Below are 144,179 nucleotides of genomic sequence, written 5' to 3' on the forward strand. Positions count from 1 at the left end.
CCTTCCTGTGAGTCTGTCATCTGCGGATTGGGACAGGTCCTTCCTGCTTTCTCACAAGATGGCCCTCCCGTGTAGCGCTCAGGAGAGAAATTATAAGATTCTGTCCCGGTGGTATAGGTGTCCAGTGCTTCTTCATAGGATTTTTCCTGCTGTTTCGGACTTATGTGGGGGCTGTGGCTCCGCTAGGGGTACTATGCTGCACATTTGGTGGGACTGTGACGTTCTGCGCCCCTTCTGGGACGCAGTGTTTTCTTTGTATTCCAGGGTCAGTGGGCGCTCGGTGGCTGTTTCTCCTCTGCTGGCACTCCTGTCGGTCATCCCTGGCAAGCTGTCGGAGATTAAGAAGGACCTACTGGGGCACTTTCTCACGGCCGCCAGGGCTGTTATTCCAAGACACTGGCGCAGCCCTACCCCTCCCTCGCTGCTCGAATTCCTCCAGGAGTTCCTTCTTATTCAGCGGATGGAGACCTTGGTGGCGGAAGACTCTCCCGCTTATTCCAAGTTTGAACTTCGATGGCGTCCCTGGGTTATGTTCCAGGAATCGTCTGCCTTCTCTACTGCCTTCGCATGAGTGTAACATGGCCGTTTGTTTTCTTCTCCCTTTTTTCCTTCTTCCCTGCGTCTTATTTGTGGTTTCTTCGTCTTTGTCTTGTGTTTGTTTGTTTGATTGTTTCTTGTCCACTTCTTATTCCCTTTTCTTTTTCCTGTTGGGCTGTTTTTGGTTTATGCGGAGGGGGGTCTTTTTGGCTTCCCAGCTCGCTGGCTTATATGCTCCTTCATTGTTGCTCGACTTATTTCTTTTTGTTCGTTTTGTATTTTATTGAAAAATCTTTAATAAAACCCGTTTAAGCATATATATATGGTAGTTATGTGCGCACATATATATGGTAGTTATATATATGGTAGTTATGTGCGCGCATATTTATGGTAGTTATATATGGTAGTTATGTGCACGCATATTTATGTGCGCGCATATATATGGTAGTTATATATGGTAGTTATGTGCGCGCATATTTATGTGCGCTCATATTTATGGTAGTTATATATGGTAGTTATGCGCACGCATATTTATGTGCGCGCATATTTATGGTAGTTATATATATGGTAGTTATGTGCGCGCATATTTATGGTAGTTATATATGGTAGTTATGTGCGCGCATATTTATGTGCGCGCATATATATGGTAGTTATATATATGGTAGCTATGTGCGCGCATATATATGGTAGTTATATATATGGTAGTTATGTGCGCGCATATTTATGTGCGCGCATATTTATGTGCGCGCATATTTATGTGCGCGCATATTTATGTGCGCGCATATTTATGTGCGCGCATATTTATGTGCGCGCATATTTATGTGCGCGCATATTTATGTGCGCGCATATTTATGTGCGCGCATATATATGGTAGTTATATATATATGGTATTTATGTGCGCGCATATATATGGTAGTTATATATATGGTAGTTATGTGCGTGCATATATATGGTAGTTATATATATGGTAGTTATTTGCGCGCATATTTATGTGCGCACATATATATGGTAGTTATATATATGGTAGTTATATATATGGTAGCTATGTGCGCGCATATATATGGTAGTTATATATATATGGTAGTTATGTGCGCGCATATTTATGTGCGCGCATATTTATGGTAGTTATATATATGGTATGGTATTTATGTGCGCGCATATATATGGTAGTTATGTGCGCGCATATTTATGTGCGTGCATATATATGGTAGTTATATATGGTAGTTATTTGCGCGCATATTTATTTGCGCACATATATATGATAGTTATATATATGGTAGTTATATATATGGTAGCTATGTGCGCGCATATATATGGTAGTTATATACATGGTAGTTATGTGCGCGCATATATATGGTAGTTATATACATGGTAGTTATGTGCACGCATATTTATGTGCGCGCATATTTATGGTAGTTATATATGGTAGTTATGTGCACGCATATTTATGTGCGCGCATATTTATGGTAGTTATATATGGTAGTTATGTGCACGCCTATTTATGTGCGCGCATATTTATGGTAGTTATATATATGGTATCTATGTGCGCGCATATCTATGTGCGCGCATATCTATGTGCGCGCATATCTATGTGCGCGCATATCTATGTGCGCGCATATCTATGTGCGCGCATATTTATGTGCGCGCATATTTATGTGCGCGCATATTTATGTGCGCGCATATTTATGGTAGTTATATATATATATATATATATATGGTAGTTATGTGCGCGCATATTTATGTGCGCGCATATATATGGTAGTTATGTGCGCGCATATATATGGTAGTTGTATATATGGTATATACACTCACCGGCCACTTTATTAGGTACACCTGTCCAACTGCTCGTTAACACTTAATTTCTAATCAGCCAATCACATGGCGGCAACTCAGTGCATTTAGGCATGTAGACATGGTCAAGACAATCTCCTGCAGTTCAAACCGAGCATCAGTATGGGGAAGAAAGGTGATTTGAGTGCCTTTGAACGTGGCATGGTTGTTGGTGCCAGAAGGGCTGGTCTGAGTATTTCAGAAACTGCTGATCTACTGGGATTTTCACGCACAACCATCTCTAGGGTTTATAGAGAATGGTCCGAAAAAGAAAAAACATCCAGTGAGCGGCAGTTCTGTGGGCGGAAATGCGTTGTTGATGCCAGAGGTCAGAGGAGAATGGCCAGACTGGTTCAAGCTGATAGAAAGGCAACAGTGACTCAAATAGCCACCCGTTACAACCAAGGTAGCCAGAAGAGCATCTCTGAACGCACAGTACGTCGAACTTTGAGGCAGATGGGCTACAGCAGGAGAAGACCACACCGGGTGCCACTCCTTTCAGCTAAGAACAGGAAACTGAGGCTACAATTTGCACAAACTCATCGAAATTGGACAATTGAAGATTGGAAAAACGTTGGCTGGTCTGATGAGTCTCGATTTCTGCTGCGACATTCGGATGGTAGGGTCAGAATTTGGCGTCAACAACATGAAAGCATGGATCCATCCTGCCTTGTATCAACGGTTCAGGCTGGTGGTGGTGGTGTCATGGTGTGGGGAATATTTTCTTGGCACTCTTTGGGCCCCTTGGTACCAATTGAGCATCGTTGCAACGCCAAAGCCTACCTGAGTATTGTTGCTGACCATGTCCATCCCTTTATGACCACAATGTACCCAACATCTGATGGCTACTTTCAGCAGGATAATGCGCCATGTCATAAAGCTGGAATCATCTCAGACTGGTTTCTTGAACATGACAATGAGTTCACTGTACTCCAATGGCCTCCACAGTCACCAGATCTCAATCTAATAGAGCATCTTTGGGATGTGGTGGAACGGGAGATTCGCATCATGGATGTGCAGCCGACAAATCTGCGGCAACTGTGTGATGCCATCATGTCAATATGGACCAAAATCTCTGAGGAATGCTTCCAGCACCTTGTTGTATCTATGCCACGAAGAATTGAGGCAGTTCTGAAGGCAAAAGGAGGTCCAACCCGTTACTAGCATAGTGTACCTAATAAAGTGGCCGGTGAGTGTATATGGTATTTATGTGCGCGCATATATATGGTAGTTATATATGGTAGTTATGTGCGCGCATATATATGGTAGTTATATATGGTAGTTATGTGCGCGCATATATATGGTAGTTGTATATATGGTAGTTATATATATGGTAGTTATGTGCGCGCATATATATGGTAGTTATGTGCGCACATATTTATGGTAGTTATATATATGGTATTTATGTGCGCGCATATATATGGTAGTTATGTGCGCGCATATTTATGTGCGCGCATATATATGGTAGTTGTATATATGGTATATATATGGTATTTATGTGCGCGCATATATATGGTAGTTATATATGGTAGTTATATATATGGTAGTTATGTGCGCGCATATATATGGTAGTTATATATATGGTATTTATGTGCGCGCATATATATGGTAGTTATATATATGGTAGTTATGTGCGCGCATATTTATGTGCGCGCATATATATGGTAGTTGTATATATGGTAGTTATATATATGGTATTTATGTGCGCGCATATTTATGGTAGTTATATATATGGTAGTTATATATATGGTATTTATGTGCGTGCATATATATGGTAGTTATATATATGGTAGTTATATATATATGGTATTTATGTGCGCGCATATTTATGGTAGTTATATATATGGTATTTATGTGCGCGCATATTTATGGTAGTTATATATGGTAGTTATATATATGGTATTTATGTGCGTGCATATATATGGTAGTTATGTGCGCGCATATTTATGTGCGCGCATATATATGGTAGTTGTATATATGGTAGTTATATATATGGTATTTATGTGCGCGCATATATATGGTAGTTATATATATGGTAGTTATGTGCGCGCACATTTATGTGCGCGCATATATATGGTAGTTATGTGCACGCATATTTATGGTAGTTATATATATGGTAGGTATGTGCGCGCATATATATGGTAGTTATACATATGGTAGTTATGTGCGTGCATATTTATGTGCGCGCATATATATGGTAGCTATACATATGGTAGTTATGTGCGCGCATATTTATGTGCGCACATATATATGGTAGTTATATATATATGGTAGTTATGTGCGCGCATATATATGGTAGTTATATATATGGTAGTTATGTGCGCGCATATTTATGTGCGTGCATATATATGGTAGTTATATATATATGGTAGTTATGTGCGCGCATATACAGTCCTATGAAAAAGTTTGGGCACCCCTATTAATCTTAATCATTTTTAGTTCTAAATATTTTGGTGTTTGCAGCAGCCATTTCAGTTTGATATATCTAATAACTGATGGACACAGTAATATTTCAGGATTGAAATGAGGTTTATTGTACTAACAGAAAATGTGCAATATGCATTAAACCAAAATTTGACCGGTGCAAAAATATGGGCACCTCAACAGAAAAGTGACATTAATATTTAGTACATCCTCCTTTTGCAAAGATAACAGCCTCTAGTCGCTTCCTGTAGCTTTTAATCAGTTCCTGGATCCTGGATGAAGGGATTTTGGACCATTTCTTTCTACAAAACAATTAAAGTTCAGTTAAGTTTGATGGTCGCCGAACATGGACAGCCCGCTCTCAAATGATCTGAAAACAAAGATTGTTCAACATAGTTGTTCAGGGGAAGGATACAAAACGTTGTCTCAGAGATTTAACCTGTCAGTTTCCACTGTGAGGAACATAGTAAGGAAATGGAAGACCACAGGGACAGTTCTTGTTAAGCCCAGAAGTGGCAGGCCAAGAAAAATATCAGAAAGGCAGAGAAGAAGAATGGTGAGAACAGTCAAGGACAATCCACAGACCACCTCCAAAGAGCTGCAGCATCATCTTGCTGCAGATGGTGTCACTGTGCATCGGTAACAATACAGCGCACTTTGCACAAGGAGAAGCTGTATGGGAGAGTGATGAGAAAGAAGCCGTTTCTGCACGTACGCCACAAATAGAGTTGCCTGAGGTATGCAAAAGCACATTTGGACAAGGCAGCTTCATTTTGGAAACAAAAATTGAGTTGTTTGGTTATAAAAAAAGGCGTTATGCATGGCGTCCAAAAAGAAACAGCATTCCAAGAAAAACACATGCTACCCACTGTAAAATTTGGTGGAGGTTCCATCATGCTTTGGGGCTGTGTGGCCAATGCCGGCATCGGGAATCTTGTTAAAGTTGAGAGTCGCATGGATTCCACTCAGTATCAGCAGATTCTTGAGAATAATGTTCAAGAATCAGTGACGAAGTTGAAGTTACGCCGGGGATGGATATTTCAGCAAGACAATGATCCAAAACACTGCTCCAAATCAACTCAGGCATTCATGCAGAGGAACAATTACAATGTTCTGGAATGGCCATCCCAGTCCCCAGACCTGAATATCATTGAACATCTGTGGGATGATTTGAAGCGGGCTGTCCATGCTCGGCGATCATCTAACTTAACTGAACTTGAATTGTTTGTCCAAAATACCTTTATCCAGGATCCAGGAACTGATTAAAAGCTACAGGAAGCGACTAGAGGCTGTTATCTTTGCAAAAGGAGGATCTACTAAATATTAATGTCACTTTTCTGTTGAGGTGCCCATACTTTTGCACCGGTCAAATTTTGGTTTAATGCATATTGCACATTTTCTGTTAGTACAATAAACCTCATTTCAATCCTGAAATATTACTGTGTCCATCAGTTATTAGATATATCAAACTGAAATGGCTGTTGCAAATACCAAAATATTTAGAACTAAAAATGATTAAGATTAATAGGGGTGCCCAAACTTTTTCATAGGACTGTATATGGTAGTTATATATATGGCAGTTATGTGCGCGCATATATATGGTAGTTATGTGCGCGCATATTTATGTGCGCACATATATATGGTAGTTATATATATGGTATTTATGTGCACGCATATATATGGTAGTTATATATATGGTAGTTATGTGCGCGCATATTTATGTGCACGCATATATATGGTAGTTATGTGCGCGCATATTTATGTGCGCGCATATATATGGTAGTTATATATATGGTATTTATGTGCGTGCATATATATGGTAGTTATATATGGTAGTTATGTGCGCGCATATTTATGTGCGTGCATATATATGGTAGTTGTATATATGGTATATATGTGCGCGCATATATATGTGCGCGCATATTTATGTGCGCGCATATTTATGTGCGCGCATATTTATGTGCGCGCATATTTATGTGCGCGCATATTTATGGTAGTTATATATATATATATATATATATATATATGGTAGTTATGTGCGCGCATATTTATGGTAGTTATATATATGGTAGATATATATATATGGTATTTATGTGCGCGCATATATATGGTAGTTATATACATGGTAGTTATGTGTGCGCATATTAATGTGCGCGCATATATATGGTAGTTATATATATGGTAGCTATGTGCGCGCATATATATGGTAGTTATATATATGGTAGTTATGTGCGCGCATATTTATGTGCACGCATATATATGGTAGTTATGTGCGCGCATATTTATGTGCGCGCATATATATGGTAGTTATGTGCGCGCATATTTATGGTAGTTATATATATGGTAGTTATATATATGGTATTTATGTGCGTGCATATATATGGTAGTTATATATGGTAGTTATGTGCGCGCATATTTATGTGCGTGCATATATATGGTAGTTGTATATATGGTATATATGTGCGCGCATATATATGGTAGTTATATATATGGTAGTTATGTGCGCGCATATTTATGGTAGTTATATATGGTAGATATATATATATGGTATTTATGTGCGCGCATATATATGGTAGTTATATACATGGTAGTTATGTGCGCGCATATTTATGTGCGCGCATATTCATGGTAGTTATATATGGTAGTTATGTGCACGCATATTTATGTGCGCGCATATTTATGGTAGTTATATATAGTAGTTATGTGCGCGCATATTTATGGTAGTTATATATGGTAGTTATGTGCACGCATATTTATGTGCGCGCATATTTATGGTAGTTATATATATATGGTAGTTATGTGCGCGCATATTTATGGTAGTTATATATGGTAGTTATGTGCGGTGCATATATATGGTAGTTATATATATGGTAGCTATCTGCGCGCATATTTATGTGCGCGCATATTTATGTGCGCGCATATTTATGTGCGCGCATATTTATGTGCGCGCATATTTATGTGCGCGCATATTTATGTGCGCGCATATTTATGTGCGCGCATATTTATGTGCGCGCATATTTATGTGCGCGCATATTTATGTGCGCGCATATATATGGTAGTTATATATATGGTAGTTATATATATGGTAGTTATATATATGGTAGTTATGTGCGAGCATATATATGGTAGTTATATATATGTAGTTATGTGCGCGCATATTTATGTGCGCGCATATATATGGTAGTTATATATATGGTAGTTATATATATGGTAGTTATGTGCGAGCATATATATGGTAGTTATATATATGTAGTTATGTGCGCGCATATTTATGTTCGCGCATATTTATGTGCGCGCATATATATGGTAGTTATATATATGGTAGTTATGTGCGCGCATATATATGGTAGTTATATATATGGTAGTTATGTGCGCGCGCGTAGTTATGTGCGCGCGCGTAGTTATGTGCGCGCGCGTAGTTATGTGCGCGCGCGTAGTTATGTGCGCGCGCGTAGTTATGTGCGCGCGCGTAGTTATGTGCGCGCCTATATATGTGCACGCATTTATGTGCGCGCATATATATGGTAGTTGTATATATGGTAGTTGTATATATGGTATTTATGTGCGCGCATATATATGGTAGTTATATATATGGTATTTATGTGCGCGCATATATATGGTAGTTATATATATGGTAGTTATGTGCGCGCGCAGTTATGTGCGCGCGCAGTTATGTGCGCGCGCAGTTATGTGCGCGCGCAGTTATGTGCGCGCGCAGTTATGTGCGCGCGCAGTTATGTGCGCGCGCAGTTATGTGCGCGCGCAGTTATGTGCGCGCGCAGTTATGTGCGCGCGCAGTTATGTGCGCGCGCAGTTATGTGCGCGCGCAGTTATGTGCGCGCGCAGTTATGTGCGCGCGCAGTTATGTGCGCGCGCATATTCATGTGCGCGCGCATATTCATGGTAGTTATATATATGGTAGTTATGTGCGCGCACATTCATGGTAGTTATATATATGGTAGTTATGTGCGCGCACATTCATGGTAGTTATATATATGGTAGTTATGTGCGCGCACATTTATGTGCACGCATTTATGTGCGCGCATATATATGGTAGTTGTATATATGGTAGTTATATATATGGTATTTATGTGCGCGCATATATATGGTAGTTATATATATATATATATATGGTAGTTATATATATGGTAGTTATGCGCGCGCATATATATGGTAGTTATATATATGGTAGTTATGTGCACGCATATTTATGTGCGCGCATATATATGGTAGTTATATATATATATGGTAGTTATGTGCGCGCATATATATAGTAGTTATATATATGGTAGTTATGTGCGAGCATATATATGGTAGTTATATATATGTAGTTATGTTCGCGCATATTTATGTGCGCGCATATATATGGTAGTTATATATATGGTAGTTATGTGCGCGCATATATATGGTAGTTATATATATGGTAGTTATGTGCGCGCGTAGTTATGTGCGCGCGTAGTTATGTGCGCGCGTAGTTATGTGCGCGCGTATTTATGGTAGTTATATATATGGTAGTTATGTGCGCGCATATTTATGTGCGCGCATATTCATGGTAGTTATATATATGGTAGTTATGTGCGCGCACATTTATGTGCACGCATTTATGTGCGCGCATTTATATGGTAGTTGTATATATGGTAGTTATATATATGGTATTTATGTGCGCGCATATATATGGTAGTTATATATATGGTATTTATGTGCGCGCATATATATGGTAGTTATATATATATATATGGTAGTTATATATATATGGTAGTTATGTGCGCGCATATATATGGTAGTTATATATATATATATATGGTAGTTATATATATGGTAGTTATGTGCACGCATATTTATGTGCGCGCATATATATGGTAGTTATATATATATGGTAGTTATGTGCGCGCATATATATAGTAGTTATATATATGGTAGTTATGTGCGCGCATATATATGCTAGTTATATATATGGTAGTTACGTGCGCGCATATTTATGTGTGCGCATATATATGGTAGTTATATATATGGTAGTTATGTGCGCGCATATATATGCTAGTTATATATATGGTAGTTATGTGCGCGCATATATATGCTAGTTATATATATGGTAGTTACGTGCGCGCATATTTATGTGTGCGCATATATATGGTAGTTATATATATGGTAGTTATGTGCGCGCATATTTATGTGCGCATATATATGGTAGTTATGTGCGCGCATATTTATGTGCGCGCATATTTATATGCATATGCACACACACATTACATTTTTCTGTCTGCAACATTGTCTAGCTTCTCCAATGATAGTTCTGTGGCTCAGCCCCATTGTCTATGTACTGGACCCTACTCGGTTCACAGGTGCCATACTGAAGACCCTGCCTCTGTCCTATGGAGACATCTTGGGGCTTTTTGGATCTATGGAACCAGCTAACCCCAATGGCCAGGGGCGAGACTTCTGCACTACAAATACAGGAGGAAATTATATATATCATATTATATCATATATATGCACGCGCATAACTACCATATACATAACTACCATATATATGCGCGCACATAAATAAGTTTCCGTCTCCTGCCCCTGTTTTGTGCAGGAAACGGAAACCTGCAGAACGGAGACCGGGCGCGGATGTGAATGAGCCCTATGCTATGAGCGAGTATATTCAATCGAATACCTCCCCTGCATAGTTATTGGTGTAAAAAAAAAAAAAAAAAAAAAAAAAAAGCGCCAAAGAAGGCAGGAGGGGAGTTGAATATTTCCTGCGTTTACGGCGTGGTATTCGACTGAGTACACCAATATCTGTACAGGGGAGTTATTCGATCGAATACTACTCGCTCATCTCTAGTCTGTTTTGCAGACCACGTCGCTCCATAGAGTATAATGAGCAGTACAATGTCTCTGGGTCAGTGAAAATAAGAGAGCTATCGAATGTTCTGCATTTTCAAGGACCCATAGACTAGAAGACTATGGGTCCTTGAAAATGCAGAACATTCGTTAGCTGTCTTATTTTCACCGACCCAGAGACATTGTAAGGTGTATTAAAATAAATAAAGAAATTGATCCATTTTTTATTTTTTTTTTAAACCTGAAAAACAGATCAACCCCAGATAGCGGACAACCCGAAAACAGAGCCGGATCACGTGCTGTCCATGAATAAGCCCTAAGGGTAAGTTCACACAAAGTTATTTGGGTTGGAACCTGAGGCGGAGGATGCCTCGGGTTCCAATCCAAAAACCGGTTAGCCGCGACTGAAAGCCGGTGCATTGCACCAGCATCCAACCGCGCACTCCGCTCTGGATTAGGCCCAATGAATGGGCCTAGTCCGGAGGAGGGAGTGTCTTCAGGCCGAATCACGAGGCGACTTGGCCTGAAGAATGAGCATCTCGCTCCTGAGCGGCTCTCATTGATTTCAGGTGGATATGGCCTCAAAATCCTGACCAAAAAACTATGTTTGAACTTACCCTAAGGCTGCATTCACATGACAGTGAAAACTTGCTGTGTGACGTCCATTTTTTTTAACGGGTGTCATATGGCAGCATTAATGGGGCAATTCTCATGAGCAGTATTTTGATGATCCAGAATATAGGTCATGTCCTAGTTACAGCTTATTTTAGGGATCCCTCCATACACTGAAATGCCGAGCTATAGAGAAGGATATGTAAATGCTGGTAATGGGACACAGTAGACAGTTTTGAGAAGTAGCGCCAGGGCTGAGCCCTCGCATTAGGGTCTATAGTTGCGCCCCTAGCTGGTTGGTGTAAGTAGTATTTACTATTAAGGTGCGCCATTTCTGGACCTAGAGCCATTAAGTCATAAATGTGTCCTTTTTCGGACTGTATGCCCTGTTATCTCCCTGCCCTTTAGACTTCCTTTAGGTTCCTCTCATATTTGCTAGATGTTCGGTTTAGTCCACACCCAAGTTATGTTCCCTGTGTAAACTTAGAAAAAGAAAGTGAAAGCGTCCTGGAAGCGCTCGGTGAAGTTATGATAGTGCAACCTTAGAGGCGACACAAGCTCTGAGGGTGCAGGAGACCTGACCGCCAAATGATTGCTACTGGGGTATTAGGAGTTGCCCTTCTTGCTGTCTGGGTATCGTACTACACACGGAACTACAACACACCAATGGACATCACAGGTCAGATTTCTGGAATATATCTGTGTAGAGGAGCAGATAGATCTGACAACCAGCTGTGGCGTACATGCTGTCACTTATAATTCAGTGCAGGCTTCAGTCACATCTGTGTCAGAGTCTCCGTTAGAGACTCCATTGTAGATTCTGTCAAAAATCGATGAAGCGAAAAGTCCTGCATGGAGGACTTTTCTCTCCATTGGTTTCAGTATAAAACCTGCCGGACCACCAAGTCACCCCCCTCCTCCCCCCCAACCACTCTTTGCTTTGGCAATACCAAATGTATATTCGGTCGTGCCAATAAAGCCTATTGTATTGTATTGTATTGTATTGTATTGTATTATAGTCTAGGCGTCCGTGGGTAACCATTGTTTTAGCGAATGGGATTTCCATCATTCGGGTCCCACAGTGGATACAAACCACGGAGAGCATGGCACAAGTGTGAACTTAGCCCTATACAATTTTTTGTTTGTTTGTTTTAAATACCCACATTTGGGTCCACTCACACGGCGTAAACGTACGCTCATTTTGGCAAAATACACGTGTAAAAAATCAGACTCCCATTGACTTCAATGACATTTTACACGTGTATTTTGACGTGTTTTTTTACATGTGCAAGAAAAGTCATAGAAGTCAATGGGAGTCTGATTTTTACACGTGTATTTTGCCAAAATGAGCGCGTTTACGCCCGTAACGACCCATTGAAATGAATGTGGTCTGTTTTGAGCGCTCACATTCTGACAGGTGTATACGTGCCAGAATGCGAGTGCGTTAACTCCGTGTGAACTGGCCCTTAATCTTTCACCTTTTTATGTTTTTTTTTTAAATAGCACAAAATTTTTTTTGTAATTTACGTTTATGTTCCATTATGAAGTATTTTACGTAGCTGACATATTGTATTACATAGAACAAGTAATTATAATATAATATATAATATCATACAGTGACTGTAGAACGGGTTTGTTTTTTTTCTGCAGCATTTCTCCCACATGGAGCCCCAGCCTAAAAATTATATTAAAAAAGTGACATATATATATATTCACACACACACAGTATATACTCATGTTTTGTCCTTTTTTCAGCTCTAAAGAAGGACTACAATGACAATGTATTTGGCCAGCACTTGGTCTCACCAGTGATCCTCAAGGCCGTGCCTGATTTCTGGAATAACACCAACCCCAAGAAGCCCTTAGTCCTTTCCTTTCATGGTTGGACCGGAGGTGGCAAGAACCATGTCAGTCAGATCCTGGTCAGAAATCTCTATCCCGTAAAGACGGAAAAGAATAAATGTGTGCAGCTGTTTGATGTAACCTATCACTTTTCCCAAGAAGAGAAAATGGCGAAGGTAATAAGGAATCTAGCAGTACATATTAAAGGGGTTTTCTAGCCCATTTCATAAGTCATAGGTACAAAGCGGCAGCGCCATCCACTACATAGTGGTGGAGTTGGGGTATTGCAGTCCTATTACTTGAATAATGGAATAGCAGACTGCTTCTGGCTCTATCCACAGCAGTAGCTTCTGGCACCAGGACATAGCTAGATCAGCTGGTCAGTGCAGGGTCCTAGTGTCGGACCCCCCACTGATCTGATCTGCAATAAAAAAAACAAAAAAACATTGACTTAACCTTAAAGCGTTTGTCACAATTTAGTTAGAGTAGAATGGTATAAATTAAAGGGTTTTTTTTTTTTCCAGATTTTTAGGCAAGGTCATCAATATCAGATGGGTGGATGGGTTTTCCCCGGATACTCCAGTTTCCTCCCATACACCATAGACATACCAATAGCGGATTTCGATTGTGATCCCTATATGGGACAGTGCTGACGATATCTATAAAGCGCTTTGGAATATGATGACGCTATACGAGTAAGGAAAATAAATAAATAAATAAATGCTTGAGCACTGTGCCAGGCACAGCGCCGTACATTGTATACTGGCAGTGTTTGGTATTGCAGCTCAATAGAAGACCTGCTTGTCCAGTGGACTTCATATAACCCGCAAATAGAAGAAACCTAGTCTGAAGTCTTCTGCCTTTTCAATCAGCTGATCGGTAAGGGTGCCAGGAGTCAGACTCACAGTGATAGGTTATCAATGTAAATTTCTCAGAAAAACACTTAAACTTCCCCCCCAAATTCACCTCTTAAAGTTCCTCCTGCTCCACTGCTGCGTTGGAAGTCCCTACTGGTCTCTGCTTACTTCTTGCCGCAAGACATGCCATATAAGCACACGTGACGCTGCAGCCAGTGACTGGCCTGACTACACAGGTGCCACTGACATGGTTTTCTGACAGCAGAGATCAGAAAGGACCATCAGAGGAAACATGTCTGGGACTTATTTCAAAGGCACATCTACCCTCTGAAGTAGCACACTGCTCAGATCAGCTGCTCCTACTTAAGTGGGTGGTCACAGATGGTCTGTCCCCAAAGTCATTGTTGAAAAATAGTGCCAGGTGTTACTTTTCCATCAAAGAGCTTGGTGGAACCTGACGGATCCTGCTATACATTAGTGGGATCTGTCAGGCACCATTGGATTTGTCAGTGGCTTCCAATAAATGTTCCTATTCAATGATTACAAGCAGAGGTCTTGAATATTGCATGGGCTGAATAATAAAAGTATATTAGTATAATGTATGTTTTCATGATGTTCACAGTACAATATTAAGCAGCAAATCCACAGGACAGTACAGCAGTGTGAGCGGGCGATCTTCATATTCGATGAGATGGATAAGATGCCGCCAGGCCTCATTGATGTCATCAAGCCTTACCTGGATAACTATGAAGAACTCGATGGATTATCTTTCCGGAAATGCATATTTATTTTCCTCAGGTAAGGTCAAGTATGTTATAAGGTTTACTAGTCCTCATACTGCCACTTAACAGAGCCTCCTCCATGTTTTACAGTAAGGACAGTGTTCTTTTCAAGATATGCTTCATTTTCCCGTCTATGAACATAGAGCTGATGTGCCAAAAAGTTTGATGTTTGTCTCATCTGTCCATAGGACATTCTCCCAGAAGCTTTGTGGATTGTCAACATGTAGTTTGGTTGTTATTACTTTTGTCCGATTCAAGTTATTTCTGTGACCATTGTGGGTTTTTCTTTCATTACATGAGGGATACCAACAGTTTTGTCCACGTGTGTATTTATAATTCTGAAGTGTGTTTATATGGTGGTGGGACCTTCAAGCATCCACATGGCACCTTGACCTGAGTGAAATTAAACCCTCTGCACCCCTTGGAGATACTCCCCTAGATAACAGAAAACACCTGTAAGAGGATATTACAAATCCTACTGTCAAGTAAGAGTGGCTCCCTCTCTGGTAGACCGGTGTATAACAAGAATGGGCACTATTCATTTTAACTGTACAGATGTTTGACTGCTAAAGAATGCATCAATACAGGCTGATTTCTAGTTTTTATGGTTAGTCATAATCAGGGCCGCCGATAGGCCAGTATTACTGCTACTGGCGTCAGTGGCCCGGCCAAATTGAAAAATGGGGGGGGCCCGGTTTTGGACCGCCACCGTGTGCCAACCCCTGGCGCCCGCAGCAGTCGTGTGCCCGATTTCAACTCAGATCTGCATCCAGAGGACGCAGATCTGAATTGAACACATACGCAGCTGAAGCAAGGAGCTGACACAGGTCAGCTCCTCGCTTCGCCGCTGCGCGCCTCTCTCGCTGACACATATGCGGCTGAAGCGAGGAGCTGACCTGTGACCTCCTACAAAAGTTGGGAGGTATGGGTACAGGGGGCAATGGAAGGATGTTAGAAGGTGGATGGGGGGGGGATTGTTGGGGCATCGGGTGTGGGGCACTGCGGAGAGGGAACTGGGGCAATAATATATAATAAGTTTTTAGCTGGAGAACTACAAAGCACACAATACCTCCAAAGATATGTGTGCTTTGTATTAATAATGAGGGAGGCCAATAAGGGAGGCCAAAAACGCAATGTGAAAAAGCCCTGAGGATTTATTAGGAGGGCTCTTATAAATGGTGTTGGCTCTCTATAGGCGCTGTCACACGTAGCAGATTTTACCTGCAAATAGAATCTGATTAAGCCTTGTAATGCTGCTAAATAAAGGGAAATGTAATACATAATTGGTATGTCGCAAAATAAAGTAGTTTTAAAATGGCGGGGAGGGGGGGGGGAAGACACTTAGGCCCCAAAATTCCTGATGGCGGCCCTGGTTATAATGCCATAATATGAGACGTTATTTTGTGACCTGCTCTAAACCACCGCATCTCCTGCAATCACCACTAGGTGGAGCTCAGTGCATTGGGATCTGTATGTTTTCTGCTGAGATCAATAGGAGCTGTATGAATTCATATGCACTGAGCTCCTTCTGGTGGTGACTGCAGGTACTGGGGGAAGTGAAACTGGAACAATTTGGATCTCAGTAGGGTTTATTTATCAATGGAATTATGTCACTTTTACATTTAAAGACATGGTGTACGTCCCTACAACCCCGGCCTCCGATAGGTTACCAATATTAAAATCACAGAAAACCCCTTTAACTTAAAAGGGTTTTTTGGGACTCTTTTGTACTTGCTTACTGCCTGGGTTCTTTATGTGTTGAACATCAAACTACAGGGTTGGTACTGACACCAGGTCATATGATCAGAACCAGTACCCGACACCCTCCTCCTCCCCTCTGTCCCTGTACTGTGGTATTAGCTTTATATGAGAACTGGCTTTACTATGACAATGATGGAGTCTGCCAGCCCACATATACACGTAATAACGTTGACCATGGAGGTGGAGAGAACTGGTTCTGATCACAGGCGTCAGAACCAGCCCAAAAGCCTGATGGTCAACATATAAAGAACCTGAGCAGTAAACAAGTAAGAAAGAGTCCCTAGAAAATCCCTTTAATTTGTAGCAACTCTCACTGGTAGATTAAGGCCATACAAATCTTTACTATGAGCCGTAAGATTTCTGTATATGACTCTCATTTAGTATATGTGATACAATTCTGTGATACTCGCCCAGTTACCCCATAACCTTCACACACCCTGTGTCTTATGTTCCAGTAATACAGGAGGAGAGAAGCTGACTGAGCTGGCCTTGCAGTTTTGGAGGGATAAAAAGAAAAGAGAAGACATTAAGCTGTCTGATGTGGAGAGCCATTTATCGAAGCACGCCTTCAACAAGAAGAGTAAGTGAGACAGCATATGGCCGATCTGATGGCCGGAGTCATGTAATCCAGTCATTTCACAGACATTTATGGCCTCACTGTAGGATAGGTGACATGTTTGAAAAATGCAGATCCCACATCAAGGACAAGTACTGATCTCCAGAACATGGATCCATGACGCGCATCCTGCTGGGTGAGGCCAATGCATCTATGTGGAGAATGGACGTAAATGTGGCCACACACAAAGGAAGTCTATCACCAGAACTCAGCACATCAATCCAGATAGATAGTTTAGGTTAGGCTCAAATCTCCATCAGAGTTGATTCCGCTGCAAATTCCGCCTAAAATTAGCGAAGAGAAAATTCCTACAAGGAGAACTTTTCTCTCCGCTAGTTATGTATAACAACGTCTATGAGGTCCACAGGCAACCGCCGTTTTAGCGAACAGGTCTCAGTCATTGGAGTCTCCCAGCAGACCCCAATGACACAGAGCCCAGTGCAAGCCTTAGGGTCACCTGAATCAAACATCGTTTTCCCCTTGTGAGTCGCTGCCTCCGTTTCCGGAAATATGGCTGTTTTTCTCAATATCTAAATGTACTCTTTGGTGCAATTGCTGGGCATTTAGGGCATTGCTGCTTACCTGTTTGGAGCAACACCCTCATAATTTGGTGCCCTGGAGAAATGATGTGTGAAACCACAGTAGTATGACCGTTTTCCTTTTTGCTGTAGCTCCACCTTTTTGAGGGTGCAACAAGATTGGCACATAAAGTGCCTATGTCACATACATGTCTGGGAGTTCAGTAGATGGGGGAGCATTCTGCTGGGCTCGGGAGATATTAAGAGGTCACTCCTTTTTGTAGGAGAGTTGGCAAGTTTATACCTCTTTAAAGGTGAGCAAGTGAGTGCATGTCTGGCCCCGTCTGCCTGGACAAGTGTTCATAAGGCCTTGGGTAAGACTGCACTTTGTATAGCTTACAGTTAATAGGTGTAGCACCATATTGGGGCCCACCCATGGGGGTAGCTCTAGGGGATGCAGAGGTAACAATCACTTCCAGGCCCTGGAGCCTGAGGTGACCCAAGGACCTATCTACAATATAAAAAGACACTAGTATTATAGATAGCACATGGTAAGTGAAGGCCCAGGGCTTCAGGTTGTTTTTTGGCCCATGTCCACTCACAGGTGAGATGCAGGTAGGTCTTTATGCTAAAGGTTGTCATATTAGAGTAGGCCCTAATAGGCCCATGGATACTTGGTACGCCGCTGTTACAATTTTTGTATTTTCTCCCATCAGGTGGTTTCTGGCACAGCAGCCTAATAGACAGAAATCTGATTGACGTCTTTGTGCCATTCTTTCCCTTGGAAGAGAAACACGTAAAGATGTGTGTGAGGGCGGAGCTTCATCAACGTGGCAGAGCGGTAGACGAAGAGCTTGTCAATAAGATTTCTGCAGAAATGTCCTATTACCCTGAGAAGGAGAGAGTTTACTCTGTAAAAGGCTGCAAAACAGTGGCCACAAAAATCAGTTTGTACGTTTGAAGAATTCTCTTGGTCTGACTACGACTATGTCATGCACAACTTCTCCGTATACTGGATATATACATTTAGGGGAGAGTGAGACAAGCTTCTGCAAAACTATGGAGTGAGGAGGAAAATTTCAGAGCACCAGACAATAAAACTGTGGGATGCTGGTAAATGCCACAACTTCTCCTGTGGATAATGCCACAATGGCTGCCACAGTGACCCAACTGCATATTTTGCATAAAACTACCCAGGTTATGATCTGATAGCTGGATGTTCTTGCTGAATGGTCTGACATCAGATCCACTTGCCTGATATAACCTATACTCAGAATGCAGATACTGAACCAGCAGAGAGTGTCAAGGGACTCTGCAATGACAGCTTTGCACTGACTGGCCACTTCATTAGAGACACCTATCTAGTAGCTGGTTGTCCGCTGTTATAGTCTATCTGTACTAGGCAACTAGGGTCCCATTAGTTGGATATCAGCATTGTATGTGGCCGCATTCTCCTTCACTAAGCACCATCTGAATGATTCCTGACAGCCTTCCCTGACCCCTTTAACAGACAAGTTATTGCTATGCAGAGGGTCGCCTCTCACTGGTTGGTTTTCGTCAGTCACACCATTTTTGATATTCTCTCCACTATTTCGTGACACCAGAAAACTCCAGAAGGTGGGAGTGTATGATATCCTGGCCCCAGCTAGTCTAGCACCGATAACCAGGACTTGCTCCAAGTCGCTTGGATCTCTCAATTCTCCAGACTATTGTGGATTCACAGTGAAAATGATCCACAGAAAACTTGTCAGTTGACTTTATATTTTGCTTTATGGTCACAGGTATAATGTCCATATAAAAAACAGCCAGTTGTAAGACGGCAGGGGTTTCTAATAAAGTGACCATTCAGTGTATCGTGTGATTAAAGGACCTACTTTCCTGGTGATAGACTGGCAGATCTGCTACCAGCACTGACAATATTAAGACCAGTGCCCACTAATACATTTCCCCCAGTATGCCCAGTTAAAGGGGTTTTCTGGGCAAAAATTATTTTTTTAAAAAAAGGTTTACATAGTGTAGCTTCCTGCTGCTTTGCGTTCTGGTGGTTGTAGGCTCTCATACTATATCCCTCTCACTCCTCCCCCCTCCCTCTCTAACACTCCCTCCATGTCCCCCTTGCTGCTGTTCCCATTACTATCCCTTCCAAACTCACTCAACCCACCTCCCTATCCTGTTCCACTTTACCTTTCTTCTTCCTGTCTTCTGGAAATGGGGTGATCAATTGTCACTGGATAATCAGAAAATGGTCCTGGGGTGGTCCCTGGGTAAATATACATTTATGATTAATAATGTAATTTAGAAAGTGGGGTGGAGGGTGTTTAGATTAGTGTAGGGTTTTATAGTTATCCTGGACAACCCCTTTAAAGGGATTCTACCATTAAAACATGTTTTTTTTCTAATGACCACGTCGGAATAGCCTTAAGAAAGGCTATTCGTCTCCTACCTTTTGATGTGGTCTCCGTCGCGCCGGTCATCCGAAATACCGTTTTTTCCCGGTATGCTAATGAGTGTCCGGCAGCAATGAGGGCGGGCCCCAGTGCTCATGCACTGATGGAGGCGTCCCCACTGCTGCCGGAACTGGGCAATCCAGTCACGCCTTCTTCCTGATCTGCCTCCTCCCCTTCTGTGTCCTCTTCTTTCGTCGTCATGGGTGACGCATGCGCAGTCAGCTCTGGCAGCGAGACCCTGTTAGAGCCGACTGCGCGTACCAGCCAGCAGCCATAATTGCGCGCATGCGCAGTACACTCCGTGAAGTATTTGCCGAACAGAGTGTACTGCGCATGCTCTGTAAGGTCCGTACAGCCCTCCAACGCGCGAGTGAACTCATCCAGGCCACATCCAAAGGTAGGTCATTAGAAAAAAACATGTTTTAATAGTAGAATCCCCTAGTGAGCTCCGCTCTGGACCCCCTCCAGTTTTCCTACCGGCCGGGCATTGGGGTAGATGACGCCATCATCCACCTTCTTCATAGAGCTCTCTCTCACCTGGAGAAACCCGGGAACACTGTGAGAATAATGTTCTTTGATTTCTCCAGTGCGTTCAACACCATTCAGCCAGAGCTACTCAGGGAGAAGCTGAACCTTGGTGGAGTGGACCATCACCTGTCCAACTGGATCCTAGACTACCTGACTAACCACCCTCAGTATGTGAGAGCCCGGGACTGTGTGTCTGACACTGTGATCTGTAGTACGGGGGCACCACAAGGTACAGTTCTTGCCCCATTTCTCTTCACACTGTACACTGCTGACTTTAGGTACAACTCATCCAGCTGTTACTTACAGAAGTACTCTGATGACTCTGCTATAGTCAGCCTTATCACTGATGGTGACGATGGGGAATACAGAGACTTAAACCGGGATTTTGTTGAATGGTGCCAGCGGAACCAGCTCAGGATTAATGCTGGGAAGACCAAGGAGATGGTGGTGGACTTTGGGAAACGGAGGAGTGCTCCGACCCCGGTGGAGATCCAAGGAACATGTATTGAGATAGTCAGGACCTATAAGTACCTGGGTGTGCTCCTCAATAATAAACTAGACTGGGCTGATCACCTGGAGGCGCTGCACAGAAAGGGCCACAGCAGGCTCTACCTGCTCAGGAGGCTGAGGGCCTTCGGAGTCCAGGGGACACTTCTTAGGGCCTTCTTCAACTCTGTGGTTGCCTCAGCCATCTTTTTCGGTGTGGCCTGCTGGGGGAGCAGTATATCAACCAGGGACAGAAATAGACTGGACAGGCTGATCAGGAGGGCCAGCTCTGTCCTGGGGAGCCCCTTGGACCCAGTACAGGTGGTGGGTGACAGAAGGATACTGTCCGTGGTGACCTCCATGCGGGAGAACAAATCCCACCCCATGTATGAGACCTTGATGGCACTTGGCAGCACTGTAAGTGACCGTCTGCTTCACCCCAAGTGTGAGAAGGAGCGCTATCGCAAGTCCTTCCTTCCAACCGCGACCAGGCTGTATAATCTACATCAGACCAAGCGAAGATCACTCCGCACAGAGAACTAATGATTATGAATGTCCTCCTTCTTTCTTCTCTGTTCCTAAGCTGCTATGGACTCCTAGTATATCTTTCTCAGCATATGTGTGTCTACTACTTCTGTAATATTTACTGTGTATTATCCTGTATCTGTATTACTATGCAGCTGAAACATACTGAAATTTCCCCACTGTGGGACTATTAAAGGATTATCTTATCTTATCTTAAGGTATACATCCTGGTTATATTCTCCTGTATTCTTCTAAATTTGAATGGATCTGTTAAAAACAGAGGTCAAAATGCAGATGTGAACTTACCCTTAACCTAAGATGAACAATGACAGAAAATTCCACCAAAGGAAAAAACTCCTGATCATCACTGAAACCAGTTCCAGATAAATTATACTGGAACTTGAACTATCCAATGGCAAACCTACCCCGATCTACCACTACTGGTGACCTCATGTACTGTCATATGCCATGACGGATGTATATATTTCTAAAAAACTTTTAACTTCTTAAAAAGGATTGTGTAATTCCTCCGATATACAGTATTTCACTTCCACATTGTTCACTATAGTGCTACAATATGCTATCACTTTGTGGTCATGGAGTTCTGAGCAGGAGCATAGCTATAGGGGGTGTAGAGGCACCATTCGCTATTGGGCCCGGGACTGTGAGAAGTCACCATGGGTCCTTCTGCCCCATAAGATATACCACTAGTCTAGGTGACATAAGGTAGGTAGAAACCCCATTACAGATTTTGCTTTGGATATTATGTCTCTGGGTCTGACCTTGAATGAAGGGAACTCCTGAAAAATAGAGACCGCGGCACTAATCTAGTGTAGAATTAATTTAGAGTTGCATTCCCTCCATTCTTGGGATCGGTGGGGGTCCCAGAGGTCAGACTGCCAGTAAACAGAAAGTGATGGCATATCCTTTGGGCTGGGAATCATGTGACACCTGCCTTACCTGGCCCGACCACAGTTCAGCTGAAATGTACTCAGCGTGTCAAATCAGGTCAGCCAAGATCAGGCCTAAATCCATTGATTGTGCTTCATCTGTCCATGTTAAAAGCCCCCCAAAGCCTGTTGATTCTTAAACTTTGACCTTACCGTAGTGTCTGACTAGAGATCCAAGCAATTAGATCACCACGGGTGAGAGATTTATGGAATGGCCTACCATGAATGTTTTTAATGGAGACCCAAAAACAGGTATTACACTCTAGTGGTGAAAAACATATATATATAACATAGATGTTAAACTCTACTTAAAGGAGTTCCCAGGATTAGAAGAACATGGCTACTTTATGCCAGAAACAGTGCAACACCTGTCTTGAGGTGTACCATATTCTGAGTAGTGCCTTAGAAGTCAATGGAGAGAGTTGCATGTGCACAACGTACCCTTCTCTCAATGCAGACGAGAGATGCAGGTAATACTTGGGTCCTCCATTTCCTACAATTGGGAAGAAAGTTAGGGCCGCAGCTTAAGAAACAGAAAAGGCCCGGCATGACAGGGATTTCCTTGGCATAATGTTCAAAAGTGCTGCAGCATTTCAGAGGTTAATGTCCTCTGGTTAATTGGGCTCTATTTAGGGTTATTTTCAGGACAGGGGGCGTTTATTTATGGTATAGGGGTTATTTAACTCCCTTCTCCCTCCCCTCTCTTTGTCACTCCGTACCTGGAAATTTTCCCACCCGCCCTCCCCTTTTTCCCGTGTCTTTTCTCTTGTCTCCCTGCTGGTTTTCTTTGTGTTTTTTGTTTTTTCTTTTCCAGGTTCACACCGTCCTCTCTGTCACGACAGCCGGCGGTAGGAAGGTCTTGCAGGGCACACTTTGAGGAGGAGTTCCGGTGAAATACAGGGGACCCATGGAAGGCTACCTCTGCAGATGATTGTTTATCGCAAGAAGAAAGGTATCGAGGTGTAATTGGACATTTTGTCTGCTCCCGTGTCTATGCGTTGCGGCTGGGAGGTTTCTTATGGTGCTGCCTTGCCTAGGTGGGCCCTGCAGGACCTTCCATTAAGAATGCTTTGTTAATATGTTAAAGAAATATTCAATAAATTGGCTGTTGTGGCCGCTTTTATCCATCACACCTAATTTGTGTATGTCTTTATTATTGGGTCTAGGGTTAGTTAGTAGGCTATTTTGATCCTAATATGGGGGGGGGGGGCAACACCACCTGGGCAAAGAAAGTTCCATACTGAGATCTTTCTTTCCTCCATGTGAGGTTCTGCCACACTACTCCCACAGGAGGTGGTCATACTGAGCTGGGCATAAAGGACACAATAGCAGTCACATGCTGTCATAATCAGCTTTTTTGCTCACTGCTGATGTTGATCTTCCCTTACGGTCACAATGAGAAGGGTCCCCAATTTTGTTCTGAGGCCATGAGCATCACTGTATGAGCCTGAAAATTTCTGCATATACAACCACACACAGATGTATATTAGCTCTAGACACTTTAGTGCATTAGCGAGAGTTACTCCCTGGTACTAGATACATTTCTAGATATTTACCACATTGCTGGAAATTGCAAAATTCTATATGAATCTGTATACAAGTCAGGCTTAATGGGCAGCATGTGTTTAAAGTAGTCTACCTGAATGTATACACATCTTATCTACATTCACGTAGCACTCAAGGAAACTGCACGATAGTCTGCAGTCATTCTATGATATCAAAATAACAGTGAATCAGACCATTCATTTGCCACCATAGTCTGACACTTATAGTTTCTTATGATTTATATGGTGCCAACATAAAGTGTACCAAGTTCCAAAGGGGCTTACAGTCTAATGTGGATCATATTTGGCTACGTTTAAGAATGATTCTCAGGTAGACTATGTACTGAGAACCCCTACCCTAACCACTATAGGGTCAACAGAGTACCTCCTGTAAATAGTACCAGCAGACTGCCCCCCCCCACACCAGTATAGGATCATAGAGGGTACCTCCTGTAAACAGTACCAGGAGACTGCACCCCTGCCCACTAATATAAGATCATCAGAGTACCTCCTATAAACTGCCAACAGCCTGCCCCCTACCCCCTAATATAGGATCATCAGAGTACCTAACTATAAACAGTGCCATTAGACTGCCCCCAACCCACTAGTACAGGCAGCGGTGTAACCAGGAATGGCAGGGCACCGTGGCGAACTTTTTACATGGGCCCCCGACCGCCCCTCCCCCAAAGACCCTGACCGCCCCCCCCCCCCGACCCAATTTGCTGCTTGCACTATTATGCCTAGTAGTGGCCCTTGCACACAGTATTATTACCCATAGTGGCTCCTGCACACAGTATTGTGCCCCATAGTGGCCCCTGGATACAGTATTATTCCCCATAGTGTCCCCTGCACAACGTATTATGCCCCATAGTGGACCACCTATGAACAATTATTATACTCTGGGGTCTTCTCAAACCCTAGAGTATAATAATCGGAGACTCAGGGGAGGATACAAACATCAAAAAACAATGTTACTTACCTCTCATGGGCTCCAGCGCACTCCCCGCTGATGTCGGCCATCTTCAATGATGGACCGGACATCACTTGAGCCGGGGCTTGTGTCGTGACGCATAAGGACGCGAGCCTAGCCCACATGACATCACCAAGTAATCCCAAAACCTTCCAGAGCTAGGAGAGGTAAGTAACAGTGTTTGTTACCCTTACCTCCCCTGGGATCCAATCATTAAATTTGGGGATCTGAAAAGACCACTGAGTATAATGATAGCGGTGTTTGTAGGGTTCGCGGGCCCACGGCCTCATTTACCATTCCTGGTTCCTGCTCACAGCCTCCACAGAAAGGGAAGTGCCGGCGGCCGTGAGCAGGAGCCAGGATTGGTAAGTAAATAGGGCCTGTTTCCTGCTGGAGTAACGGCCTATTATAAAAATAAATAAATAAAAATCTGCAGAGGTAACAGCTGCCGCCCGGCCCCCTGGTATCTTGGGCCCTGTGGCAGCCGCTACCGCTGCTACCCCAGTAATTATGCCCCTGAGTACAATGTCATCAAAATATCCTACAAACAGTGAGAGCAGGCTGTTACCCTACTCACTAGTACAGGGTCATCAGAGTACCTCCTATGAATTATGCCAGTGGACATCCCCCCTACCAACTAGCAGAGTGTCATCAGAGTACCTCCTATGAACAATGCCAGTAGACTGCTCCTCTGCCCACTAGTACAATGTCATCAGAGTACCTCCTATGAACAATGTCAGTGGACTGGCCCCCTTCTCCCACCCACTAATACAGGGTCATCAGAGTACCTTCTATAAACATTATCAGCAGATTGTCCCCCTACCCACTATTACAGGATAGTCTGAGTACCTCCTATAAACATCCCTGGCAGATTGCACTCCTACCCACTAGTTCAGGGGCCACACATAGCCCATATGCAGCAGTGACACTATTCCTAGGAGAAGCAGGCATGTTTTTATCTTAACCCCTTTAGCAAGACTTGTTTGTGACTATCACATCTGACTAGTCACATTGTAACACAGGTCACGTGTATTGCATTGTAAGGGATTTTGTGACAACCCCTCCGATGTTTGTATTGGTTGTCAGCCGCTCGGCTTTAGGGGATGTTTCCATGTTCCCACGTTATGTTTTTGAGCTAATTTCTGAACCTAAAATTAGAAGTGGATTGTAAAGGAGAAGTATTATCTGCCCTTCATACATTCTTTCTCTTTATGTTCCAAGCCTCATTTTGTCTTCAAACAGTGCACCAAAGAAACCTGAGCATGGAAACTCATCCTTAGGCGGTGTTTACACAGTGCTTTTCTGTTTCTTTTTTTAAACTGAAGTATACTGTGTCAATACACAGGGAAATGAGCAATAACACTAATTGTGGCCTTGTATTGTGCAGTTTCAGCTGCCATACCTTGTATACAAAGGCGTAGCTATAGGGGATGCAGAGGAAGAAGTCGCTACTGGACCCTGAGGGGGCCCCAAAAGGTCTCACTGCCACATAAAATATACCACTATTGTCAATGGCACATGGTAGATAGGGGCCCCATAACAAATTCTGCATTGGGGCCGGGGAGCTTGAAGTCATACATCCACTCATATCAATGCGATTTTAATTGTTTTTATTGTCTCATTTTTTTCTTTGATAATTATAATAAAACTTATCTATTTATTGAAAATACTATTTATGTGGTTATATTCATTACCAAATAGGTCCAAAATGAAGTCATGCCTCAGCCTGCACACAATTCTCTCACTCGGAAACCGCCCAGGATCGCACAGGACTTATACAGAGAAGTACTGAAATATGTACTGGTGTGAATAAAACACTTGAACTGGGATAGAAAGTCGTTGTTTAGCTTCAGCATCAGCCTAAAGCTGGTTGTATATGACTGTGTGCTAACTGGCTGCCATTAATGAACAGCACCGGCGGCGTGCAGGCGACAGAGGGATGTCACCCGTGTGCCACCCGTGCACTGGCTGTGCCTCCGGAGCCCCTTTCATTTATTAAATAGGAGCCACAGAAGCAGTGCTGCAAAATCGAACAGGAATAGAACCTGTTCCATATTTTGCGGACCAGACTGTTGGCCTGCACACGTGAACGTGTAATAGAATGAATAGGTCAGTGTCAGGCCTGTTACATCACATTCATCTGTTACATGGCTTGTTCAATGGAATGGGACTGAGCTGCAATACCAAGCGCAACCACTATACAATTTACAGTACTTGAGAAGCAATAAAAAGGGCGCTTATCTTCTTCAAACAGCTGATTGTGGGGGGACTGGATGTTAGACCTCCACCTATCTGATGGCAATCCCAATAAGTGGGATTCATCAAATACACAATACACAATAGTGCTGAGGTTTACTGCTACCATGATGCTTTTCCCCTTAAAGGGTTGCTCCCCAAACCACATAAAGTACTGTGCAAACGTTTTAGACAGATGAGGAAATAATACTGCAAAGTAAGAATGAAGTAAATGAAGAGAATTGTAAATCCTATCAATATTTGGTGTTACCTTTGCCCTGTGGAGTCCAGGAAGTGATGATATGGCCCCCACAGATATAGCCCTGATCTCAACATTATCCAGTCTGTCTGGGATAACATGAAGAGACAGATGGATTGGAGCAAGCCTACATCCAAAGAAGATCTGCGTTCAGTTCTCCAAGATAGCGACAGAACAACTTCCCTTCTCTGTTCTGCCAAAACCTGTCTGCAAGTACCGAGAAGAATTGATAAAGGGAAAAAGGTCATACCAAATATTGATGGGATTTTCATTCCTCTTTTCTTCATTCACTTGATTAAAATAAACTATTAACTCTTGCATTTATTAAACATTCTTACTTTGCAGTTTCCTGCCTAAAACTTTTGCATCATCCTGTATATTAAATAATCTTCTCTGCCCCTCAAGATCAGCCGTATCCCCCTTCTCCTCCCCCTCAATGAATTTGTAAGTTAACTAGCTGCAGCAGGAGCCTCCCCTCCCCAGTCAGTTTATTCAATGGAGCAGAACAGCAAGAGAATACCTCTTGTGATTTCGACAATACTGCTTACTTTAGTATCATGAAGACAATGTTACAGGCTGTCACATAGTGAGGGCAACCATATTGCTTCTTTACTGTTATGCTTTAGAGATGAGCGAACAGTGTTCTATCGAACACATGTTCGATCGGATATCAGGGTGTTCGCCATGTTCGAATCGAATCGAACACCACGTGGTAAAGTGCGCCAAAATTCGATTCCCCTCCCACCTTCCCTGGCGCCTTTTTTGCACCAATAACAGCGCAGGGGAGGTGGGACAGGAACTACGACACTGGGGGCATTGAAAAAAATTGGAAAAAGTCATTGGCTGCCGAAATCAGGTGACCTCCATTTTAGACGAATAGTGGATTTCAAATCCGGGTCATATGAGAATGTGAACTTTGTGACTATGAGACAGGGATAGCTGTACAGGCAGGGATAGCTAGGGATAACCTTTATTTAGGGGGGAATGTTATTAAAAATAACTTTTTGGGGCTCTATCGGGTGTGTAATTGTGATTTTTGTGAGATAAACTTTTTCCCATAGGGATGCATTGGCCAGCGCTGATTGGCCGAATTCCGTACTCTGGCCAATCAGTGCTGGCCAATGCATTCTATTAGCTTGATGAAGCAGAGTGTGCACAAGGGTTCAAGCGCACCCTCGGCTCTGATGTAGCAGAGCCGAGGCTGCACAAGGGTTCAAGCGCACCCTCGGCTCTGATGTAGGAGAGCCGAGGGTGCACTTGAACCCTTGTGCACCCTCAGCTCTGCTACATCAGAGCCGAGGGTGCGCTTGAACCCTTGTGCACACTCTGCTTCATCAAGCTAATAGAATGCATTGGCCAGCGCTGATTGGCCAATGTATTCTATTAGCCTGATGAAGTAGAGCTGAATGTGTGTGCTAAGCACACACATTCAGCTCTACTTCATCGGGCTAATAGAATGCATTGGCCAGCGCTGATTGGCCAGAGTACGGAACTCGACCAATCAGCGCTGGCTCTGCTGGAGGAGGCGGAGTCTAAGATCGCTCCACACCAGTCTCCATTCAGGTCCGACCTTAGACTCCGCCTCCTCCGGCAGAGCCAGCGCTGATTGGCCGAAGGCTGGCCAATGCATTCCTATGCGAATGCAGAGACTTAGCAGTGCTGAGTCAGTTTTGCTCAACTACACATCTGATGCACACTCGGCACTGCTACATCAGATGTAGCAATCTGATGTAGCAGAGCCGAGGGTGCACTAGAACCCCTGTGCAAACTCAGTTCACGCTAATAGAATGCATTGGCCAGCGCTGATTGGCCAATGCATTCTATTAGCCCGATGAAGTAGAGCTGAATGTGTGTGCTAAGCACACACATTCAGCACTGCTTCATCACGCCAATACAATGCATTAGCCAGTGCTGATTGGCCAGAGTACGGAATTCGGCCAATCAGCGCTGGCTCTGCTGGAGGAGGCGGAGTCTAAGATCGCTCCACACCAGTCTCCATTCAGGTCCGACCTTAGACTCCGCCTCCTCCAGCAGAGCCAGCGCTGATTGGCCGAATTCCGTACTCTGGCCAATCAGCACTGGCTAATGCATTGTATTGGCTTGATGAAGCAGTGCTGAATGTGTGTGCTTAGCACACACATTCAGCTCTACTTCATCGGGCTAATAGAATGCATTGGCCAGCGCTGATTGGCCGAATTCCGTACTCTGGCCAATCAGCACTGGCTAATGCATTGTATTGGCTTGATGAAGCAGTGCTGAATGTGTGTGCTTAGCACACACATTCAGCTCTACTTCATCGGGCTAATAGAATGCATTGGCCAATCAGCGCTGGCCAATGCATTCTATTAGCGTGAACTGAGTTTGCACAGGGGTTCTAGTGCACCCTCGGCTCTGCTACATCAGATTGCTACATCTGATGTAGCAGTGCCGAGTGTGCATCAGATGTGTAGTTGAGCAAAACTGACTCAGCACTGCTAAGTCTGCATTCGCATAGGAATGCATTGGCCAGCCTTCGGCCAATCAGCGCTGGCTCTGCCGGAGGAGGCGGAGTCTAAGGTCGGACCTGAATGGAGACTGGTGTGGAGCGATCTTAGACTCCGCCTCCTCCAGCAGAGCCAGCGCTGATTGGCCGAATTCCGTACTCTGGCCAATCAGCACTGGCTAATGCATTGTATTGGCTTGATGAAGCAGTGCTGAATGTGTGTGCTTAGCACACACATTCAGCTCTACTTCATCGGGCTAATAGAATGCATTGGCCAATCAGCGCTGGCCAATGCATTCTATTAGCGTGAACTGAGTTTGCACAGGGGTTCTAGTGCACCCTCGGCTCTGCTACATCAGATTGCTACATCTGATGTAGCAGTGCCGAGTGTGCATCAGATGTGTAGTTGAGCAAAACTGACTCAGCACTGCTAAGTCTGCATTCGCATAGGAATGCATTGGCCAGCCTTCGGCCAATCAGCGCTGGCTCTGCCGGAGGAGGCGGAGTCTAAGGTCGGACCTGAATGGAGACTGGTGTGGAGCTATCTTAGACTCCGCCTCCTCCAGCAGAGCCAGCGCTGATTGGTCGAGTTCCGTACTCTGGCCAATCAGCACTGGCCAATGCATTTCTATGGGGAAAAGTTAGCTTGCGAAAATCGCAAACTGACAGGGATTTCCATGAAATAAAGTGACTTTTATGCCCCCAGACATGCTTCCCCTGCTGTCCCAGTGTCATTCCAGGGTGTTGGTATCATTTCCTGGGGTGTCATAGTGGACTTGGTGACCCTCCAGACACGAATTTGGGTTTCCCCCTTAACGAGTTTATGTTCCCCATAGACTATAATGGGGTTCGAAACCCATTCGAACACTCGAACAGTGAGCGGCTGTTCGAATCGAATTTCGAACCTCGAACATTTTAGTGTTCGCTCATCTCTATTATGCTTCATTGTAGGTTTCTTGTTCCTTTAAGCAAGGACGCAGCACAAGCTCAGCAGGAGGACCAATCATGGAGAGCTGATCATTTGGGCCTTTTTAGGGATTCTCACACAAAATTGTGATGGGTCAATAGTGAGACATCCTGAATGGAGCTAGGTAGAAAACTGACTCCACATAGTTAAAGCGCTCTGACCTCACATTTAGAATGACTCCCCATAGTTAAAGCGCTCTGACCTCACATTTAGGCTCCGTTGGGCAGACAAGGTCACCTATGCAAGAACTGTCTCTATTCAGCTGCATTGACATTTCATGAGAAGATTCACATGGCGTGGAAGTGGTTGTGACAGCAAGCGACATAGGCAGAACTCAGCGCGTCATGCGTTCATCCATAGGTGACCGTAAAAGAGATGACAGCCCTGGACGTGGAGACAGGTAGGGACCTGCTTATACAGAGGCATGCCTATAACATAAAGAGTTACAAGCAAGGGGCGCCAAACACCCCCTCACTTCCCTCACCATTCACGCAGGATCATACGCAGAAGACCACAAGACTCTATTTACTCTACATTCCTGGAGTAAAATCATTTCCCTTCCCCCACTAAAAAAACATATTGACCTGCAGAATATTCCAGCTATGTCGTGATGGGAAAAGTCATCATTGAGACATTTAATTTTACAGTAACCCAGTCTACCCCTCTCTGGAGGACCAGACATAACTTTGTAATACACAGACATCATTGACTTTAATGGATAGTGTGTAATACTTCATTCTCCAAGGGGAGGCGCTGCAGGAATTTTCAACAGATGTTGCTGAGTTCTCCCACAGAACACAATAGATCACTGCGGGCACAGCAGCTGGGTAAGGGTATGTTCACACGGAGTATTTTGACATGGAATCCGCCTGCAAAAACATCTCCCATTCATTTCAATGGGAGTCACTCACTTTTTTTTCAGCTAGTAGGAAAAAGAAGCGACATGCCCCATCTTCTCACGGATTCCACGGCTGAGTCAGCAGCAGCGTCCGCAGCACTAGATTCACTCCTGATTAGGTCCATTCATCTGGCCCCTACACAATGTGATGCCGATGCAAATACCCCACAAATACAAATCAGCCATGAAAAATGACAGTTTTTCACGTCCATTTATTTATTACGGTAGTGCCTAAGAGCTGTGCTGCAAACTAGAGGTTAAACTATATTATTATCTGATTTGTACTTAGGTGGTGTTATATGCTACAGGACCTGTAGTCACATGGTCATTCAGTGCAGGTCCTCAAGTCAGCAAAGTATATGGATATATAACACTATTGTTATTGATAACTTTACTGTACAGGCTTTGGCATCTTTCCCAATGTGGCTTGGGATGCGTATGTACCTTGCTAACCTGGTGACGGGGAAGTATGGCCATGAGTGCCATCACCAATGGGGAATTCACGTGAGAAACATTTTGCAACAAGCTAAATAGCAATGTGAGAACCCACTAGGTGCATTCCTCAACCTGGGTGAAGCAATTCATCTGCGTATCATGTTTCTGTATCTGTGTATATCTGAACAAATTTGTCTCCATAGTCGCATTGCACCTACAGTCCTGTTTGCCGGGGGTCAGTCGTGGTAGTAAATTGAGGAATAGTACATGTGAATTCAGAAGGAAGGATTTGGGTGAAGTTTCCTCTGTTTTACAGTATAACAATAGTAGAACTTACACTTTGTCACAAGAAGCGATAAATGCCAAGAGAACCCAATTGTGTAGTGAACTTGGGTTGCCCATTTCATTTGCCAGAGGTTTCTTAAAGGTTATGCTCACTTTTACTATGTACTTTTGGATGTTCACTCTGTGATATTATGTTCACTTTTACAACAATTTTTTGTCTAGTTCCAAATACATTAATAAAGATAAATTAAGTAACTTTGGAAATAGTTGTAATTCAAAATCTCTCATTGTTTTGTGTGTAAACTTCTATGGATACCTATATGTTTCTATGGTAACAGACTACAAGCAAGCTCCATGTAGTCTGATCCGGCTCTACGACAATTAACTACCTTCCAAAATAGTGCCACATAGACAGGACCCCTGAAAACAATAGTGCCCGATAAATAGTGCCCCTAAAAACCCTAGTGTGAAGAAACGTTTCCAGACCTCCCAATTTAGAGGCCCAAAAGAGATAAAATCTTCATCATACAATTAACATAGTCTAAGCTACACCTCTAATCCCATCCATAACCTTTTGGCCAAATCTCACCCAAACTGTTTGTTTCCCTTCTTTGTGACCTCCCTTACAGTGGCTCTCACACTATAGTCCCCTCATTGTGCCCTCCATGCCCTCAGCAGCCCTCACACTATCATACCCATTTCTTGAGACCTCGACACTATAATGATGCTTTCTTGTGGCTCCACATTGTATTGCCCCGTCTGGTGGTCTCCTCATTGCAATACAAATTACACAGTCCAATCTAGTCTCTGCTGATGGCGGCTTGAGAACGGCAGGCGCAATATATGGCATCACTACAACGCCCCCGACAGCTTCCAAATTATCAGGAGCAGAGATGGTGGCCATTGATGAGGCAGGGAACTGACACAGATGAGCTGAAGCCAAGACATACATGAGAGCAGGACAGCACCCAAAATCCAGGACTATCCCACTAAATCTAGGATGGCTGGGAGGTATGTTAAGTATACCAATAATATAATGGACACCATGCACCACATAGTAATAATGTCCCATTTGTGCCCTTTCACGGAACAGAGAATGGTCAGGATTAGCTCCCGGGATTACTAGAGCTTTAATTTTCTGTAAGTAAACAATTTACTGCCTGAAAGTGGAGATACAGAAAACCACATAAAGTGCCATATAGAAGAAAATTGCGTAATTATTTATTAATCCCATGAACTATTTCCTTATTGCTACAGTTTGTGAGAAGGCATCAAGAACAATATAAGAAAGTGTAAAGAATGCAGGTTTATCTCAGGGCACCCGGTTCACAGGGTGGCTGGTACAGGATGCTGTGTTATTACAGCCTGCGCTGCCAGAGACCGCCCTGAGCACTAAAAATGCCCATCCTAACCACCGATATACGCAGAAGGAAGGTTAAAGGTTCATCTGAAATGTATCCAAAAAGTCTATGAGCAGAGACACTAAAATAAGAAAATAATCTACTGCCCAATGTCCCATCCAAGCAGCGCTGCCGGTCCTGTCTCTATGTCCAGATATGATGATGTCCCGTTTACCTTCATGTGACCACTTTGATCAATCACTGATCTCAGGGTCATGTGACATTCTAAAACTTATTCTATTTTTTCTAAGTAAAAAAAATATGTCAATAATCCCTTTGACCTCTTCCAGCAAGTTTCTGTTATTGCATTTAATTTTTTTTTCCAAAAAGCCATAACTTATACGTTTAGACTGCTGGGGGGACTTGAGCCACAGGGGTCCTGATGATTATGACATTATGCTGCAATACTGATACACTCACCGGCCACTTTATTAGGTACACCTGTCCAACTGCTCGTTAACACTTAATTTCTAATCAGCCAATCACATGGCGGCAACTCAGTGCATTTAGGCATGTAGACATGGTCAAGACAATCTCCTGCAGTTCAAACCGAGCATCAGTATGGGGAAGAAAGGTGATTTGAGTGCCTTTGAACGTGGCATGGTTGTTGGTGCCAGAAGGGCTGGTCTGAGTATTTCAGAAACTGCTGATCTACTGGGATTTTCACGCACAACCATCTCTAGGGTTTACAGAGAATGGTCCGAAAAAGAAAAAACATCCAGTGAGCGGCAGTTCTGTGGGCGGAAATGCGTTGTTGATGCCAGAGGTCAGAGGAGAATGGCCAGACTGGTTCGAGCTGATAGAAAGGCAACAGTGACTCAAATAGCCACCCGTTACAACCAAGGTAGCCAGAAGAGCATCTCTGAACGCACAGTACGTCGAACTTTGAGGCAGATGGGCTACAGCAGCAGAAGACCACACCGGGTGCCACTCCTTTCAGCTAAGAACAGGAAACTGAGGCTACAATTTGCACAAGCTCATCGAAATTGGACAATTGAAGATTGGAAAAACGTTGCCTGGTCTGATGAGTCTCGATTTCTGCTGCAACATTCGGATGGTAGTGTCAGAATTTGGCGTCAACAACATGAAAGCATGGATCCATCCTGCCTTGTATCAACGGTTCAGGCTGGTGGTGGTGGTGTCATGGTGTGGGGAATATTTTCTTGGCACTCTTTGGGCCCCTTGGTACCAATTGAGCATCGTTGCAACACCAAAGCCTACCTGAGTATTGTTGCTGACCATGTCCATCCCTTTATGACCACAATGTACCCAACATCTGATGGCTACTTTCAGCAGGATAATGCGCCATGTCATAAAGCTGGAATCATCTCAGACTGGTTTCTTGAACATGACAATGAGTTCACTGTACTCCAATGGCCTCCACAGTCACCAGATCTCAATCCAATAGAGCATCTTTGGGATGTGGTGGAACGGGAGATTCGCATCATGGATGTGCAGCCGACAAATCTGTGGCAACTGTGTGATGCCATCATGTCAATATGGACCAAAATCTCTGAGGAATGCTTCCAGCACCTTGTTGAATCTATGCCATTAAGAATTGAGGCAGTTCTGAAGGCAAAAGGGGGTCCAACCCGTTACTAGCATGGTGTACCTAATAAAGTGGCCGGTGAGTGTATACTGTAGTATATTGTGAAATCCATTCACTTCTATTACACACCCTTTCCATACCATCTGAGCGAGACCATGAGGTAAAAGCAATTCATGTTTGTGCCATTTACTCAGGGTATATTCAGATGGTGCAGTTAAAACACCTATCAAAAAACACACTTAGAAAAGGTTAAGCCCTCTTGCAGACGACCGCGTGTTATCTGGATTTTTCCCGGATAGCACACTGTCCTAACACATGGTCGTCTGCACACTGACCGGTGGGGTACAAGGCCCACGGCCAGCTGGAGATGGCCGGGGCCCCAGACCACTATGATAGTGGTTGAGGAAAGCCTGATTCCCCGACCGCTATACATATTGTTAATGGAAAGCGGTCCTGGCATATCACTGGTCCCATTTTCAATAGATGCCAGCCCAGGGAAGGTGACTGAAAACAATAAATACTCATACTCACCTCTCCTAGGCTCTGCATCCTTTCCGGGGGCCCTTCCGCCTTGTGACTGAGGCCACCCTGAGGCCCGTGATTAGGCTCCAGCAGTCACGAGGGATGTGGAAGCGTAATTACATCAATACACCCCATGTGGTCGCTGAGGCCCAATCACAACACATAATACTGGGTAGGGGAGCATACTGTGGGGAGCATATAATGCAGTTTGGGGGCCACTGTGGAGAATATAATGCTGTGTGGGGGCCACTGTGGAGCAGGTAACGCTGTGTGGCGGCTACTGTGGAGCATATAATATTATATGGGGGGGCCCACCATGAAGCATATTGTACTGTGACATCACATGACCCATGAAGCAGCTGTCAAGGATCACCGCTGCCACCTCATACAGCTGATCAGTGGGTTCTCAGGTGTCGGATCCCTAATCATCTTCAATTAATGATCTATCCTAAGGGTTGGTTCACACTAGCGCTTGTATTCCGTCCGCAAGGAGTCCACATGGAGACCTCCCCGGATGGAATGCAATCGCAAGCGATGTGCTTGCAAAGTACATGGAGCCCATAGACTATAATGGGCTCCGTGTGCTTGCCACACACTGCCCGCACAATTCGGCCCCCCGTTCGGGGGGGTCTTCATGCGGACGGAGGTCGAACGCTAATATGAACCGGGCATAAGCCAGAAAATCTCTGGGGTCTGTGGGTTTTCACTGGACATTATCAGTAGAGATGAGCGAGTACTGTTCGGATCAGCCGATCCAAACAGCACGCTCGCATAGAAATGAATGGACGTAGCCGGCACGCGGGGGGTTAAGCAGCCGTCCGCCGTCAAAGCGGAAGTACCAGGTGCATCCATTCATTTCTATGGAGCGTGCTGTTCGGATTGGCTGATCCGAACAGTACTCGCTCATCTCTAATTATCAGTAACAGATGGATCTAATGAGACAGCTGACTGACACCTCCAACAAGTTGTCAGATGAGAACGTAAGAATTTATATTTCCTGTGAATTGTTTGTGGAAATTCTCCTTCTTCTGGAGCACTTTTTGTGCCATCAGTTCATCCCCTTTAAACCAGAATATATCCTGTCCACATCACTTTATGGATTTCTAAAATAGTTCTGTGGTCACACAGCTGGAGCCATCCCCTCCTTTCTTTCAGTCACTCCTCCTGCTTCCTTCCCTCCCTCGTCTAATGTCTGAGATTCACATTTACACTTCAGTCCAGGCTAAGTGCTCCTTCTAGCAGCCAAGATGGAAAACCAAGTATTCCTGACGTTCGTCTTCTACGCCACTCTCCTCATAGTGAAAATGTACATCCTGGCCATAATCACCGGGCAGATCCGGCTGCGGAAAAAAGTAAGTCCCAAAATCCTCAGACCTTTTACAAATGCAGCAGTTTGCTATGATGGCAATTAGGGCATGTGGGATGGAAAAGGTTAAGCTTTTCCCTTTAAGTCCGTGTAATGTGCAGCAACCCCCTGGGGGCTCGTGATGAATAGCAGGAACGTATATTTCTGGTGGAGCAGCATTATATGGTACAGAGAAAGTGGAAAGATCACTGTTAAATTTCAGTTTTTGCCAGCATGGAAAAGGTTTGTGGATTTGGGATTAGTGACAGAAAATTGTTAATGCCAAAGCTTGAAAGGGAAAGCGATGAAGTGTGATGGATGTGTGTGTCAGGAGACTAAGAGTTAACTTTTGAGCAACCAAGTTCAGTCAAAGGGTCTGCTTATTTTTCAAAAACAGTGCTACTGTTGTCCATGGGTTGTGACTGGTATTGCAGCTCATTTCCATTCAAGTGAATGGGACTGAGCTGCAATGTGAGAAACGGCCCATATACAGTAATGGCGCTGTTTCAGGTTACCTGTAGTTAGAAAGACTATGGCTCATTTATGGAGACTCTTCATTGCTTGCGCATTAGTGTTTCAAACATGGTGATATGAGAAAAGCAGCATGTGCAGAAAAGATGCACGCAGGTAGATTGGATAAGATTGGTGGCTATAGAGCCATAGACTGGATATCTGTCCAACCACATGGCTTCTTAAGTTCAGAACTAGTCACAAGTGGATATATAGACCTCTCAGATGTAGACCTTATAGACATTGTAGACCTCATAGATGTTGTAGACCTCTTATACTTTGTAAACCTCATAGACGTAGACCTATTGGATGTTATTGATCACTTAGACATTGTAGTCCTCATAGATGGTGTAGATCTCTTATACTTTGAAGATTTCATAAACCTTGTAAACCTCATACACATTATAGACCTCTTAGACATTTTAGTCCTCATAAACATCATAAACCACATAGACATTGTAGACCCGTTAGGTAGTGTATACCTCATAGGATGATCTGTTAGACATTGCAAATATCATAAACCTCATAGACATTGTAGACTTCATTGTCAGTTCTCTGTTATCACAGTGATGCAGAATTTGGGTGGAGAGGGCAAGGCTGAGCTTCTCTTGCTGGTTTTGTGATAATCTTTTTGCGCACTTGAAAGGGTTGTCCAACTAAATAAAAATAAAAAAACATTATAGGGGCAGAACATAGTGGAAACCAAGGAAATAAATCTAACTCCTCTTTTAAAGGAGTCCCTTTTGAGTGGCAACCTGGTCCTTAGAGCTCTTGGTCCTTGCTGAACTGAAAGTGGAGATGCCTCTATTGCTGGAATCAGTGGTGACCTGTACACAAGAGGCAAATGACACAATGTTCATGTACTCAGATAGTATGTGATGCACTGGCCTCTGCAGTAACAGGCCATCAATCCACTACAATATTCTGTATGGCAAAGGACAAGCGGACACAAAGCTGAAGTCCAAAATGTAATCCTGGAATGAAAACCTTTGATAGAAAGTCCAGAAGAGGAGTAAATGTGGTCTTATACAAGCCTAAGCTCCCATTCAGACAGATGTATTTGTAATCTTACACCAAGAATGGGATCTATACTGAGAAAAGGTATAATGGAAAAATGTAGTCCTTGACAATGGCAATTCAACAACAGAGATGAATGATGTTACAAGGGTCAGGGTCAAACAGCCAGTAGAGCAGATACCGGATACACCTGCTCAGTAACCTCAGATATAACCTTAGAAGCCATAATTGGTTTTTGTCTATTGTTTTCAGAAATTACAAGTTTAAAACTTTTTTTATGACTTGTTTCCTTGACCCCAATGGACCTGCCATTCCAATGCCCACCTATTGCAGTGAGGGTGACTATGCAGGTACTGTTGTAGACACGTAGATGGCTTTTCTAAGGGATAGCATAGCTGCTATTGTCAAAATGACATCTAATGAACATTCAGAAGGTAAAGTAGCTCTAGGGTCCATGGTAACTCTACTCTTTTAGTGTATTGTGTGACATCTCCATGGATCTTTGATGTGCTAAGATAGTAGTATTAGCATGTAATCCCTATCTTCCACACCCAGGGTACAGATCGGTGAGTGAAAGGTCACATTACGTCTGCTCGCCTGCCGAAAACCTGATCTAGAGGCAGGCGAGCAGGAAAAGTGGGTCAGCCCCTGGTAATAGAAGCCATTTTATAATACTACTACCTAGGGCAAGATATAATGTGGGGAATGCTACGTTATGGCAATGGACATGTTGAGGAACTGCATATAACAGTCAGTCATAACCTTAAAAGCACTTGCTTCATATTATGTAGGTCTCTCTAGTGCCAACCAAAAAGCTCTGACTCATTGAGGCATGGACTCCATGACCTATGAAGGTCTCCTCTGGTACCAAGATCTTAGTACAAGTGAGTGAGGTCTTGTATGGATCAGACTTTTTTTTTAGCACATCCCAAACATAAGACTAGTAGCTACGGCAAGATATAATGGTGGGGTGTTGGGTTATAGTGATGGACAATTTGAAGAAACTTTTTTCCCTACATAACAATCAGCCACAACATAAAAACCACCCTCCTGATATTGTGTAGGCCTCTCTTACGCCACCAGAAGAGCTCTGACTCTTTGAGACAAGGACTTTAAGACCATGAAGGTGTCTTTTAGTATCTGGAGCCACGATCTTGGACGTGGTTGTAAGCTGGGGTCTCTATGGAGAGATCCGACTCATCCAGGCAAGGACTCCAAGACCTATGAAGTCCTGTGGTATCTGGCCAGCACCAAGATCTTAGTAACAGAAATGAGGAAGGGTCTCGATGAATCAGACTTGTTTATTCAGTATATGCCACAAATAAAACTAGTAACTAGGGCAGAATATAATGGCGAGGTGTCGGGTTATAGTGATGGACATGCTGAGGAAACTTATTCCCTCAGATACAACAATGCACCATAACAATAAAACCAACTACCTGATAATGGTTAGGTTCTTCATGTGCCAACAAAAGACTCCTCAAGGCTTATATTCCAAGACCCATGAAGGTATCCTGTGATAACTCGCACCAAGATCTTAGTAGAAAATACGATGTCAGGTCTCAATAGATCAAACTTGCTTTCCAACATGTCCTACAGATGATCCCTCAGATTAATCCTGGGGAATTTGGGGATGATCTTTTTGTCATGTTCCTCAGACCATTTCTGAACCATGTTTGCAGAGTGGCAGGAATGCGTTGCTGTCGTGAAGGGGTGTACTTGATCTGCCTAATGTTCAGTCACAGTAACCTCCACAAGATAGAAGGACCTGAGGTTTCTGGATAGAACATTGCCCAGGGCATCTCTCCTCCAATATACTTGTTGTGTATACCTCTTCTGCCTGTACAGGTCCGATTCCCTCCCCCCACCACTTTCACGGCCTTTGAACAATTAACGAGTTATTAACCCTCCCTCGCCCAGAGCTATATATACTATATAGACGAACTAGGCAAGTGCCTAGGGCGGATCAGATATGCGGGCATGTTATTGTGGGTTATTTTCCTTGGTATATTGAATGTTTTTGCCGCTTTATCTCTCGAAGATAATGTAGTAGTGTAATACATGGAGTAAATGTGAATCATTGGGCCACAATGACTAAATAATGCGGTATTCCTAGTTTGTTGCCTGGGGTAATAGTAAATGCAGTCTTGTCCTCTGATACAGCATAGTATTTGCCGCCGCAGGGATCAGATAGAGATCTACTGTGATCAAGCATAACTTTCTACAGATCTGCAATGATAAAACATCCTGCTTGTAGAGAGAAGAGAAGCGGCCACATTTATGACACTGACTACACTTTCATTATGCTCAACATTTTCTCATGATAATTTTTGCTTATTTTTTGCACACATATATTGTAAAACTGAGGCGAGACATATCTGCAGCATCTTAACATCTTATCACAGAAGAAATAAAGAACGGAAGGAAGCTTCAAGCAGTCTGATAAGACAGATCCCCTCGTGAGACTCATGCCGCCATACGTTGTCAGTTTTTCTCATATTCACACCTTTCATGTGACATGATAGACTGTGCCAGACCAGGCCACAAAATAGATCTGTGAAAATGTGAGGTGTTGGAGTTTTTTTTGTCGTTTTCAGATGCAGTTGTCAGCGCTGTATTCCCCAAAATGGAATGGGCAAATCTTTGGGGCCCAGTGGAAAACTTCTGCACGTCCTGGGCTTCTTGTCATATTTGTGATATGGGCACTTTATCTGCTGGTCAGATCACAAAAAAGTCACCAAAGTAGGTGTATCACACCCTAAGGTTCGGTTTTCATAAAAGAGTCATGGTCATATCAAACTTTTCATGGTGTGGCTTGTACATCTGGTCTCCTGGAGGCCAACATGTAAAGGTTGTCAAGTATGGCTAGTGCGCATGTGCGACCGCTACTCCATTTACTTCTATAGGGTCGATCCATGGTAGTGAATGGAGGATGGTAACATAAATTTAACACTACTCCATTCATACAGGGAAGCCAGGGAGTCTCATTCTCATGATCAATGGTAGACCCTCACTCATCCATTAAGTGTATAGGTGACACCCCTTTAAGAAATGGACTTGGAGAGCACTGGGGCAAAAATTCAAGCTGGGCCTTGTGGCCAATTCATTTTACTCAGCAACAAGTGTGATATAGTGATCCATTATAATGGCCACCTCCAGACACCTTCACCATAGAGTGATCAGTATCTGTAGAAAATGATATAATCCTGTTTGCAAGCTGCGACCACTAGGGGTGCTGACTACATATTGCTTTATATTCAGAATATTGAACTTGGTGAGTGTCTTATAAGGCTAGGGCTTCAATACGACCTAGGGAATGTTGAGACTTTGAGTCGCCATTTTGCCGTAGCCTAAATCCGTAAGCAGTGAGCTCCCCCTAGTGGCTACTAAAAGCAAAGCTAAGTGCCACAGCAAGCAGGTCAGGCAGTTCAGTGGCCCTTGCATGCTCTGATGGGGTAGAGAAGTTTTTGGTGAAGTTTTCGCCTCTTTGACTGACTAGGAGTGTATACACGATAGAGCTGGGTGTAATGTTATCTGGCGGAGATGATTATCAATTCTGTGTGGCTGCGATACTGTGAGAGAAAACAGATGTGCAGGGAGGACTGGATTTTCCACTACCCACGAGACCCATAAAAATAAAAAAAACAATTCCAAGTCATCGCCGAGGCTCCGCTATCTTTTCTTTTGTGTATTTTGTATTATATAACGTTGGGAAGGTCACGCAGGAAAGTGATGAGTGGGAGATCACAGAGAGGAAGCTTATGTAATAGACATGTCACCCATGTTATGCTATGACTGCCTGAATGAAAGGGCAGCTCCAGCCCCATAAATATGACCATCCATAAGATGGTCGGCATCACAAAGTCAAGTATAGAAGAGTTTTGCGAAAAATAAGGCTTTATATATCCCTTTTGTAAGCTTTTAATATCACTCCCATCATGCCTCAGGACAGAGCACAGGTTTGATATTGTCTTAATTGTGGGAGGAGCCATCTCCTGGGCTCAGTGTCTCCCTCTGCTGGGTAACGTGCACACTGCCACAAGAGGCGTCAACACCACTGTGACTACATAAGGTATGTTCACACTGACTTTTCTGCAAGTGCCTCAAAAAACTCTCCCCAGTTCTCCCATTTATATCAATGTGAGACATGCTGATATTTCAGGTAAAAGAAAATTTAGAAGTCATGACCAATCTTCAGGTGGAATCCGACCTGCAAAGCCCATTTCAGGGGCAGTAAAAAAAAAAAAAAAATCGGTAGCGTCACTACAGAGAGTCTGGCATTCTTAACACTGATTGGATGGTGTTACACCATGCAAGTACACAAGCAGTTGTAAATTTAAGCATACATTTCCAGGAGGAATAATAGAGGGACGTCACAAAGCATAGTCATCCAAGTCCCTAGTTGTTGTTTCCTGAAGAGTACAACTATTTACATGTCATGAGAGACAATAGGGTCCTCGTAGAGATCATGACTACACAAACACTAAGTACTGGACATGTCTGGGGGGAGGGAGGAAGTATTTTTGTTTTTACAGAGCTGATCTACACAAGGGAGCAATGTTCATATCCCTTCTAGATGAGACATACGCAGGCAGACACTGGCCCCTCTCCAGCAGCTGGATTCATAACTAGAATAAAATAGACAGCGGCCCCTGATCTTTTTCAGAGTAAGACTGAGACTACATGTTGCCAAAAGCTGTGGGTTTTTTTTATTGCAGATTTTGCTGCAGTTTTTTGAGCCAAAGTCAGGAGTGAATTTAGAAGAAAGGATATGTATATAAGCGCTTCCGTTATATTTTCTGTTCCTATTGAAGCCATGCTTGGCTTTAGCTCAAGGAACTTTGGTTGATGTGCTGGTTCCTGGGGTTGATGTGATGGTACTCAAGTAGTCATGGTGGTTCTCAAATTGATGTGGTGTTTCCTGGTTAGATCTAGTATCCTCAAGTACATGTGACAGTCCCTGGTGTTAATGTGGTAGTCTCAGGCAGATATGGTGGTCCTCAGGTGGATGTGGCATTCTTAGATAGAAGTGGTGGTGTCCTTAGGTACATTTGGTGGTCCACGGGTTGATTAGGTACTGTTTGGGTTGATGTGGTTGTCCTTGGGTAGAAATGGTGGTTCTCATGTTGATGTCTTCGAGTTGATGTAGTGATTGATATGGTGGTCCTTGTAAAGATATGGTGGTCCTCAGGTTGATGTGATAGTCTTCACGTAGACATGGTAGTCCACAAATAGATTTGGCGTCCTAAGGTAGATGTGGTGGCCATAAAGTTGATTTGGTGCTCCCCATCTTGATCTCATGTTCTCAGGTAGATGTAGTAGCCCTCATGTTGATATGATGGTCCTCAAATCGATGTGGTGGTTCTCAGGATGATGTGGTTTTCTTAAGGTTGATGTGGTTGTCCATGGATAGATGTGGTGCTCCTTGGGTTCATGTTGTGATCTTTGGATTGGCGCATCGATCCTCAGATAGATGTGGTAATCCTCAGGTTGATTGATTGTCCTCGGGTAGATCTGATTGTGCTTTGGTAGATGTGATGGTCCTTTCGTTTATGTGGTGTCCACGGGTGGATGTGATGGTCTTCAGGATGATGAGGTGTCTTCAGGTTAATAGATTGTCCTCAGGTAGATGTGGTTGTCCAAGGGTAGATGTAGTGCTCCTTGGGTTAATGTGGTAGTCCTTGGACTGACGCGTTGATCCTCGGGTTGATGTGATGGTTCTCAAGTAGGTGTAGTGATACACAGGTAGATGTGGTGGTCCTTAGGTTGATATGGTGGTCTTCACGTTGGGTCATCCCCTCCTGTCTCTTACATTCATAACCTGTTACTGCTAACTCCAACTACTAAACTATAAAGACTTGCCTCCCTAATCTGCGATCAATGTCTACATGACTGACTGTAAATTACCACTGTATATACTGTTCAGTAATTGATGATGACAAGTGGTGCATGGAGTGCGTCAGAGCTGAGTTACTGTGTAACAACTAGTAAATCTTTACATCAGTCTCTCCTTTAAGAAAGAGCCAAGAAGGATTATATCAGACTTCAGATCTCAAGTAGATCTCTATACAGAACATGGATTTAGAGGGTGTGTAGACTTTTACAGCTGTATTGTTCCAATGCCTCTAAAAATAAAAGGCAGTAAATTTGCACAGTCACAATTACAAAAATCCTACCGTTTTGTGTATACAGCTCCAATGCAGGCTTATGTGTCTTCATGGTTATGGCCCCTATGTTGTCTGATCTTGAAGTCTGTTACTCTACTCCAGGGGTCCTCAAACTTTTTAAACAGGGGGCCAGTTCACTGTGCCTCAGACCATTGGAGGGCCGAAATATAGTTTAAAAATTTTTAAGATTATACGCTCCACAGCAGGCCCCCCACAGTATTATATGCTCCACAGTACGCCCCCCCCCCAGAATTATATGCTGCTTAGTATGCCCCCCACACAGTATTATCTGCTCTTCAGTACACCCTCCACACTGTATTATATGCGCCTCAGTACGCCCCCCACAGTATTATATGCTCCTCAGTACAACCCCCCACTCTGTATTATATGCTCTTCAGTACGTCCCCCCACGTAGTATATGTTCCTCAGTACGCCCCCCCCATGTAGTATTATATGCTTCTCAGTATGCCCCCCACACAGTATTATATGCTCCTCAATAAGCGCCGCCACACATTGTATTATGTGCTTCTCAGTACGCCCCCCCACATAGTATTATAGGCTCCTCAGTAACCCCCCCACACAGTATTCTACTTTCCCATGAAGAGCCGCTGGGCGTCCTCCTTCCTCTGACTGCAGGAGCTGATGACTTGCGCCATCGGGCCTGCGTTGGGACAAAGATCACACTCTGCAGTAAGTGTAGGCCTACACTGACAGCTTTCAGTTGTATGTGCATTTGCAGCAATGAGAAGTTCAAAAATGGTGACCTGGCGCCCGTCTGGTGGTTATAGTAGACTCCAGTCAGGAGCCCACCAGGCCAATTGCAGCTCTTACCCGGACACCGTCCCACACAGTGGATGGTGATGCAAAATGGAAAGGATGTATAGAAAAACCGAGAACTGACAGCACTAATGCCAGCAAAATCTGTAATAAACTTGAAAATAAAAATAACGATGTGCAAGGTTAAAATGAATTGATTCTGTTTTATTGCTCCAAGGACATGTACAACAGCTTAAAACGGCTACGTGTTTCGACATCGGGCGGATGTCTTCTTCAGGCCACTAAAATATACAGTAACACAAATACTAGAATTAAAATCAATAATCAAAACATGATAAAACTTAAACATAAATAAATAGATACATAGATAAATATATAGAAAAAACAGTGGTAGTAATCATAATAAAAAGTCACATGGTAGACATAATATATCAGGTATAGGAGATATGATTGTCAGACAAAAAAGACGCGCGTTATACGAACATGCCATTGAACTCAATGGCTAACTACATTTTACACGTGTATTTTTACACATGTAAAATGGACTGAATACACAGCGCGTAGACAGAATACACGGCGCGTAAACTCCGTGTGAAGGGGCCCTTACTGAGCGATCTGGGCAACAGTGTGCCTCTGCCAGTGGGTAGATGAAATATAACTGCAGGATCAGAAACTATACACTAATTTGTCTGTAAGTCTGTTACCATGAAGACATAGTGGTAGTCTGTTACCATGGAGACAAATAGGATCTGGATACACCAAATTTATATTTTTTAGATTTATTTATTTTTTTTAATTCTAGATGCATTAGGTAAAAAAGGTGTGTATAGTCTTAGGTGCGTTCACACGAAGCCAAATGGCGTGGATACTGCATGGATTTTGACGCCAATCCATGTGGAATTAGCACAGAATCCACATTAGATTCCGCGCAGAAAAAAAGCCTCCCGAAAGAACACGTAGTGGAGAGAGCGTTCCAGAGGAAGAAAATGCCGTCACTGGAAAGTTTTCTTGCAGCCCTGGGGACGCCCCCAGTGCTGTTTGAGGGCTGGGAACCGCCCCCAATGCTGTGAGAAAACTCAGCATACTGATGAAAACCAGGATTTCTACCAAACGGCAGCGCAGAGAAGACCTCCAAAGGTAGGAGAAGAATAGCTTTTCTTAAGGCTATTCCTATGTGTTATGGACACAAAAATTCAGTTTTAATGATTGAATCCCTTTAACTAACAATGTGATTAAACACAATACACTGGTTTGTAGTCTGTAACCATGGAAACACATTGGTCTGCATGTGGGCTGTATACTAAATTTTGATTATTTTTTTTAAAGATTTTTAAAAATTGTTTTTACTTATTTTTCTTAAATAAGAGGCTTTACATAGAAAAGGTGTGCATGGGCTTAAACATAGGAAGCCCTTATGAGTTGTGTCTGGTATTGCATTCACTTGATTAGGCCTGAGCTGCAATTCCAGATCAAGACTGAGGAGATTGGTGGCGCTGTTTTTGTGAAAAAAGCATAAATCTGCCTTTACTAATACTCTCATATCTTGATGCCTTCTATAACAGGCTTTTGCTAACCCAGAAGATGCCATGAGACATGGAGGTCTAGAGTTCTATCGTGAAGACCCTGATGTGGAACGTTACCGGAGGTATATATAATAATGTAGATATCATCTCCAGGACTTGTTGGGTGGTTGTTGTAGATAAGCTGCAGTGTAAAGCATGGGAACAAGAAAAAACTGAAAAAATCGTCCGACTGAATCTCTGATATAGAAACCATAGGGCAAGAAACTGAGATAGGGCCCATGTAATGTCCAGGTGGGACCCAAACTCAGTTTGGACACCTCAAGGTTGAAGAAAACTTATGCAAGGCCCTGAATGAAGTCATGGATCAACCCTGTGACCATAAGGAGCTCATATACAAAGCATCAAATATGACTACGTGTTTAAAAAAACTGAGGTTTTACCCAGGAAATAGAAGGATTTCTTCTTACATTCAGGAAGGTTATTTCTGGGTCATTCTAGTGAATTATTAATGACTAAGTACCCCCAGGAAGAGTGGGAGGGGGTATGTGTAGGTAAGAGGTTAAGCTACAGATTAAGATAATATATTTAATCATCTTGGTTCGTGAATACAATTCCAGAACTGCAGTGAAGACTGACATACAGTTATGCTGAACAATTAAGGGTTTGTGTACAGCAGGTGAGAAGTCACCAGTGATGTCATCCAGGAGCCAGGTGGGGGCAGTGCTTTTTATGTGCTTTGATTCCTGGAAATACATATTGATGACCTTAGATTCCTTAACAATATGTAATCCGTGTGGGTCTGACAACCGAGACCCCCAGAAATAAGCAATTTGAAGGGGCCGTGGCGCTTGTAACAAACGTGATGACATAATTTTCGGTCATATGGTACAGCAGCAGAAAATGAGACTGGACTGGGCTGAGTTTCCTGTCAGGGGTACCCCCCCCCTTCCCCCCCACATAATGACCTATCCTCAATGAGTGGCCCCATAGCTACCTGGTCTCTGCTGTAATGTACAGGGGAGACCGGGAGCTAATACCCACAATCAGAGTTCACTCTGATTGCAGGTATTCCTACATATCAGCACCCCCAAAGTATAAAATCTTGCCCACCCACCGGACAGTTGTATCGCATATTCAAGTCCCCAGGTGGCATTGAAAAACATTTTTTTTAAAAAATATAAAAATAAAATTAAAAATCTAAAAGTTCAAATCACCTCCCTTTGCCTAGAATTCATAAAAAAACGTAAAAAAAAAACTGTGACCCATACAAATTGGGGTGCATTCACACGGAGTAACGTGCCACGTGACCTGGCACATATACGCCGTGTGAGATTTTGAGCGCCGTATACGCTCCCATTGATTTCAAAGGGAGCCTGGATCGTATACGCCGCGTTATTTTGCGGCCGCAAAATCACGGCTGCAAAATAACGCGGCGTATATATATATATATAGATTTATGATGATGGGGGTGGAGTGCTGGGGAAGGGTTGGGGTGCTGGGGAAGGGGGGGATTCTGGATGTCTGGCCCTTCCTTGGGCCTGAGGACTGTTTTTTTCCCACCCACTTGCAATTCTTGCACTTGGGGGTTAATAGGAGCACTACAGACTGTAATGCTCCAATTAACCCCCAAGCGAAAGAATTACATGGTGGGTGGGGAAAAAAAAAAAACAGTCCTCAAGCACAAGGAAGGGCCAGACAGACATCAAAAAGCCCCCCTCCCTAGCACCCCAACCCTTCCCCAGCACTCCAACCCTCCCCCCCCATCATCATAAATTTAGTATTTATCCCCTATCTGTAGGATAGGGGTTAAATACTTGAAAAATCACAATTTCTTCTGCAGAAGCCTACCTGCTTCTGCTCTTCAGCCTGCGCAGCGGTCTTGTGAGACCGCGTAGGACGCAGGCACACGTCGGGTGCGGGCCTGATTACGTGGCCACGTCACCCGGCGTGTGGGGAGGAGGGGGCGGAGCGGAGCAGGCAGGGAGACCTGTTCTCTGCGAAGGGTGAGGGGCGGCCGCTGGAGCAGCGCTGCGTCCAGCAGGGCCGCCCCAATCCACAGCTCACTTTCCTTGTACATCTGCGGCTCGCACAAAAGTCTCAAACTTTGTCCCTAAACTTTAGAGACAAAGTTTGAGACTTTTGTGCGGGCCGCAGATATGCCTGTAAAGGACCGCTTGCGGCCCGAGGGCCGCATGTTTGACATGCCTGCCCAGAGTCATACGGAAACATAGAACAGCGGTGACATGTAATTTTGACTGCACAGTGAACACCATAAAAATAAAGCCCATAAGAAAGTCAAACAAATGCAGTTTTTCTCCAATTCCACCCCTTTCTGAATTGCTTTCCAGGACATTGTATGGAATAATAAATGGTACCATTATGAATTTATGATGAACAATTTGTCCCGCAAATATTAAGCCCTCATATGGCTCTGAGAGCGGAAAAATAAAATTGTTATGGGGTTTGGAAGGTGGGATTCAAAAACGAAAATCGAAAAATGCTACTAGTAGGTAGGGGTTAAACAAAATCTCGTACACTTTCCTTGGACTGTAATAAGCAGCATTTTTTTCTCTCTGTATTTCTGTAACTGTCAAACACGCAGAGCTTCTGCAACGTGTGGAGTTGACCAGGATTCGATAAACATGACTACCTTGATTTTCCCTGAATAGTGCCACACTTTTCCACAGGTTGTGTCTAGTATTGCAGCTCAGCTTCATTCACTTCAATAGAGCAGAGCAGTTATACCTCACCCATCCTGTACACGCTCACGTCGCCTGCTCTGACATCACCTTATAATTTCTGCGCCCGGTCAGATTGCAGCCTCCCCCAGACACGCAGATTTGAGTATTTCATTATGTGCAGAAACCCGATCTCTGGCACGTCTGGGAAGAATTACATTTTGGCCGACGTTAAACGTTAATCCGCAACGCCAACACCCGCAGCATGAAGCAATAAGAAGTGAAATGTGATTTCTTCAAAGACTTTAATCTCCTCTCACGTCACTTGTTTGGATGTACACCTCGGTGATGTTAGTACTGACTAATGTCTCTGACAGGTACCGTGGCGTTGCAAGGCTGAGCTGTATGGTTGCTGTATTAGTTATTGAGGCCTACATTGTGAAAATGGCGTCACAGTTGCGCTACATTTAATATCAATGACGCCAGCATGGCGAAAATCATCACTCTGAAATATATGCCAGCCACAAGATGGAGCTCACAGCCCGGTGGAGGATCAGCCGCATCTTTGAAGAGTGTACCTCCTTATAAATGAGGCGGCTCTTCCACCACTGCCGGGGCTGTAAGGACTGGCGTTCAATATGTCAGTCTTCGTAAATATACACCATAGCCTATGTAGCAGATTTATTACAAGGGGCTAAAAGCAACCTGTCTTAGTTGCCCATAGCAACCAATCACAGCACGGTTTTCTTTTTGTATTCCACTCCTTAAAATGAAAGCTGCGCTGTGATTGGTTGCTACAGGTAACTACAACTGTTTCAGAATTCTGCCCCAATAGGGGAGATTTTTGAAGGCCGGTGTTTTTAGTGCCAGTCTCCATACCCCCTATGCTGGCGAAGGGTATGCCTCACTTAGGGAGCCTTCACACGGAGTAACGCGACGCTCATTTTGTAAAATCTAGTAAGCCAAAATTACGCACGTTATACGAAGAAAAAACCCATTGAACTCAATGGCTTACTAGATTTTACACGTATATTTTTATACGTGTATTTGGGACAAAATGAGCGGCGCGTTACTCCGTGTGAAGGCTTCCTTACATTGAGGGGCCCACCTCCTCATAAACAAGGTGCACCCTCCATCTCGCCTCATAGCTGGTGTAGATTTTTGCCATTATTTTCACCAGTTTTCTGGCGGAGTCAATGGTCCCACATCATCACACCCTTGCCATATTGTTATAATGGCCGCTTATCTCCATATGCTTGTTGAAATTGAGTAGTGTTGGGGGTATGTATGTATGAGCAGTCCTGTCCAGGGGCGGCAGCTAGCATTCTATGCCCTACAATATTGTAATACCAAACACAACCTCAGGACAAGGATGGCACTGCTTTTGGAAAACGATAAACTTTTTTCAAATCCCATACAATCTCATTGCTGTCTTAGAAGATTGACTACTTAAAGGGGTTTTCCAGACTTAATAATTGACGACCTATCCTTAAGATTACTTAAAGGGGTTGTCCCATGTCGCATACTCGCTAGTCTTCGCTGCAGTAAATTCTTCTGTCTTCCGGCTTTGTTGCGTCATTGGTGGGCGGGGTTACATATGCAAAGCCAGTGGCGAGAAGTCGTCGCTTCTATGCCGCTGGCCCTGTGTGCGCTGCCGATGCACTAGGCATCGGACGTACAGCCTTCACAATGTAATACAGACCCGGCATCCGCTGTAATAGAGAGGCGGATGCCGGGGAGTGTAGAAGCCGGCACAGGTGAAGCCAGCAGCGGCAGGAGCGATGCTGCTATTCCGCTCCTCCGCTCCCCCCCCCCCCTCCGGAATAGCAGCATCGGTCCTGCCGCTGCTGGCTTCACCTGTGCCGGCTTCTACACTCCCCGGCATCCGCTTCTCTATTACAGCGGATGCCGGGTCTGTATTGGTGGCCCCTTCCCTCTCCCCAAAGTGTAAACTACCCCCCTCCAGGCTCGCTCCCGTGCACTTAGCCCCTCCCCCCCCCCTCAGAGCAGCAGATACATCACTTGACTTATGACCAGATAAGTCAAGGGATGTGTCAAAAAAAAAAAAAAAAAAAGAATAAAGTAAGATAGTGGACAAACAAAGCAGTTTTGCTGAAGCAGTGTATTTAGAAAAAGTCTTACATTCACATTATCAAGCAGTATAGATAGGATCCTTGTGATGGGACAACCCCTTTAAGTCCCTTAAAAAACCTCTTTTTGACAGCTGAAAGAAATGATCGGATTGTAGTCAAGGTGTTGGATCCCAGCTGTAAACAGGTCATCAGTATCAATTACCCAAGATCCTGGACACCCCTTTTAAATGAATAGGGAGTTGCACCAAGCACAGCCACTATACAATGTATGACACTATGCTTGGTGTAGTGAACAGGCCGCAGTGTAAAAGCTGATCTTGGACCCCTGATAACCTATCCTAGTTTGCCAGCAGGGGGCAGTATATACATATGTTTACTATATACCAAGCAATGGATATACAGTCTATGGCGCTGAGAAGATGGTAGGCTCGTCTCGCCATGTCCTGTAGGCAGTCCTGCTGTAGCTTGGCGTTTGTTGGCAGCATTAGGATAGTATTTCAGGCTTGGCACCAGGTCCACACTGACTAAGAGGAGAGATATTTGTATAGGGAGGCGATGTAATAAAGTTCCCGCTCCAGGCCCGGCCGTATATGGGTGTACTATCAGGAAGACGGATGGCAGATGTTGTTGTAGGGCTGTTACCTCCGTCACGTCTCTCATCTACTCATCATCCTTCTCAGCATCGACCATCCCAGCCAAGTCTGACCGCAGTATTACTTCTTCCTCGGTAATAAAAGCAAACGCCTGGCGTAAACAGGCCAAGGCTCTTCACACTTAAAGAAAACAGAAGTCGCCCGAGACGTTGCCATGAGTCACTTTCTTTTGCACAATTCCACAAAACATGGAAATACAGTTCACCACATGGAAGACCATTAGTGATCGGTGGTGTAAAGTTCATGTGTGACCTAAGCAGCCATGTCTTGCCGTATCTGATAGTGCTGGCTATATACTGAAAGGGTGTGAAGACTTATGAAATAACTTTTTAAGGCTAAGGCCCCACAGGATGTCCCGTAACAATAAAGCACTGCGGGAAAAACGGTGGCGGCAATGCATCGCGGTTCTTCCAGCAGCACTTTAAACAGAAAGTTCAGAGAGCTTTCCTCTGCGCACTTTGTTACAATTATATCTATGGGGAAACCGCCAGCGTTTCCGTAGATATAATTGACATGCTGCAATTCGCGGCGTGTGTGCACCACGGTTTTTACTACAAAGTGGGCATGGGAGTCACTTGAATCCCATCCACTATGCCACTTTATGACAAGACACATTTTCTTTTTATTTATTTATTTATTTAATTTATTTATTTTTGTAAGATTTTTATTTTATTTTTTTTAGTATTATTATGTTGTTGTTTTCAGGTCATTCAAATAATTCTTGTGTCTGCTTTGTTTGTGACATTAAGTCTTTTTACTTTCTTTCTTTCAATGTCTAGGAATTTCTTAAAGAAAAGAAAGAACGTCTTTGTTTTTATAGCAAAAAGTGCTACTAAAATATTTAGTCACTGGGGGCGGGGCTATAACCTGTGATGTGAACATCGTAGAGGTTTTCTTTTTATTTTATTTTTATGGTCTTAATTTTTTACATCTTTTATTTTTTTTTTTTTACATATTGTGTCTTTGGTCATAGACCTTTGGAGGTATAAAGTCATAAAAAAATGTTTTTACCCCCTTTAACGGAGGCTGATACATGAATCCCAGTTCCAGGAGGAATACAACCTCCTAGTATACAGTGCAGAACTGATATGGGTCCTCTAGGACCCGGCCACTCGTGCAGTGCCCCAGCACATGGCAATCACCTGACTACAAGTTTGGGAGAAAATCACAATATGGCGGCTTTCAAAGCTGTACACACTGTACTCATTGAGCACTGTCTATACAGCGATCCATTCCTGCCTTCTTTTGCAGAGTCCCACTGTCACTGACAACTGGCATTATCCTGCACCATATCGGGGTGCCATGATGGCTTTACCACTCTTAATATACCTGCTTTTCGGGGTTCCTTTTTCCTTATTCTGGATCAACACTGCCTGGTTATAGTTGAGACTATCTCACCGACACCCTCATATCTTCCAGGCCGTGCACTTTTTTAAAAAAATTAACCCTTTCTATTCTGTTCACCTGAAAATAATAGCTAAGATTTTATTGCCAATGTCGCTCATAACTTGGTCAAATAGCTGTAAATTCCCGTTGTGCAGCAGACCGATCCGGCAGTAAGAACACAACTCAGATCTGTTTTGTTTGCATTGGATGTTAAGTAGACTATAAAACGTCAATGCCCATTAACTAGACAGAACTTGTGCTCCAGGGGGAGATATGGAGCGGTCACGCTGGATTGACCCCGCTGATCCTTTACAAAACAAAAGCTGCTTATGACGTCTTATACTTCGCTGGAAAAGTCTGCTGACCTGCTCCATCTTTGACTGGAGACCGACTGATAGGTTGGAGCTTAGCCAAGGTGTAGGGCCTGACAATCTTCTTGTCCTGTTGCTGCAGCCAGTTGTCTTGGGGTCAGTTCACACGGAGTTTTTTTTTGCAGGCGGAAAAAATCTGCTTCAGGAATTAGTTAATAGTATTTTGACAGGGTTTTTGGCGCAGTTTTTGACACGGTTTTAGTCACGGTTTTGTTGCTCCAGCACACTCTATGGACCTGGAAACTTCTCCTGGAAAAAAAAAAAAAAAAAAACTGCTAGCGGTTTTTGAAGCAGTTTTTTCAAAAACTGCGTCAAAAACCGCATAGGAATTCGCCTGAAGTTACGTCATGTCATTTTTTTTTTTATTTTTTTTTTCTGCTAGCTGAAAAAAACTGCTAGTGACTCCCATTGAAATGAATGTGAGGCAGATTCCGCATCAAAATCCGCCTGTAAAAAAACAGTGTGAACTGACTATCCTGAGACACAGGATAGTCAGGAGGAGGGGAAAGATTTGATGTCTTATACCCTGTCTGAAAATTTTTTTGTATTATGATGTCTTAGGTTAATATTCTACTGACCTGCTCCATCTTTGACTGTATTCTGATTAATGAGGTGGAGCTCAGACAAGGGGTGGGGCTTGACAATCTTTTTGTTCTTCTCCTGCAGCGAGTTGTCTTAAAGCCAGGCACCAGATAGTAAGGAGGAAAGGGAAGATTTCTTTATTTCTTAGGTATAATTGTGTGTTGTGGAATATGATCAAAAGAAGGAAGTAGATTAACTGAGCAAATGCTGAATTTTTTTTTTTTTTTGGTGCATTTGGTATCTTTGGCTAGATAAAAATAGGTATACTGAGTTATATCGAGTGCAGGGGCCTGTGGGAGCGGGGATTCACTGATTTTACATGATAGTCTACCCTGACTACTGTACCTTAGGAGTGTATTCACATGGTACCGTTGGGTGCAGTTAATAGATGTGAAGCCTTTATTAATACATGAAACACGAAATAAAAATGATGAAAACATGCAGGTTTTTTTGCACCATGTGAACACACTCTTATAGGCTCTATGGACTGTTCCTTTAATGGAGGCATTTTAAGGAATTGTTTTTATTGGTGTAGTTTCACCAAAGCTGGGGCTACATATACCTTGAAATTTATATTGTGTCTCCTACTGGGGCCAAGCAAAATGTGGAGAGGTATAAAAACACTTCCCAAACATCAATCACAAGCCACAAACCACAGAGGAAGAGCGGCCTTTGTTCTGCGTCTGGCACTTTCCATGATTTCCTGCTCTTTTTTTATTCCCTGGCTTGATGTTTTCCAGGAATCCAGTTTTCCATATCATAGATATTCTGGAGCATTCTGCTATGCTCCATGTAACACCTAGCAACCAATGTGTGTATACAGGAGGTTACTCTAACCAGTGTATCTAATATACAGCTTAAAAAAAATAAAACAATGGTGGACGCCAAAATTATAGTGTCTAGTAGCTGAAATAATGGATCAGAATGGATCATGGCTCTACTTGCCACAATACCCCCCCAGCCACCACTAGGTGGGCACACTGAATATGGATTGACGCAAATTTCTATTGCTCAGTTTGGAAGATTTAGTGGTGACAGGAGATAAACAGAATTATTGGGATGGGAAAGGAAGAAAAGCACCTAGAAGCCTCTAAAACACAAGTCTTTGAACACTGAGCACTTATTTAGGCAGTATACAGCAGTGTTATTAGGGATGTATACGACTGTATTGTTTGAACATTATGCAGTGGTATTATAAAAATTCTGTATAACTATTATTTAGGCAGTATATAGTAATATTATTTGGGAAGCATTTGACTGTTTTATGTATGAATTGTATAGGAGTAGTATTAGGGTAGAGTATGACCATATTATATATGCAGTATATGGCAGTTATATTAGGGTAGTGTATGACTGTATTATTTTTGCAGTGTAAAGTAGTATTATTAGGGGAGTATATGACTGTATTATGTAGAAGCTATAGTGTGATACTTGTAGAAAAGTATATGCATTATTTAGGCAATATACAGTGATATTATTAGAGAAGTTTATGACAGTATTGTTTAGGCAGTATATAGTGATAGTATTAGTAGTGTATGACTGTATTATTTAGATAGTATACAGTGTAATTATTAGAGAAGCATATGGCTATTATTTAGGCACTGCTCAGCTATATTATGGTAGTGTATAGCTGTATTATTTAGACACTGAACAGCTGCATCATTAGGGTATTGTAAGGCTCTATTATTTAGGTATTGTATAGAGGTATTAAGGTGTTGTGTGGTTGTATTATTTTGACAGTGTTCATAAGGTTGTCTTAGCTGTATTATTTAGGCCTACATAGGTCTGTTATTTGGACATCTTGTGGCACTATTTAGACACCACATAGCAGTATTATTTATACTCTGCATGGTACTGCTTTTTCTTGTACACTGTTGGATAGTATATTTTTGTTATAGGGAAAATTTAAATTTAGATTAATGCCAGTTTTGGGGCACTGGAGCTGTTGTGGGCCCCTGACCGCAGAGGGCCTGGGGCCATTACATACCGCCATTCTAGTAATTACGCTCTTTTCCTCCATTCCTTTGCCCTTTGGATTCCTTGGGGAAGACTTTCCTTGCATGGGAATGTCAACAGAGTAGCTGTCCGGGAAGCCACAATTAAGGCGGACAGTAATCCCTGTTTAGCTTGTGTCTTTCCCATAGTAAACATAATATTTAGGGCAGGTTTACAATGTTTGGCTGATAACTTGGCAGTGAGACATTGAGCCGTCTTTGAGGGAAATGTGGAATTTCTTCTGTTTTGGTCTTGCTGCAATGTTGTGCTTGTCATATGGAAGAGGGAGGGGTAAGACTTGGATATATACCATGTTACATAGGAAACAGAGGTCACATATCCTGTGATATATAGTTTGTCTGCCTTTTAGGGGCCCCCTGGATTCTCCATGTTTTTGTACAGCTTACTTGACAAGGAAGAAGACCGGGGTACCTAGAGGACTCTCATGCAAACATGGAGAGAACATACAAGCTCCAGGCAGATGTTGCCCTTGTTCAGAGCTTCCATGAAGTGTCTATAGATAATAAGAAGGTGTGTGCCCCAACATCTACGGGACTGCTGGGGATCATCTATGGAAAATCCCATAGAAGTAAATTGAGGCACATGTGGCGATCTGAAGATCTGAAACACTTGCAGTGCCCCTTTGTTTGTGCTCGCAGGGGTCCCAGTGTACAGCAGGACTTTTCTCTGCCACTTTTACTGTTTGCTATGGTTAATGGGACTAAGAACATGGACTCTATATATTTACTCTTGGGCAGGATTTGCCATTTTTTAGGTCCAGGTCAATAATCTGCTCCCCTCCTCCTGAGCAAGTCTATATATTGATCCAGGGCTTGGGTTAGGTCCTTCTTCTAGTTTGCCTTGGGAGACTGAAGAATGCTTTTTGCAGTAAGAATTCACCATGGAATGTTCCGGTTTCGCTGTAAACATTATCTAGACCAGGGGTCCTCAAACTTTTTAAACAGTGGGCCAGTTCACTGTCCCTTGGACCACTGGAGGGCCGAAATATAGTTTAATGCGATTCTACCATTAAAATCACATTTTTTTCTCGATAACACGTAGGAATAGCCTTAAGAAAGGCGATTCTTCTTCTACCTTTAGATGTCTGTCTTAAAGAGGACCTTTCACCACTTTTGGGCACATGCAGTGTTATATACTGCCAGAAAGCCGACAGTGCGCTGAATTCAGCGCACTGTCGGCTTTCCCGATCTGTGCCCGCTGTAAAGAGCTTACGGTGCCGGTACCGTAGTGCTCTATGGTCAGAAGGGCGTTTCTGACCATTAGCCAGAGACGTCCGTCTGCCTCGCGACGCCAATCGCGCTGTGCTGTGGAGCGGAGAGGAACGCCCCCTCCCTCTGCTCACAGCGCTCATCCATAGACGAGTATTATCAGGAGAGGGAGGGGGAAGTTCCTCCCCGCTCCACAGTACAGCGCGATAGGCGCCGCGAGGCAGAAGGACGTCTCTGGCTAATGGTCAGAAACGCCCTTCTGACCATACAGCACTACGGTACCGGCACCGTAAGCTCTTTACAGCGGGCACAGATCGGGAAAGCCGACAGTGCGCTGAATTCAGCGCACTGTCGGCTTTCTGGCAGTATATAACACTGCATGTGCCCAAAAGTGGTGAAAGGTCCTCTTTAAGGCTATTCCTATGTGTTATTGAGAAAAATGGAGATGAATGCAACCGTGGGGTGGAGGGGGACACTCAATTTTCAATCTAAGGGGGCGTTCACACTTGTGCTCGGTGTCTGGTGTCTGCATTCCGTTGGGTTTCCATCTTCAGTCCCAGCGAAACTGGACAGGGGATGGAAACCCAGCAGTCACCTTTAAAACCCATTCAATTACATGGGTTTGTAAAGATGACCACCAGTGTCCGCCTGTGGCCTGTCCACGGGGAAACTGTTTTTTTTAGCTGGACACAAAGTCAGACATGCAGGACTTTGTGTCTGGCTTAAAAAAAACGGTTTCCCCGTGGACAGGCCACAGGCGGACACTGGTGGTCATCTTTACAAACCCATTCAATTGAATGGGTTTTAAAGGTGACTGCTGGGTTTCCGTCCCCTGTCCAGTTTCGCTGGGACTGAAGATGGAAACCCAACGGAATGCAGACACCGAGCACAAGTGTGAACGCCCTCTGAGGTGTTATTTATCCTACAGTAAGATATTATACTGCTTACTTCAGGGGGCACAGGTAGGGTCCGTCCAGGAAGGCAGCAGGCACTAAACCTGACCAGTGAGACCACTGCTGAGCGGCACAGCAAACTGTACTACGGTAGTGGCTTTGCTTACTGTAATATGGTGCTGCGTCAGGTCAGGTCATGTTGCTAGGGTGACCTGACTGACGAAGTGATGGAGGGGCACAGTTCATTATATTGGGCCAGGCCATGGAGACAGCGCGCTTCACTTTACCTATTGGAGGGCACCGCTCCTGATGTCTGTGCGACTTGCTCTGCCCCCGATGTTCGCCTGTCACATCGGATGTATGCGATGTAAGGAGAATACCAGAGGCAGATCAGGCCACGCAGACATAAGGAGCGGTGCCTCCTGTATCCTCTTTATATCGCATACAAGTGATGTGACAGGTGGACACAGGCGGACACCGGAAGCAGCGCAGGTCGCACAGACATCAGGAGCGGTGCCCTCCAATAGGTAAAGTGAAGTGCGCTCCATGGCCTGGCCTGATCTCCCCAGGAGCTTCATTATAAATGCACGCCTGCTGGCATTCTCGGTGGGCCGGACAAGAGGACCGCATGTGGCCCACGGGCCGCAGTTTGAGGACCCCTGATCTAGACTGTTAAAAATTTCCAGATGTCTATTAAATTCCTGTATCTTTTGGTCCTATGGGGCTCATCCAAGCTGACTAAGGCTGGGTTCACATGATGTATTTTGGCACGTAATGTGGCACGTAGACGCCGCGGGAGCTTTTGCGGGCCGTATACGCTCCCATTGATTTCAATCGGAGCCGGGACTGTATACGCGGCGCTATTTTGCGGCCACTGCAAAATCACGGCCGCAAAATAGCGCCGCGTATACGGTCCCGGCTCCCATTGAAAACAATGGGAGCGTATACGGCCCGCAAAAGCTCCTGCGGCATCTACGTGCCACATTACGTGCCAAAATACATTGTGTAAACCCGGCCTACTATAATAAGATTTTTCCTTGTATTGTGGGATTTGAAGCCGCAGGGATAGCAGATGATGTATTAAAGACAAAAATAAGACAGCCAGTAAGGGGTGAGGACTGGCAGGAGATGTGCCCCTGTGCAGCGAAACATTTCCCCATAGAAGTGAATGGAGAGAGCCTTGACGGATTGACTCTCCTTTTATTTTACTTGTTGAAACCAGATAATGAAATCTATAATTTTTTTATTTTCTGATTGTAGATATTTTTATTCTATTTTCTGTCCATGATTATGGGGGCAGCCATCTTGCCTGAGCTTCTCCTCTGCTTTAAAGAGGACCTTTCACCATATCTGGGCACAGGCAGTGTTATATACTGCCAGAAAGCTGACAGTGCGCTGAATTCAGCGCACTGTCGGCTTTCCCGATCCGTGCCCGGTGTAAAGCGCTATCGGTCCCGGTACCGTAGCGCTTTACAGTCAGAAGGGCGTTTCTGACCATTAGCCAGGAACGTCCTTCTGCCTCGCGGCGCCAATCGCGCTGTGCTGTGGAGCCGGAAGGAACTCCCCCTCCCTCTCCTGCTAATGCTCGTCTACGGACAAGCTGTGTGAGCAGAGGGAGGGGGCGTTCCTCCCCGCTCCACAGTACAGCGCGATTGGCGCCGCGAGGCAGAAGGACGTTCCTGGCTAATGGTCAGAAACGCCCTTCTGACCATAGAAGAGCTACGGTACCGGGCCGTAAGCTCTTCACACCGGGCACAGATCGGGAAAGCTGACAGTGCGCTGAATTCAGCGCACTGTCAGCTTTCTGGCAGTATATAGAACTGCCTGTGCCCAAAAGTGGTGAAAGGTCCTCTTTAACAGCACTCAGGCTCGGACTGGCCCACCGGTGTACCGGGGAATCCCCCGGTGGGCCCCCGAGCCCTGACTTAAAGTTTTGATTTTTACCAATGCAGATGCATTGGTTGGGGCCCGATCGGGATGGCCAGGGGCCCCAACCGGACACCTGGCCAATGCATCTGCCTCCACACACAGGGGCCCCCATTAGCTGATGCTGAAGAAGTACACATCGGAGGACAACGTGTCTTTCTTCAGCATCAGCTAATGGCTTCTCCCTTCACTTACCTGCAGCTGCTGTCCTGTGAGATCTCCCCTGCTGCACGCACGCACTTCCTCTCTCCCCCTCCCCCCTCCTCCTCACACTGAGTCCTGTTACATCGCAGCGTGTGGGGAGGACAGGAGCCGACTGCTGCTGGAATAGGTGAGTAAACTCTTTGTAAAATCTGTATGTTTAATATGTATATATGTACATTTGTGTAAAGTATGTGTCTTGTATACTGTGTGAGTACTGTATGTTTGTGTACAGGTATGTGTGAGTATATACTGTATACTATAATAATGTGTATGTATATATGTGTGTGTGTGTATATATAGTATTCATACAAGTGTATATATGACTTATATGGTATATGAATGTATATAAATGTATATGTGCTATAGTATTGTATGTGTATATTGTATTGTATATGTGTGAGTATATATGGTATATGTTTAAGGCCTGGTTCACATCTGCGTTCGGTGATCTGTTTGGGGAGTCTGCATGGGAACCCCCTCCCCCTTCCCCCCGAACGGATTACCAAACGCATTAGCAAGCGGTGTGCAGTGAAAGTACGCGGACCCCATAGACTATAATGGGGTCCGTGTGCTTTTCACGCGGTGTCCGCATGAGTCATGTGGACAGGAAAGTAGATTGTGAAGTACTTTTCTGTCCGCATGTTGTATGCAGACACCGCACGGAAAGCACATGGACCCCATTATAGTCTATGTGTGCTTTCACTGCATACCACTTGCTAATGCGTTCAGTAGTCTGTTTGGGAGGGTCCCCATGCGGACTCCCCGAATGGATTACTGAACGCAGATGTGAACCAGGCCTGAGTGTGTAGGTATATAGTGAGTGCAATCCCATCCACACATTGCAGAAAAACACACACGGCGGACACACTGCAATTTCCAAAACTGTTGCGGTTTTGGAAATTGCAGCATGTCACTTATATCTGCAGAAACACCTGCAGTTTCACTATAGGTATAAGGCTAAGTTCACACAGGGTTTTTTGGTCCGGAACCTGAGGCAGAGGCCGCCTCAGGTTCCGGACCAAAAATCGGGTAGCCGCGTCTGGATGCACCGGCATCCAGTCACGCACTCTGCTCCAGATTAGGCCCAATAAATGGGCCTAGATGGGAGGAGGGAGTGTCTTCAGGCTGAATCGCGAGGCGAAACGACCTGAAGAATGAGCACCACGCTTCTTTTTCTGGGAGCTGGAACAAACCGGCTCCCGGAAAAAAAAGAACTGACCGGCTCCCATTGATTTCAATGGGAGCCATCTTTTTGGTCAGGATTTTGAGGCAGATACGTCCTCAAAATCCTGACCAAAAATCCCTGCGTGAACTTACCCTAAAGGAAACAAAGTCCTCAGAGGAAACCTCTGCGGAGTTTCTGCAATAAGCGCTGCAGGAAAAACTGATGTGTTGCCGCCGGGGTTTTTCCCGCAGCGCTTTTTGCTTTGTCTTGCTACATGGGGCTTTAGGCTGACGCTAGGTTCACACTAGCGTTCGGCAGTCCGTTCTCAGCTTTCCGTCTTCTGCATGTAGAAGACAGAAAGCTGTCAGACCGGGTGCGGCGGTGTGCGTTTTATGCTCTCCGCCGCAAAACCGTTTAACCGCTAAGGACAGATGAGTATTCTTTTTTTTATTTATTTGTTTTTTTATTTTACACCTCCCTCCCACCACATGAGTTGCTCCAATTCCTGGACAACCACATTAAAGGATTTATCCATCTTTCTAATATTGATGGTCTGTCCTTAGGATAGGCCATCAATATTACATCTGCGATGATACAACAGCCAGGACCTCTGCAGATCAGCTTTTCCAGGACACTTCAGCTACGGGTAATGGTAACATTTCTAGGAGCCATGCTGTTCACTTGCCATACAGGCTGTAGCAGTAGGTATATGTAGTGCGCATGGTATAGTGCGTGAGTAGCATGGCTCCCAACATGTTATTACCTTTAACCGCCCTGTCTCGGTACCGCTGATCTGCAGGGTCCTGGCGGTGGGCCCCTAGAAACAATTCCACTGGTGGGCCCTAGACATCCCAGTCCGACCCTGACAGCACTTAATGATATACTTTACAGCATTTTCAATGCTCATTGAGGTCTATTGGAGAGTTTTCTCGCCATGCTCCATGCAGGGAAGGGGAGTAGATAAACTGTGACTTGATCTATTGCCCGTAGTGGATGTAATGGGTGCTCAGTGGTTTTATCTATAGTGGTGTTATCTTGTATTGTAAACCTGTCCCTGATGTAGATGAGGTGACTTCTACAAAGAAAATTGGCAAGTGTCAGTCCATTATTAGACTTAGTGGTCAGAGTGAAAATTGCAGGGTATAGTGTGATATATTATTTATTTATTTTTTTTTTTCTTAAAAAGTAACAAAAAATAGATCATTTTCTGGCAACACCTTCCCTGTAAGAGGAGACCAGTATTAGCTAGGGGACTGTTTTGGGGTCTGATTTTGCTTTGGAGCCTCACGTTGTGCCAGTACAATACACCGACTCATTGCCACTAGGTGGGATTTTTGAGGACGTTTGTTTGAGATTCCATCATTCCTCCCAGGAGGTGTTGTATTTGGGCAGTGAGGCCCGGGCCAGGAGGTCAGCTGTATTTCCCATGTAGCGGTATTTGTCTAGATGTAGCTTTACCTTGATCTCTGGGGATTAATGACTTTGGCGCTGGGATCTTCGCCACAAAGCAGAGTTTACTTTGTTGCTAGGTAAAGTTACTTCTCTAATAGGACAATAAAAGGGTTTCTGCCTTTACTTGCCAATGGCAGGTACAAGGAATGACACAGCATGGGGGGCGGCGGGGTGTCTGCTGGAATATACTGAGCAGTCTATATTGTGCAGTGACTTATGAGACGTAGACAGGCGGCTTTCTGTAATGATATGATGCTACATAAGGCAGAGAAGTAATGACATGTTACATTTTATGACAATTCCACCCAAAGCTGACTGTACAGTTTGGCAGAATTATAAAGTATAGGCTAAAGCTATAAATGTAATCCAGGCCACAAGGTGGCGCCAAATGCTATTGCTCAAATGAACATTTACCATTCTGGGAAGAGACATTGTAGCACTAGTACGTTCAGTTTTCCCCCAAAGATTTGGGCACTGATGTAAATCAGTTGTGACAGGAGGGGACGCCATTTTGACTTTGTTGTATACATATTCAGTATATGCCAATTTTGAATCTAACAAAGACTTAAAACAGTTTTGTTTTTTAACAAAAACAGCACCACCACTGACTATCAGGAAGGACCCGGTACTGCACCTTAGTCTCATTTATGTGAACCATGTTTTTATGTTAAATGCATTTCTGATGATTTTATTTTTGTCACCATGTATATTTTCAAGTACATAGTAAACAAGTACTATATACTGCAATTTTCACTCTACACTCAGACAACTAAGCCTAATAATTTGTGGAAACTTTTGGAAAATTTGTAGGGGCCACTATATGACATTATACTGTGAGGAGAGGCCACTATGGGATACTATACTGGGTGGTGGGGCTACTGTGAAACATTATATTGTGTTGTGGAGCCACTATGGGACATTAAGTTATTTGCATTGTTGCTACAGGACATTAAACTGTAGGGAGGCCACTATGAGACATTCTACTGTGTGAAGGGGCAGCTATAAAACAGTGAGGGCAACCTGGAAGGGGGGGGGGCATGAAACAATAGGGGCAACCTATATGGGAACATGAAACTGTTGCGGGCAACCTGAAGGGGGACATGAAACAGGGGAAGCAACCTGAAGGGGGGCATGAAACTGTGGGGGCAACCAGGTGGAGGACTTTATACTGTGGAGGCCAGCTGGAGGGGGATAGTTTAATGTGTGATGCCACTGCAGGGGCATTATACTATGTGAGGGCCACTAAGGGGTATTATAAAATGTATGGTTCACTGCAGGGGTATTATAATTTGTGCGGGTCAGCTATGTTTAAGTGTCAGATCCCAACATGCCTGTTCTTAAGGGAGTTAAGTCGCCCTATTGTGAACACATGGCTGAGCTTGCATGTATATGAAGGGCTGAGCATGCATGTATATGGAGGGCTGAAAGCGATAGTTGTCAGTTGTAGGAACATTGTATGGCATATGGCTAGTTTTTCTGACTATGTAATATAATAGCGCGGCAGTTCTGTATCATCTAGTTATATGAGGGCCTCGCTGCACTGTAGTCCGTGGTAATGGCATTTTTGGAAACCTTAGATATGCGGAGACATCTGAAAGCCCGGCCGTCTCCATGTATACTCTGCACATATACAGCTGAGATTTGTACAGGCATTGCCTTTGCTTGTGTAGCTGATGAAGAGGGAACTCCCTAGTAAATGTTTATCCTGTGCCTGTTTATATAAGGTCTCACTTGTCCTACCGATTCCCCCTCAGAGAAAGTGGAGAAGGGATCCGTCCCCTCCAAAATCTGCTCTCAATTACCCCGCAGGAGGAGAGCATCTACTTGAGAGACGGCTTTTCAATCTGTCCAGAATTTTTCCTGGATCACATTCCAGGCTCAAGGCTACATGGGAAATTGGAGACAAGTTGCAGAATGAAAAGATTCAGCTGCAGACCTTCTGTAGGCGTCCGCTCTGCTGCTGCTGCTGCTGCTTGTGGACATTTCAGGGTATTTTTTTTAGGGAGCTGCTACTTTTAGGGGTCCCAATAGCCTATAGGCACAACTTACTCTTAGATAGATGTGTAGCTATAAGGGGCTAAAGGGGTAACAGACCCTGGACCAGTAGCATAACTAGCAAAGACCAGGCCACATAGCAAATGTTTGACTGGGGCTCCCACATAGTATAGCGCTCCCTTCACTGGCGTCTACACTTTATAATGGCCCCTTTTACTGGCTCCCACACAGTATAAAGCCCCCTTCACTGGTCCCCACACAGTATAGCGCCCCCTTTGCTGATGCCCACACAGTATAACAACCCCTTTACTGGCTCCCACACAGTATAAAGCCCCCTTCACTGGTCCCCACACAGTATAGCGCCCCCTTTGCTGATGCCCACACAGTATAACAACCCCTTTACTGGCTCCCACACAGTATAAAGCCCCCTTCACTGGTCCCCACACAGTATAGCGCCCCCTTTGCTGGTGCCCACACAGTATAAATCCCACTTTACTGGCCCCCACACTGTATAGAACCGCCTTTACTGGCCTCAACACAGTATTACAGCCCCCTTTACTGGATCCCACATAGTATAAAACCCCCTTCCAGTATAGCACCCCCTTTACTGGTGCCCACACAGTATAACAACCCCTTTACTGGCTCCCACACAGTATAAAGCCCCCTTTACTAGCCCCATATGGTGTAAAGTCTCCTTTACTTACCCTTTGCATGCTATATTGCTTCCTTTTTAGCCCCCATACAGTATGCTGCCTCCTTTCACTGGCCTCCACACAGTATACTGCCCCTTTATCAGCCTCGCTATCCCCCATAGTTACTTTAGGCCGACACCTGCTAGATTACTCTAGAAAGAAACAGCCATTATTTACTTACCAATCCCTCCTTTCCATAGTCGCCTTTACTTCTCCATCAGCATTCAGCCCTAAAGGTGGGCCCCATGCATCACACATCACGTTGTTGAATGGGGTTAGGATGTGCAATGCATGGGACCTCCTGGAGGATGAAGAAGAAACAGAGGCGGTCATGGGCAGGAGCGAGGATCGGTAAGAAAATAGCGACTGTTAAAATTAAAAAAAAAAAAAAAAGTTCCACCACTGCCCTGGAGGTGGGCAAAGGTCCTTCTGCCACAGAAAATATACCACTATCTTAAATGGCACAGGGTAGGAAATGTGGGCCCCATTACAGATTTTGGGGCCCATGAGCTTCAAGTTAGAGAGAGAGAGAGAGAGATGACCCTCTATAGGTTCTCCATCACCCAAGTGCAGCACAACTGATTTCTCTTATCGCTGCTCCCAGGGTAGATCTACCTCACTGAGTTCAAAGTTGGATAAAAGAGGTAATTGCCCAAAGAGGCCGCTACACATGACAGCACCTTCTGTAGTATTATGTAGGCTCTGTATAGCACTATCATCACACTTTTTGTATGGCACTGTATGACATGCCTATGCAGTCACTACATGGCAGTATTATATGAGCACTTTATTGTACTGTCATGGTGGTATTATTATTAGTATCTTTACAATAGGTCATAAACAGGAGCATAACAAGTAACCATAGGGCTTTATATAAAACATGTAATGGGGCCCCACTCTACCATGACCACCTTAAAGTGTATCTAAAATTTCCGACAACTTTTTACTATATTTGTCATTTTCTGTGTCATTTAATACATTTTGCTTGAAATTCACTTACTGTCCACGTGGGGCCTCTGTTATTGGCAGCACAAATCCTCAGTGCCCCTAATTATGAGTATGGGTATACTACAGGAAGGCTGATGGGGAGGGGGTCACTTTAAACGCTTATATCTCAGACATTACAATAAAAATTTAGAACTACGGTCCTGGTGTCATTAGACAGATGAGAATCTCCGCTTCCATATGGCACCAAGATTGTAGTTCAATACTTATTATTATAGAGATATCATTGGTGGAAAACACAGTGAGGATTGGGAGCAGCTGCAGCTACATGTAAGTATCCTGACTGGAGCATAATAACAGTAGAACAGTGATCTTGGTGTCATATGAAAGATCCAGTTATTTCTTTGCTTTATTTATTCTTGTTTTTAATGATTTTCCTCTCGCCATCCCATAAATAACTCTGTGCCAATTTTTTTTTATCTCTCCCTAGAGCTCATCACAATGACATGGAGAACATCTACCCATTTCTTTTCCTTGGCGCCATCTACTCCTTACTGGATCCCAATCCAAGCATCGCCAGGATCCATTTCTTAATCTTCTTCGTGGGTCGCATTGTACATACAGTAGCCTATGTGTTTGCCTTGAAAGCCCCAACCCGTTCCTTGGCCTACTCCATCGCTCAGCTACCATGCTTTTCTATGGCTCTTCAGATTCTATTCTCTGTCGCCTCCTACTGGTAGAAAAAAGTATGACATTTTTTTACACTGCATAGTCATGGCCGGGATTCAGTTCAGTATTGTGCATCTGTATAGGCAGTGAAGGTTCCCATACACAACAAGACAAAGTTGACAATTTCAGCCATCTGTCTTATGTTTATAGGGATGTACTGATTTTGGATTTCAATTTGCTCGATCCTTTACAGGCGAGATAAGCTGCAGCTAGAAGCAACTGAGTATGTATGGGAATGTCAGGAGGAATAGCTTAAGGCGTATGCCCAATTTTAGGGTTGTTTACCAGTTACCTCCTAAGTGCCCCTTTAGTCTTCTTACACATCTGCATAGGCCCAATTAGTCTATAAGGTCTGTCATATGCCCCCTGGTGTCCAACATGTGACGGATCAGGCACTTGCCACCATTTTCATTATTTTGCTCCCAGGACAGAGCAGAACAACGGAAATGAGCAACGTACATGTGAACAGAGCCTTATTCTTTGTAAATCTGTATTTTTGTAGATGGTTTTTATTATGTAGCCAAACATCAGTGTTGTGACTTATTTCTGTAATAATGTCGGCCGCTTGTGATGTAGCTTTTTATATTCCTTGTAGACAATTGATGAAGAAGGGTTTTTAATTGTAGTAGACTTAGTATAATTAAACTTTGTTGTGAAAGGGGTTAGTTAACTTTTGATTTTGTTTTTGTTTGTTTTCTTGAGAAACAGAGACAACAGCGCCACTCTTGTCCGCATGCCTTGTCTGATATTGCAGTTCAGCCCCATTGTTGGCGTATGGGCAACAGTGACTTACTTTTTCTATTGCCACACAACCCCTTTAAAGGGAATGTCACCATAACCCAGCATATCAACCCAGCCCCACAGATGATACTGTAGATAGATAGATAGGTAGGTAGGTAGATAGATGGGTTCGGGACCTTGTGATTCACTGCCTCCAATGTAGAGAGATGTTTTCAGCAATATGCAAATGAGCTCTTTGGACGGTGTTACCATTGCTCCAAAGAGGTATACAGCCACACCTTCATTGCTCCAAGGAGCTTATTTGCATATTGCAAATCTGTCATATCTAAGCACCGAATTTCAAGGGGAAAACACCATTTGATTCAGGTGATCCTAACCTATCTTATCTGTGGGGCTGGGGTGATACGTTGGGTCTTTGAGACACACTTTCTTTAAGGGGGCTGTCAACTAGATGGAAGGATCGACCATTTTCTTGGTTGTATATATCTAAGGCTGTATAGTTATCTTCTAGTATACAGGTAGTGATGTTGTAAGATTAGGGGTCGTCTTAACCCATGGGCTCCTAGAATAGGTAGATATAGTTCTCCCCATAGATTGTGTTTCTGCAAAGAATTTTCTACATCTCCGTATTATACCTGCTAACAATCCTGGTCTTGTGAGACAGTCCCGAGGACCAGGCCATGTTAGGTGGTGCTTCACAGGGATTTCCATGGCTATGATATTAATCTCCTGTCCTTAGGACAGGTCATCAATATTGTATCGGTGGTGGTCCAAAATCAGGGACTGTCATTGACCAGCTGATTAAAGGGGTGCAACACCATATATTGGTTGTTCTTAGTATTGCGGCATAGCCCCATTCATTTATATAGGAATGAGCTGCTGCACTGTCATGTAACCATGTGATGTCACTGGCCTGAGAAGAGAAACATAGTCCTGGAAACCCCCTTTAAAGGGGCATACTTGCCTATATTGGGGGCATTCCTAATAGAATTGGTGGGGGGTGCTTTTATGTTGGCAGATATGATGTATGCTCCCAATATATGTGCATTTAATGTGAATTATTTTCTCAGGCCTTGAAAGATGAAGTATTATCTGCAATCCTGGTCCATGTTTGCTGATCACACGTATGGTCCACATTCTCACGTCCCAGATTTCCGTATGCCATATGGTGATGCACATCATACGTGTTTCACCAGTGCTGTGCACTTGCTTGCCAATTCATGCCTTGACGCCAATTCCACATGCAGTGGATCTTCCCCTTTAAGACGTTGTTCAAAGTGGTTGGTTGCCATTGTGGCTAGCTTATACTGGGAGTGTCTTGTTTGGCTCCATTCCCCAGAGTAGCTTTTTGCGCTCTGATAGTACATGTTCTGAAACACCATACAACACAACATGATGGAAGGATGTAAGGGAAGGCCTACCTTAAAGGGAAGATCCACATTTGAAAAAAGAAGCAGCTTTTTGATGAATTCTATCCTACTACATTTTGGATTGCATCGCTATGGTAACAGACTACAAACAAGGCATGTGAAGTCTGATTCTTACTTTGACCTTCTCCCATCCACTAAACTTTCTAATGTAGATCAACATGAAACAGGAGAAAGATGGAAGAGCGTGGAACTGCAGGATCAGACTACACATGGTTTGTATTCAGTCTGTATCCACAGAGCTGCATAAGAACTGTATACACAAAGCGTAAACAGTGGGCAGTCCCTTTACCATAACTAACCACAATGTATAGAGCAAGCTTTGAGAAGGGTTGTGCTTAGGCTTGGGATCCAGAATAGTAGAGCTCGGACACCGCAGGCTGCTTCCACACACTCCAGGAGATATGACTGACTTTTCAATTGTTCCTTGTATATTTTCTAGTTTTGTTTAAAAGATTCTAAATATTTTTTATTTTTCATGCTAGAAAAATGAGTTTTGATGATTCAGAAGACGTATTAAAGAAACATATCAGGATTGTTTATATGGCAGAATTTATTGTTTTACTGTTAATGCAAAATAAAACTTTCTTAGAAGTGTCATTCTTACTGCTTGTGAAGACTGCCCTCTAGTGGAGTGTCCTGGAATAGCACCTCGTGTGACTGCAGTGTAATGTAAAGGTCTTGTATAAACTAGTAAAGTATGCTGCAACCAATTACATACCGACTAGAAACCGCAGTCAAGAGCAACACTGGCATAGTACTGATGACCAGCGGTCACCAGGGGCATAGTGGTCTGAGCCTTAAATGTCACATATAGCAGTGATATACTAATGACTATTCCTTTAAGGAATGAATCAAAGTAAACTAAATCATAACTATGCTGGAAAATACCAGTAAACTTCATTACCTATCTCCTGAAATGCTCTGTGCTGCTGGAGGACCATGACAATATTATAAAGGAACTATATAGCAGTTGTGGGGAATCGCTCAGGTAGATGCTTGTAGCAGTGTAGGAAACAGGGACACAGACACTGGATTGCACACAGGTTCAGGCTTTATTCACATATAGCGCATACACTGCTTTTGCAAAGCCGCAGGATAAACTAAACAAAACCCTTCTCGGCTGAGAAACTAACTTAAACGTAAGGAAACTGTTCCCTGACTATACAGGAGACTGGCTACCAGTCTCCGACCTTGGCAACAACAACGGGTGGCACAGTACCAGCTTTGGAGGTCCGGTCTGGATAGGTCAGCTCTGTCAGTGTGGTGCCACCCTGCTGGTCCTCACACACAGACTGTTATTACAGTCTGATTAGTCAGCTGACCTCCCTGGTGTGGGTCTCACCATACACCCCTTAGGTGCCTGGCTGGAGTATACTTGTCTTCCCAGACAACACCCTTCACTCTCTCACACAGTATTATGTAAGAACTATGTGGCAGTATTTAGTGGGAACTATATGACAATATCATGTGGATGCTATATGGTGGTATTATGTGGGAACTCTATGCTAACATTATGTGGGAACCATATTGTAGTATTATTTAGGAACTATGTGGCAGTTTTATAAGGGAACTATATGTCAGTATTTTGCGGGACCTATATGGCAGTATTATGTGGGTACGACATGACAGTATTTGGGAACTATATGGCAGTATTATCTGGGCACTTTTTGGGAGTATTATTTAGATTTGGCATACTATTTGGGCACTATATGGTGTCTGGATATAGCAATGTTGTCTTGGCACTGTACAGTATAGGGCAGTATGATAATATTACTGTGGCTGGAATTGTAAACAGAGTAGAGATAAGGACATTTATTATATGTCCTTATCTCTACTCTGTTTACAATTGCTACTTTTGATCCCCTTATCTGTCCTCTAGGTGTCCGTATACAATCAGTATGTGCATCAGTCCGTTTTTAGTCTCAAACTGAATTCAAACTGACGGATGGCATACTGATGTGTGAACCAAGCATAAGGCCCCACGGAGCGTATCACTGCAAAAAAAAAAAAAAAAAAAAGCTGTGGAAAACACCAGCTTTTCCTTGTAGATTTTTCTCTGCAATGTGTGGGTTGGATTAGCCAGAATCCTATTCACTTTACAGGTAATATAAAATGCAGCGTATTCACAACATGGGGCCCTGGCCTAAGATTAGCAAATTGTCAGAGATGGCTATCGGCCACTAATCCCTCACTAATGCGCTCCATATACACAGAGGACTAGGAGATTAGCTATCCAAGTGTTCAACCATCTTATGTATGGCTAGGGTGGATTGGTCACTTCCTTCAACACAATCAACATCACTTATCCTTCGCTGCAATCATTTCTGTAATCTGATTGGCTAAGGTTTGTACTAACTCTGCCCCTTACAAATATAACCGTAACTCATTACATCACAATAATTGTAATGAAACATTCCTGCTTGAGCTTAGTCTTAAAGGGGATGTGCAAAGGAATCAGTAATACGAAGAAAATTTGGCTTGACATTATTCCATTACACCCCCTCCAGGTTTGCTTTCATCTTTATACCCAATGAAGGTTGGGGTGGCCCCTTGGAATTTTTCTATATACGGCCATATTGTCATCACATACTGTACTGAGCCCATCCATAGCTGACCTGTAGAGGAAAACCGGAGCGGCGTTTATAATGTGAAGCTTTGGTTGTGATGTGTGACACACCAAAATAAATAAAAGCTATATATATATATATAAGTGAGAGAGTGCAACGTTGTGCTCAGAAATATTATTCTTCGGACCCTGGGGTACGATTTGTTGGCAGAAGAGCCCGCCACCCCCTTCCCGGGCCCCTGGTGTTAATTCTCTCTATGGCACTTGCATTCACTTTCCTCCTCTTAAAAATGCCTTTAATGTATTCTATGTTGGAGACGATGCTTGCCGCGGTTATCTGGGCCTGGACCTTCAACCCATTTAAATTTAACCCCTTGCCTTTTGATGGGTCTTAGTAATGTCTCTTTGTCTCTCTGGGATTTCCAGTGACGTCTGCTGGATTACGTGTGTTGTTGAAAGACATCCATGAGTCTTCGTCTAGACCCTGGCTCAGCTATTCCTGTCTTTCCAGCTTTTACAAGACTCACTTTAGGTAACAGGACCCTTCATGCCACCAAATGTAGAAAAGAAAAAAAAATAACAGCGACTTGTGTTACGAGCAGAAACCATTAAAAGAAGAAAAGGCAGAGAAATGGCAGACGACAGATGTATTATAGCCTATAAAGAGCAAAGAAATCCGCCTCCTAGTGTCCGCCCGATAGAAAACATCTTGTATATTGTGAAAAGAAGCTTCACATCATCAAGATAGACATCAAATCCGGCATCTGTGACAAATATATTCACTACTTGTTATGTACTTTCACATTTGTACTTGGAAACCGTCAGCAAGCAGGACTCTGTTTAGAGATAAAACCCACCTTCTAATGTTCACCTTGGAGTAATCATCATATACATTATAAAAATAAACTATACATCAATAGCATAGTCATGTGAAACTGAACCTATTACTTATCATTTACAGTCACGTTAGTACTTGGAAACCGTCAGAAAGCAGGACCCTGTTTAGTAAAGAAACCCACCTCCAATCACCAGAAAGCCACATCCCATTTGAGAAAAGACATTATATACATTGTATAAATTAAGTTTAAGTAATGTAATAATCAAATCTGGTATATGAGAAAAATATCCTTGCTACTTGTCATTTTCTTTCACATTGGTACTTGGAAACTGTCAATATGCAGTACTCTGTTTAGTAAACAAACCTGATTTGTAATGTTCACCTGGAGAAAACATACAGTATGTGCAATGTAAAAAGAAATTTAGCCATCCAATCTGGCATATGTAAAAAAAATATTCACACTGTTTGTTGTTTACTATAGCACTGGTGCTTGGAAACTGTCAATAAGCTGGAGCATGTTTAGTAAAGAAACCCGCCTCTAAGTATCCACCCAATAGAAAACAAAATATACAATGTAAAAAGAAGCTTTACATAATCAACATAGTCATCACATCTGGCATCTGAGAAGAATACACTCAATAGGTTTCTTTTACATTGGTACATGGAAACTGTTAGCAAGCAGGACTCTGTTTAGAAAATAAACCATCCTCCTGATGTATGCCAGAGGAAAAACCTAATTTACATTGTAAAAAGATGCTTCAAATCATCAATAAAGTTATAAAATCCAGCATCTGTAAAAATAGCCTCACTGCTTGTCATTTATTATAGCATTGGTGCTTGGAAACTGTCAGTAAGTAGGATCCTGTTGAGAAAAGAAACCTGCCTCTTACTGTCCACCCAATAGTGGATGTAGCCACCCAATATATATGATGTAAAAAGAAGCTTCACATCATCAATGTAGCCATAAAATCTGACATTTGAGAAGAATATTCTCACTACTTGTCATTTAGTTCTACATTGATATATGGAAACCGTCATCAAGAAGAACTCTGTTTATTACTGTAAGCACCTAATAGTGTCATAAAGGGGTTTTCCTAGACACAGCATTTTAGATTTGCAAGGGGTGCTGCTCTTGTGCCGTGTAGAAAGGACTCATTACCTGGAAACCATCAGCAAGTAGGAAGCTGCTAAACATAGGTGTGTTCTTAAATCTGTAACAAGGGTCTACAACGCTACATGTTCTGTTTAGAATATTGTATTATCTCTGCACCCCTAGCTATCACAAGCAATAACTATGAGCAGGGCCGCCATCAGGAATTTTGGGGCCCCATACAGTCTAAGTGTCTGGGCCCCCCCCACACACACACACATACCATTTTAAAACTACTTTATTTTGCGACATTGCCCCCTGTACCTATAAATGATGTCCCCTGGCGCCTGCAGCAGTCATTGTGCCCAGTGAGCAGCGCCGAGCTCCAGCTCCTCGCATGGGTGCAGTACTACCCGCTCGCCGGCTTCAATACGGGTAGTACTGCGCCTGTGCGAGGAGCTGGAACTCGGCGCTGCTCACTGGGCACAATGACTGCTGCGGGCGCCAGGGGGCCGGCACACGGTGGCGGGCCAAAACCGGGCCCCAGGGCCGGTTTTAGACAAAGTGAGGCCCTGGGAAAAACTAAAAGCGGGGCCCCCATATCCTGACATACCAACACCATCATATTCAGTCATTTCAGTAGTCAGGGCTGCACTTCCAGCGGCATTGATATAGTCTCAAAAGATCAGGAATACAAAAAAAATTGTAAAGATATATATAGTTGTGAAACTGCTATATATGTACCGCTATACTGGGGAGAATTATTACCACTATACAGACAATTACCAAACAATACACATCATGTATAGACCAACAACACCTCTATACAGGGACCAGATAGTACACGACCTCCACACTGTGACAACCTCCACTACATTGCATAGTGAATCAAAGACAATAGCCAAGCACTACACAGACTTCTAACCTAATAAACATCACATCAACTAAAGGGTTTTCTTGCCCCAAATTGATTCTTTTATACTGATAACCTATCTACAGGACAACTCATCGGCATGTCAGTATATAATCTATCTACAGAACGGCTCATCAGAATGTCAGTATATAATCTGACAGGGTTCGACACCCGAACTCCACACAGATCAGCTGTACTAACAGCTTCCTGGTGCCAGATGCTGCTTGTGGACAGGATGCCTCAACGCTACTATTCAAGTAATAGGAGCGGCGCTGAAAAACCCAGAAACACCACTTTACAGAGGATGGCGCTGCTGTGCCATTCCTATTACTTGAATAGTAGCAGTGCTGCATCCTGTCCACTATAAGCTGTCAGTACATGGAGGCCACTAGAACAGACAGACCCGACAGATCACATACTGAGGTCCTGTCCTGTGGATAGATCATCAGTATCAAAAATCAGTTTGCGACTAGAAAACTCCTTTTAAAGTAGTAAATTAATAAAACCCATTTTGCCCATATGCAATAGAAATCACCACCTTTAGTATCACCTTATGAGTTATTATAGCTCCCCCTTATAAATAATAGTTCCCGATTATGAATAATAGTTCCCCCTTAGAAATAATAGTTTGTCTTTATAAATAATACCCCCTCCTCTATCAGGAATAGCTTCCCATTATAAGTAATAGATCCTTCTTACAAATAGCCCCCCTTATAAATAATAATTTCATCAGCTTCATTAATAATAATAATCCCTCCATATGAACTATAATTCCCCAGCTGACCTTATTATTAATAGTTCCCATAACCTTATTAAGGGGGCATTTACATGGAGTAACACGGCACTGATTCTGCACTATAACTCGCGTTAGAATCAACGCTGCAAAACAGAATCCCATTGAGTTCAATGGATTCCATTTAACGCGCGTAACACATTGAAGGCAATGGGTTAAAAGGCCTCCCATTGATTTCAATGTGTTACGCGCGTTAAAATGGAACCCATTGGACTCAATGGGATTCTGTTTTGCAGCGCTGATTCTAACGCGAGTTATTGTGCCAGATTCAGCGCTGCGTAACTCCGTGTGAATGCCCCCTAATAATAGTCCCTTCTTTTATATATAGCTCCCTTATTAATATTCCCCACCCGCCTTATTATTATTAGTTCCCTGTAATAAATAATAGTTCCACCAGACTTCCTTATTAATACTAATATTAATAAGGCTGGGGGAAGTATTAGTAATGAGGGGGTCTAATAGTTCCCCCAGCTAGTAAGTAATATATCCTCCTAATTATTAATAATAGTTCCTCTGTCCATATATATATATATATATATATATATATATATATATATATATATAACATATCTATCTATCTATCTATCTATCTATCTATCTATCTATCTATCTATATAAACTCCCTCCCACTCCCAGATTTATTATGAATAGTTTCTTTTTATACAAACGCCCCCTAGACTTATTAATAGTAGTTTTTCCATATATATACATATATATATAGATATATATATATATATATATATATATATATGAGCTAGTCTATGGGGACTATTATATAAGGGGGTATGTATATCCTATCTCCCCATCATTATATAATAGCTCCCCTAGGGATATTATTAACAATAAACCCTCCTTATAAATAGCCCCCCTCCCCTTATGTTACCCTGAAGTTATTAAAACTAATCCCTGTTAGTAAATATCTGACCCCCTTATCAGTAATACAGTCATTTCATTTCTAAAAAAAAAATAATGAAAGTTTGCCTCACCTTCCCAGGCTCCTGCTGTGTCCTGGGGCTGAAGTCTCTCTTCCTCGGCAAAGGACCTGTGATGACGTCACTAACCACGCCCCCTCACAGGTCATTTTGCCGTTTTCTATGCAGTGACACCTATGTAGAGCAGGGACTACAACGTCCTGTTCTATCACAGACGTCAATGGCCACGTTTGAAACTAGGGCTCCCCAGGTCCGGACTCACTGGGCACAATGACTGCTGCGGGTGCCAGGGCCCGGCACACGGTGGCGGGCCAAAACCGGGCCCCCCTCATTTTTCAATTTGGCCGGGCCCCTGACGCCAGTAGCAGTAATACTGCCCTATCGGCGGCCCTGACTATGAGATCCAACAACTTCGTTGATCCTGCCTGTTTATGGTTTCCATGAAGCAGCAGTCTTTTCTACATTCTACATTTCATGTGCAGTGATTTATATTAGTGAAAAGTGAATGCTCACTAGAAGTGTGCCTCCATGTAAGGCTGAGGCCCCACCTTGCGGAAATGCAGCTTTTTTTGTTGTAGATTTTGCTGCGTTTTTTTGAGCCAAAGCCAAGAGCAGCTACAAAAGGAATGGAAATATATAGGAAGTTCTTATACTTCTACCTTCTGCTCAATCCACTCCTGGCTTTAGCTCAAAAAACTGCAACAAAAAAACGCTGCGTTTCCGCAACATGGGGAATCAGCCTAAAGCACATTGTCGGGGGACCATTCATGTGAACACTGGTGTAATGTGCATTTCTCAACACAAGGTGGCGACCAAGTCTTTTGTATAGCAGATGAGCTAAGAAGCACACAGATGTGGGTTCACTTCAGGCTAATGGTACCAGATTGCAGTAAAAAGTTACACACAGTCACTACCCGCAGCAGTTTTTAGAACATGTTCCTTTTACGATCACAATTTATAGCACCGAGTGCCCCTATACATGTCACTGACGTTTGGAACCTACTGAAGGGCCAATTAAAGGGGTTTCTCAGGACTCTGATATTGATGGTCTCTACTTAGGGGGTCCGACACTAAGCACCCCCACTGATCAACTATCCGACAAGACTATTGGACAAGTGTTGGTATTCCTTACCAAGCACAGCGCCGTACATTGTATAGTGGTGATACTTGGTATTGCAGCTCAGTCCCTCAGGCCACTTGACTGATGAACAAGACTCTTCAAACAACTGCTCCACTGAGGTGCAAGGTGTTGGACCTCTGCTGGTCTTAAAAGCTAGGTCATCAATTGATGAACTTTGAAAACCCCTTAAAGGCCAAGGCCCCAGGGGCCGGAACCATCGCGCTAAAGCGCTGCAGGAACAACCGCAGTGTGAACACATTGTGGTTCTTCTCGCAGCGCTTTTCACAGAAGGTTCACAGAGTTTTCCTCCACGGACTTTCTGATACAATTATATCTACGGGAAAGCCGCTGGCGTTTCTGTAGATATAATTGACATGCTGCGATTTTCAAAACTGCGCTGCGCTGCGATTTTTTTCCGCAAAGTGGGCATGGAATTCGCATGAATCCTATCCACTGTGCAGGTACTGTAAAATGCCACGATTTTTCCTGCGGCGTTTCCGCCGTCGCCAAATCACAGCGTTTACGGCCCGTGGGTCCCCGACCTAAGGGTATGTTCTCATAAAATGTTGGGTTGTCCCAGTTTATCCTGCAGACAGCAGTTGGAAAACCACTGAAAAGAGTGTCTCCCTCCTTGGAGGACTTACTATGACCATGTATTAGAGGGTCCACATTCATAAGAATGGGCGCAATGTCATAGCACATGTAGCTACAATCCCTTTAAATAAATAAAAAAATCTCTTCCTGCAGATGCCACTAGGGGAGCTTATGAGTTAAATGTATACATAAAATAAATAAAAATATATAATAAAACAGTATAACTCCTAAGCTCCCCCTAGTGGGTGACACAAAATCAATTTTGCATCAAATTATATCTTGCTACAACCAAAGCGTCTTAGTCATTTGGAAAAGTAAGAATTTATTATTTTCCGTAATATTATCACAAGACAGAAACCTTCCTTGACAGATAAAAATCGACAAAATGCAGAAAGAGACAAGCGTGATCCATAATACTGACTGTTTAATAAAATAAGATGTTCTTGCAAACGACAAAACACATTTTATGCATAAAAAGCTAGTTCATCGTGGTCACCATGTGCGTTGTGGGGTGCAGTACCTGTTACAGCCTGTGGAGGAGCTATTTATTGTATGAACTGAGGTCACACAGAATCAAAATCACATTACCTACACAGGGGAATATGTAGCTATGGATGTAGCGGTGCTTGAACGTACCCAAATAAAACAAGATTGTTTCCCTTTACCTTCCGCCATCTTGAAGGAGGAGAATAAAAGTGAAGGAAATGTGAATAAGGCAATGACATCATCATAGTAAGACATGAATATACATAAACATATTTGCAATTTAACCTTGTGATTAAAGCTAAGAGGTTGTTTTTTTTCAGAAACAGCGCCATTCCTCTCTCCTGGCAGTGTCTGGTATTGCAGCTCAGCCCATTTACAGAAGTTTGGTGCCAATTACCAAAATCTGGACAAGACAAAAAAAAAACAAGATTGGGGCAAGATAACGTATTAGGTGACCTCACTAATACATTTTGTGTAAGGCCATATTTACACGATGGTACCGTTCCGTTGTTCAGTTTTTGACAGCTGACTTTAGAATCTGTTTTCAGCAGGGAGACCATGATGTGAAAACGCAGTGTTTTGGCCATAGTGGAAAGGCCGTGGTAAGAAATGTTGTGTTTTACAGTACATGCAAATTTGATGGGATTCTGGCTGTATTTAATGAGTGTAAGTCAGACACCATTCCGAATTTACATTGTTCACTCGAGGGTCAAAATCCGCCTGCCACGACTGTTGCGGCTACCGACAATCGCGGCTTCTCCCTCTGGAGTAGGCTCAAATGAATGGGCTGACTCCGGAGGTTGCTGCTGCGAGGCGGACGCCACGGCTCAACGAGCCACGGAATTCGCCTGAAGAAAGGGCAGCCCTCTTCTTTTTTCCATGAGCGGGAACATGCTGTTCATGGAAAAAAGTTGCCTGGTGGTCTCCATAGACCACTATTGTGAGGGGGCGGATTATGTTGCGTAATCCACATCTATGCCCATGTGAACTAGCCCTTACGCTAAGTTTACACCTGTGTTTGGGTTTCCGTTCAGGGGGTCCATTTGGAGACCTCCCAAACAGAAAGCTAATCTGCTTTAAAAGTGGTTACCCATGGAAACCCACAGACTCCTTAGGATCCATTCACATGGAGGATAATGGCGCTTTATTTGGCGCTGAATTTTCAGCACTGAAAAAAAGCCTCCCATTGATTTCAATGGGTTGTGCTAGCTTTTTCTCGCTAGCGGAAAAAAAAGCTAGCAGCACCCATTGAAATCAATGGGAGGCTCTTTTTTCAGCGCTGAAAATTCAGCGCCAAATAAAGTGCCGTTTTCCTTCGTGTGAACCCGTCAGCCGTGATGGAATGTGTACATGCGGAACTCCGTGTGAACTAACCCTTAGAGTTCATATTTTTCAATACGTCTGCTTGCTGGAACTTTCCTGTTTAGATCTAAGCAATAAAAGTCTAGTCCTGCTAACATTGCTGCAATTTGTTACTAAGTTTCAGTCTGTACAAATCTGCCTCAAGGATCCCAGGCTAATTCCACACTGACACACGGTAACAAAACCTTATCTGTGTGAGTAAGGGAGCCTTCACACGGAGTATACGCTCCGCTCATTCTGAACGTAAAACTCGACATGCGCGTATCACATTGAAAGCAATAGGGAAAAAAGGCTCCCATTGATTTCAATGGGGAGTGCTCATATGCTGGCTCCCATTCAAGTCAATGGGAGCTGGGGTTTTTTTTTACGCGCTCATTCTGAACGAGTTTTACATTCAGAATGAGCGGAGCGTATACTCCGTGTGAAGGCTCCCTTACTGAACATAAGAATATTCCCATTTACTGATCTTAAATGCCATGTCAACGAGCGAACCGTGTATGTCTCGTAGAGGAAACGTTTACATCCAGCCTAGATAATCCTCGAAGGACTCGTCTCTGAATTTTAGTTCAGTGTATCAGTGCAGGTATAAGTGTAAGGCTCTGATACCCAACAGTGTGGCCCCCAAGTCTCCTTAACCCCTCATAGTATTAACTCTTCATGTGCTACCCTCTTGTCAGGTTTTACTTCATAAGAACAGTGATCTAACATATGTGTCTTTCCATCTGACCTAAAACTACATCTCCCAGCAGTCCTATTTCCTAGTTACCCTTAGCAACCAATCAGAATGTGCCTTTGATTTCTCTAGTGCAGGGCAGAGTATGAAAGCTGAATTCTGATTGGCTGCTTTCATTTTACCTCATGAGGCCTTCAAAGAAGACAGGCAGCCATTTTAAAAACGATTCAAAATTCATATATCCAGCAATTGTGAGGCACTAAAACCTACCCAGTCATGAACAGGGTATCTCATGCCTCACAGATATAACAAGTTCTTCCCAGATGTATAACCTACAGTATCAGAATCTCCTAGGTACTAGTGAAAAAATGTCTGCCTGTACAGTATACCAAAATGTATATTCTGTATGTTTATGGTAAAAGGTTCTCAGTCAGCCTTCCTCTTTAAGATGGCTGCTTCAAAAAAGCAGCATGATGGACGTTTCTGTGGGGTATTTTTTGAGAGGAATCCTAATAATACTAACATTGTGACTACAATAACAGCCACTGAATAACCCCGGGGTGGGGGGGACAGGAAGGAGGATGCTTTGTATTCAGAGTAGCATATCCACGATTGGTCATGACCGTGGCGTATGATGTCTGTATAATGGGACACATTACTTTGCGTACGGCACATACATCCTTTTGCCCCACCCTAATGGGGACTTCAGGGTCCCATAAAATGGATAATAGCGGCTCCACTAAATCTGTATCAGCTAGGGTGAAAAAAAACAAAAAAAACCTTCCATCAGGAAGACTTTTGCAGCAGATTTTGGAGCAGATACTGCCCCAAAAATGGAGGTGGTGTAAAAGTTAATATTGGTGTGTAAATAGAGGGTGTACCATATTATACTTCAAAATGGGGTCTCACTTCTGATGCTGTCATGTTTGCCAGATGTCTAGAATTTACAATGAATTTTCAGAAACAATCCTTTTCTGGACTGGAAGGAGCTCATTTTGTGAAACTACCACCCAAAAGGGCCTCCTCAGGTGGTGGGACATCTATTAACTATGACCGGGTTCACACCTCATCCCCAGACATTAGATCTAGACACTCAACTCTGCTTCCTGTTTCCATCCTTGTAGGGCATGAAGGTGTCCTTGTCCTAAATCTTGCCTCCCCCCTTTAAAGGCTACATCCTACCCATGGCAAGTGTGATATGGAAAAACTGGAATTGGCCTCCTTTTTGGTTCACCGTAGCCCCACGGGCAAACCAATATACCGTGTCTATCCAGGGCAAACCGATATACCGTGTCTATCCAAATATGACCTCTATGTTCTGTGAATATTTTATTGGACCGTGATACAAGATCGTAATATGTGAGATTACAGACATCATAATGGGGTAAATGAAAGATTCGGCCATCTTCCCTGTCCAAGGCGTGTACATCGTCTGCCCCAAGGTCACAGAATATTGTATAAAATGATATATTTACAAAGCACAGTATGTATCTACATATATACAGTGCGTACCGATGACAAGGAGACACAGGGAAAGCACAGATAGCAGAGAAGTAAGGAGGAAGGTAGAACAAGATGGGTAAAAATTCTGGTTACTGATAAGGATGTCTAAAGTATAAAATATCTACAGTCATGAAAAAAAAGTCTCATCCACGTGGTCAATGTCTGGACCTTAGAAGTGGCCCGCCTTGGAATAATCCTGTCATGAAATATATGACACAAGAGCAGATGGGCAGCCATTCTCTGGACTTCGGTCAGATTGTCACATACAGCACAGTTTCTTCTTGCAGTAACAGGAGCTGGGAAATGGAGCCACTTCATTTTTCGTTGGTGGCCATGGGCTCTTATGTGGCGTGTCCAGCACACCCTGTGCCTCGTGGCTGGCTTAGTTATAGTTTTCTGTCTATCTAACCAGGGTTCAGTTGACGGTGGACACCTGGCTGTGGTGCAGACTGAACTCCTTGGCTTTAAGACGCAGGCTGGCGATGCTGTCGGCCATATTGACTCCCTGGGTAGGCAGTGTTGTGGGAGCAGAGGTGGTGTTTGGGTTATAAGGCGGCAAACTGGCGCTGATGGAATTGAAAGAAACGAGATTTTAGACAGATGTGCAAAGTATGTAAAACTTTTTGAAAACCTTTATAAGACTGGGTTCACATCTGCAGTGCTTTACTCCTTCTTAAAATAGACTAAACATTAAGAAGGATCTGTCTAATGACAGACAATAGATCCTGAGAGACCTCATTGATTATAATGTCTTACGTCAGGTATCCATTATTTTGTTTATCGGACATAAAAGTTGTATTCGCAGGACTTTTATGTCTGACACAGATGTGAACATAGCCTTAGTTGAGAATTCGCTAACAATTTTGACATTCAACATGAAAAATTCAAGTTTCAGGTTTATTATCATGTAAATTGTTTTTATAAAACCTATACAACATTTATTTTGCAGTTTTTAAATCCAAAATTATACTCAAGAGCTTGTCGCTGTTGTCCAGGAGATATTTATAGGGGGTGTCATGGTAGCAGTCTGACTCTTCCCTGATACGGAAGGTGGCCCAAAGACTCCTATGCTACATGGAAAGACAACAGTGTCATTCTACCTGCTAGGTGGTGGACTGGTTACATATTTAGCATTTGAGCCCAGAAGTGTCAATTCATGACTTTGCCAAGGCCACCAATTCACTTCTACTTCACAGGCCATGCCTGTCACATTAAAGTGACAGTTCTTTGAAACACATTAGGACTCAGAAGATGTCTTGGGTTGGAGACAAGTGACCATGAGACTTAAGGTTCTTGAAGGCATTATAGTTGGCATTTTGTTGAGATCTTATGACCTCTTCAGTTAAGTGTTGGTGAGATATCTCCTGTAATATGTCTAATTTTAAACAAGGGACCTACTTAAAGGAAGTCTTCTCTCTTGAAAGAAGTAACCACCCAAACTTAGGGCATTTTCTCCTTTTGTTACCCAGTAGCCCAGTTGGAGATCACCACCAGCCAGAAGAATTATGGTTCTTGGCTTTTTGTTGAAATCTTCTGACCTCTTCAGTTAAGCATTGGTGAGATGATTACAGTGATGATCTCTTCCCATATGTCTAATTTTAAATAATGAACAGACTTAAAGGGAGTCCTCTTTCTTGAAAGAAGTAACCACCCAAATTTAGGGCATGCTGAACATTGGGAACCCCATAACCTAGCTCGAGATCACCAACAGCCAAAGGAATTATGGTTCTTGGCTTTTTGTTGAGATCTTCTGACCTCTTCAGTTAAGTGTCGGTGAGATGTCTCCAGTGATAACCTCATTCTATGTCTAATTTTAAATAAGGGACCTACTAAAAGTCAGTCATCTTTCTCAACAAAACCAGCCACCCAATTTTAGGACATTTTGCCTTTTTGGTACCCAATATTCTTACTTTAATCTATGAAATTCAGTGTTATATTACCTGTAGCTGTTTGAGTTCCAAGACAGGAATTCTGGTGCCAGACTAGTTGGTCGGGGACTGATCTGCTGCTCCACAATGGGGTCTTGACTGTATGATTTCAGGAGAGAGGAAGACCGGCTGGCCAACATAGCTCTCTCATTCCTACGGAACTTGGCTCGCCTATTCTGAAACCAAACCTGTGCACAGACATGGAAATATATTATAGGAATAAGCGGTGCGAACACAACAATCCATCCATCACAGCAGACCTATCACAAATCAGGTGGAGTAGTCATATATAATATAATGGTTACATAGCGGAATTAAAGTATGTGAACCCCTTTCCATCAAGTTTATGTTGGAGACAGTTGCTCAGCTAACAACAATATCTGCAAGGCAACAAAGTCTAGATGCAAAAACCGTAAGAGACAGTGTAAAGCCTCGTTCACATCTGCATTTGGATTCTGGCCGGGGGAGTCCGCATGGCGACCTCCCGAATGGAATACCAAACGCAATTGCAAGCGCAGGTGCAGTAAAAGCACACTGAACCCATAGACTATAATGTGGTTGCCGTCAGATCTCTGCAGGGATCTTGCAGACAGGAAAGTAGTTCCCAATCTACTTTCTTGTCCACATGATTTGTGCGGGCAGCGTGCGGCAAAAACATAGTCTATGGGGTCCGTGTGCTTTTACAGCACCGCGTTTGCAATTGCATTTGGTATTCCATTCGGAGGGTCCCCATGCGGACTCACCCGGCCGAAATCCAAACACAGATGTGAACAGGGCATAAGAATGAGGCTGGTTTTACACACAGCCTTTTTTTGGCTGTTGCAGAAACACGCTGGAAAAACAATCAATGTGCAAAATCGCAGTATGGTAATTTTAGCTGCGGAATAACATTTATCTATAGATTTAATAGGGGAAGAAAAATGCATACTGGAATTATTATTGGCTTTTTTTCAGACAAAGAAAACCTGCCGCACAACTACTATAGTGGAACCTTAAAACATAGGATACCCTGTAACTAGTCAGATCATTGGCTTACAGACAAATAGGAGAGTTACAGAACAGGAGCAGAGTTTTCCAGCAGCACAGAGCATTTCAGAGCAATGTCACTGTCTCAAAAGCACTAACCTGTACTCTTGCTTCACTCAGGTTAACCCTTCTTGCCAAATCCTCTCGTACGAAGGCGTCAGGGTAGTGAGTTCTCTCAAACACTCTCTCCAGAGCTTGCAACTGGCTGCTATTGAAAGTTGTCCGGTTCCTCCTCTGCTTCTTTTTTATCCGAGCGCTCTTCGCACATCCTGAGATGGAACTTTCACCTGAAATACAAAGTAGACTGTGGTAAAAAAAAAAACTGTAGATAACCATGAAATTTGGCAATAAAAGATCTATTTTTACAGATCTGTGTTTACGGACTATTATGGGATATTATTTTTACGGGATCTGTGAAATGGATCCCAAATGGATGCAAAACGGAACGCGTATGTGTGATTGTGGCGATAGGGTACGTTCACACTACTTTCTTGGCACTGATTTTGAGACTTATTCCTCATCAAAATTAGAGCCAAAAATTCCTAAAATCTGTCTCCCATTGATTTCTGGATTTTTTTCAGCAATTTTTTTTTCCTTTTGTTTTTCCTCTATGCTCTCTGATGCAGAATCAGCATAGAAAATCCAATAGTAAGGAATAGAAGGCTGGAAACAAATTGTTCCCATGCCGTGTATCAAAAAGAACAAACAAAAAAGGAGCTCTATTTAAAAACTATGTTAAAAACTGTTGTAAAGTGTGCTAATCTTGGAGGCCTCTTTCTCAGCTTGCCAAAAACAGCAGTGTGAACATGTGTGTAACTGATAGGGCATAGGATTTCCCTCCAAAGTCTAGATACTGGAATTAAAGCTAAATTATTTCAGTTTCACCAGCAGAGGGCATCAGTTTGGCTCGCTACATGTCACATTCTTACGTAACAGACATTAATTTTCTTTGTTTCAGATACACAAAAAAGAATTGCCATGAAACTTGAGATGTAGCCTGAGCAGATTAATTTCCTGTAATATAGCTTAGCTCGATATACAAAGCTAATAGCGCCTGCCCTGCCCTCAGATGACATCCTTCTTACACAACGGGTACAATGCCTTTGTTTTTTCCAAAAATTGGTTTTCAGCTATTGTGGTATTTGTTGTGCTGAACATGTATACAAGTCATCAGATGTTCAGTGCAACATAGGCTGATGCCACAAGTGTACAGCTGTAATATAGGTGTAACTATGGCATAGAAGAGGAGGCATATGAGTATATACACCGCGCTGCCTATGATATGGAAAGTCTTTATACCATCAACAGCTAGATGGGTTTTTTTAGCCAAGGCGAAGCAACCATTATTAAGGGACAATGCAAATAATCTGAGGTCTCTGATAAATCAGATCTGTAATGACCATGTATTATATGGCGGAAATATCACTTTAAAAATGTTGACTTTACACCTTTGACCTTCATACAGAATTAGACTAGAGAAATATGCCATTGTTTATGTGAAACATATACAAAACCTATAATGGAATGCCCTAAAGAATGCCATTTTACATATATTCAGGTACCTACTCTCCCGAAACCTCGGGGAAGATCTTAAAAGCATGGCAGACCTCCTGGACACCCCAAAGAGTTGGTAGATCTACCAGCGCTGGTAGAATGCTGCTGTAGTTCTCATTTTGCAGGTGACATGGGCACTTTATGTGCCAGTCCTGTCCTGTCCTGAAAAAGGGATGTGGCCAGCACATTGCTTGCCCACCTCAAAAAAAGGACATATATAAAAATGGGTGTGTCATGATCCAAAAGGAGGCAATCAGCTGTCAATCAGCTCTGCCCCTAAATGTAATGAAAGAGATACATTAAAACACATTGTTGGAGGAATATTAAGCTAGGTGTACCATTTGCAAAAATACACGCGCGTTTACTCCGTGTGAAGTCTCCCTAAAGAGACACCAAATATATCCACAGGCATAAATCACCTTAAGGGTAAGTTCACACAAAGTTCTTTGGCCAGGGTTTTGAGGCTGTATGCTCATTCTTCAGGCGGTTTTCTTTCGTGATTCGGCCTGAAGACACTCCCGACTAGGCCCATTCATTGGGCCTAATCTGAAGCAGAGCGCGCGGCTGGATGCCAGCCTTTCAGCTTTCAGTCGCGACTTCCCGGTTTTTGGATCGGAACCTGAGGCAGCCTCTGCCTCAGGTTCCAATCCAAAAAACCCTGTGTGAACTTATCCTTAGGCTGAGGCCCCATGTTGCAGAAACACAGATTTTTTAATTTCAAATTTTGCTGCAGTTTGGCTTTGGCTCAAAAGAAGGCAGCAAAATCTGCAACAAAAAGGCTGCTTTTCCGCAATGTGGGGCCTCAGCCTTAGATTATCTGCTATACAAAGTCAATGTGTTAGTAAATTACTGACGCTTTTCAGAAAAGTCTCCTCCTGTCATCTGGAAGAACTCCCCATTACCTCTATTGGCTCCAGACCTTTTACAACATTCAAGACAATTTGGAATTTGATGCCCACAACATAAACCATGACATAATGTCTCAGGTTCCCCCCTTCTGGGACCATGGTCTATATCCCAAGACTCCTCAAGCATCATGTTATCTCTCAGTTACTGAAGCTTTGTGCAAAGCAGTGTCAGTAGTCTGCACTTAACATATGATATGTATTATTCACAGTTAGGGTATGGAGAGGAATGACGACATGTCAACCAGCAGAATATGCTGGGGGCTCAGGCTGGGGATACCAACGGCTAATGCTGTTATGATGAAAGGCATCTATATTATAGCTTGACTCTTCCTTGTGCTCTATAAGGGATCTCCTAAAACTGCCACGTGTAAATCTGAAACCAATGAGGGGTCCATTGAAAAGAGAGATATATATATATATATATATATATATATATATATATATATATATATATATACGATGTCCACCATTGCTAAACTGGGTATACTGAACCTCTTAAAACCTCAAAGTCCAAGCATTTAATGAATGTGGCATAATGTATTAAATGACCACTTGTGAAAAGGAATTTTAATAAAAATCAGATTGCTATTTCTATAAGTGATTGTTCTATCAAGTGTCACTGTTCCTTTTCTTAAACCGTGCACATAGTAATGTAAGAAAAACTGGTTGCTAGGGATTTAGTGTTTAACAACCATGTTTGAACATAAATTACATTTTGCCAAAAATCTGATTAATATTTCTTTAAGTGATTGAGTACTATCAAGGGTCCCAGTTCTTTTCTGCCATCATATCAGCAACTCAATCCATACTCGAGTAATGTGATGAAAACTGATTGTCAGGGATTTAGTGCCTAACAACCATGTTTGAGACTATATCATAATTTCTGAAAATAAAGTTTATTACAAACCTGATTACTATTACTAAAAGTGACTGAACACTAGCAAACGTCACTGTCCTTATCTGCCATCATCTACATACACATAGTAATGTGAGAAAAACTGGTGGCTATGGATTTAATGACTATGGATTTCATGAAAATAAATGACCATTATTTAAACTGTATTTTACTATAAATCTGGTTACTATAACTTCTAGAAGTGATTGAGTACTATCAAGCATCCCTGTTCTTATTTGCCATCATGTACATACACCTAGTAATGTGAGGGATTTGGCATCTCAGAAACATGTCTGAAATAAATGTTTGAAAAGACTTTTAATAAAAATCGGATTAATATTGTTAGAAGTGATTGAGCACTATGGAACATCAATGAATCTTATGTGGCCCATTAGGAAAACTAGTCGTTACAGATTTGGTGCCAAAGAACAATGTTGGTAATTAAATGACCAAATTTGAAAATACAATTTCCTAAAAATCTGATTACCATGGCAATAAGTAATTGAGAACTTTCAAGCATTATTATTCCTTTTCTGCCATTACTCACATACACTATACACATAGTAATGTGAGGAAAACTGGATTCTCAGGATTTGGTGCCCACGAACCATCTTCGAAAATAAACTTTACTAAATATCTGATTAATAATGCTTTATGTGATTGAGAACTATTAAGCTTCACTGTTTGTTTTCTTCCATCAGGGCAGCAGCTTGAACCATAGACATGGGTAATGTGACAAAAACCCATTGACAGAGATTTGGTACCTAAGAAGCAGTCAGATGAATTGGCATGAAGCTGCGAGTCAAAGCCAGATATTAGTAATTCGATTTTTTCTCATAAACAGTGTGTTCTTTGTAAAGTTTTTTGGAGAGATTTCCTGATTATGATTCACTATAATGCATGAGGAATCTTTATATTAGGGCATCTATAACTAAATTAGTTCTGTTGTACCCACTGAATGCACCCCCAAACACTCAGTCACAGATCTAAGTAACAAAACCTGTGCTAGACTCATAAGCTGAGAGGGGTCACATGGTACAGTTTATAGAGCTTTTATAAGAAATGCCATGTACCATATGTTCTTGTGCAATACCCCACACAGCCACTGACTAGGATGGCACTGTTCCAGAAAAAAAGACCTTTCTATTCATTCGTACAAAATAAATAAACCGTCATACAGTTAATAGTACCTTATATTACTTAGTGTTCAATATTAAACAAGTCACTTTGCAACACCTCTGCAATTGGGCAACACACCAATAGTGTTGAGCGGGGCTGATAATGAAGATACGTAGGTGTTGGTAAACCTCTCATGGTCGGCTTTATGTAGCCAAATTACATCCACAGCATAGACCACATTCCATATAAAAAGTTGGAAGCCTCTGTCCTCAGGGAATCACTGTTACCTTCACTAAACGCTTCCAGCTTGGAGTCCAGCGGGTGTTATATTGGATTCCATAGTCTGCACTGATGGGGCTATAATGTAAGTGTTATGAGCTGCAGAGAAGGTTTTCCGACCTCGCTGCTTTATGAGGGTGAGCAGGGGTGAATTAAGACTCCCTGACCTTGGCCAGGATTCATAAGACCCCCCCACCCCTACAGAAAAACTAATAACGCTCTAATGCTTTGCTCTGAACCTCTGACGTTAGATTTTCATTTTAATACACAATAAGTCCTTTACCCCCAGAATATTAATATAAATAGCTAACCTAATACTCTAGGTATTTTGTAATAAATAGTAAGAACATCTCCCAAAGTTCATTCTTCAGGAGGCCAAGTCCCTTACCCAAAGCTCCTTTTAACTTTAGTCAAGGCTGTGGTAACAAAGGAGCTCCCTAAAAACCAGATGTAAGTAATATAGAGTCCTCCACTTCAAGGCAGAGGTAGCTTAGACAGTCCTCCACTTCAAGACAGCTAAGAGCTAAGATAGCCTTCCACTTTAAGGCACATGTAACTAAATGATTCCTCCACGTAAAAACACATAACTATGATAGTTTTTCACTTTAACCCGATGTAGCTAAGAGAGTCCTCCACTCCAAGGCAGATGTAGCTTCAGGAGTCCTCCATTTCAAGGAAGACATAGCTAAAATACCAGCAGTCTTCCACTCTTACAATGTAGCTAAGAAAGTCCTACATGTTAACACAGATGTATCTAGGATCTTCTTCACCTTATGGGAGAGTCGTCCAAATGTAGCTAATATAGTCCACCACTTCAAGGCAGACATAGCTATGACATTGTCTGCCTATCTGCCCATTGACATTGTCTGTCTATCTACTTCAAGATAGATGTAGTTAAGATAGTCCTTCAATTTAAGTCAGATTCACTTGAGGGAGTCCTCCACTTTAAGAAAGCTAAAGTAGCTAAGAGACACTTAGTTTCAAGGTAGTCGTAGCAAAGATAGTTTTCCACTATAAACCAGATTTAACTTTGAGAGTCCTCCACTACAATGCAGATGTGTCCAAAGTGGTCTTCACCTTAAGGCAGATGTAACTAGTATACTCTATCACTTTGAAGTGGATCTGGCTAAGATACTCCACTACTTTAAGGCAGATGTAACTAATACAGTTCTCAACTTTGGACCTCAGATACATTTTGTGAACCCTGAATAAGATAATGATGACTTTTTTGATAAGAAGACAACCATCTAAGATGACCACGCTTTTCTATAGATTTAGTGTAGTCAGTCGTATACAGTAGGATCACTTGTAGAACTAGGATCAACATTGCTTCAGGACTGTGAAGACACTGAATACAAAACAAGAGAAATTCTATTTCTTAAAAATGTATCCCAGTGTCTTCCTACTAGAAGGCCTGACTTACCATTGGGATTGGACTGAGTGGTGTTGCTATGAAGCAGTACCAGAGGGCACAGCAGCTGAGGAACCCAATGATGTCCAACCACCAACCATATCTCAGTGATGGGTAAGTAGGACTAAACTGGGAACTATTGAGGAATCTATGGATCAGTAGGGTTAACCAGTAGCTGAATATGTGGAAAGGTTTATCAGCAGAGGCTTCAGATACACCAACGATGAAAAGCGACATCAGGGAAGATAACGTAATATCAGAAGAAGAACATTGTAAATTACATTTCATATCTACATTTTTAATACCCCAGACTGACCACTGGGTGGCGACACAGGAAATTCTAGAAAACATGTACCACAACTCCATCTTGCCAACGCCGGACAAGGCAAATTTAACCAAGATGGAAAATGCGCTGAATACATAATGTACGTGATTGTAAATCCATACATTTGTTCCTCATTTTTTTCAAGCATGATGTAATGGCGTCATTACAAGATCCCTGAAATAACCTTAGGATATTTTGCCATGAGAGCTGTTCTTTACAGGCCGGATAATTGGACCTCGCACCAAATAAAGGTTTTTTTTTGTTTTATTCCATAAAAAAAATATTATTTTTTTCTTCCTTTTCATGCGCGTGTGGCTTTTATTCGACTCCATTAAGAAAATGTTTTTAAAAAATTAAAGGAGCGGCCATGGGGTTAACACAGAGGGCACTTAAAGGATTTTCATACCTGTACAATACTATGGGGACGTTCTGCGTGAGAGATTTTGGTGTATAAAACGGTAATACCTTGAAAGTGTAGCTATTCGACTCGGCTATGTTAACACTTCGACTCTATAAATAATAGCTAATCCTTAGGAATTATCGCTTCAGTACAACACCCCAGTGAGACGGCCTGTGGAATAACTGTGACACTGAGCCCCTGTGCAGGGGCTGAGGGCAATACAACATGGCGGAAAGGGTTACACATCCTATTTACAGCTCTTTAATGCAAGTTTTTTTGTCATCTGGGTACGGGTCCTGGGAGAGGAAAAAAAAACTATAAATCTTCCCCAAATATATAAATAAACAGAGTCCGGGGCGCGCTATGGGAGTGAGTTTCAATGTTTATTATTCTCCTGAAGGTGATGAGGGTCTAATGCGTCCTTCCCCTAGCCCCCCACCCTGCTTTAACCCGTCACCAGATCGGCCATTTAATTAATTAACAGCTCCACTGGAAAATAAACTGGAAATTCGATCGCGGACGATGACAGGTGAGGAAAAATAAGTTCATTCTAATGGGGCTCTCCGAGGAGTTTACAAATTAACACAACGTGGCGTTCATACGAAGCGGCCTGGTCAGGTGACCGCCTCGTGTAGGGGAAACAGAGGATGCCGCGATAGTATGCATGTTATATAGTATTCCTGTGTGAAAATAAGGACGTAATAATTTATCATAATCCAGTGTCAGGCTATACTGTACATCCGATTAAACAGCCTTTAGGCCTCACGAGTACAACCGAGTGTGCAAGTCGAGGAGGTTTCAATTTTTTACAGAAGGCATTCGGACACTCAGATGACATCTATGTGGTCAGAGAGCGCCTGCTCCATAATTACCAAAACAAGAAATCAGAATCCCCCCTTGGACTGCACACTTGGTTGTGTACATGAGGCCTAAAGCCCTTCTCTATCAAAGCTAACAAGACAGGTCCTATTGTCGTGGCAACCAATTACTGTACAGCTTTCATTTTTTCTGACGCTGTATTAGAAATGAAACCTGCGCTCTGATTGGTTGCTATGGGTAAGGCTTGGTTCACCTCTGTGACCCCCCGAACGGAAACGTAATCTGCATAAAAAGCGGTTACCTTAGGAAACCCGTGGACTCCATAGACTCTAATGAGGTCCCAGTGCTTTCCGTTCGGTTTACAGCGCTTTTCTCTCCACATTTTTGCATGCAGAGAGGTGAACGGAATGACCGTAGGGAACTGAGCCTTACAAGGGCTGTTCTTCCGTCAGACAGGGATCGTACCAAATTTTGAAATTATCCGGTATTGATGGGATAACTTCATCATCAGTGGAGGTGTGACATCTGGAACACACCGGTTTAGGTTGGACCACCACAATCATAAAGTTATCAATAGGGAGTAACTTGCGAACTTGGCACAACCCCATTAAGGCCCACAATCAGATTTTCTTCAAGAATTTTGACAAAAAACCAAATCCATCACGGTGTGACCATCAGTTTACAAAATGTAAGTTAACATATTTTAATGGTTTCCTGTTATGATAATCAGCAACCTGAACCTGAGGCATGTTTTACGCACCACCCCCTGCTCTTCTAAGGAACACCTCTTTTCTGTAAATTTTGATTGCCTTTTGGAAAAAGGAAAAGTTGAAAGATATGCTAATATTAAAGGGGTCTCCATTTAGGGTCCTTCAGGATTCTCATCAATTGGCCACAATTGAGAGTGCTTACAAAGAGTGTCTCTCGCTCTGGAAGACCTGTCCTGTCTGATAACTGAATGGTCACTCTGTAATACTTCATTTTCCCTGTGGTGTCACTGCAGGAGGATCGAACACTTACTGCAAGGAGTACAGCTGATTTCTGTTCCAGCAGGGGAACATTTTGTAATCAGATCTCCCCATACTTGCCAATTGCACACAAAATGGGGTGAGCTCCTGGCATCCAAGAGGAATGGATAAATCTCCAACATCCACCTACTCTCAGTCATAATAGAGTTAACATAGGCACTTTGTATGGTGGTTACCTCGCAAAAAAGGAACTGATAGCGCATTTCTTGTCCACCTCAAAAAGGGGCGTGACGAGCAAAAAAAAGGGCTGTAACAAGCTTCCAAAAGGGCAAGGCTTAGTAAATGGGGATGTAGGCGACAGTGCTGGTTAAATGACCATGCTATTGTCCATGGCTGATGTCAGCACTAAACTTGGCGAATGAAAATTTGGGTTATCAAGCTGATGCTTAGGAGGAGCCCACTGTGTAGCCCACCATCTACCATGAGCCATAACTACTATCATCCATAACCAATCAGACATTTGCTTATATTTCTAAACCTTTACATACAAAATAAAAGCTAAAATCTGATTGGCAACCATAAACCATAAAAAACCTCCAACTTTGAATTCAAATTTACAATCTATATGAACAAATGCATATATTTGTGAAAGTTTAGCATAAAGAGGTTGCCAAGGGTTAAATAGTGCCATGTCTGGTTATGGATGGAGTCTGGTATTGTAGTTCATCCACAACCAGTGAATATTGCTAAACTGCAATACAAGGAATGTCTACGGACAGGTGTGGTGCGGTTTTTGAATCTTGTCTCTAATCCTGAAGAACCTATATAACTTTTCTTCCATAGACAAATACTCAATTCCCCTGTTTTTCAGATACCAGAGAGCAGCGCATTATGAGGCCTTTTTACCCCTCGTTCACATCTGCGTTTGGTAATTCGTTTGGGGAGTCCACATGAGGACCCCGCCGAATAGAATACCAAATGCATTGCCAAGCAGTGTGCAGTGAAAGCAAACGGACCGCATAGACTATAATTACCTGTGCGGTGTCTGCACGGAACATGCGGACAGAACATTACTTTGTGATCTACTTTCATGTCCACATGATTCGTGCGGGCAGCACACGGAAAGCACACAGACCTCATTATAGTCTATGGGGTCCGTGTGCTTTCACTGCACATTGCTTGCCAGTGTGTTTGGTAGTCCGTTTGGGGGGTCCCCACCCCATGCGGACTCCCCCGAACGGATTACCAACGCAGATGTGAACGAGGGGTTAGTTTTGAGAACAGCTCTGGATGTGACTTGTGCATAAAACATAAAATCACTTTAAATACAAAAATAGAATATTTACAAGATTGCTTCAATGTTTCAATGTAAACTGCGAAGGATTAAATCAAGAATTACATGGATATGTTCACACAGAGGAACTTTGAGCTGATTTTGAGGTAGATTCTGCCTCAAAATCAGCACCAACTTTTACCTGAAATCTGCCTCTCCTTCATTTCAATAGGAGACAGAAGCAGATTTTTCAGCAAGCAGAAGTCAGGCTCGTTCTTCAGGCAGATTCTATCTGAGATTCCCATTGAATGAATAGGAGGCAGATTTTGGAGCTGTTTTTAAGACAGATTTTAGAGCTGATTTTAAGATTCAGCATCAAAATCAGCCTCCAAATTCAGTGTAAAATTTCTCCATGTGAATCAGCATTTTGTTCAGGATTAGAAAAAAAAAAGTTTAGTTTTTTTTTTTTGTTTAGTTTTTTTTTGTTAAAGAAACCGCATCACTCTTGATCATGGCCTAGTCTGATATTTCATTGTCACCTTTCAAGTTGCTAAGGCTGAGCTGCAATACCAGACATAACCTATAGACAGCTGTGGTGCTGTTTCTAACCCTGGAAACCCCTTTAACAACCTGATCCAGTGAAACATCAAATGACAGAGGAGGGGGAGATGCTTTTAAGTGCAGCTATATATTATCTTAGCGGCTGCCAGTAAAGTATTTTTATTTGACTGGATGAAGTGCTGTCCTTGCATCAGGAGATAAATAATGTCACTTTTATTTACAATCATTATTTAGTGCCTGACTCACAACCATTTCTCTTGACGGCGAAGGGATGACCTTATCCTGCTATATGGAAATGTTATAGTCATCGAAATTGTTAAGAAGCGTGCCTACCAAAATGGGTTAAAGCAAAGATGGATATTATGGAGTTGCATTCCCTATGACTGTTCTTCCTGTCACAATCCATAGGACGCAGTTGCTCTATACAAAGTGTATACTGTGAAGCAGAGGTGCTGCTGGGTATTCTGTCCATGGCACCATCAAGACCGGCCATCAGGAAAGTTACTTCCAAATCACTACAAATTGTAAAAAGTATTTGCCTAAGAGCTATATTGCTGAGAATTCAATATACTAATATTCAATATACTTATGTCTGAGGTCTCCCTAATACTGCCCCCTTAGTGACCCCACTTATAGTATAACATTCTTTTGTTGTCCCTACGCGTAGTATAATGTTCTCTTTGCACTCCTATACCCAGTATAATGCCCTTTAGTGTCCCTATACACAATATAATGCCCTCTTAGTGCCCCCCCCACAGAATAATTCCCTAATAGTTCCCCACACACAATATAATGTCCTCTTAGTGCCGCCACACACAGAATAATGCCCACCTAGTACCCCTATACACAGTTTAAGGCCCTATTAGTGCCCATAAACACAGTATAAGGTCCCTTAGTTCCCCCAACACAGTATAATGCCATCTTAGTGCCCCTACTCATTATATAATGCCTTCTTAGTGGTCCACACACAGTATAATCCCCTATTAGTGTCCCTACACACATTATAATGCCCTCTTAATGGTCCACACATAGTATGCTGCTGCATGTTACATCCAGACACTAACAGCATGAAGACATCATGTGTGGGAGCAAGGTGTGCTGAAGTGGAGATGTCAGGAATGGGGAGAGATGAGTATTAATATTGTCCATAACCTATTGAACTAATCCAGAAGGCAATGGCCTATTTAAAAAGAAAAAATGGTGTTTAAAAAATAATGGGCACCCCTGCTTATCTCTGGAGCCCTGTAAAAACTGCCCCAATGATACCAAGTCCTCCTTTTGCACAGCAGTAAGGGCCCCTTCACACGGAGTAAATGCGCACGTATTTTGGCAAAATACACGTGTAAAATAAGACTCCCATTGACTTCAATGACATTTTACATGTGTATTTTGACGTGTATTTTGATGTGTATTTTGATGTGTATTTTGACATGTTGTTTTACACGTGTAAAAAAATGTAATTGAAGTCAATGGGAGTCTTATTTTACACGTGTATTTTTTACACGTGTATTTTGCCAAAATACACGCGCGTTTACTCCGTGTGAAGGGGCCCTAAAGCTGAGTTCACACAGTTTTTTGGACCGGATTGTAATGTGGAATCCACCTCAGAATCCAAAAAACACCTCCCACGGCGTGCACTGACATCCAGTCGCGGCATTCCGCTCAGGATTAGGCCGCGCTGCAACAGATTCAGCTGCGGGATCCGCGTCAAGATAGGGCAGCTCGCTTCTTTTCTCCGCAAACAGAAAAAAAAACACTTGTGGAAAAAAGAAGTGAACAGCTCCCATTGAAGTCAATGGGAGATGTTTTTTTGAGCCAGATTCGGAGGTGGATTCTGCTGTGTGAACTCAGCTTAAGTTTGATTTAGGGAATTCTGCAGAAGACAAGCATTTCCCTACACTGATACATTGTAACAAACTACAGCTGTGGGAAAGTAGGAAAAGCTTGGGATAATGTTTCAATCTCTGAATGTAAACAAATATTTCTATTCATTGTCAGCAAGAAGATGGAGAAAAATGTAACAACATGAAGACCAAACCAAGGTGTTGTGTGCACGGCCTGGACCAACAAGCCTGTCTGGAAGGGAAGGGGTTAGCCATGGACTTGCAGACTAGTGAATCAGAAAGGAAGGGGATGTGGGTTAGTGATCATGTTGCACAAAAATGTTCTCATGGATTTTTCACCTCTTTAGCCGTGAGGGGAATGGAGCCGCTGACAGGAATGACTGCCCTCCCCGCTAAAACCTTTGCTGCCACCACAGCTGCTCGAAGGGAAACACAGCTTTTATTATACCTGGACCACAACTGATGCCTGTAATACACTTGATGATAATTGCTTCTGCTGGAACTAGTCTCCAATTAGTAAAAGCAACATTTACAGTACAAAAAGTGGCCGGCCATGAATCGCCGCCGAGGTGGCAGCCGCCAGGGCTCTACAACACATAGGTTCTGTACTAGGCGGCTTGTACTTGAACACTCACGACAGGAGAACGCTATTTTTAACCCAAGGCCCTATCAGCAAAACAAAAGAGGTTTTTGCCGAATGCACTGTACATACTTGGGGCAGGTCACCAAATACGAAACCAACCCTACACATGCCGCAGCCGCCCCTTTAGCACAATTTCATCATAGATCTGCATGCTTGGCATGTTTATTTTAATGTGGAGAGAGACTGGGGATACAAAGGATCTGACATGCTTAAAGGGAATGGGGCATAGCTATAGGAGGTGAATCGGTAGCAGTCACTACCGGGCCCTTGACTATGAGGGAGCCCCAAAGTTCCCTCTGCCACATAAAATATACTACTATTATGGCATAGCGTAGGTAAGGGCCCCATTACAGATTCTATATTGGGTTCCTACTTGAAGTTATACCTCTGAATGTGATACACTTTACAGCATAGTCATGACCATAGGCAGCAATAGACTTATTGAGGCTTAGGGGAGCATTTCCCTGTGCCAGGAGATGTGAGATAAGTTATGATAGCATTTATTGTAAGCAGCAGATATAGTGATAGCTCAGTGGTGTTATCTATAGAGGTGTTATCTTCTATTGCAGGGGTCAGCAACCTTTGGCGCTCCAGCTACTATGAAACTACAAATCCCAACATGCTTCATTCACTTCCATGGTAGTTTCAAGAACAGCAGAGCAAGTATGCATGCTGGGACTTGTAGTTTTACAACAGCTGGAGTGCTGAAGGTTGCTTAACCCTGTTCTATTGTAATCCTGTCTGTAATATAAATGAGTTGACTGCTACAAAGAGAATCCATACAGAGTTGTCAAGTGTTTGGCTATTATTAGGATTAGCGGCCAGAGTGAAAATTGTAGGCTATAGTACTTTAAAAAAAAAAATATAGATAATTAAAAATAGGTTTAACATAAAAACTTGGCTATTTTTTAATGACACATTCCTTTTAATAAATCTAATAGGCCTTAATCTTTCTTTTCCGCCTCATCAAGGTTTGGGGCCCCATACACATTAAATAGTCATCTCATCCAGCCTAAATGAGTCAGTTTGACTCATGGTTCCCTAATATAACTAAGTTAATGGATACCATATCACCCAGCAAATACCCCCTTGAAGATCCAAAATAGAGGTTAAAGGAAGCCATATTCTTATTGTGGATTGGCTAAGAGGGATCACATGACATTCTCCAAGCTAGTGGAGATGGCTCTCTACCATTAAAAACAGTAAAGCTGACCATATATTTTAGGTGACTGTTGACATAACGATTGTTCAGCTGAACAATAGGAAGACGAGTATAAGGCACTATAGGACATATCTCTCTTGAGATATGGGTTATCACTCTTGAGAAGAAAAAGATCAGACATACTAGAATACAACATGCCTGACCCTTCTTCCCCCTGACTTCTACTGTTGGGGAGAGTCAGTACACTACCATACAAGTTAGATGGTCACCTGATACCACCAAAATTATTTGGTTGGGCAACGTTTATCTAATGTCTATAGTTAATTTAAGATTATACCGTAAATTGTGAATTGTCCAATGACCTTAGAGGCCTCCAGTCCCCATCATGGTCACGATGGCTATGGTATTATTTAGGAACTATGTGACATACTCAGCGTGGTTATATTGGCACTATATGACACTATTATGTCAGCACTATTTGGCGCTAATATAGCAGTGCTATGTGAGAGCTGTATGCAGTGTGTGGTAGTGTTATTTATGTCATTATCAATTTCCTTCTTTTCACAAAAATGGGGTAGTCTCACAATTTGGGCTTTAGACAGCTCATTTCCATTTGCCCTTCTAAGGGCCCCTTCACACGGCGGATACGCTCACTGCTTTGGAGCGTGTAAACGTTCCGTAGCAGCGGCGTCTAAAGCAGTTCCTATTGTTTTCTATGGGAGCCGGCATACGTGCGCTCCCCATAGAAATGAATGGAAAAAGCAGCCCATTCATTTCTATGGCGAGCGCGCGTCTGCCGGCTCCCATAGAAAACAATGCGATCTGCTTTTAGACGCCGCTGCTACGGAACGTTTACACGCTCCAAAGCGGTGAGCGTATCCGCCGTGTGAAGGGGCCCTAAGGCACATTGTGGTAAGAAATCTGTCCCCCGATCAAAATGGTGCAGAATTTATATAGCAAATATAGTGTTGCGTTATGCAGTATCCCTATCACGGACATTTATGGGTAATCCACGGGATATGGGTCACACTTCTGGAACCTTCACCTACTGAGAATAGGGGTCCCCCAGCCCCATCTCATGGCTGCTGTGAAAGAAGAGGGGTGTGCATGTGCGTCATCTCACCATTCACAATGGCTGCAGGACACAGATCGGGGAACCTTGTTTTCTATATTGGAGCAGTTTTCTCCTCCTGAATATAGAATAAGTGTCCAAGCTGAAATATCCCATTACACTTAATTTATGACCACCCCTTTCATAATCTTTGTTCTCCAAGCTCATTGGTCACCAAGCTCACTCTGCAGACTGTTCTCCTCAGTAGGTGTGTGCTGTATTTACTGGTTCTGTCATGCACTTTTATCAAGAGACACGCATGACACATATAGGGTGGTACGCCCAGCCAGATGTAGCAGAGCCGATTCTGTGCAACATCTTTTGTACACTGTTATAACAATGCGATACGTTTAGCTGAAGTCTCTATGAAATATGCCAAGTACAACAATTCTACTTCTGACAAATTCAGCTCTGCTTCATCAGCACAGACAGACAGAACAGTAAAGCATGTTGCTTTGTGGAGGGCCGAAACTTGCACCCTAGTATTGTGGAGGTTTAGGGCAAATCTGAGCTGCCACCTATGGGCCTAATAGGCTTTATCTATAGTCCTTATACCCCTGACCGCAAAGATTTCTACCACTGAGCACCGTTTAGTCAGTCGGGGCCTGTGGTTTTTAGGCGTCGATGCAGTTTGTGGTGAAGCAATTTTTTCCCAGCAATGGAAATTATGTTAACTTATTCTCAAGAACAATTTTTTTCTTTAACCCCCTCCCCCACAACCATGCGGTTATCCTTTAATACCACACGCCGGCCGAGCTGGACCCTCTCTAAAGCTTTCCTGAGTCCCATTCAGTGATGATCATAACATTCGCTGACCTCATATCACCGTGGCTCTCATCTCATTACCAAAAACAATCCAATGTGGTTACAATTAGTGTCTTGGTGCCGCCTCGAATCCTGCACTTTTTTTTTCCCTTCTTGGATCCCGGCCTACACCAGTTTATCCTACGTCCTGGCTCTTGTCTTTCTGTAAAACATCCGTCTTAGTCATTTTTGGGGGGGAGATTTCATGAAAACTTGTGCAGGGTAAAAAAATATTTTAAAAAAATTAGCAGTTGCCCTTAACAACCAGATCCAGTTCTCATTTTCTTGAGGCCTTTTTGACAATGAAAGAAGCAATCTGATTGGTTGCTATGGGCAACACCTCCACTTTGACCCTGCTTTGGTTTCGATAAATCTCTTCAAAATGTTAAAACTTGGATAGGGTGCTACTATTTCAGTTATATCCATAGCTGCCAACCCTCATAAAAACATCCAGGAGATTCCTGCAAGAAGGGGTGATCCCAGTATCCTGGAAGAGCGGGTGAACCTACCGCATGGGCTGCTGATCATATTATATGTGAGGTCATGTCACAAAATCGGGGTGTAACCAGGACACTTTGTGCCCACGTCATAAAAAGGAGGTGTGTCGTGTCTCAAAATGGCCCTTATTAAATAAGGAAATTGTTATGTGAAAATTTTCAAAATGCACCGAAATCTCACCTCACCACAGACAAAAGCTCTCAAGTCTAGTTATACCTGTATCTGATAAAGCTGGGTGACGACTTATATGATGGGTACTATGGCCACTGGCAAATCAACTAGCGCAAAGACCACCACATAAGACTCCAGTATTACAAATGGTACATAGTAGGTGAAGGCCCTGTCACCGAGAATTTCACCGGAGCACTTGAACTTTAAAGGGTTATTGCCACAAGCTTACAAGAGCCTTTTCCATTCACTTCTATGGGAATTCCGAAAATAGCCAAATGGGTAGGCTCAGATATTTTTGAAACGTCCATAAAAGTGAAAGGCGAGATAAATGGCCACCTTTCTACTCACTTAGGCCATGAGCCAGGTAACCCCTGTTCTTGAGATAGGTGTAAAGGTTCCAGATGGAAATACCCCTTTACATTACACCTCTGAATACAATGGATGGCACCAGCACCCTGGAAGACATTATAGAGAAGAGAAAGTATTACTAGGCCGATTCAGCATTCAAACACATATAATATACTGATTTCCACCCAACTCTTCCAGAAACAGACATAGGCTGAGGCCCCACGTTGCGAAACGCAGCTTTTTTGTTGCACATTTTGTTGCGTTTTTTTGAGCCAAAACCAAGAATGGCTACAAAAGGAGGGGGAACTCTGTAAAAAGTTGTTATACTTCTCCCTTCTGCTCAATCTACTCTGACTTTGGCTCAAAAAAAGCGACAAAATCTACAACAAAAAAAGCTGCGTTTCCGCAATGTGGGGCCTCAGCCATACATGGGAAAGAACTGACTAGAATTTTAACAACCCAATGGCATAAAATTGTAGATTTTTTTCATTTCTATATATTTTTTTATTCTACTTTTGTATTATTTATCCCTTTTCCACCACTTTCTAGATTTCTTTAACCTCCCCCCCCCCCCTTCTTCCCTTGTTTCCTTTCAGATCCCCTATTTGAATGCCTGATGCCACTTCTCTGGTTACGTTTCCCCACTCTTGATTCCTGCCTGCAGGCACACTTTATACAGGCCCCTCCTGTGTTGCTCTCCTGCCCATGTGGCTGTACTTTCCTTGCGTGTGAGCGGCACCTCCCAACATCTGGTTTAATGTCAGATGCTGGCGCCTTTGCTCAGCCACAGGCTCCATCACAGACAAAGGCTGTAAGAGCTCCTCTCTTCCCTGCCTAGACTGAAAGAGAAATTGCTGTAATATCCCAGAAATTTAAAAAAAAAAATCAAAAATTCCCCCTATTTTACAAAAATTCCCTAAAAACACAACAGGATGTAGGATGATGATGATACAATAGTGAGACATGTCGCATTGGCTCCAATATGAACCACATTAGCTGCATTATTTGCCATGTCTCCCTGGGAGGTAGGTATAATACCTGGCAGTCAGCGTTGGCATGGTGCCCCTCCCCCGGCTTCAATTTATTTATGTATATTGAGACGGTGATTACAATGTACATTTCCATGTTCAGAAGCAGCGCCAGCCAGAACTGGGTGGAAAATCTCAATTTCTGCTATTGGCGCCTTGCAAAAATTGCTTTATTTAATTGTTCCCTTTTGGAACCAGATGTATCGCAGCACTCTCTGGTAGGAGACAGGTTAATACGCCATGCTGGGTTTTCTTTTCCTCTTTAGCATTTGATCTTTTAAAATTAACACCCCCCTCCTCCTCCTCCCCGCCTTCTGTCCTCTGGCATCTGTCAAAAAGAAGGTGACTAACTCTAAATCAGACCTTGTTTGCAGGAAGGAGATGTCAAACGACGCACAGACAAAGCACAGTGGGGCAGATTATCAATAAAATTGGGGGGGGGGGGGGGGTAAATTTGAGACCATGTCTTGTGACTATTGTCTCTAATAGACTGGCACAAGCTCCAAGGTGACCTGTCATAAATGGCCCCCACGTTGTGCAATCTACAAGCCACTCCCTTTATAAAAGAAAAAATGTCTTAAGTAGTGATACATGTCACTTTTGTATTTAATGCACTTTTTAATATATCAGATTTTACTGGAGCCAGTGACGGCTTGTAGTCGGTTAAATATGACAAACCCATTGTCAGAAACCCTTAATTTCATTCCATCATAGGCATTTTTTTTTTTACTTTTCCTAAGTCCAAAAAGTTTTTTTTTCTACATATTAGATTTTTTTTATTCCCACCATTATATTCTGTTTTCTGGATTTGTTATTACTAATTGAGACTACGTCAGAAAAGGGAATCCATAATGAATTTGGTGCTGAGTTTTTCCCCCCACAATTTCACCTTTTTCGAACAAGATACTGGTTCTACGTTATAAGAGCCCCTTTAAAAAATAAACAAACAAACAAACAAAAAAATCAATATTGGTTTTCCATTATATTGGCCCATTTTTTTAAATTGATGACATCTTAATTTTAAATATTTGTTTATAAAAAAATGTAAAAAATAAAACAAGTATTTTTAGTTTATGGTAAATATATTGCAGATTTGCAAAGGCTTTTAATAACTGCTTACACTTTATTACTCATTTCTTTTAAATTTACAATTTCTCCTTGACAGTTTCCCATTTTTTTGTTCTAAATTACTATATTACAATACTTTATGTATATTATATTACTATACAGTAGTACTATGCCATATACACTGTATATTATATTACTATACCATACACTGTATATTATATTACTATGCCATATGCACTGTATATTATATTACTATACTATATTACTATACCATATATACTATATAGTATATTACTATACTATATTGCTAAACCATATATACTGTATATGATATTGTTATTCTAAATTGTATACTTTATATACTGTCTATTATAATATGCTATATTACTATACTTTATGAACTGTATATTATATTAATGTACTATCTATATACATTGATATTCTATATTGCTATACTATAGATACTGTATATCAAATTACTATAATTATATACTGTATGTTATATTACAATACTAAATTACTATTGTTTATTTGCTGTATATTATATTACTATACTATATATTGTGTATATTATATTATTATGCTTTATATTGCTATACTATGTTACTGTACTTTATATACTATATACTATATTACTATACTACATGACTATACAACACTATATATATTATACTATATTACTATACGATATTACATAACACAACATTTGTGTAGCCTTTGTTGTAGTGTTTATTGATAATTTTGTACTTCCCTCTATCTCTTGCCCCCCACCCCCTTTGTTGGAGCCATGTGCCTGTATAGTGCAGGGTGGGGATACAAAAACAACACTAGCAACAGCCAGAAATAATACCGGGCAAAGTAGAGAAAGAAAAAAATAAGTCATCTCAGTCCAGAAGACAGTTACAAAGCGCAGGCCCTAAGCCGCTAGTACTCATGGCCTGTTGTTCTGTGGATGAATACAACCTATGTATAGGAGGACCATAGGCCAGGAAACAAAGTAGTCTTAATTAGGCCTAAATAACGTGTCATTTCTACCCCCCCCCCTCCCGACACCTCTTTGATGTGCCCGCCTGCAGACCTATAGGTCACTGGTTACTTGTAACGTATTGTATAAACAGGGAAATAGTGGAAACCTAATCTCTTTTATGATAACATAGCTTGTGATGTGTTTTATAAACAGGGACATCAATTATATCCACTATTTCCCTGTTTATACACCGCTCTGCAATTACCCAGCTACCTCGGCTGAGGCCTACAGTCAAACAAAATGTCACATCCCTGTATCCGATTAAATACAAGCTGGCAGGTATTTACCAGGAAGATCGTGCTTATGATCATCATTTTTTTGGAATTTTGTTTTTCATGACTATATGGCCACTAGGGGCTCCATGATTGGTGTCATGTACATAAGAGAGAGCCTATCCACAGACGTGTGCTTTTGTGTGCTGTTCTACGGTACAGTATCAGACCTACCGTATTCCAAATATAATATATACAAATATACGTAGAAATCCGACAGGAAACGTTACATGCTCCAGTATCAGATCTTGACAAAACCTGGCAAAGGTGTCTGAGCAATACCGGAGCACGTGACTGTTTATTTAACTCTTATACTCATTCCGTATATTATCATTGACTAAAAGGTGATCAGTACCCCTTGCTGGGTGGAAAGAGTCCATTCACGGACTCCTACCGGTGTATGAGATCAGAGGTACAGTATGGCTCCATAATGGTTACCATATTACAGCTCTGTACAACATGGTGAATGTACAGGAGTGTAATATGACCACCCCTAAGGTCAGTCTCAGATAGTCACATTACAGGCCTGACTGCAGGTATACTCACCTGAATTCTTAGCATCATAGATCCATTTGCTGACTGCGGTCAGGTTAAAGCACCTGTAATAAGCTTGTCACTAAACTGCCCTAAGAGCCTATTCAGACAACTGACTTCATTGGCTGTGTGGTGCCTGTGATCTGTGAAAAAAATAGAGAATGCTCTATTTTTTCATGTAATCAACATTTCCCCAAAATTACCAAATTAGATCGATTTTGGGTGCAATTTGGCTCAAAAAATTCTCAATTTTATTTTATTTTTGTTAATTTTATGTTTTGTTCTGATAGTTAGTTTGATACCAATATAACAATGAATAAAAAATATAAAGAAAATTTTCCAGACTTTTACACCTGCACAGAGGGTCCAGCCTTAATGTGTATGTGGACACTTAATTTTCGTTAACAGTAGTTATAGAAAGTGGCGTCATATTGTGCACACATATCTACCATTTTGAAAAAAATTAATGCAAACTCATAAAAGGCACCAATTTCTATTAAACAGTCAAAGTTGTGCCAATTTTTTGTTTTATTGACATGGTCATGGACATCATATGTTGATACTTGGGCCAAAAAATAGACTTACTCAGACACCAGAACCCAACTGGGAGAATCTTCTTTTAAGGTTTTAGTACTGGTACCAACCAAAGTAATAAAATAAAAAATAAAATAAAATTGGGTGTTTTCAGGGTAAATTTGGCCCAAATTATGAAAAAACTTTGGTAAATAAAATATAGATTTTTTTTAAATTGACTTATGGGGCTGTTTATGAAGTTGTTCTGTTATGGGAAGCCATGACAGTAGCTTTGCGAGGATGGAAGGTTTAATGACTTCTTGCTACTCGTCTTTTTCTGTTGCCACTTTCTAGTTAATGGCTGGTAATTGGAAAAAGGGACGTCCTATAATAAAAGACACACAAGTCACACGTGTTGTAATGGGATCAGTATTTATACACATACACCACACATATGTGCCTGAATAAACCGCTACCAGTACAATTAAGAAAGGACAAGCTCGGCCCAGACCGGGGGATTTGGGATTTTTTCAACTTCTAGGAAATATATGTAAAAGATTGGAAATGGTTGGGTGAAAATCTGTCACTGATTGGATACAGATTTGTGATGTCAAGAGATTGGAGGCTGCATTTACCGCTTCTTTAAAAATAATTTTAAAACGTAACATCCGCTCTCTGAGGACCAGGAATTAGATCCTTCAACCAATTATCTAGACATTTACCTGCAATTCTTTAGAAAACCACAGATAAGTTACAGGGAAGTCACAAGACGTTGTGCCAAATGACAGATCTGTAACATTAGTCACTTTGGTTCTGCTACATCTATCAAACTCAGCTGCATCTGTTTCTATCTGTTATCTATCTATCTATCTATCTATCTATCTATCTATCTATCTATCTGCTATATATCTGCTATCTATCTATCTATCTATCTATCTATCTATCTATCTATCATCTATCTCCTATCTATCTATCTATCTATCTATCTATCTATCTATCTATCTATCTATCTATCTGCTATCTATGTATCTGCTATCTATCTATCTATCTATCTATCTATCTATCTATCTGCTATCTATCTATCTTTTATGTATCTAGATTTTTTTGCATATCTAATTTTTATCTCCTATCAATCACTATTTATTTTTCAATCTATTTTTGCATAACTATTTCTCTCACTCACTCAGATCTGCATCTTATCTATATACTTGGCCATCTATCTATCTATTTATCATCTATCTATCTATCTATCTATCTATCTATCTATTTGTCTGTCTATCTATCTATCTATCTATCTATCTATCTATCTATCTATCTATCCATCCATCCATCCATCCATCATCTCATATCTGTTTATCTCTCTATCTATCCTTCTATCTAATCTATCTATCTATCTATCTATCTATCTATCTATCTATCTATCTATCTATCTATCTATCTAGTAAGAATATATTCTAGTTTTTTCTTGTTGAAAATGTTCCTCTTTTGATTTTACAATCTCATGTTGTTCTAGTAGTCCTATAACACTTGGGTCGCCAGTTCTACAGTCTCAGGTCTGTACTTGTATGTGTTTCACATGGCTAATGCGACTCTTTCATGTAGCTATAGTACAGCTGAGTATGTCATTCGACTCATCTGATCTTGATATCTGCAATGTATTATCCTAACTCAGTGGTACATAAACAATGCAACCTCATAAAGTTACTTGACAAAGTTAGCTCTGCTACATCTGTAGGTTCACAGGCAGCTTTGTTATCTCGCACTAGTAGGGGGCACTTAGTATAAACAAATGCAGTTTATGGGGTACTTAGTATAAATCAACACACTTAAGGGGAAATTAGACTAAGGAAAGATTCAGAATAAAGATTACTCCACTAAGTGGGAGCCTTATGCAAAAATATGTTTTGTACACTAAGACTTTTTCCAATTTCAGAATAACTAAAAAATAAAATAATTTTTATGATTATTATTAGTGTTATCACAAATAATTTTGCAACTCATTCTGTAACCCAATGCAACTTTTGAAACCAAATTCTAAATTCTACAGGTAAGTTCATTTACTTTTTACTCCAATGAATTTTTAAAAATTTAATTTTTGAAATTTGTAAAAAAAATATAATAATAATAATAATTTACACTATGCTTAATTTACACCTCTGCGGAGGGTTTATTCTTATCTGGTAAATTGACCCCCATCAAGAAAACCATTAGGCCTCAATGTCTTTAAAACTGTCACTAATTTATTTGTACAAAGTCATGGTCAAAACCTGCATTGGGAGTAATTGAAATGAGGAAATATACTATAAAAACACCAAACATTTCTATGTGCGCGGAGGATCCATTTATATAATTGAAAATTGTCCCCCAGGGTCTACAAGCGTCAGGATGGAGGGGGGAGGTGATTGAATTTTAGCCGATTATGTTTTTTTCAAATTTTTAGGGAAATTAAAATGTAAATTTCAAATTTTTGGACTGAAGGCAGACTTATTTTTAGTAAAAGTTGTGATATTTTGTTAATGTTTTCTGAATAGGATATTAATATACTTAATATACTATTATTAATTAACACAATTTTTAGCATTCTTTTAACTGTCAAAAATGGTATAATTTTTGAAAATTTTAACTTTTTATTTTTATTTAATGCTACTGTTGGGATCTTATTTGGTTGTCATCTCATAACAGCCAATGGTGGCCTTAGGGAACAGAAGGAATTTTGCATACAATGTCACAGAATATGAAAGCCAATGTGTGGCCTTTCCCATGGCTAATGTAAAAAATTTGAGATTTTTTTCTTACAGTTTTGATAGAACAGATGGCCTAACAAGATGTTGACAGAATTTTTTTTTGTGGCAAGTGGAAAAATTTACAGCAAATGAAAAGACATAGGAGGAATTTTTTTGTATTTTACCAGTATAGACAGTACATTGACTATATACATACAGTATATACAACCCCATGTTATATGATACCCACACCTCAAAAACAGCTATGTTTATTGGTTCTCTCTGAAACATGCCCTAGTGTGTTTACTAAAGGGAAGGTAAAAGAGACTCGATGTAAGTGTATTTTCTGTACGGTGTTGCTGAATATGTTAGCACTATATGAACTTACTCAATAGCTCATCATACCCAGTAGTTGCCCAATGAAAGGATTGACAGGCTGTAGTGTAGTGAACATATAGATGTAGCAGAGCTAAATGGGTCATTTAACTTTTTGCTTCTTGAGCTGTGACAATAATTTATTATGCTTACTTATATAGCACCATCATATCACACAGCGCTTTACAGATATTGTCAGTCACTGTCCCATATAGGGCTCACAATCTACATTCTCTATCAGTATGTCTTTGGTGTGTGGAAGGAAACCAGAGTACCCAGAGGAAACCCACACAAACACGGGGAGAACATACAAACTCCTTGCAGATGTTGCCCTTGGCAGGTTTTGAACCTTGTACTCCAGCGCTGCAAGGCTGCAGTGCTATGGTTTACCTATGCAAACCACAGAGAATACTGTTGTATCACAATCTCTTCCCTAGTGCATGGACAAACTCAGCTCTGCTACATTGATACCTATTCTGTGCCACTGTATCCTTCCATCAAGCCCTGCTATCTGTCACATCAGTCTCATTGTCCCGTTCAGAGCACTTGACCAATTATAATGCACTGCGATAATGCTCAGCATTGAGATATGCACATGACAAACTCAACTCTGCTGCGTTTGACAGATTTCTCCATGCTACAACTGTATCTCAAAAGCAATGAGGCAGAAAATATTTCTTAATTTGAACAATTATCCAGACATGAGAGTCACACACCCCCTTAAGAACGCTGACCCCTCCCCATCTCTGGGAAGCATCTCATGGGTGCAGCCCAGATGTCCCATAATTTTGCCGGTATGAGGAGACTTACCTTCTTGTACTGTCACTTCGCTATCACTGCTGCCCCCTGTCATGGGGTCCTTGTCCTCTTCCTCGTTCGGTGGCCGCAGATCTCGGGAGCCTTGCATCCCTGCGGCCGCCGCTTCCTCAAGGTCCAAAAGGTGGCTGACACTAAAGTTCTTCCTGCTGTGAGGAAGTTCTGGAGTTTCCAAAATCCGCATTGTGTTTGTGGGTCCTGACTTATCCAGGCCAAGATCCCTGTCCATGCCACTTGCCCTGTGCCCTTCACTTCCCTTTGCCCCCTTTCCTGATTCTGAAATTAAAACTTTTTGAAAAAAATGTTCTTCAAAAACTATTGTCTTCTCCTTCCCCTGGCTCCTACTCTCGTCTGTCCAATTCTTGTGTTTATCTCTTGTCTCTCCCTCCACTGACTTGACTTCCCCCACTCCCTGACTTTCTTCTGCTGTCTCCTATCTTGCTTCCTTCCCTCTCTTCTCCCCTTAACTCTCCCTGTCTTCTCTCCCCCTCTAGGGCAGGGACCAACTCTCACTCACATGCACTTTCAGCCAAGTGACCAAAAAACGCCTTTTGCTGACGTCTAGAAGAAAACAGAACTTTTTTTTTTCTTCCCTTTTTCTTTTCTCTCTCTCTCTAGTTCTTGGATAAATCTTTCCACACGCCCCCTCCTTCTCTGTCAGCGGTGACCCTTGACCCCCCTTCCCTTTTTTTTCCCCCTAGTAAAAAAAAAAAAAGAAAAGGAAAATTAGATGGTCAGAGTGTTTTTCTTTCAGCTCTTCAAGATGTGTCCTAGTGCTTCAAAACGTGAGGTTAAGTGCTTCTATCAACAAGTGCCCATAGGAAGAGAAGGGATTTTCTCCGAGCTTATGGGGTGACTGCCGGAGGTTGGGGTGGATCCATAAATTCCTATATTGAAATAAATGACCTTATAACAGGATCATAGCACCCCAAGGAGCGCTCAAGCAAGGGTTAAATACATGTTATATATATGATGCATGAGTGGAAACATAAATAATTTTCCTTTATGAGAGTCAGCTCTATTGCCTGTCATTGTACAGGAGCCCCCTCCCCATATATCATGTATTCTAATCATGTTATTAGACTTACACTACATCCTAAAGCACTGTCGCCAAACTACAACTCCCAGCATACCCTGACAGCTGCAGTTTCTGAAAGACACAGCTTGGAGAGTACAAGATTACGTGATAGACCCTCTCCATTGGGGTTCACCTAAAGTGAGCCAAAAGCAAACCTATACTTAGATATTAGACAATTGCCTACCTTATAATTCCCTAACATACCTCCACTGTCAGATATTATCGAGATAGTTGAGCCTTGTTCACACGGACGTCAAACACTGCCATTTATGTAATAGCCTTTAAGCAGCCATAACAGTCTATAACCAAAACTAATTTGTTTCAACCAATCACAATACAGCTTTAGTCCTTTAGGGGCAGAATACAAGATGAAAGCTGCGCCGTGATTGGTTACTATTGGCAACTAAGACAGTTTTGCTTTTGTAAATAAATCTGCCCCATGTGGCTATTTACGTGTCTGTTTTTAGAAGTTATAAAAAAAGTTACAAAAAATGGCACCTTCTATTTTTTCCTGTTTTCACGGATCCCTCAATGGACTCAAGTCTAATGGGTTTTGGATCCAAAGCGGACGTTTTTATCAATGGTTGTCTGAATATAGCCGGCGGTGGCGATAATGGAATTATATGACGGAATTGTCACATAAGCGATTGTAATTGGACAGGGTGATGTTGGCCGATTACATCAAAGCAAAAGAGAAATCTTCACATCTGTGACTGCCTTAAGCTCTGACAAAATGGACTCCAAGTATAAGAAAAATAAAGCAACCAACTGGACCAACATTGAAAAATGGTTGGTTACTATGGACAGCAATTCCCTTCCTGGACGCCATTGTCTTGAGTCTTGACATTTTCCCCGTGACTGTATCATCAGTTCATGCGAAGGGTGTAGTTATAGAGGGTGCAGATGTAGCAATTGCTATCGGGCCCTGGAGTCCGAGGGAGGCCCAAGACCTCTCTACAACATGATAAAACACCAGTAGATGGTAAATGGGGGTCCTATTATAGATTGGGGCCCAGGAGCTTGACGTTGTACTTATGCTTCTTGCCACGACTCGATTGGTGAGGGACACCATTTACCATAGGCATGAGGGGCATCAGTGTTGTCACCCACATCCTGATGTGCCACTTTCTAGGTAACGCCTATTTTAATGAAAAGTTAGTGAAAAGTGTGTGTGGGGATCTGAAATGATCTCGCCAGACAAAATGATAACTGATCTTAGAGATCTGATCGGACGATCCATTTCACGTGCCTTAAAGGAATAGACTTTTTTTTTTTCTATAAATCACATGATATTCCCCAAATCTAAAGTGAAAGATTCATCACGACTTAAAAAAAATTAAAATAAACCCGTTTCAAAATAGTTAATCGTTCCCATGAGAAAATCTCACGTTTTCCACTTTAACATGTACAGATTTTATTTTTTTCAATAACCTTTATTGATAAAAAAACAAAACGAACATCCACTTTATTTCATTGACAACATCCGCATCTTTGATGTGTTGGTAATAGAAAACAGGGCTGTCATGTTTTTGAATGACATAATGTGAAAAAAAACGTAACGCGCGGAATTCAATGGTTGTTATAATATTCGTCTTTATATGTATGAGCGTATCTGGTGAAGGCAGGGGGGGGGTGCAGAAAAAAAAGTGATGGGGTGAGGGGTCTGCAGCTCTGGCACAAGCCTTGTGCAACAGACAGGGGCTTCAGAGGTACAATCAGATCCTAGCCGCCTAAGTGACTCCTCCACTGAGCTCCAGGTCAGGACCCTTGGGAAAACAGATCTCGTCTTAATGAGGTAATTAGGCCCCTCTCCGCAGTTACAAACGCCACGGTATGCATCCAGTGTGGAGACTTCTTAATGAAAACCAGCCCTGCACATGGGCAAGAAAACAGGAGCCTTCAATCTCTTGTCAGACTCTGGAGGTGAAGGGACACATGAGTTTGGTTTAGGGATCAGCTTGAATAAGTCAGATTATGATGACTTTGATAGTCTAACTGTACACGTGTAATTAGACCGGCGCTTTCTAATTTTACTTTACCGCTAGTTAATTTCGGTAGACAGAACATACACTAAATCTCAAATTTTTATTTTTTCAGCTTTGGCCATAGAAGTATATTATCAAAAACATGTAGCGAAACACACTAAAAAACACAACGGAAAAAAGCAATCTCAAAAACACTTGTGGTTCTCACCGCCTTTCCGCTGCTTATTGCAGTCTACGAGCAAGGCTGAAGCCCCACATAGCGGAAATGTAGCGGAAAAAAATACTGCGTTTTACAATAGCAACAAAGTGAAGGAATTTTGGGTTAATCTCATTCAAAAATAGAACTGCGGAAAAGTTCAATGTTTTAAAAAATATGTGCAGCGTGTTAATTTTAGTGCCAGAATCGCAACTGTTTTCCCTATAGATTTAATAGCGGAAGAAAAAACAAAATAAAAACTCAGTGAAAAATGCATTTTTGCTGCATTTTTCTTTTCCGATGCGTTTTTGCTTTGTTTCGCTATGTGGGGCCTTAGCCAAAAACACAGGTTTTGAAAGACTTGCATTTTTTATAGTGTTGTTTTTTTTTTCAGCAGTATCTAGGGATGAGATTAAATAAAATCTCATCCAATTTGCTGGAACTGGGAAAAAAAAATTTCAATGTGTTTCTGCATTGGACAAAACGCTGCATTTCCATAACATGGGGCCTCAGACAGAGGCGTACCTTGAATCTCCTGGGCCTGATGCAAATTCTGTAATGGGGTCCCCACTTACCATATACTTTCTATAATACTGGTGTCTTCTTATGTTGAAGGGAGTTCTTTGGGCCTCCTCATGGTCCAGGGCCCAGTTGCAATTGTTACCTATGTAGGAAACGCAGAATGTTTAGTGTACCAGTGAAAATATAGGGTTTTCTTCATTGACTTATATGGACAGTGGGAGGTAAAATGACCCCCCCCCCCTCCGCAGAAATACAGGTAAAGCCAGTTGTTTCTCTGCATTGGTTTTAGCTGCCATTGGTAACATAGGGCTAATGGTGGAAAATAGGGGTTTGATTATATAGGTGTGATTGGTTGGAGTTACAGAATCTGGCCAATACAATTCGGGTTATAGTATACATTTTTATTATTTTCTTTAATTATCAGTTTTGCAAGATTAATATAGAAATCCCTAATACAAGGTGGGTGGTTCTAGATGTGACCATTATGTCCGGATGTGTCCATTGTAGCATTATTAAATAATTCACATTTCACAATGTAACATGACAACATAGCGCACCTTCCGCAAACCAATTATTTTTGCCACATGCACTTCACAGCTATTGCACACAAAGTATATACTGTTGTTCACACTAAAAAGTGGATGCATGCAGATTTAGGTTGAATACACACGTAACAGATTAGTTGCTGAAACTTCATTGCGTGAAAACCAGTTCAGTTTAGCTTTATGCGGATGTTTCTGCAGAAATTCTTGCAGCAAATTTGCGAAGTTTTAATTGACCCTTACACAAGCCCATTGTATCTAGAAACCCATCCCTTGCTACAGGGGCATAACCTGTAGCTCCTGGGTCCCAGTGCAAAATCTCCATTGGGGCCCCTACCTACCTTGAGCCATTTAGAAAAGTTTAAAATTTTATGTGGCATAGGAACCTTTAGAGCCCCCTTGGGGTCAAGGTCCTGGTAGCGACCACTGCACCCTACCTTTCCATATCCTTTTGCCTAGACATATAAGGTCCTTGGCTGTAAGATTTGATCCCATTCACTAATCCCCTGCTCCCCTTCTTATTTCTTCATAGATCATGGTAGAGCTTTCTAAAATGTCTTCACACACCCCTTCCCCTCCAGATTTACCTTGAGATAATCAAGGTTGGAGTGGAGGTCAAGGAACCCTGGTAAGGCAATTGACCTACCAATGCTAGTCTAATGTGAATAGGCCACTTCAAAATGGGTTCAATACAAAAGGGCACCTTATACGAAGCACTAGAATACAATGGTGTAGCCTTAGGGCCAGTTCACACAGAGGAATTTGCTGTGGTTTTGGGGGCAGATTTTGCCCCCAAATCCAGAGCAGATTCCTCCCACCTCCTATTGTTTTCAATGGGAGGCTGAGATTGCAGCAGCACACGGAAAAACGAAGCGTCCTGCTCGATCTTGCCACGGATACCGCTCAAGAGGTCCACGGTTCGAGACTCCCTTCTGATTAGGCCCATTTTAGGAGAGGGATTGCCGCGACGGAATGCTGATGCATTGCATCATCATCTCGTCGCGGCTAGCCTGCGCGGAAATGCTGGTGGCGGAAAATGAAAAACAGACCCTTAGTGGTTGCATAAGTTTTAGTCAAAGCTTGGCCCTTATGTCTGGAGAAAGGGGCACAAGTAAGACATCATTGGCATCACTAATGGACATCACTTACTAATATACAATGAACTCATCCCTATACAAATTAATACTTCACATTTATACAATATGTAAATCTTATAAGGTGTGATGTCATTAAGAGTGATAATGGGGCGAGTGTCGCTGTGGCTACATAGGTCACCACTAAAGAGATGCAACTACTACTCTTCCTATCTTATTCACTCTTGTATCATACTGTATTTTTTTCAGAATCTTAAAAAAATAGGATCAATTTTATTAGACCAGATCATTTTTGCGCACAAGTTTTTTTTCTTCACTTTTTTAATGATCTGAAAATGCAACATCTTAGGCCATTATTTTTTATTTGTTTTAATATAAATGAAGCAACACAGTCTCATGAAAGTTAACTAGTTTTTAAAGTTATACTTTACAAGATGGCATAAAAAAATCCTCAAAAATCATATAAATATATATGTTATAAATGTAAAATGCCATATAGAAATATTTGTAAATATATAATAAAAAAAAGATCATAGCTAATGACTGGACAAATAATTTTTAAAGTGTTTAAGAAAAAAATACAAAAAAATTGATGAAAAATGAAAATTTGGGTTCAGTTATTCCCAATGACAAAATATAAAAATGTACTGTAAAAAAAAAAAAAATTGAATGTGGACCAATTTGGACGTCTTTAATTTTTTTAATCCTTTGATATAATAGAAGAGTCATACACTGTATGTCGCCGTGCATGTGGAAAAAATCTGAGGTTCTGTCTCGCAAACGAGAAAGAAAGAACATATTTGGTATCAAAGAACATGATGTATTTTGCGGGTAATGGGAAGTTACACTGAGTAAATGAAAGAGAAATATTTATTTTCCTTGTGAGAACCAATTGTTCTTCTTTTGCCATAAGAAACTTTCTGGAACGTTCTCTGGAGAGCTCGGTAGGTTTAGGCCAAGAGAAGACTCACCCATTCAGGAATGCCAGGGGTCCCTGAGGACCTGCTTGGGTTAGCGACCATCTTTTCATGCACGTCAAGAGAGGTGGGAGTGTCGGGTCAGAAACACATACATGACTCATATATGTCTCCCGGCTCATTGGCAGGGGATGTACATGAGTAGTCATTGTATACCCCAATTAAAGGAGCACTAACCCTTATAAAAGAACATAAAGTTACCCTCATCATCCTCACATCTGTGCGTAAGGGTTTTCAAAGGTTTTGTTGTATTCTAGAGGGGCAGAAACTTTCCTGTCAGATTGATAAAAGAGAGCAACAGACTTTAAGTCACACTTGCCAAATTTCCCAGAAACTCCAGGAGGCTCTCAAAATTAGGAATTACCTCCTGGAATCCTGGATGAGCTGGCAAAACTCCTGGGCCTTAGAATGGGTAGAATAATCCCGCATCTGCGGAAGTAAGAGTCTTTTAGTACGTGACTCGGGCACTTTATATGCCAATCACTTCCAAAAAAGGGACGTGGCTGGCACCTTTCATTCCCCTGCCACAAAAAAGAGGGTGTGGTCATGCGTATAGGGCGTAAACAGCAAGAAAACTTATGTGGGGTAAAATAAAAGAAGAAACCATTGCATTCCATGCAGGCACTGGCCAGGCTGGAAGTGAAGCTGCTCAGGGGACCACTGTGGCCATCACTGGCCTCAGTGGTCACATGTTGTGAAGTGGTGATATATTAGCAGTGACATCACCAGTAGCCACCATGTGATCACTGAGGCCAGTGACTGCCACTTTACTACTGGCCCAGCCAGTTCCTGCACAGGACCTATTTAAGTAATGGAGGACTAAGGGTAGGTGAGTAACAATTTTTTTTATTTTTCCAGCCCAGCCTGGGATTTCCAGTTTGCCTGGAGGGCCCCTTTAAGACATGTTAAAGGAATTACCTGGCTTGCTTCCATCAGCCTCCAGCAGGGACAATGATTAAGTTCACTGCCCTAACCCTATATCCAAATGTGGTGGTCATTGCAAAATGACTTGTTGGATTCCGCCCAGTTACCTCGCCCCTTGTGCACAGGCCATGCCAAACCCCCTGTAGCTATACCTCTACTGGTACTAATAGCTGAAACAAACTGAGTACAAAACAGCATATCCCTTTGGCTGTGTTCACGTGTTAGATCTTAATGGATTTAGCTGCAGGTTCTGTATCCTCAGGTACATGTTTGGATCCCCACTGATCATGAAGTTATCCCCTACACTATCAATAAGGGATACTTTCTAAAGTTGGCACAACCCCTTTAAAGCTTACTTGCGAAAAAGTAGTCTCCTGAAAAAAGGGGTGACCTCCTGCAATCCTGGAAGACTCCCGACCTCAGCATTTCATGTGTGATTTGGGGACTTTATGTGCCGTTATGTCTGAAAAATGGGCATGAACGGCACATTTCATGCCCATGTCACAAGAAAGGGGACATGACCATGCCCATGGGGGATTTGATTATGCCCAGGAGGGGGTGTGGCCAATTCCATATGGGTGTACCCTCATCAGAAAATTGCCCTGGCATAAGCGATCTGAATTTTCTTGGAATATATGCTTTAAAGCCAATGATGATCTGCTTCCTCTGTTGTAGTGAGATCCATAGTGGACTGACTCGTAACCATACTTATACTGTGTAAAGGTGATGGATGATCAGTGGGATCTGGACTTCTAGAATAGGGGTCCTAGATTCCCCCCCTTCAGAGGCATATGAATGGAGTGGTGGTCATGCATGCCCCCTAACACTTCACTCAAAGTCTAAGGGACTGACCAAGTACATGGCTTCCCTATCTCTGTCCATTTCATAGGCATTGAATGGGGTGGCAGGGCACATGTGTGACTATCACTGCATTCAGATGCCTCTGGAAAGAGGGGCTTGGGATCCCCATTCTTGTGATTGATAGCGTCCCAGCAGTCTGACACACATCTATCACCTATCACCATCATACTAGTATATTTTCTGTGGCAGAAAGATGTTTGGGGCCCACTCAGGTTTGAGGGCCCAGTAGAGACTGCTACTGCTGCACCCCTAATAGCTTGGTCCTTGGTCATGGGATAATTCCCAATTCCACTACATATTGCAATGAGTATTGTGGAAACTGTGCAGAAAGACATAGGTTCCCGAATCATAGTTTCCATTGTGAGTTTGTCCACACTGATCAGTCTCTTCTTGGGGTTGATCAATGTCTGACCACGTGCCATGTCGTCAGGGAGAATCTGTTGCTGCGGCACAGCACCAACAGGGCAGGGAGTTAAAAAAAGAAGCGGCATTGGTTTTAATAGGAGGCAGATTGGGGTGTTTTTTGGAGCAGATTTGGAGGCAGAAGAATCCTCAAAATTAACTCCAAATATTCCAGTCTGAGCCCACCATAAGCCTACATGCACACAACTGGCACACAGCTGCATTTTATTCATTGTATGTGAATGGGGTCTCTTCTGATGACCGGGTTTCTGACGGTCTGTTTTATCATACTGTCGCAAAATAGAGTCAAATCTATGTGGGATCTATGTGGGATGAAGACGGGTGTTCCTTGGATGCAAAATGGTCATGAAAAATGTCCACTAGCTTTTCTCTCCGCTAGCGTTTTTTTTCCGCTAGCTGAAAAAAGAAGCGAGCTGACCTTTCTTCAGGTGGATTCCGCCTGAAAAAACCAACAGCAGTCAACGAGAGGTGGAAGAACTGCTAGTGGTTTTTGTAGAGGTTTTTGCAAGGTCCATACACTGTTCTGGAGAAAAAAAACTAAAAACTAAAAACGCTTCAAAAAACACTACAAAAAAACATCTCATGTAAAAAAACCCTTTCAGAAAACCATTTCCTAATTCCTGAAGCGGATTCTTTCCTCTCCAAAATCCTCGCCAAAAAACTCTGTGTGAACTCAGCCTTACCTTTATGGAGTAAAACAGCATTTTCTCAAGTAAACTTAATATGCTGCGTGTCATGTCTATTTGAGACACTAAACCCCCACAGATCCTTAAGGGCCTAGGGTTTAGTATCCCATATTGCCCTGTTTTGAAGCCATATGTGCCTTTAAAAGAACAGACCTAGAGATGAGATTCGTGGGACTTATCTCTGTATCTCCTGGTGCCTGTGCAATTCTACAAAGAACCTGAGATATACACCCCGGCTTCACCGCACATGCTTCCGTGGTCCAGGGCATGCACACTGAAGCCTAGGTGTTCTCCTTTGGCTGTAATGAAGAGCTTCATCAATGCAATGAGTACAACGGTAGGGGGAGTATAAACGCAGCAAAATCTGCAACAAAAAAATCTGCAACATGTGGCCTCAGCCTAAACCCCCAGTTCATAAGGAGGTTTATCACCCTGACATATTTCCTTTAAATGAAATCTGACCACTTTGCTGGGACTGTAAAAACAGCATTTCCGCAACAACTACTTGCAATGTGTAGCCTCAGCCTTACTATGGCCGCACAGGGCAAAAATGCAGCTATTTTTTTTTCTTTTTTGTGTGCTCCTTAAGGCTGAGGCCCCACATTGCGGAAACGCAGTTTTTTTTGTTGCAGATTTTGTTGCGTTTTTTTGAGCCAAAGCCAAGAATGGCTACAAATGGAATTGGAAATATATAGGAAGTCTTTATACTTCTAACTTCTGCTCAATCTAGTCTTGGTTTTGGCTCAAAAAACTGCAACAAAATCTACAACTAAAAAAGCTACGTGGGCCACATGGTGGCTCAGTGGTTAGCAGTGCAGCACTCGAGTCCTGGTGTTCAAATCCCATTAAGGGCAAAAAAACCACCTGCAAGGAGTCTGTATGTTCTCCCCGTGTTCGCATGGATTTCCATCCCATATTTCAGACATACTGATAGGGAAAAAATGTACATTGTGACCTCTATGTGGGGCTCACAATCTATATATAAAAAGAAAAAAAAAAAAAGCTGCGTTTCCGTGAGGTGGGGCCCTGGCCTAAAACCGGCGGTGTGACAAATGTTTTTTAATGACCATCACAGGGCCGTATTACATTCACTGTATGTGAATAGGGCTATTCACATGACCAATATTTTCTCAAAGTGACCCTCAAAATATAGGTCATGTCCTATTTTTACCCATGTTCATAGATCCCACCATGCACTGAAATATATGAGGGATCCGTGTAAACGGGTGCAAGATGGCCCACGAAATATGTACATTTTTCACAAACTTTTTTGCACAAGACTGCTGTAAATGTAGACGTAGCATTCACTAGAGTCCCCAATGGTAGCTGTAAGGGCAGCCATGATGGTTGTACCCAAACTGTTCCAGAAACAGATAAAACTAAAGGGAATTGGTTCTTTAGTAAACTCTATTTTCAAGGAGACGGTACTACCCCCTGCTCAGATGGACTCCATCAGGACAGCAGTGGGTTCACCCTATAAAAGCATTAAAGGGGCTGAGGGCAGTATTATTATAAGGCCGAGACTACTGGCTGCAGTCCTGGGTTGGTATGTCGTGTGTACACAGAGCTTCACAAAACAGACATTGCACGGCGGGGAGTCGTAACAGGAAAGCACACTATGGCAAAAGGAATTCCTACCCAGAAGTGCTTATAAAATACCTTCAAAGTCGCTTTTAAGAGCGCAGATCCCATGTAGAGAGCGCTCAGCCTGTCCAGGTGACAAATGGACAGAACATTACATGCTTTTTTTTTTTTTTTTGACTGAAATTCGATCCCTTCTTGAAGGATTGTTCCTCTCCTTGGGCCCAGCATCTAAAATGAATTTAGCAGTAAGCCTACGCTTGACAGAATCCCCAGCACCATTACAAGTATGAGGCCCGGGTCACGCAAATTTGCAAATAGCGCTAAGAACGGCGGTGTCTGAAAAACCACAGTGTAATAGAGAGGAATGGCAACGTCACCGTATCATCTATAACCATTATTATATTGAGTTTTATAAGAGCGGACACGCTGTGGAAAATGTGAAAACAATTAGAGACGCAGAGCTTAGGAAAGGAGGGTCACGCATCAGTCACTGCAAAGAGCAGGGCACCTAAAATGTGGAGCCTATTTATTAATGTGTCCAATGCTTCCTAATGGCTTTCACAAAATCCATAGAAGAAATATAAATTCGGGAGGAGATCCGTCAACAGCAACTTACCTCCTTGCTGAGGGTGACCACGTAGAAAAAGATTTTTCTGCTAAGATCAACTACACATAGAACTTTGGTACCAACTGGGCAGTCATTGCTAGCGCATATTGACTTCATAGGGGGAGGAGATCCCCAATATCTCTGTGCTACAGAGGACCGTCTGCGACACGTGACCGCTGAGACCAATCTGCGGCCTAGGGAAAGGGACAAGGGTCATCACAGTGTGACAGGAACTTCTGCCAAAACAAGACAATGGAATGGTAAGACCGGAATGGGTGGGTGACACTGAAGCACCAGAGACAAGTGAGTATGGTTTGTGTTTTTGTTTTTTAATGTCTTAGTCCATCCAATGTATATCTGTGGGATTATCATGGATGGACGATGAACATTGTTTCTATAAAATGCCCCTGTAAACCCTCTCATCTGTGTAATATTTCTTTATTCTTGTTGGTTTCACTAAATTTATTCTTTGTTTTACTCCAAAGTACAGAAATCAGCAAGCTGCTGTTCATAGACTTGTCATTATATTTATGTGTCTTTATTGAGTACATTGAATGTATGTTGTGAATGTGCTATGGATATTAAAAACCCCTACCCTGTAGATGTGCAATATATCTTAAAATTCAGCACCCCTGAGTATTTATCTAAACCAGAAATCCAAAGTAAGCTTATATTAGGATCAGCCAACAGCAACTATCACTGGAGCCCCACACAGGTAATGAGAATGAGGGTCCCCAAGTGCTCCATGTGAATAGAGCTGTGGCACACATAAGTGATCCCCACTCCATTGACTTCTTTTACATGGAGCACTCAGCACTCTGTGAAGACTAAATATAAAACTCTGTTCTGATTCATTATTAATCTTATAGTCATTAGAGCTTTGCTTTTTGTATAAAAAGCCATAGGGTCCAGGCAAAAACTTCAGACCAGTAAGATTACTGCATACAGTTTTACTAGGCTGTTTTCACAAGGCATTACTCCCAAACGTTCCAGGCCTATACATTAAATGGATCTGTAGATTACCATTATACCAACAGATGCCAATAGAGTATTCTTTTGGCCCCATGTTGTTGGTTACCATTATCAGATCAGCTGACATGAGCAGACGGCTTTGTGCACTGTATATGTGAAAAGGACTAGAGCTGCAGTAACCCAGTCTGGCCACTACATAGTGTATGGAGATGTCTCCTTCTGGCTCTGTACACTGTGTAGTTTTGGATATCATCAGCAATGCAGCCGGATGTTGGATCCCCACCAATCTGATACTGATGACCTATCATAAGTATAGGTAATCAGTATCTATAGCATAGAAAACCACTTTAAAGGGGAACTGTCCTCAAGTCTGAAAATCCCAATCACATACCTCATCTGATCAGCACTGCCAGATTTGGAGATTTGTAAATCTGTTCAACTGTTCCAAAGATATAAGCCATGCGAGTGTTGATGCTAGCCAGTGGCTGATAACACTGTGTTTCTCTGGGGGGCATGGTCTGTGTGCTATATGTAATGCAGTGTTACTGCCCACTTGGCTAGTAGACCCTCATCTGCATCAACACCAAAAGGGCTTATATCTTTAGATTAGCTGAACAGATTTGGATAAACTAAACACCAAAATGCTCAGGGTGACAGCGTCGATCACATGATGGATGTCACTGAGCTTTTCACACCTAGTGACAGGTCCTCTTTAGCTGTAGATCTATGCAGAGCATTTGGAGCTCTGTATCAGGAAATCGAAGTTCTGACTTATAAAGATATTATTGAATGAATGATGAATTAATAAATCGGTACAGCATTTTGGATCTATAGAGATAACATGGGCAGATATTCACGTAAGCATACAAAGCCATAGAGCACCAAGCAATGGTAGATAAAAGTATGTACTGGAGAGCAATATGTAGAAAAATATGTTCCACATAAGCCCCTTTAAGGATGCCCCTTGCTCTTAAGACTCACACTATTCTCTGGCACTTCAGCTAAACCTCTAAAATCCCAGAGGGTCATGAAACGCATTTCAAAGCAACGCAGGTCGAGAGAGATGAAAAGGCCACATATGTATCAGCTAAAAAAGCAGCATTATAAATGAGCCTATGAGTATAATACATTACCTCTTCAACACCTTGCCAGCCCAGTAAGTGCTCACGTTTCCTATACTGTATGTACAGTGCTGTACGTGTGTGATATATTACCCTTTATAGGCTTTTATTATTTTCTTTAATAACCTACTTGGGGACATGGGATTCTTAGCTGTCTTGTGTCACTGACATGGCGGCTTAGAGTAAATATATTTTAATAGGATAATGTAACCCCCTACTTTAAATCATCGGTCCATATAAATCTTACAGCAGTAGGAAATCCAGGCAACCACTGGCTTGACATCTGCTGCAGGCCTTTGTATAGACTGTCAACCACCGCTTTGGGTTCTTCACGATTCTACGGCGTGATGCAGACAACCATAGTCATGTACGGGTCAGTGGAAAATGGAAAGAATGGCAAACAGATGGCATCCATGTTTTTCACAAAGCTTATCATTAGACTAGAGAGACCACAAAAGCGAACAGGAAGAGCACTAGCTCATATTTTGTGGCTCGGTCCTACAACCTCCACACACATCTATATAAACTACAAATGTGTGTATGGGGTCATAGAAATAAAAAGGTCCATATATTACATGCCATCCATCCACTAGCAGCTTCCAGACCCAGACAGATCATATACTGATGACCTATCCTGTAGGCCAAAAAACCCTTTAAGATATGGGGAGAAATTATTTCGGCCATGCTTGTCTAGTGAGTACTTACTCTAGAATTTTACCTCGTGGTTGCTTTGGGGCCCTTGAAGAGAGGGGGACCAGTCCAGCTTGGTTTGATGTTAGAAGAATATGCCACTCTCTAGACCAGGGGTAGGGAACGTACGGCTCTCCAGCTGTTGCAAAACTACAACTCCCAGCATGCACACTTGCTCTGCTGTTCTTGGAACTCCCATGGAAGTGAATGGAGCATGCTGGGAGTTGTAGTTTCACAGCAGCTGGAGAGCCGAAGGTTCCCTACCCCTGCTCTAACGAACTGAATTTTTAGGAAACAAGGAAGAGGGAGGTAGTTCCAAGAGACATGGTAAGGGACAAAAAGAAGAGGAAGTTAATATCAGGCCCTTTAGTCCTGGGTAGCAAAACCCAGCAATATGATACAGGACTACTTTGCTGTTCGCAGTTGTTCTCTACCTCTCTTCAATATATGGCAGCTGTACTCATCATGTGTACTTATTTTGTTGGCAATCTGATCACCTTTGGAGACCACGGCAATGGGTTTTCCTATTAGTCTTAGGTGATGAAGGAAAATGCCTAAACCTATTGTCATCATGTTATATCTCCATTACCCTTTTACCAATTACATGTCCCTAAAGTCAATGTCCAATTATAGGGACATCAAAAGGGGCAAATACCCCAAGGCCTCCATAATGTAGAAGCTTCTAGTACCACCTTTTGGAGCCTAGAGGTGGCGTTCAATAACTGTTAGGTGAACATTCAGCAGCTGTTCCCTCTGACACCCAAGGGGTAGAGTAGAGTAATGTCTGCTGTCAGACACCTCTTGTAGCAGTTGATCCTTCTTTTTACTTTCACATCTATGGGGGAAAATCAACAAATCTCCATATGCCAAAAACTGTCCTGTTGAAATTGACAACTTTACTCTTCTGCATATGGGTACCTTAAATCCCAGTCTCTAGTGAATACATTGACAACTAGGCAAGACAGCAAACTGGTATTATGGCACTATTATCTGGATATAATGGTGGCAGTATTTCTGTATGTCATAGTATTATTTCTTATTCAATCAACATTTTGCGATTATCCCTTGGTTGTGATTTTTTTTGTCTGGTTTCCCTGAGTTATCCTCCCTTTACCTCTTCCCAGATAAATAACATTAGTACTTTCACACAATGTTTTGCTCAGAAACCTCCACAGACCTTGACCTGGCCCTGCCTACAGTGAATTCAGGATATTTCCAAAAATGTGATTTCTGATGGTCTCCTTTACATTTCATAATTTAATTTTTTTTGCAAGATTTACTTATTTCCATAAAAGTCTTGTCACATGAATGTACTGTCAGTATCTCCACAGCAGATCTCTTCCATGGAACCACACACTCGCTGAAAGTTATATTTTATAAGCTACACAACCACAAGCGAGACACGTCTAAAAATCTGTCTTTAGGCTAAACATTCCTGCTGCATTAATCTATTGCTGCTCTTGGTTCCTTCTTCAAAACAGACAAGTAAGCCCAACAAAATGAAATAGCAGAAGGAAAAAAAATTAAGAAAAATATAGTCAAGGTTAAGACCTTACAGAGACTCTGTCACGGCAGGACTCTTCGTCTAATGACGTACTCCTGACCATAACTATGGACCTTCCAACTTTATCCCATCTTGGACAGTCTTCAGTATCGTTGAATCCTTTTTGTTTATTCATATATTGAGTTGTCAAGTGTTTGTGTTTTTTTGTGCATCACTGATGTCTTGTAACTGTTCGTTACTAATATTCGGGCTCTAACACTTGAACATTGGAATGGGTTAGACCTCAATGGAGTAACCTAATAAGAATAGTTGTTGGAATGGCAGTGGGATCGAGAGTCTGGTTGTCCATTATGTAAAAGGATTTTGTCTGTCACAGATTCCATTGCCAGAAAATCTTGTGGTGACGTGATGGAAGGCAGTGGCTTGAATCTTTATACCATGGTGTCTTTGGAAAGGAGCTGGAGACTTCATATATGAAGTTCACTTGGCATCAAATGTTTGGTGGATGAATGTATATTGTTGAACGCGACAGAGCAACCTATAATATGTTGGGAAATAGAGGTGTTTTAGGTTTGTACAGGACCATGGTGAAGTGATGCCCAACTTAGTTGACATAAGAAGGAAAATACACAGTTAAGTAGAGAAAAGATCCAAGACGGGGCCATTGTAACTGTGGCTCCTATGTAGCTGAAGTGGAGTAAGTGACCAGAGTACCAGAGGAACCTCAGGTGGGCCCAGGCTCTAATACACAATTGTCCTGCAGAAGGCAAACATATTTTAAGGGTACTATGGTTTATTTCCTAGGGGTTGCTGGAGGGTGGGCCTTAGAGTCTTTTGTCTGGTAGGCCCAAGAAACCCCAGTCTAATACTGGGTAGAGCAGTAAAATGTGCAAGTAACAACTCATCCAGTGTGGGAAAAGGGAGGATTCCTTGTGAAACTAACCCTGGGCCATGGGTATATGCCACTAGCTAGTGTGCCAATTGTTATGTATGACTGCATGGTGGTGTGGTAGTCCTCTCTACATCGGGCTGATGAGATCCAACCAGATCGAAACAGCTGTCCTCGATTGAGAGACTATAACCTGGTAATAATCCCAGCGTCATTGCTAAACAAAGGCCTCTTGGAAGGTCGGGCATGAAGCTAAAGGGAGCAGCCATTATTGGGTTATTTCACTGGAATCCTGTCTTAAGACAGGCTTGCACATTCCAGTGAGCGCCCTCTATTGGTTTGCAACAATGAGGCAGCAACTGTCTTCCTAATTACATCATGGAAGGCGGATTTGCATATTCTTCCCATAGTTCCTTGCAAAGTGGAGTGCTAAAGGCTTAACAAATCTCCACACACCTATATGGTGGTCTCTCCCTAAGGAGTGACAATATCCCCCGATGCATGGTGGTGGAGAGATCTAATCCATAGATTTGGTGCAGAAAAACCATAGATGGTATGCAGAAAGTATTTCCAAAATGTGGTATCAAAAAGAATAAAGTGAAGTTTGGTCGTGCCAAACCAGGGTCAGGGCATGCAACATGATAAAGTGATACACATCAGGGCAGAATCAAGAAAGTATCTGTGTCAAATCCAAAACAGCAAAACCCTTCAACAAATGTACAGGAACCAAGGCTTATGATTCCATACGCCCAGCACCAACTGCTGACATGTGCCTATCCCTTTAAGATGTTCAGATGTGTGCTGCTATAGAGCCCAGTGCCTCATTACAAGAAATATTGAAACTGTGATAAGCCATGCACCTGTGTGACCATCACATGACTAAGATTGATGTGTACACAATGGAAGTAAAGAGTATAGGTTCCTATTGAATGACATCAGGCATAGATCTGTAAAACCATGAGCAATTGATACAGAAAGTATATTGGAAAGTTGTATAACTTTCCATTAACAAACAATAGCATTTTCTGCCAAAACTGGCGTACTCCTTTAAATGTCCATACATAATCCTTATTATTACATTGTATGGTCTTCCATATTGTCTGGTTTCTGAAATACTGAATATTTAATAAAAGAGGAGGAATAAAAGTATCATAACCTCATATAAAAAAATTAAAAAAAAAATGTCAATTATCCTGTGCAGGACCCAAGAAACTGAAGACATTTTGACTTTTTAAGGAATAAAGCAGAACAGAACGGGCATTGTTTCACTCTAAATAAACATTTTATGCAGCATGGTGTTCCGTCATAGCGTTGTTCCATCAAAGACAATTAAGAGGAAACTCAGACTCCCCCATTTTTATAGAGCCTCGAAAATGAAGTTTTTGACACATGCCAGATGGAGAAAAATGAACAAAAGAGTCATATCAGCCATTCAACAACCATCTTAAACAAAGACTATCAGAGACAAGGGTGTAGGAATCATAGAGAGTTTAGAGATTTCCTTGGTCCTCATATGAGGTCCACATGGAGCATATGTACAGGTGGTGGGGCCCTAAAACAAAGATTGAAATGTGGCCCCTCTCTGGTGCCAGTTAAAGAGAGAGTTTCATCAGAACCTAGTATACAGCTCAGCAGGTAGATATTTTAGGGTCACCTGCTCTTTGGAACAACGTGGGTGTTGCTGCTTACTTCTTTGGAGTCCTTCTCCAGGAGGCCTATAACAGCCATGATACATGTGTCCTTTAGGTCCAAGAACAGGGCTATTTTCTCATTTCTAGGATTACCACTTTTTTTCTCCAGGAGTAGGTCTGGAGTGATAGCTTGAGTGTGCTCGGCCTAGCAGGTGGCACAACATCCGCCACTACAACTCCCATACTCCTGTCTCCTCCATCTGGGTTGCAGCACTTGTGCTTCCTCTTGATTTAGGAAGTTCTGTCTTATTGCATTAGATGATCACTAGTCTACAAAACCTTAAAATGCACATGGAAAACTCACTTTCTTACCATCCACTGGCTTTATCCAACCTCTTTTATCTATTTCCTATTCCATAAATCTACATAATACGCTAGTAGAGATAAGGCTAATGATGCTTATTGGAGATGGGTCAGGGGACATGAAAAAATGAATGATACCTCTCTGCAAGGTTTCCTGTGGAATTCCATAGCTGTTGTTACATGTGTATATTATCCCAGTACTCTCATATCACTGTGTGTATTATCCCTGTACTGTGATATCACTGTGTGTATTATCTCTGTACTGTGACATCAGTGTGTGCATTATCTCTGTACTATGACATCACTGTGTATATTATCCCTGTACTGTGATATCACTGTGTGTATTATCTCTGTACTGTGACATCAGTGTGTGCATTATCTCTGTACTATGACATCACTGTGTATATTATCCCTGTACTATGACATCACTGTGTACATTATCCACTGTGTTTATAATCCTTTTTTTTTTTTTTTCTTAAATGTAGATTGTGAGCCCCATATAGGGATCACAATGTACATTTTTTTTTCCTATCAGTATGTCTTTGTGGAAAGGGAGGAAATCCACGGGGAGAACATACAAACTCCTTGCAGATGATGTTCCTGGTGGGATTCAAACCCAGGACTCCAGCGCTGCAAGGCTGCAGTGCCAAGCACTGAGCCACTGTGTTGCCCTGTGTGTATAATCCTTGTACTTTGACATCACTTTCCACATTATCCCAACACTGTAACATCCCATGATCGATTAAGTCTCCACCTTAGGCTTTCCAACAAGATGTTCCCCTGCAATAGTCCTTACATATGGTGAGGTCATATGGACAAAACACTTTTCTGTAATATGGTAATACTAAAATAATGGTTGGTGACCCAAATCCTTGACAGTACAGCTACAATTGGATTTCTAGTCTATGACATATTGGCTACTTCTTTAGTGAAAGTCCCTATTGAAACCCACTAAATAATTTAGCCTTAGCAAAGCTCTAGCCGGGACTGAAGCCAAATTCAACTCTGGCATTTACAAGACTGCACAGGCCTCCATAACTGCATGTATGTGGTCCTGCTGACAAGTCCCTTAATGCAGCCAAGTGAGGATCACCATGTAATTGCAACCTAAAATGATTGTATTCAAGTAAGCGATGGACACGCCAACTAATAAAGTTATTCACTAGCTCTTCTGGCAAATGGTGGAATCATCGTATTAGTTGTCCAAGCATGGAAAAAACAGATAGAAAGGCATTTGTGCATGTAGTAAAGAAGTATCAGAATAGCCTTTGTTCTGAAAATATTATTCAAGAATGCCAGGCATGTATACAAATATACATTTCAGTTTATTACTTGTATATGATATAATGCGTTCCAGATGTACAAATATAGAGTATCTCCACCAGGGGTCTGAAGAACCCTAGTGTTCCTTGGAACCAGGTCAGGGGTTTCATAGAAGACAACAGCAGGAGGGGATATGTCTTTTGTGGGTGCAAGCAAGAGTAAATCTTCACCAGAACATAGAACTGGAGGACATGCAGAAATACATCTATATATTCATTTGAGTGTCTCAGATACCTGTGAGTAGAAGGTCCAAACATACGGTTGGCTAATCCAAGAAAGAGAGAATCTGCCCAAATGCTAGCCCATCCATTCCCCTTACAATAGGTGAGAAGGGTAATGTTAGTCACATAGTGGTTTCCCTTGTCCTGGATAGAAGAAGGCCAGTAATATGGCATCACCATTCTCTATGTCGAAGGAGGCCTCACATAGAGAATTTAGAGGGTGCACCTACTAAACTTCTCCAAGTTATTATTGAAGCTGAGGAGCTTGTAGCTAAGCTATGGTTAATTGAGGTGCTCATATGTTAACACAGTAATGACCAAACACCATCATCTTTCCAATACTAGAGATTCTTTAGGTCATGATGAAGAGGAGCCATTCATATTTGCCATTCCTATTCCTTTTAGTTGGAAATATTATGGTGAAAATGCCTGAAAGGGTATGTTTACCGTGCACCAATTCTACCAACCTAGGAAAAGAAAAAGTAGCTTGGTCATATTCCCTGAGGGATATACCATTACAGAGGATACCCATGTTAAGAAGAAGAGAAACCTTAGAGACTTAGGCTATCCAGTTTACTAACCCTTCCACCAAGACCATCAGAACCACCATATGACCAGTCTAGGACCCTTTCACCAGACCAGCAGTATTTTCGCATGGTCAGTCTAGGGTCTTTCCACCAGACCATCAGTATCTCCACATGGCCAGTCTAGGGCCCTTCCATCAGACCATCAGTATCACCAAATGACCAGTCTAGGACCTTTTTATCAGACCATTAGAATCACCACATGGCCACTACAGTACCCTTTCACCAGACCTCCATATGACCAGTCTAAAACCCTTTCACCAGACCATCAATATCTCCATATGACCAGTCTAGGACTCTTCTATCAGACCATCACTATCTCCATATGATTAGTGTAGGACCTTTCCACTGGACAATCAGGGATCCCTGCATGGCCAGTCAGGGCCTTTCCACCAGACCATCACCATATGGCCAGTTGAGGAGATGGTGAGGAGTGGGATAGTTTTGGCTAGTCCAGTCGTCACCATTAGGATACAATTTCACAAAAAAACCCTTGTCCTGTCTGGATTGTCTTCTCTACAGCCAAGACGTAGACACTTATTATGGAGACAGACCCTGCATTTCTTCTTGATTTTAAGTGGTGGTGCTAGTTACCAGCTTGGCAGAGGGTGCGGCTGCCTTAGCGATGTCTCTGGCCCTGTGAACCTTACGTCTTAAATGACTGTATTTCTTCAGATCTTTTAAGGACCTCATAACTCTCCCCATACGTACTGGTTTGTACCAAAGCTGCACACGGCTCAGTTACACCAGACTGACACACACGGCTTGTTTGTTGTGAATGATTTTCAGCCAACAGCATAGAGTAGACAAAAAGTCACAGTCACGCATGTTGGAGAGGAACAGAACCTTCTACTGCCCTGTGGCAACTGTGGCCGATGGCAGACGCAATGGAAAATTTGGAGAACAGAATGAGTTGACCCCCTGGTTATGTTTTAAAGGGACACAGCAGAATTCTGTAAGACAGTTATATTACTATGCAAACCCTACATACAAGATCCAGAATTGTGAGACTGGAGAAAGATAAAGGGACCTTGTTGCCATGCAGCTCTTTTTGATTTGGCACTTTCCTGGAAAAACATTTATAGGGCCCCATGAATGGGGCCATATTACAGCATTCATCAGATCCTAAATATAAAGATGTATTCCCATTGCTTCTAGGAGAGACTATCTCATACCACACTGGATGAAGCTGGATGGCAACACGTGACAGCCGTACAGGTCTACAATAGGCTGTGCATGAGCCTAAGTGTCCTCTGTAATGCCGACAAAACTTCATTTTCGAGGGGTTGAATATCTTTGCAAGGTGCTGTAGGTCTGCATAGGAGTTGTGTACCCAAAACGGGATGATACTTCAAACAAGACCATTTGGTCATATACCCAAAATGGGATAATACTTTAGACCATTTGCAAAGTTGCTTCCATTTTTATATTAGATACAAAGGACCAACTCCAAGCCTGGTTGCAAATGTATGCACATCCACATAGATTTTACCAAATACAGTAAATATGCATTATAAGTTAAAATCTTACATAAAGTGTCATACACCACTCTAAGTCTGAAGCAATAATCTCATCTCCTGTAGCTAAGGTCCTTGAGGGACCAAATACAGACGCATATAATATTACAAAGTTGGAAGCTATTCATGTTCGGGTTTATCAGCCCAATGTGTGAACTATAGAACCCCTTTAAAAAAAAATTGCCAGAAATGCAATAGTCCCAATTTTGGCAGAACACCTTAATCTCACACCCATAAAATAGGAAGAGGGGGGTAGGCTCTCATTAAGAGGGTGTGGTGGTGGTGCTGATTTCTGTGCGGTTTTGATGGGCCAGATGTGTGGTTTTGGCACTGGCATCAGGATGCAATGTGGGTGTACTGTTACCTTGATGATGTTGGTCGGGATGAAAAAATACCAGTCCATGTAAATTATACACATTTAAGGTAAAACAGACATAAATTTCCCTTACCTAATAAATGGAAGGCAGAAATGACAAAAAAAAAAATTCTTAAAGGGTATGTATTACCAAAAAATTAATTTTTTAAACCAGATTTCATATTAAAATATTTTTAAAAAATTTTTGATTAAAATTTTTCCTTGTCACTATCTATATTTAAGAAAAAATACCGTATCCTGTCATTTTCACTAGGCCTAATAATAGACGGCACTACCAATTCTGTAGGTGTTTTTTGCAGCAGTTACCTCATTTACATCACAGACAGGATTACAATTTCATAATAAAACACCTCTATAGATAACTCCAGTGACACATCACTACCTCCACTACTGAGAATAGATGATGTCACGGTTTATCTACTCCTCCTCCCTGCACAGAGCATGTGTAGAAAGGTCTCCCAGAGTCGTCTCCAGACTATTACCGCCTGTGCTGTAAAGCAGATCACTAAATGCTGTTAACAGAACGGAGGAGAAGCAAAGGCAAGATCTCCGCCCCCAAAATCCTGTACAGAAAATAGAATAAAAAAAGTATGTAGAGTCAGAAAATAAAAACAGATTAGAAAGAAGTGATAGATTTCACAAAAACATTTTTAAAAAATAAATAAATTGGTGACATTTTCCCATTAAATAGACTTGACTGGTTGCTTTGAAAAACAGTGCCACTCTTGTCCATAGGCTGTATATGGTATTGCAGCTCTGACTTCTTTAAGTGAATGGTATGGGTGGCAATACCAGGTGCAGTCCATAAACAATGACTGGTACTATTTTTTTAAAATTTAAGCAGGCCCTTTCAATCCTGGACCCCCCATTTAGTTATTGTTGCCATAGTACTGGGGGGGGGGGGGATTTAGGAAACTTGGAACACTGTGCACTATTTGGCGGCACAATTTATTGTTCACATTCAAAGTGCCCATAGAAATGTCTGAATTGCTATTTTGCTTATACCAGTTTTCCCAGAGGATCCTCTAAGCTGAAATCTAGACCATACGACGCTTTCTCCATTAATACCGCTTTTACGATTGCTACATTGTTATTTTATTTTATCGATATATCTGCTACATTATTAAAGACTTAAAAATGGCTAAAAAGCCCCGGCCCATGCCCCATGTGGGCACAGAAAAATTTGTAGCCTAGGATTATACAGATGCTGGGACACACAGGGCTGACCTCACTCCTCCTATACATCATGATATCGGGTGTACACGGGGGTCTTAACAAGCACTATTTACTGCCTGAGCCCTTGAGCCCTGCCGGTATCATACATCAAACGGCCTAATCCTTGTACAGCAGGCGGACCTCAGAAACACACGGCAAGGAGTACCCGGCCCTCCTGCCTAATGAGGGGGATAAAATGAAAGTATACGGATCAGTTCTTCTGAGACCCCATCAATTCTCCTCTAGTCAAATTATCCGGGAAGAAATATTATGTTACCGCCACAATCAAAGCTAACTTTATTTGACAACAGGATCGTTGATGACAGAAGCAGGGGAGCGCCGAGGCCTCTGCCGGGTCCTTCTGTTGGGCCGCTGGGTTCCTTTTATGTATATGACTAATACAAAAGGGGTTGAGCCTGGGGGCAACACAAACCACTCTGCCTGGACCAGGGCAGTAAATGCAGTCTATGCCCCTGGTGAAAGAAAGCCAAGCTACTCTGTATAGTAATGGCTCTGTCAATGACATATCCAAAAATATTCCAAATTTTTATCTAGATTTGTAGAAACATTATTGACTTTTAATTTATTTATTTTAGAATAAGATGGCAGTAGAGGGGCCAGGCACTGGGAAGCCCACCTAACTCTAGAAGGGAGAGGATGGATCAGAGTCAGGGTCATTTTTGTGATGTCTGATATATACTGACCACCCGTTCCTTATTTCCAATATGGTTCTCCAAGGAGTTTTTTAATACTTCCTTGTAGTTAATTTGGCCCAAACCTTGGGCCTGGATCTGACTTTGGGTCACGTGACCAGAACCAGCACCCAAATTGATCCGCCTACTCCCTCCTCTTCACAGGTACTATGGGAGCTGGCTTCACCATTACAATGACCATGGGAGAGTAGGCAGAGCAACTTGGGTGCCAGATGCTGGTTGCAATCTCATAACCAATGGTACGAACCTGAGGTTCATCTCAAGTAGAACCACGGAAGGAGTAAGTGTTTAGACACTCCCTAGATAATCCCTTTAAGTTCTGATGCTTCATGAAACATATATTGTGACTAGCAAAATTAATAGGCTGCAATCTACTTCACAGCCCCTTGGTGGCTACAGATATAGACACAAGTTTGCCTATTGGCCAGGCATTGGGGTAGATGACGCCATCATCCACCTTCTTCATAGAGCTCTCTCTCACCTGGAGAAACCCAGAAACACTGTTAGAATGTTCTTTGATTTCTCCAGTGTGTTCAACACCATTCAGCCAGGGCTACTGAGGGAGAAGCTGAACCTAGGTGGAGTGGACCATCACCTGTCCAACTGGATCCTAGACTACCTGACAAACCGCCCTCAGTATGTGAGAGCCCGGGACTGTGTGTTTGACACTGTGATCTGTAGTACGGGGGCACCACAAGGTACAGTTCTTGCCCCATTTCTCTTCACACTGTACACTGCTGACTTTAGGCACAACTCATCCAGCTGTTACTTACAGAAGTACTCCGATGACTCTGCTATAGTCGGCCTTATCACTGATGGCGACAATAGGGAATACAGAGAATTAAACCGGGATTTTATTGAATGGTGCCAGCAGAACCACCTCAAGATTAATGCTGGGAAGACCAAGGAGATAGTGGTGGACTTTAGTAATCAGAGAAGTGCCCCGACCCCGGTGGAGATCCAAGGGACATGCATTGAAATAGTCAGGACCTATAAGTATCTGGGTGTGCTCCTCAATAATAAACTAGACTGGGCTGATCACCTGGAGGTGCTGCACAGAAAGGGTCACAGCAGGCTCTACCTGCTCAGGAGGCTGAGAGCCTTCGGAGTCCAGGGGACACTTCTTAGGGCCTTTTTCAACTCTGTGGTTGCTTCAGCCATCTTTTTCAGTGTGGCCTGCTGGGGGAGCAGTATATCAACCAGGGAAAGAAATAGACTTGACAGGCTGATCAGAAGGGCCAGCTCTGTCCTGAAGAGCCCCCTGGACCCAGTACAGGTGGTGGGTGACAAAAGGACACTGTCAGTGTCAGTGGTGAGCTCCATGCGGGAGAACAAATCCCACCCCATGTATGAGACCTTGATGGCACTTGGCAGCACTGTAAGTGACCGTCTGCTTCACCCCAAGTGTGAGAAGGAGCGCTATCGCAAGTCTTTCCTTCCAACCGTGATCAGGCTGTATAATCTACATCAGACCAAGCGAAGATCACTCCGTACAGAGAACTAATGATTATGATTATGAAGTCTTCCTTCTTTCTTCTTCTGTTCCTTAGCTGCTATGAACTCCAGTATATCTTCTCTTCTCAGCATATGTGTGTCTAGTTCCGTAATATATTACTGTGTATTATCCTGTATTTGTATTACTATGCTGCTGTAACATACTGAAATTTCCCCACTGTGGGTCTATTAAAGGATTATCTTATCTTATCTTACAAACAGCATAAACATCTTGTGCAGTGGCGTAACTAGGAATAGCGGGTCCCGTGGCGAACTTTTGACATGGCCCCTCCCCAACACCGACGCCGAAGACCTCGACCGACCCCCTCCTACGCATTCCTGCGCGCTCTATTATGCCCCATAGTGGCCCCTGCACACAGTATTATACCCCATAGTGGCCCCTGCACACAGTATTATGTCCCTTAGTGGCCCCTGCACACAGTATTGTACCCCATAGTGGCCCCTGCACACAGTATTATGTCCCTTAGTGGCCCCTGCACACAGTATTATACCCCATAGTGGCCCATGCACACAGTATTATTCCCATAGTGGCCCCTCCACACACTATTATACCCCATAGTGGCCCCTGCACACAGTATTATCCCCCATAGTGGCCCCTGCACACAGTATTATCCCCCATAGTGGCCCCTGCACACAGTATTATCCCCCATAGTGGCCCCTGCACACAGTATTATGTCCCACTGTGGACATCCATAAACAATTATTATACTCTGGGGTCTTTTCAGACCCCAGAGTATAATAATCGGAGACCCAGGGGGAGAAAAACATAAAAAAAACTCAGTTACTCACCTATCTCCCGGCTCCTATGCTGTCGGCCTCCGAAGTACTCCATCTTCAATGACGTCAGATGTCACATGACCCGGGACGCAGGCCGGGGTCATGAGATGTCAGACGACTAGGCCGAAGCCTGCACGGATTGTGGAGAGGTAAGTAACAGTGTTTTTTATGTTTCTTACTTCTCCGGGCTGCTGAACATTATACTCGGGGGCCCAAAAAGACCCCCCGAGTATAATGATAGCAGCGGTAGCGGCTGTCACCGTGCCCTTAATGTCCCGGGCCCTGTGGCAGCTGCCTCTGCTGCTACGGCGGTAGTTACGCCACTGATATTGTGACAGAATATTGCAAAAACATATTGTTTTGCAAAGCTAGATATCTGTGTTGTACCAAGAGATAAAGTGAGGAAGGACAGATGACGGCATTAGTGGGACTTGTTCACATGGGTCCCTTTCTGCTTACTCGAAGGAAGAGACTACAAAAGTCCTCTGGGCAATGAACGCCTTTGACCCATAGTAAAAAGATTTCTGTATCTCTGTATGGGTGCATGCACACTACGTAACGCCGGGCGTGTATGAGAGCCGTACACGCCGGCATTACGGCAGACTGCCGAACACTTCCCATTCACTTCAATGGGAGCGCTTGTAACAGCGGCGTTTACGAGCGCTCCCACTTAAGTGAATGGGAAGTGTTCGGCAGTCTGCCGTAATGCCGGCGTGTACGGCTCTCATACACGCCCGGCGTTACGTAGTGTGCATGCACCCTATCTCTGATTTTTTTGTTGATGGCTTTTCATTGACTTCAAGGGGTAAGTTAGTCACAAATGCAGAATCTGTAGCAGAAAACATCCCCTCAGCACAGTTCTGTTTGTCCTGTCAATGAATATAATTCTAGAATGGAAGGAAATACTGACACAGGCAGAAGCTGTCAGGTAATGGCGATTTAACTGACTAATAATGCTGATGTGGAGGAACCATTGCTATGGTCACTGACTGACTTATTTCAATTTTATATTTTTTTTTTTCAGTGTCTCCTGCACTTTTTCCTGGACCTACATGTTGTAGAGGTGCAGGACCTTCAATGGGTGCAAAACAAAACATAAATGCGTACATGCACACGTATGTACTCACAGCTACATATTAAGCCACTCTCTTGTTCCTCCTACAGGTACCTGCAAGAAATTCTAGTATAAGGGTCTGTTCACATTTCATTTTTTCACACACTGGATGTATTCATAGGCTCATATTGTAGTCTCCTTTTAGTATACACTTGGCCGGAGTAGAGAGCCTGCTACACTCTAAAGAGAGGGACACAGTAAAAAAAAATTGGTATACCGTGCAGCCAACATATGCTACTGTATACTTATATAGTGAGATACATCAGAGGCTTCAGGAAGCAAGAAAACAAGATGTGAACAGAGCTGCAGATGTATGTGCTGAAGTGTCGGGTGACAATTCTGCTGCCTGGTTGTCAGGTGGAGCTTTATACTTATTCACTTCCTGTTAGCATGATGCACCATTCATCCTCTGCTTTAATATCAATGTGCACGGGGTCTTAGCTGGATATAGGTTTGTGCCCGCTGGCGCATAAAGTGAAATAAACTATAGACGACCGTGTGCAAATATTTCTCTTACCCGTGATCCCCCCACCCCAACATAATAGCTATGCATAAACACGGAACAAAGCTTTCTCTTCTAAATCTCTAAGGGCACCAATTATGTCGGCCCAAGAAAAGTTCAGCAATTACAATCAGTCTATTCTTTGCAGGATCCAGTCTCGGAGCAGTACTTTGCATTACACAAGGATTGGGTCAGATGGCATTAAACCCTAAGGGTAGTGACACATAATTGTGCGGTATGAAGTCAGACGGTGATTTGTGTCGACGCTCTGATTTGAAGCAGAGATAGCTTATAACTGGTAACACCCACTGCCCAATCCTCCTGCAGATCCACCAGCATCCTGAGGGAGCACACCATGGCATCCTTGAGCTAAAACATATCTGCTGAGTATGAAAGGGTTACTATCTGAAGATGCCCTTCATTGGTAATTGGCTACCTAATAGCTGCTCCTGAGAAGAGTTTAAGTTGGCCTGAGGTTCCTTGGGTCCTCAAGCTGAAATGAGTTTAACACATATTCAACACATATAAACACATATAAAATAGACCATACTGCCAAGTGACTGGCTGTAGAGTCAGTTCCAAATGGAGTTGTCTTCTGCGAGACATTGAATTTGTGTCCACCAAGGGATCCTCACGGCTGGACCATTCCAATCTTGGTTAAACTGATAGAACTGTGCTCAATAGTCTGAGTATAGGAGATATACCCCTTCTGTCACATCCACCCTCTATGAAAAAATGTTTTTTAGAAGCTTTCACCAGTGTAGGACTGGCCCACCAAAGTACCAGATGATCCTCTGATGGGTCCAGATTCTAACACAATACTGGCCCAACAGAAGACACCCAAATTTGAAGAGTACCATGGTCTATTTCCTAGGCGTTTTTGGAGGGTGGATCCCCAGAATCACTTTTCAGGCCGGCCCCAAAAACACGAGTCCGCCATTGGCCTTCACATTTAGCAAGTGGGCCTCACGAAAACCACTTTTCTAATGCATGCTGCAGCTCAGCTCTGCTCAGGTCAATTTGTCTTTTTCGGTTTTCCACTGGGCTAAAGATGTGGATTATACCTGGTACTTTTATTGGTAACGCCTCTGTCAAGTCTCAAAAAAGTTACAATACTGCTATTTCATTGCTAAGACGATTACTTTAAGGGTCTACTATATCTGGCAGAGTCAAGCCAGTACCATGCAGTGCTAAAGTGGCATAAGTGACATCACTGGGCTGGGAAAGTGACGTCACTAGTCAATCAATTCTCCTCTGCAGTGATCCATTAAATAGAAAAAAATACGGGAATCATAAGCCATAATAAGTCTATTACGTTTTTACATTACATTTGGCATACACCGCAGAAGAGTTTGAAATAGGATCCATGCAGCTCCATCTGGCCTTGTGTCTACTGGGCTGATAGAGATCAGTATACTGCATTTCTATGCATAGGTTGCTCTACCTGAATAAACGTATATCGCATAGTATACATCATTTATCATGAGAGCCAATGGGTTATGTTTGCTACTGTATTCACCTGATACCTCCAATGGAAAGTTTAACTGTCATGTGAACAAAGCCTAACAACAATGAGATGGGCATTCAGCACTCTGGAAGAAAACCTGATGAATTTTTTTGTGTGGTTCACAAACCTCCAGATTTTGCTTTTTTCTTTGGATCCATACCAACCTCACTTGGTGGAAGACTTTTACTTATCCATGAATTTGATCATTTGGACCATACGACACATTGGCAGCAAGAACACAATCTAGAAATGTGGCTGCAAATGCAAATCCAGAAATTGGCAATGAATTTTATCAGTTGGCCTGGAGGCCACATTTTTGGTAGGTCTCCAAGAAAGATGGCCTCTAATTCTTTGTCTACATGACAATGGCAGAAGACAAAGGATTTATTATCACATGAGGCATTATTATATGAGTATATTACGGGAAGAGCCACCAGGACCAGACGGATCCATCTCCATACGTCCTGGCACCATCTCAGAAGTTCTAGGACCATTCCCGGTCCCGAATCCTGTCCTCCTCGTCTAACATGTCTCTTCTTCCCGTCTTCCTGGAATGTCTCTCTCTGTCGATATCCTGATACCTTCCCTCCCTCCCCAGCAGAGAAACAGGAAAAAGTACAAGGAAGAAGAAAAAAAAAAATCAAAGCCACACATATTGATTCCAGATGTTTGCTGTGCTTGCTGCACCCCCCTCTTTCCTTGCAATTTAATTAAATTCCCCCAGACAGCCAGGAGGAATTTTTTTTAATGATCAAATTTCCCTGGCTCCACTCCTAAAGTGCCCCCTCTCCCCGCCCTTCTGATAAATGGCCAACTACATTCTTCCTGAAATCACGGCAGCCAAAGACCAGGGAGGGCAGCTTTATCCCAGAATCCTCTTTTGTAACAAAGTTCTGGAGTCTGACAGCATCTTGTTCCCAGCAGACACCAATCCCTGTGCCATTAACTCTTTCACCCCTGTCTCCGAAACAGGAGACAAGGATCCAGATTCAAAAGCGTCTTGTAGAGCGTGCAACGATGTTTTTGGATCCTACCGCAGATGACACAGCCTTGGTGTCGCATTGGACGTCACTTCCTCGGAGTCTAGGCTTTGAAGTTGCTGGAGCTTGTTAAGCACTTGGTAGGCAGGACCTCCACTCACCTGGATAAGTCATCAAAAATAACGAACAAGATCATTAGACGTTTGACACGTATAGCAGCTACACGTTCCCAAATTGCCTAAGGTTCACTGAGAGGTCAAGAAACCTGGATTTCGATGGCAGATAGAAAACACCTGACCAAAAAAGTCTCAGAACATGGTCACAGTGATTAACACTTTTGCTACCGAGGGTAACGCTACCTTGATAAATGGAGTCAAGCCAATTTATGTGAAGTGTACGGGATGGAGAAAGTGAAACTCATACTCGGGGAAGGGTACAGAAGACATTACCAAAAACACAACCAACTTACCTTCCAGTAAATAGAAGTCCATAAGTTTTCTTCGGTTGCTAGTAGTCACATCTGGGCCCCAGTCCAATAGTACCCTTACATATAATACAACAGTACAAAGAGTTGGACTGGTCCACCAGAGTACAAAATGATCCTCCTGTGGGACCAGGCTCTAACACAATAATGGTCCAGAAAAAAAGACACCCAAATTAGAAGTGTACTATGTTTTTTTTCCCCTAGGGTTGTTGGAGTGTGGGCCCCAGAATCATTTCATCTGGTGGGTCCAAAGAACCTCAGTACGACACTGTCGGGACATGATAGATGGTGGACCCAAATTTTGTATTGGGGTCCAGTACCTTCAAGTTAAACCCTTACTTAGTTATATTCCACCTGGAAAATATGGCTGTCCACTAGGGTTGAGCCGATCTTGAGATTTCAGGATCGATTTTAAAATTCGATTTCCGATTATTTTCCATCCGATCCCGATCATGAAATTTACTTGATCGCTGATCGGAATCCAATCTTCTCCAATCCCAATCGCTCAACCCTACTGTCATCCAATATGGCTGCCTTCCTTGTTACACCCTGTATGGAAAATCTTCCTAGTGAGACATGAATGTGTACAAAATTAGGAAACAAGAAAGGTTGCATTGTCAGCCATATTAGATGGGGCACAATGGACATTTTACAGCATAAAAACTACAACTCCCAGCATCACCTTCCACATGTTTAGAACTCGTAAGTTAACAGCAGTTAACAGCCAGGAGCAGCTTGAGTATCCTTCGGTATTTGGAGGTCATAAACAATCTTTCCGATATCCACAGTCTTCTCCCCCTCCTCACTCCCAATCTGGCGCCTTTACCCTCTCCACTTGTGG

General features: G+C 42.6%; 3 protein-coding genes across 3 annotated transcripts; 2 read left to right on the top strand and 1 right to left on the bottom strand.

Moving 5' to 3' along the window:
* Positions 1 to 11,767: 11,767 nt before the first annotated feature.
* On the top strand, positions 11,768 to 21,133 carry LOC142185102 (torsin-1A-like). The gene is made up of 5 exons (XM_075260355.1): positions 11,768 to 11,911; positions 12,988 to 13,250; positions 14,554 to 14,729; positions 16,930 to 17,054; positions 18,325 to 21,133. The coding sequence occupies exons 1-5, from the start codon at positions 11,821 to 11,823 to the stop codon at positions 18,567 to 18,569; spliced, it is 900 nt and encodes a 299-aa protein (XP_075116456.1). The 5' UTR covers positions 11,768 to 11,820; the 3' UTR covers positions 18,570 to 21,133.
* Positions 21,134 to 37,251: 16,118 nt separating this feature from the next.
* PTGES (prostaglandin E synthase) lies at positions 37,252 to 71,110 on the top strand. Its single transcript, XM_075259035.1, has 3 exons — positions 37,252 to 37,442; positions 47,469 to 47,551; positions 68,179 to 71,110. The coding sequence occupies exons 1-3, from the start codon at positions 37,338 to 37,340 to the stop codon at positions 68,426 to 68,428; spliced, it is 438 nt and encodes a 145-aa protein (XP_075115136.1). The 5' UTR covers positions 37,252 to 37,337; the 3' UTR covers positions 68,429 to 71,110.
* Positions 71,111 to 81,740: 10,630 nt separating this feature from the next.
* On the bottom strand, positions 81,741 to 112,376 carry PRRX2 (paired related homeobox 2). Its single transcript, XM_075258919.1, has 4 exons — positions 111,856 to 112,376; positions 86,512 to 86,699; positions 85,399 to 85,574; positions 81,741 to 84,024 (listed from the first exon to the last, which is right to left on the bottom strand). Exons 1-4 carry the CDS (start codon positions 112,088 to 112,090, stop codon positions 83,874 to 83,876), a joined length of 750 nt encoding a protein of 249 aa, XP_075115020.1. The 5' UTR covers positions 112,091 to 112,376; the 3' UTR covers positions 81,741 to 83,873.
* Positions 112,377 to 144,179: the final 31,803 nt, after the last annotated feature.

The sequence above is a fragment of the Leptodactylus fuscus genome, chromosome 11, assembly GCF_031893055.1.
Source record: "Leptodactylus fuscus isolate aLepFus1 chromosome 11, aLepFus1.hap2, whole genome shotgun sequence".
In the NCBI taxonomy this organism is placed as follows: domain Eukaryota; kingdom Metazoa; phylum Chordata; class Amphibia; order Anura; family Leptodactylidae; genus Leptodactylus; species Leptodactylus fuscus.

Excerpts from the sequence above, each read along its gene's own strand:
- LOC142185102 (XM_075260355.1), top strand. The coding sequence starts at position 11,821 with ATGATTGCTACTGGGGTATTAGGAGTTGCCCTTCTTGCTGTCTGGGTA. Across the intron at positions 14,730-16,929 it reads TGCATATTTATTTTCCTCAG|TAATACAGGAGGAGAGAAGC; the intron begins GTAAGGTCAAGT and ends CTTATGTTCCAG. Across the intron at positions 17,055-18,324 it reads GCACGCCTTCAACAAGAAGA|GTGGTTTCTGGCACAGCAGC; the intron begins GTAAGTGAGACA and ends TTCTCCCATCAG.
- PTGES (XM_075259035.1), top strand. The coding sequence starts at position 37,338 with ATGGAAAACCAAGTATTCCTGACGTTCGTCTTCTACGCCACTCTCCTC. Across the intron at positions 37,443-47,468 it reads AGATCCGGCTGCGGAAAAAA|GCTTTTGCTAACCCAGAAGA; the intron begins GTAAGTCCCAAA and ends CTTCTATAACAG. Across the intron at positions 47,552-68,178 it reads GATGTGGAACGTTACCGGAG|AGCTCATCACAATGACATGG; the intron begins GTATATATAATA and ends ATCTCTCCCTAG.
- PRRX2 (XM_075258919.1), bottom strand. The coding sequence starts at position 112,090 with ATGGACAGGGATCTTGGCCTGGATAAGTCAGGACCCACAAACACAATG. Across the intron at positions 85,575-86,511 it reads TGAGTGAAGCAAGAGTACAG|GTTTGGTTTCAGAATAGGCG; the intron begins GTTAGTGCTTTT and ends GTCTGTGCACAG. Across the intron at positions 84,025-85,398 it reads TGGAACTCAAACAGCTACAG|CGCCAGTTTGCCGCCTTATA; the intron begins GTAATATAACAC and ends CAATTCCATCAG.